General features: G+C 37.6%; 6 protein-coding genes across 6 annotated transcripts; 1 reads left to right on the top strand and 5 right to left on the bottom strand.

Annotated features, from left to right (window-relative positions):
* Positions 1–13,762: 13,762 nt before the first annotated feature.
* LOC114535279 (serine/threonine-protein kinase/endoribonuclease IRE1-like) lies at positions 13,763–19,181 on the bottom strand. The gene is made up of 2 exons (XM_028556651.1): positions 18,597–19,181; positions 13,763–14,569 (listed from the first exon to the last, which is right to left on the bottom strand). The coding sequence occupies exons 1-2, from the start codon at positions 19,179–19,181 to the stop codon at positions 13,763–13,765; spliced, it is 1,392 nt and encodes a 463-aa protein (XP_028412452.1).
* A 46-nt stretch (positions 19,182–19,227) lies between these two features.
* On the bottom strand, positions 19,228–23,129 carry LOC114535278 (serine/threonine-protein phosphatase 6 regulatory ankyrin repeat subunit A-like). Its single transcript, XM_028556650.1, has 4 exons — positions 20,765–23,129; positions 20,567–20,629; positions 19,323–20,359; positions 19,228–19,254 (listed from the first exon to the last, which is right to left on the bottom strand). Exons 1-4 carry the CDS (start codon positions 23,127–23,129, stop codon positions 19,228–19,230), a joined length of 3,492 nt encoding a protein of 1,163 aa, XP_028412451.1.
* A 39,013-nt stretch (positions 23,130–62,142) lies between these two features.
* Positions 62,143–108,995, bottom strand: LOC114535277 (serine/threonine-protein phosphatase 6 regulatory ankyrin repeat subunit B-like). Its single transcript, XM_028556649.1, has 5 exons — positions 108,753–108,995; positions 68,767–69,890; positions 66,555–68,706; positions 64,969–66,158; positions 62,143–62,952 (listed from the first exon to the last, which is right to left on the bottom strand). Exons 1-5 carry the CDS (start codon positions 108,940–108,942, stop codon positions 62,143–62,145), a joined length of 5,466 nt encoding a protein of 1,821 aa, XP_028412450.1. The 5' UTR covers positions 108,943–108,995.
* A 3,695-nt stretch (positions 108,996–112,690) lies between these two features.
* On the bottom strand, positions 112,691–114,041 carry LOC114535276 (putative ankyrin repeat protein RF_0381). The gene is made up of 3 exons (XM_028556648.1): positions 113,538–114,041; positions 112,767–113,156; positions 112,691–112,717 (listed from the first exon to the last, which is right to left on the bottom strand). Exons 1-3 carry the CDS (start codon positions 114,039–114,041, stop codon positions 112,691–112,693), a joined length of 921 nt encoding a protein of 306 aa, XP_028412449.1.
* An 869-nt stretch (positions 114,042–114,910) lies between these two features.
* On the bottom strand, positions 114,911–116,820 carry LOC114535275 (putative ankyrin repeat protein RF_0381). Its single transcript, XM_028556647.1, has 3 exons — positions 116,631–116,820; positions 115,017–116,123; positions 114,911–114,921 (listed from the first exon to the last, which is right to left on the bottom strand). The coding sequence occupies exons 1-3, from the start codon at positions 116,818–116,820 to the stop codon at positions 114,911–114,913; spliced, it is 1,308 nt and encodes a 435-aa protein (XP_028412448.1).
* Positions 116,821–139,798: 22,978 nt separating this feature from the next.
* On the top strand, positions 139,799–140,823 carry LOC114535274. The gene is made up of 2 exons (XM_028556646.1): positions 139,799–140,284; positions 140,410–140,823. Exons 1-2 carry the CDS (start codon positions 139,823–139,825, stop codon positions 140,821–140,823), a joined length of 876 nt encoding a protein of 291 aa, XP_028412447.1. The 5' UTR covers positions 139,799–139,822.
* Positions 140,824–141,994: the final 1,171 nt, after the last annotated feature.

Below are 141,994 nucleotides of genomic sequence, written 5' to 3'. Positions count from 1 at the left end.
TAAAATGAGTTTCAGTTATATTAAGAAGTATACGTATAAAATTTGTTTGCATAAGTTGAAATATTTTGAAGAATTATTAAGACGTATATATAGGTTTAGGTTATTGTTATGGAGAGATGTTTTGTCGGAAGAGCTTTATAATAATTTCCTGTTATGTGAGTTGATCAACCAAGAATCTGAATACAATTTTCGCTGTTGCAATGATAAGATATTTTATGAAATTTGAATAATTTTTGGTACACTTTCTGACTGCATCTACAAAATTTATAATTTCGCTTAAGTCCCTGGTACATACGCTCAGGAAAACAGGAAATTTTCACCCCTTGTTTTCACACTAATTTTGGTTTAATATTGCTATATTCTGACGTGTTTAATATAATTATATGACATTATTATAGTTAGATTACCCCTGAGGTGCATGTAGGCATAAGTCAATTATATTTAGATCAGTTGTATCTCGTATAATCAATTATGTAGTGTTGTCGTAGAATAACAACACGTACTATGTGTATAGTTTCAGTTATTAGGCATTTGGTAATATGCCCGTGATAGCCACGCCGAGCTAAGAAAAATAGTTGGGAAATTGTAAGACATATGTATGGTATTTAGTTAACTTAAGTCGTTATAGCTCACTCGAAGCTGGGGACAGCTTATTCTAGGTGAGGAGGATTGTTACGCAAAGCTTTATTTGTTTGTTATAGATACATATATAAAAATAGCTGCAAAAATAGAATATCAAGAGCATGACAGGGATTAGTGAATGTTTTGCCACAAGACGCCTGAGTAAATATAATTTTCGGCCATTGCAAACATTAATCGCTTTTCCCTTTCATGTATGACATATCGTGGGATTAAATAAGTAATAAGAGGAAAATATTTATAATCCTCTCAGAACTGATACCTGGATAAACAGTCTTAAGTCGTCACTTATTCTTAATGTCGCATTCTTTAAAAAAGTGTGCGTGCTGTAGGGCATTCAAGTTCTTATGTCAATCAATTGTGTTAAAAATGTTGCTCGGTCAAGCATGTAATAGATTACGTCATCAAAAGTTCAATTCGATAAAATAAGAGTGAAAATAGTTTAAGTTAAAAGATATTGTTCACAGACGTATTGTTGGTAAATTTTACTAGTTGTTGATGATAAACATTTTAAGTTGTGAACATTTTTAAGTATTGATCGATTGAGCAGAAGACCAACTCGACTAGTGCGACAACGCCTTAAATAAACAAGATATGAGAGCTGGAACGAGCTTCTAAGACCAACCCACTGGTTACATGTACAACGCTGATTGGCTGGATAAGGATCAGCCCACTATGGTTGATGACGTATGCAAGAGTCACTGAACCCTCATTATAAAAGGGCGTGCACAGCACCTGAACCTTCAGTGGACTGACGGAGTAAAGATTAACTTATGAAACGTTAGGAAGCTCAACGACAGAACTGACGAAGAAGACAAGAACAGAAAACAACGAGATCCGAAAGGACGAATAATCAGAAGAGAAGAGAAGAACGGAGAAAGAAGAGAACATTAGTGAACTTTAGTAAAAGCTTGTAAAGATCTCCTACCTCGTGCATAGAAGAAATAAAAAACATATAACAATATTAAAATAAAGATTTTGCTAATTAGTTCAAAAAAATCAGCCCGCTGCCTGAAAAAGTCTTTGCTCTTATCAAGCCTGTCAGGTCTTATCTAAGACCAAGTTCCTTCATTGTGCTTTTAAGGAATGCTTTCTTTTGGGACACAATATTTGTTACCATTTTTATATAATTAAAATTTATTTTAAATTAAAGTTGATATCCACCATATCACACAAGTATATATACAAATATTAAGATTAATAACTCCATCTTATTTCAAAATATATTATTATACCTTTAAAGCCCTATTGCAAGGCCTGTGGTACTTTTTAAACATTGGCTCCCTTGACCAATATGTTTTTAAACTTGTCTTCTGTTACAAAATAGCCCTATTTCCTCTTAGCTCTATGAAAAAAAATTTCCTTGAATATTTTGATGAATATTCACGTCTTTTCAGCTATACTTTCACAAACAACTAAACTATTTGATTCAAGGTTTAACAACATATTTCTGAAGTTGAGTTTATCCAAGATAGTAAAATTTCTGGAATTCCTTAAATGAACTTCTAGCAGATACGTAATTGTTTATGTTTTAAAGGACGTAATTTGTCTATGTTGAGTAAACTGGGGAACACGCGAAATTTGGGGACTTTTCACAAGAAAGGGCCCTCCCTTGTTATGAGCAGAACCGATCAACAGAACGGATTTGATAAATATATATTCAACAAACACTGGCATAAACATTCTACAGCTGGCTTTAATGACGTTGCGAGTTTAGAATGTAGAGTGTAGACTGTTTACGAGTGTAGATCATAGTATGACGACGGGTGAACAAAGGCGAACGAGCAGCCTCGAGAACATCATTCTATAATGCTTTGTGAACGAACGTTTCTGAAGTTGCTCTCAGGAAATAAAACAAGCGCATCTGCGTGGCGGAACTATAAATAATACTCGCACAAATATTGCTCATCGCATGGTTTCTATGCCTACGGTCGCTTCTAAATTCTGTCTTTATGCAACTACACGGTCTACATCGTGTTAAATACTAATTCTCTCCCCTAAACCCTATGTATACCCTACAAGATAAAAAGCCGGGAAAAAGTGTCGAAAATATACAAATTAGTACACAACACACTCGGTCATCACATGATTACCAGTCTCGATCGGCTGCCGCGTTGTTGCAAATTACTGTGATATTATTACACTATTTATCAATTTCCTACCTTCCGGGGATTATATCCAAAACATCGTAAAGAGCGACGATCAATAGAGCATCGAAAATGAGTTTTTTTTCGACGCAAATGTTTAATAATATTCTGAGTTTTGGCTCAACCTAAACCACAGGAACCAGAGTAGCCCGCTAACAGGCGCGCACGCAACCTCGTACCCAGGGTCTTCTGTGTTAGAAGACCCTGGGTACGAGGTTGGCGCGCACGGAGCACGCTGAAGTATGTATTACATCACATGTATAATGTTTCACAAGGTTGGGAACTCTCGCTCAAATGTTCAAATTTACGAACTAAACAGTCTTACACATGAAAATACATAAATACTCGTACAAAAATATACACAAAAAAAATTAAATCTATCAATTATTGAATTAATGTGAATTTCTTGAGCGCAATTTAGCATGAGAATGTTTAGATGCGCTGTAAAATCTTATCTACATAAATAAAAAATGAATGAGTTTTTAATCTTCCTTTAAAATTACAAATTGTATCTGAATTTCTGAGTTATTTTGGGAGACGATTCCATAACTTTAGTGCTGCAAATTTGAAGGCTCTATCTCCGATTGAGTTAAATGATTTCTGAGGCGGTACATTCAGAAGTACTTCATTATTTATTCGCAGGTAAAAATTTGGCGGCTCTGTGATTCGAATTAGATCACGCAAATACTGAGGAGCCAGTCCATGGATTACTTGAAAGGTTAATAAGAGAATCTTGAATTCAATCCAAAATATAAGGGCTGATGTGTATGGTGGCCTAATTTGATTTCAGATAGTTTTTGTTTAAAAATTTTTTAAAAAATTTAAAAAAATTGATTTGGAAACAGGCGTGCCATTGGCCCAGACGTGCCATACGTAACCTTTATATTCATGTATTACATGAAGTATTTCAAGGATGAGCGGTTGTTTCAGTGAACTCTACACGCCTAAAAACGATCAGGTTGATGCAATATTGATACGAACAGGATGGAACAATGTTGTGCTGCCCACATTGTTCAGAGTTGTTATCAACATTCAACAATATTGTTACACCCGATTCAGTTTCAACAATATTGTTCAATGTTGTTGACAAGTGTGAACAATAATGGCAGCACAACATTGTTGCATGCCTTCAAAAGAACTGGGGAGAGTGAAAATTCCGTAAAAATCGTATTTTTTGGCAAAAAATTGCGAGAAAAGTGCAATTTTTATTTGACCACTTCAACTTTAAACAACGAATTTACCCTTTTTGGATAGACCTAAGTAATCCGCATCATCTTACTGTAAAAACCGGCGAGGTACCAGCTTTGTACTTGAAATATTTAAAGAATTTGAACGGGCCGAAAAAAAACTTCGCCTTCAACTCGCAAAAAAAATAGGTTTGCACCATTTCACGTTCATAAAACTTGTTTTTTAGTAAAATCTAAGTGTCAATGCTTGTTTTAAGCTTTTATTCATGATCAGATGAGAAGGATTTGTGTATAAAAACCGGCGTTGTTTTGGTGGTGTAATTTCAACTCTTGGCCTTCATGGCGGCCATCAGTGCTGGCTTCAAAGATGGCGGCCAAGTTATCGTTCCAGTTTTATTAGAGTTCACTGGGTTGTTTTAAAAATAAACATGGCGGCCGCAGAGTGGAAGAATGACCAAAATTTGAAGCAAGAAATAGAAGGCTATGTCAGAAAAAATTACCAGCGTTTTGAGATATTAGATTTTATGAAAGAAAAATACGCAATGTACCCATGAAGTTTACGTAGTCTTTGCCGCAGAATGGCTTTCTTTAATATAAAGTATACGAATTACGAAGTTGACGCTGATGAAGTTCGTGAGGCAGTAAGGAAAGAGATGGACGGTCCCGGCCGTTTACTCGGTTACCGTGCATTGCATAGGAAGGTGCGCGAAGTGCATAAACTTAACGTACCTAGAAACCTTGTTTATGCAGTAAGGAGTAAAATTAATCCTGAAGGGCTCGCGAAGAAAGGGGCAATGTTGGACAAACAAGACGACCAAAAAGAAACAACTTGTTCAACTTGTTGAGGTAAATTTTTGTTTAATGAGGGAAAAGTTAGAACTTAGAAGATCTATAATTGAATGAGTCTTTGCATTCTAGGGTGCTGACTTTACCATGTCTTTGGATGGGCATGACAAGTTGTGTGGATTTCAAAAGTCCATGTTCCCCTTATGTATATTATACATGGAGGGCAAGATACATTTAGTGGGAGAATAAATCTGCTAAGAATCTGGGCTTCTAACAACAAGCCTGAGGTCATCGGCAGGTTTTACTATGACTATCTTTCCGAGACACAAGGTAAGTTTATGAAATATTATTATTATTTATTTATAAGAATTCACAGCCTCTGATTGGCTAATAGCCATGTGTTAAATAGTCATGTCCAACGTGTGACTTCATAACGTGAGATGAATGGTTGTATCACATATTTTGTGCGCAAATTTTGGGGCCATATAAATCAGCGATATCGTAGCAAACTAGCAAACTGAATATAAAATTATATCAATGCAACATTTGCATGATTCATCAGCAGAAAGTCATTATTTTATTTTATCCAGTATGTTATGTCATACACAACCTGCTTCAAAATATCTTTGGTCGGTTTACACAGCCATGCGCGATAGTTAAGTGTGGGTGTGAATAAGAATAATCTAACTTAGGTTTACTCAGCGCCTATTTACAACCCTCATAAGTATAAGACTATAAGCAAAGCTTAAACAAGGTGAAAACAAGCCAAACGACTCATGTGGGTAACCACCTGTATCTAATTATGCATTTTGAGAGGGTATATAAAACATAATAAACGCCTTTCAGACTTTCAGTCCATTCTTGCTCAGTTTCGAGTGATCAGGTGTACCGACGAGAGCGATTCATCAAGTTACCGCGAGCCTTCGTAACGACCCACATAGAATGGCAGAAAATCCCGAGGTGCAATACCCAGTGCTTCCCAATAATGAAGCCCCACCACTGAAAACCACTGTTGAGTGCCTGCTATACAAGCAGCGCCACTTCAACCAAAACAACAAGATCAGCAGAATGAGGACGTCCCATCTATGCTATAGTAAATCAACAACAGCAGCAGCCACAAGATGATTTAGAGGTTTATGCACGTTCTTCATCTCCACTTTTCTTGTTATTCTTTTTCGCGCTGTACCTTTATGCTTGACTCAGATTTTAGCGTTTGATATGCTTCGACGCGTAGACGTGAGATTAAACAATCTTATATATTTGGGCGGGATTTCGCCGTATATTTCACTGTTGGATACACTTGGATCAAAATATCACTTTTATTTGTGGGTGAGGCTTTGCTGTCATGTGTGTATACTTGGGTGAGACTTCACTGTTTATTTGTGGGTGAGATTTCACCGTTTATCTGTGGGTGAGATTTGACCGTTTATTTTTGGCTGAGACTTCACCAGTTATTTGCGGGTGAAACTTCGACGTTAATTTGTGGGTGAGACTTCACCGTTTATCTATGGGTCAGTTTTTACCTTTTTAACCCATCATATCCTTCGGGTGATTTCCATGGCTATGTGCTTTACTGTATAATTTCATTGTTAACGCCTGGATGAGTTTCTCGATAACTATTTGTCGATTTGCTTAGATTGGGTTTAGCTTCACTTTGATAGACTTAAATGAGTTTTCATACTCCTGCATTTTACTGCATTATCACACACATTCACCTTCACTTTATTCCCTGGTTCGCTTGCGTTTTTTCTCTGAACAATAAAATGCTTTTATCGTTAACATAGAAACTTAAGGGTGAGGTTGAATCTCTGAGAAAATTCCTCCACGACCTGACGCAGTTGACGGTTGCTGATATGCTGAAAAAAGCATTGGCTTATGCTAATCGGCCGTCATTCACTTTCGTAAATACGAAGCGCTGGAAATCTTCGAGACGCTTCAAAACACCGCGCGTGATTCGAACCACGAAAGGAAAGATTACTTTAAGTTGGCGTACCAGACAGCACGAAACAAAATTTACATTCCCCAAAAACATTCTCAGGCACTCTTGCTCCGTTTGCTAGGTGATAAAATCATCAACAAGTTTTCGAGGCGGTAGCCAAAGTCGAGAAAATTATGGTCAAAGCGTATCGCTCCCCTGACCACCGTTCAGACTTTTCGTCGTTTCAACAAGCCCCTATACGTGATTCCCGAGTGCCGCGTTGTCTTTTTTGCCAGAAACCGGGTACGGGGCTCAACACGACCTTCTCAGCAATCGAGGCCACACGATTCCACCAACTGATTTGGGTGTTCAGAATACTAGATTAGCACTGCATGGCTGACAATAGCTTGGGATATAATTTATCTCTATTAGCTCTTTCCAACGAAAACGAAATAAATACTGATTGGCATTACACCATGCTGTTTCTCGTGTGAATGTGTTTTTGACCTATTCGGACCACATGCCAACATTTACACTACGAAGTTCTATCTTTATTGCCTTTAATGTGTGTTACACTGGCCTGCCTTACTTTTTCCGTCTTATGGTTGACAGCCTTGAAAAAAGATATGCTTACACCCCTCCACGGTCATACTGGGTCGGGGCTGTCTTCCCTCTACTAGCCTTCATGCGGGTTTTCTCCCTCCAAGGCCTCCCATCAGGTCTCTGTTGCTCCGTACAGTACTTACAGCATTTCAAGGGCACGTTTAAACGAGAGTTGTTTGACTCAGACAGCTGCCAACTATGCAGCTGCCAAATGAGCCGTTTTTATTGTTGCCTATTATCTCGTCTCATTGGGATACTTCGTCGCCTTGTCCAAATCTTGTCTCAATCCGCAGCAGACCGTTCCTTACTTCGGTTTTCTTGTTGATTCGGTGGAGCAGGTATTCCATCTTCTCCCTCACAAAAAACGTCCAGTTTGTCCAGTTCACTCAAAGTATGTTTCAGTCAAAACTCTCCAACGTCTGTTCATTAAGTGCAACGTCTGGTACCGGTCGTTAAGTCTGTTTACTCGAGAGATGAACGCAGCCATCTCCCGCAGCCTCCGCACCTTAAAACCTCAGCTATTAACGAGTGCGCTACATCAGGAAATTTCTCATTGGCTTTTTCCTCGAGATTGGGATAACCCACTTCCTTGGCGGGAGGAGAGACACCTTCGAGTGTCCGGTTGCTTCAGCCTCTCAGGCTGATTGGGGAGGCGCCATACTTGCACTGGTCTCTCGGGAGACATCTGACCATTGGTCTTCTGCGGAATTACCATGGGATATCGCGACCATTTGGTGTAACGTAACCTTAGTCGTCTACTCTTATTACCATACCTAATTTTAGTGTGCAGTGATAACAAGTGATAAAAGTAGAATGTGCAGTAATAAAATGAGAAATGTGCAGTGATAAAATGAGAAATATGCAGTAATAAAATGAGAAATGTGCAGTGATAAAATGAGAAATATGCAGTGATAAATTGTAGTTTCTCAAAAGACCTCACTCTGCTGATATAGATTCGTCAGTAATTGTCCTCAAAAATGGTGAAAATCAATGATAGGGACTGAAAAATACAGAAAATTTTCTGTGAGAGGCACTGCAGAAGCCCTACAAACTCTCCTTCTTTAAATTGAAGAATTGTATCATGTCCCGCCCCTCTACTGTACTATTGTGATGATATGTGCAGTGATAAATTTTTTTTTCAAATTAGCTATGCTTATTATTTAATTGTAATCGCCTCATAAATATTCCAAACAAAATAACGCATTAAAAACAGAATTCGAGTCATTTTTGTCAGCCCTTCCTGGATACACTACGTTAACCACAGCTACACCGAGAGATGTATGTCGTTTTCTCGTCTTCAATGATCCTTGAGGTGGAGTTGCAGGACGAAATAGGAAACCGCATGTGAGGTTTATACCAAGCTGTAGGGCGGTGTTGATGATCAACACCGCCCAACAGCTTGGTAATTGATGTATTTTTCAATGCCGTTTATAGGACTATTAACGCTCATAATTAATTATATGCAAACCTTAAACAAGCCCAAATGACCGATGTGGGTAACCATCTGTATCTAATTATACATATTGAAAGGGTATAAAAAATGGTAAACGGCTTTCAGTCTATTCTTGCCCAGTTTCGAGTGGTCAGGTGTACCGACGAGAGGGAATGTTGGTCGTACTCGGCCTGCACGCGTCTTACTCAAGCTGTGCCAGCTTGTTTCCGACGCCACTTACCAAAACTTACCCCATTCCTTGTGCATTCCTTATCATTATTCATTTCTTTACAAATTCATTGTTTTCACAGTCGATGAACACCAAAATATTAGCATAGCATGACTAAATTGTCGGGCTGGCTACGCCACTGAGAAGCCTCCGACCGTCTACGGAATGCAAACGATGAATCCAGAAACACCAATTTCTTTGCCTGTGGCACGTACAGTATAACAGGAAACCATTCATTTACTCTCTGACCATTATGAATTATTTGAGATTAGTTATGCAATACAGTCATGCACTTGGACATTGGTGGGTAATTTGACATTAATTGCCGCCCCCCTAGTGTTTGGGGAGTTTGACATTTTAAAGGCTTATATTGCTATGTCTTTCACATATACAGTGGGATTTGACATAGATGCCAGTCTCCTAGGTGGGGAGTTTGACTTTTTTTTGGAAAAATGTCAAATTCTCCTGGGCCACCACCCTGGGGCTTGACATTGATAGGTGCATAATATTCATACTAACCAGGTGGTGAACACGTTTCATCAATGGTGTTATCACCGCTAGAATAAATGGCTGGTCAATTTCCTCATCAAACTTCTGGTATTCCACCGTATAATGAGGATCTCTTCTTTCAGAACTCTAATCTGTTCTTCCAGAGCAGAAAACATATCGGACATGCTATTTGTCCCAAAGCGCTCTGCTTTATATTGAGTGTAAATTCGGTTGAAATCATCTCGTCGTGGTGCTTCAGACCGGTTTGACAACCTCCTCTGGTACTCAAGTTCTCTTTGCACTGACTTCGCAGTTGCCTCAGAAATTCTCTGTGCGCTGATCATCAGGTAATAAGCCACTAGTAAACATGTTGATGATGTCTATCTTGACAACACATGGTATGTCTTTGAATGTTAGTGAATGTAAAGAATCAACAGAGTGGTTGTGATTCCATTCAATGTCCACCACAGAGTTATGCTCACAGTCTGCTTTGCCGAGACGGACCACCAATGAGAATGGACAGTCTGTGTTCTTGAAGCGTTTGCTTGGCTGGGATGCCTTTCTGGATTTTGTTATTCTTAGCGTTTCATTGTTTTTGAATCCATAGTTCTTGATAAACATGTCAACATCCTTCTCTGAATGCAACGTGGTCTTCACATTTGCTTTAAACTTGTTGGGGTATCCTTGCACGCTCGTTATTTTATATTGCTCCGGTTCCATTGGCGTGACACTTCGCACTCGCGCTAAAACTTCCTCGGTGTCTTTGGGACCACAAAAATTGGTTTGGACTTCCAAAACGGCACCTCGAACGCGATCCTCCATTTTAAAGTAACCGTATGCCCAGTGAGCACACGACGTCGTTTCGACGTTGATTTATGGTTGAATTTTGGTCGCGACGTCGATCAACCCAATATCGACTTCGTTTCGACGTCGATTTCACGACGTCATATCCACGTCGCAAACTGACGTTGTTTCAACGTTGTTTCGACGTCAGGTAAAACTAGAGTTTGCTGCGTTTGCCGCATTTAAATTGTATATGAATTCACAACAATATTGGGAAAGTGTTGTGAACATCATATATGTAGTGTAATGATGTGTTTTTGTCAGGTCGTTAAAGCGTCGATATATCAACCTATTCTCGACGTCGTTTTCGCGACGTTTATTCAACGTTGTTTCGACGTTATATAAAAACTTTACAGGACCAGCTTGCAAAGATCGCAATGGTAATAATATCATTCGTGATAGATAGTTAGGACGAATGTTGCGATTTTAAGAAGTTAATTTCTATGTAACAGACTATTTAAAACTATTATTAAATACCTCGGGCCTCCCCGGAGCAACATCGGTCATGCATCGTTGGTAGATTGCGCGCAGTGCATTTCGGGAAGGTCGAATTGAGCGCGTCCATTTGAAAATTGAAACATGTTGTCGCGAACGGAATATGAAACATTGTAGCTGTATATTTCGGGATATTTTCACAGGATTTTCTCAGTTTAATGGTTGGATATCTTCCGCATAAATCCAAGAAAGCAGTAAAGGTTAGTGAGAGTCAGTTTTACAGTGTGTATTGCCATGACAAAGGCCATGAATCGCGAGATATGAATACGCGATCGTGACATCGTGATTATATTTTGAAATTTAAACGTTTAAAACATTGCCCAAACTCTTTGATTCTCTTTTAAAAATGGTTCAGCTAAACAAATAACGATACTTGCTCATTAGATTTTGTTAATTTATGTTTCAACGTTGTGTGATCGCGGGTTATTCATTCTAATATGACTTTGTATATACAGTAAGATCGCCATATTTGACGCCAGAACTAATTGCATTTATAATCCAATTCAATCCGCTACTTAGTTTTGATGATTTAGACCCAATTTATGGTTCCGTATGTTAGTCGTGTGTTCTTTATGTGTTGAACGTGATTCGATTTAGCTATTTGTTTTCATTTTTTGAAAATTGCGTACTATTATAAGCCCTTTGCTAGATGAATAAACTTTTTTATGCTGCTCCCTTTGCCGTTGCCTTTCTCAACTGAAGTGTCGACGTGCTACATCATTAAGCTTTAAGCTTAGTAAATAACTAGCGAACGGCCTAGCACAGACCTATAACAAATATATGGGGTAAGCGCACACATAGGGACCACATATGTAGTAAACAATATCATCTCAACTTTTAAGGTTGGCCAAGCAAGTCGCAAATCGCAAGTCGCAAATTGTCATCACAAGTAAATGCCCCTCCTGTTGCTGCGTGTATAATGATGATGAAAAGATTGTTCAGAATGAAGGGAAAGATAACATACTTGAACATAATATCCAATTCCATAGTGGTCTATAGTGTCCAAAAACTTACTTTTTATTTTACAATACTCAGAGACGCTTCTCGCACTATTTGAGGCGAGATTTTAAGAAAACATAATCTGAGATGAAGGAATGCCAGACAATTTTTCGAATCTGATTTCTTAATTTCAAATCAAGTATATTGTAGATTTAAGCAAGGTGGTGTAAATTGAATAAAATTTGTTTGAACTATAGAGTCAGTGCAAGTATGTTTTTTATATGCATTTCAAAATCTAGCTAAAATCTTATGCACGGACGTTGTTTTTAAGGCAATAATCTAACGTCGATTCGATTTGCGTTTTCAAATCATTTTCGATGTCGTTTCGACGTTGAAATTTCATAAATTGCAGACGTCGATTCGACGTCGATTACCCGACGTCGTTTCGACGTCGAATAATCGACGTCGATTCGATTTGCGTTTTCGAACCTTTTTCGACGTCGTTTCGACATCGCTGGGTGACGTCGATTCAACGTTGAATCGACGTCGTTGTGCTCACTGGGTGATAGCATTTAATAACTGTGATAACACCAAACGAACACTGGCACTACATTATATACAAATATAACAATAAATATAATAAATATATTAATACACTATATACAAATCAAAATGATTCTGTGGCTTGATTAAAGCCCCAGGAATCATCGGGTATCATGGGATACAATTTAAAAAAAAATGATGTGTCCGACTGTCTACGGAAAAAAAATTGCCTCGGCGCTACGTGTATTTGGACTTTTAGTTTTCCCGACGAAAATTGTTCGCGTTGCAAGCGAACAAATAAACTGGGCCCGCGGAGCGTGTCAGAGAGTGGGGCTAAGCCCTAATTAAAATTCTCGGTAGAATTTCAATTTTCTGTAAGTAACTCTTTAGCGCTAATTAAAAGGCTGACTTTTACTTCAAATATTTTGGGGTCCAAAAAATGTGTGTGTGGGGGGGGGGGGGTAAAGTCAGGATTGAAGGTGCTGGTTTTCCTTAAATTCTCTTTTAAATATCAGAAACTAGTTATAGTTCATAATTTTAATTATCTATATAGAGATTATAATATTAAAATGTCATAAAAAGCAGTAAGTGTCATTACAAAGGACGCAGTAGACTATGAAGGTATATCATTAGGTATATCTGTAGACTATGCTATACATACAAATGGAATAAGTTTACCAGAAGTTTCACTCACATACTCGCTCTAAACGGGCTACTAGTTTGTTAAAAAACATACACATGATTGTTTTGAGATGTTAATGAACAAGAATTATTGAAGAATAGTAATCGACCGTCATCCTTTGCAATTATTATTGGTAACATCTTGCCTTGAAAGCGATCCACTAAGTGTCTTGCATTTTCATTAGAAGGGTAAATTAGCAAATAAGTTTAAAATTTCGCATGGATTATAAACAGAAATCTAGATTTTAATGCGTGGAATTTGACCTTGATTTGACCACGCAAAGCATGACGGTAGACACACAATCCTTGAAATATTCCTTGTATCAATAAACACCGACAAATACATCCTTTGCACTCTCCCAGCCATCTTCATAGGTCGCACGCCGCATACGGAAGGACCAGGGCACGAGTATGAACCGACTATATAGGCATGTGCTAGGAACCGATTAGGGCGGTAAAAATTGCCCAAATTACACTACGACTGCACAAACTATTGCCGAAAATTATATAGTCCGTTTATTGAGATGTGCAGTTCACAAACATTTATAATTTATACAATGATTATCAGGTTAACTAACTGTTCTTTGTACAAGTTTGTCTAGATTACTAGATGATCCTCTCCTGAGTAGAGCTAAAATGTAGCACACATGCGCACAAAAAATGGATACAATGATAAATATGATTATGTTGATTTACTCAGTTCAACAACAAAGGAATACCATGTTGTAAAATTCAGATAATTCTTTTCCTTACGAACTCGTCGTTCATAATGTGAAAATATTGGGAGAATTTCTCATAACATTGCTTTCCTCTCCGTAAAATAGTTCTGTATCAATCTTTATTAATGAAAGAGTCCCACAGCGCTTCCTCAGCATAAGGTCTCTTATCAATCTTGTGACGAATCAACCACGACACAAACTTTCGAGCTTTACGATCACCAAGTTTCTTCAGATGGACAGAGTTTCCTTTCAAAATATTTTTTGTTTGATCTAACTTGGATCCAAAAGGGTGTTCACCTTTTGTTAAAATGAAAAAAGCAATCATACCCGCTACCTGGACATCGATTTTTTTTGAAATGACCTTTTCTTCTTTGTCTATTGCTTCAATTACTTCTGTTGGCATCCATCCGTGAGTGCCTTTAGCGTCTGTTTCAACTGTAGTTTCATCGTCTTTTAGCACGCGGCTTAATCCAAAATCTGCCAGTTTCATGCGACCCTCGATACCAGCCAGGACGTTTGATGGTTTTAGATCTCTGTGCAATATACCTTTACCATGAAGAAATTCAAGTCCTGATAGAATTTCCTTAATCATTCTTGGACCACGCTCTTGTAGATGTTCAATACTGGATGCACGAACAAGTTCCCTCAAGGTTTCTTCGCAAAGATCAAGAATAAGATATATGAAGGTATCGTCACGGTGAAAATGTCGATAACTCACTATAAATGGTGAGTCGCTTGTTTTAATAAGATACATAATTTCCCTTTCGTTTTCAGCTATTTTATCAGACTTTTGTACCGTCATTTTCTTAACAGCAACTTCAGTCCCATCTTTCATGAGACCAACATAGACACTTGAATATCCGCCATCGCCAATTCTGAATTGCTTGTCGGCGACAAAAGCCTGCATCGGAATGCCAATCTTTGAAAAAAAGATATAAATATTTCACAGTGAGAAAAAAAAAGCAAGAACACATTCACAGTTTAAAAAGTATATTCTCAACTTCTAAATATCGAAACCTCAAATCAATACTATATTTGCAACTGATTTTAACAGAAAGACATAATTCGAATGCAAATCTTGTATACGTTGTACACAATAGGCTTATACGAGCCGGGGCGGTGGAAGCTGCTGCTTGAGCCCTTCCCCCCCGGGGTGTTTTCGTTCATTCTTTCAGGAAAATATTCCGGAATATAATAATAGTCTTTATTATATTGCACGCGGTCTCGTGACTAAAATGGCGTGCGCTAATTGGTTCTTTGCCGGTCTGGAATCCCCATTATTATACCGTTGCCGTAGTAACCGTGCAACTCTCATATTTTTGAACTAAAACAAGCTTGCACTTTCATTTTTGACACGAAAAATATTGACGGAGAATGGACGAAGAAGGGCATTATTTGGTACATGTGAATATTATATTTATTCATCTTTGATTTTTATCTATATTACTGTATCATTCTTATTTAACGTGTAAAAAACAAAGTTTTCGAAGCCGCTTCAGTCCTTGCTTGGCGACTGGCTGGCGAAAGAGCCAGCAATAATGCTGCAGCGCATTGTATTTAAATAAACTAGAAATACATGCATGCAAAATCGCCTCGCCTGAAGTAACCAACCTATATTTCCATTAGTGAAATTCTATAATACTCGTTTTCGCTGAATGATCGAAGTCGTATAAGTAAAATCCTATATCAAGTACAATTAGTCGACTCTCGAGCTATCACATTCAACTATAATCGTAATTCATTAATTGTGCTACGAATAGTTTTAAATACTACAACGTTTGTTGATAACTCTACAAGTTAAACTTACGAAATACTTGCATGCTTTAAAATACAAAATCTACCTATTTACCTGTTCAAAAACACTCGTAGATTTTTCACCATGTATTTGAATCAAAGTTTTTCTATCCGAAAGCATCATTTACTTTACATTTTAATCAATTTTCCGAATGAATTTTTCCGTATATTTTCAAAACCATCCAAATGAAAAATATTTTTAAAAAAGTTTTATAATTCAAAATATCAGTTATGCTGACGCGAACCAAAATTTTAATTTAGCCAATCGCACGCTCGCAAACGTTTGCTGGTTACCAGTTTTAACTCTTTTTAAACCACGCATGCGCATAACTTACAAAAACGCCCAACGTCCATGGCATAATGGCGGACAACTTTCATTTCGCATTTGCATTCCCGGGCGTAATTAAAATCTCCGGGCGGAATTAGTACCCTCGCCCGGTGCTTCGCACCGGCTCGGGGATAAACTAAATACTGTATGCCATATAATAAATTCCTTATTAACCGAATACGCTCGGTCCGTAGCTATTGGAAAAATATCAGACCTCGGTCTTTTATGTACAGACCTTGCTATCGCTCGGTCCGTACTGTCAAGACCTCGGTCTGATATTTTTCTAGTACGGACCTTAAATTGGGTAATAAGTGATATATATTCTACAGGTTGTATAAAAAACATAACCCCTATTGAAATTTTTTTTTTACGTATTACTATTATTTTGCTAAACCTAAGCATGCGTGAAATTGAAAGCGAGACGCCTAATTTGAAAAATTAAACCTAGGAATCCGAGGTTAGTGCAAAGTTCTCTCTAATACCTAAGCAACCAGACTTTTGTCCCACATAAATGGGTCAGGTAAACATAGTAATTAAAAATGCAACTTAACGTATAAAGAACAGGTTAAATGTTAGCCTTAATAAAACGGGAAATTTATTGCTAATATTTTGTTGCTCAATATTACAGGATACGCAAATATGGCAAAAATTTCACGCTACCGTGGTCAAGCTATTTTTTCAGCTTACCCTGTTGGTGACTTAGAGTAGCAACATCACAATATTCTTTTCAGAGATACACCAATGTAGAAAAGCGTTAGAATGAAAAAATTATACTCAAAAGTACTCAAATTACGTTAGCCACGATAATAATTTTCATTACTACTCCGGCATGAGGGACGGAGTTGAAAATTCACCTAAGTTTTGTTTTGTTTTTGTTTGTTTTTTGTCTTAGTACTTGAAAAGTGTACGTGACCGTATTTACTACGTCACAGTTTTGTCTCCCAAAAGTTGTGGTGCACAACTCAAATCTCTGAATACCGATGCGCGATTTGATTTCGCTCGCATGATACGGCAATTCCTCCAAGAGGAACAAATAAACCGTTCTTTTGATGCTTTTCGATTGAGTTTAGATTTAATTGGGGTAGGAATATATTTAACACATGTGGATTCTGGTCCTATTTTACTAATATCGCTGCTATTTCGCCGTTTAACAAGATGTGGTCGTGTATGGGCGCGTTGACACGTCGGGGCAAATTCCACCGTGTAAGACAAAGTGAACGTATGATGCGTTTATTTACATTTTTAAACAATTGAACTTCTATACTTTTTAAAGTACGATGTGCTTCTGAATGACTAGATCGAACAACATTTAGGTTCGCAAGGCATCTAAATGAGTATGAACTGTATTGTTTATGTCCAGAAGCTTTATATTGAAGACTGGTACGTGCGCGGCACGCCGGAGTTTAATACGCCAGAACAGGCGTCTTGAATTATATTTTGAAGATTCATTCGATTTTTGCGTCCGAAATGTTTTAAGCAACGCTTAGTCCTCGTTTCTTTACATTGTGAATGTAATTTAATTTGAGCACGCAAAGCATTATGCTTAACACACAATCTTTAAAATATTTCTTGTATCAATAAACACTGACTAAATACATCGCATGCAATGTCGCATCCATCCCCATTATAGTTCACCACCGTACCAAACTCTGCGAATTCATGTGCGACGGCACATGCGCCATCTTTAGGGGGCTAAATTCCTTTAAAACAAAACCCACACCACGGAAAAGCAATAGTTTAATTTACAGCAACGGTAAGATTCCTCAATATTTTTGTGAACTTTGCAAAATGGATAGAGAATTAATAAATAAAATAAGTTAAACTGATGACCCAACTAAAAAATGACCATAAACATGAACCACGACTACCTCCCGGAAAGTTTACTCTATGACTGACTCACTCAAATTTTCATCAATCTGCACAATACTGCAAAGAAATTTTGCACTAAAAAGGTTTCCTCCAGGAAAAGAAAAACAAAACAAGTGGGCCAGTTGTGTAAAACTAATTAACTACATTTTGCATAGTTAAATCCTAGTTAACTCAGAAATACACGACTCTGACTTCTGCCCTTAACTACAGTTAGAAGTTAACTAGTCTTTTATACAACTGGCCCCTGGTAGTATGGTGGTAAAACGCTACACCAGCTGGTGTAGAAAAAATTGATTGGAAAATTCGGAAGACAAAATTTTTTTGCGCAAACTTTGCCTCAGCTCCCCTCCCACCAATTGAAAGGGGCCCATCACGCCATTAGTTGTGTAACCTACCCAATCTAACATCTTTATACTCATCTATATATATATATATATATATATATATATATATATATATATATATATATATATATATATAAATATATATATATATATATATACACCCATTTGCAAAAACGTTGGCCGCAGATAGATAGATAGATAGATACTCGAAGTCTAATTAGAATTGCATATGAATACATTTGCATGGGATTTCAATCATATTACACAACATAAGCAATTCTAATTAGATTTCGGGTATCTATCTATATATCTATCTGCGGCCAACGTTTTTGCAAACGGGTGTATATATATATATATATATATATAATATATATTATATATATTATATATATATATATATATATATATTTATAGGTATGGTTTGGTGCGCATCTGAATGGTTAATCTTTGTTTTGTATATCGCGCGAGTTCCGTAGTCGCGGTTTGGTACGGAGTTGATTATGTCACCGATTTGCTGCAAAATGCGCGTCATCGAGCTGCGATGTCCTTTGTTTCTAAACATCCCCATAGCCTTAGGTTATATTATCTCTTATAATATTGTTAAATATTACCTCTTCTAACTGGTTACAGTTCGTAGTTTTCAACTTCTTAATTTTCTCAAGATGTTTTACGGACCTGTTAAGGATAGTTGTAATTTCATCATGCCCAAGGTGAATGCTCCATTCAAGAAGATTCATTTCTCGCCCTTTAACAATGATCGTTTGGTCTCTCCACATCGCGATGTCTTTCTCATAGAGAAGATTGACCAAGGCGACGAAATTATTTTCAACAGCTATTTGGAGGAGTGCAAAGGCAGCGGGGCCAACATCAGCACCCTGTTCAACTAAATACTTGACGGTTACTAAATCACCAACACGAAGAGCATGGTGCACGACTGTCCCTCCGTTAGTATCATTGGCATTTACATCAGCACCGTTCTCGACAAGATATTCTACCATTTCTAGCGAACCTTTTACAACAGCTCTGTGCAACACTGTCCATCCGCTATTTTTTTTTCCATTTACATCAGCGCCATTTCCCACAAGATATTTTACCATGTCTAGCGTACCTTCAAAAACAGCAGAGTGCAACACTGTCTCCCCGTCATTATCCTTGGCATTTACATCAGCGCCGTTCTCGACAAGATATTTTACCATTTCTAAGTTACCTTCAGTAACAGCAGTGTGCAGCACTGTCTCCCCGTCAAAAAGGTATTCTACCATTTCTAGCCTACCTCGATTAACAGCAAGGTGCAGCACTGTTTGCACTGTTTTCCCGTTACTCTCCTTACAATTTACCTCAGCGCCCTCTTCAACAAGATACTCTACCATTTCTAGCGAACCTTTCACAACAGCACTGTGCATGACTGTCCATCCGCTATTCGTTTTTCCATTTACATCAGCGCCATTTTCCACAAGATATTTCACCATTGCTAGCGTACCTTCAAAAATAGCAGAGTGCAGCACTGTCCACCCATCGGTCTTTTTGCCATTTACATCTGCCCCCAGATCAACAAGATGTTTCATCGTCTGTAATGAACTATAGGAAACAGCACAGTGCAGTGCTGTCCAGCCGTCCGTAGTATCCTTGCTGTTTACAACAGCGCCATTTTCAACAAGATATTTTACAACTTCTGGAGTAGATTTTGCAACAGCAGCCTGCAGCACTGTCCACCCGTCAGAACGCTGGCCATTTACATCAGCGCCTTGTTCAACAAGATATTTCACCATTTCTAGAGTACCTTCAGAAATAGCAGAGTGCAGTACTGTCTCCCCGTGAGTATTCTTGGCATTTACATCAGCCCCCTTCTGAACAAGATATTTTACCATTTCTAAGGTACCTTCGGTAACAGCAGAGTGCAGCACTGTCCCCCCGTCATTATCTTTGCCATTTACATCAGCCCGCATTTCAAAAAGATATTCTACTATTTCTAGCCTACCTAGAATAACAGCAAGGTGCAGCACTGTTTTCAATGTTTTCCCGTTAGTCTCCTTACAATTTACATCAGCGCCCTTCTCAACAAGATACTCTACAATTTTTAGCGAACCTTTCACAACAGCACTGTGCAGGACTGTCCATCCGCTATTCTTTTTTCCATTTACATCAGCGCCATTTCCCACAAGATATTTTACCATATCTAGCGTACCCTCAGAAACAGCAGAGTGCAGCGCTGTCCCCCCGTGAGTATTCTTGGCATTTACATCAGCCCCCTTCTCGACAAGATATTCTACCATTTTTAGCGAACCTTTTCCAACAGCACTGTGCAGGACTGTCCATCCGCTATTCCTTTTTACGTTTACATCAGCGCCATGTCCCACAAGATATTTCACCATTTCTAGAGTACCGTCAGAAATACCAGAGTGCAGTACTGTCTCCCCGTGAGTATTCTTTGCATTTACATCAGCGCCCTTCTGAACAAGATATTTTACTATTTCTAAGGTACCTTCAGTAACAGCCGAGTGCAGCACTGTCTTCCCGTCGTTATTCTGGGCATTTACGTCAGCGCCCTTCTCAACGAGAGAGTTAGCTATTTCAAGCTTACCTCTTATTACAGCACTGTGCAGCATTGTCTCTCCGTTAGTATTGATGCTATTTACATCAGCACCTTGGTCAACGAGATATTGAACAATGTCTAATTTACCAAATGCAATAGCGCAAAGCAAAACTCTCCACCCGTCAGCATCTGTTCCATTTACATCAGCGCCATTTTCGACAAGATATTTTACCATTTCTGAAGTACCTTTAGTAACAGCCGAGTGCAGGACTGTCTTCCCGTCATTTCTCTGGGCATTTACGTCAGCGCCCTTCTCAACGAGAAAGTAAGCTATTTCAAGCTCATCTACCATTACAGCACTGTGTAGCATTGTCTCTCCGTTAGTTTTGATGCTATTTACATCAGCACCTTGGTCAACGAGATATTCAACAATGTCTAATTCACCAACTGCAATAGCGCAAAACAAAACTGTCCACCCGTCAGGATCTGTTCCATTTACATCAGCGCTATTTTCGACAAGATATTTTACCATTTCTAAAGTACCTTCAGCAACAGCCGAGTGCAGGACTGTCTTCCCGTCATTTCTCTGGGCATTTACGTCAGCGCCCTTCTCAACGAAAAAGTAAGCTATTTCAAGCTTACCTCTTATTACAGCACTGTGCAGCATTGTCTCTCCGTTAGTATTGATGCTATTTACATCAGCACCCTGGTCAACGAGACATTGAACAATGTCTAATTTACCAACTGCAATAGCACAATGCAAAACTCTCCACCCGTCAGCATTTGTTCCATTTACATCAGCGCCATTTTCCACAAGATATTTCACAATCTCTAGCGAACCTTTTACAACAGCTCTGTGCAACACTGTCCATCCGTTATTCTTTTTTCCATTTACATCAGCGCCATTTCCCACAAGATATTTCACCATTTCTAAAGTACCTGTAGAAACTGCAGAGTGCAGGACTGTCTTCCCGTGGATATTCTTGCTATTTACATCAGCGCCATTCTCCACAAGATATTCTACCATTTCTAACAAACCTTTTACAACAACACTGTGCAACACTGTCCTTCCGTGAGTATTCTTGACATTTACATCAGCCCCATTTGCCAAAAGATATTTCACCATTTCTAAGTTACCTTCAGTAACAGCAGAGTGCAGCACTGTCTTCCCGTAAGTATTCTTGACATTTACATCAGCGCCCTTCTGAACAAGATATTTTACTATATCTGTCCTGCCTTTAGAAAAAGCAGAGTGCAACACTGTTTCCCCGGTAGTCTTCTTACAATTGACATCAGCGCCCTTCTCAGCAGGGCAGTTTACTATTTCTAAAGTATCTTGAGTAACACACAGTGCACAGTGCAGAACTGATTGCATTTCAGTTCTGTCATTAACATTAGCACCATGTTCAACAAGACATTCTATTATTTCTAGTGTGCCTTTGAAAATCGCATGGCGCAGCACCGTCCATCCCTTACTATCCTCGCTATTTACATTAGCGCCCATTTCAAGAAGATATTTTACCATTGCTGGCGTACCTTCAGTAACAGCAGAGTGAAGCATTGTCCAATCGTAAGTGGCATCCTTGGCATTCACATCAGCGCCCATTTCTACTAGATATTTTACAACTTCTAGCGTACCTTTAGAAATAGCATCGTAAAGCACCGTCCACCCGCCATTGCGCTTACTATTTACATTAGCGCCCATTTGAACAAGATATTTTACCTTTTCTAGCGTACCTTTAGAAACAGCATCATGCAGCACTGTCCACCCATCGGTCTTTTTGCCATTTACATCTGCCCACAGTTCAACAAGATGTTTCATCATATCTAATGAACTATAGGAAACAGCATAGTGCAATACTGTCCAGCCGTCTGTAGTATCCTTGCCGTTTACAACAGCGCCATTTTCAACAAGATATTTTACAACTTCTGGAGTAGATTTTGTAACAGCAGCGTGCAGCACTGTCCACCCGTCAGTACCCTGGCCATTTACATCAGCGCCCTGTTCAACAAGATATTTCACCAATTCTAGCGTACCTTCTGTAACAGCAAGTTGTAGCATTGTCCCCCCGTCTGGATTCCTAGCATTCATGTCTGCACCGCATTGTTTAACTAAGTACTTGACAATTTCTGTGCAACCAACATAAACAGCATGATGTAAGGCAGTATTTCCCGAATCATCTTTACAATGTATATCAGCCCCACAATCTTCAACGAAATATTTCACAATTTCTAATGACCGAGACTGTATTGCATCCTGAAGAACTTTGGATTCGTTTTGAAAATTATGTTCAGGGCCATATTGAACAAAATACTTAACAAGATCAAATAAACCATTTCTCGTCGCTATCGACAAAACGGTTTCACCATCTTCGTTGTTGGAATAGACGTCTGCTCCATGTTCAACTAAATACTTGACAATTTTCGGATCTACTGGACAAAACTGAAAAGCACGACAAAGAATCGTCGTCTTCCAACGATCTTCTTTGTTTTCACCACATTCAACTTGCTTTTTTATTTCATCCCAAAATTTCTGTTTTCCTTCTTCGCAGACATTTGTGCTTCCACTTGCCTCTTTCTTCTTCTCAATACCTACATAATTATTTAACATTAAGATGAACCATTACATGAAAAAGAAGGAGGAAAAAAACAAAAACCAGGCATTGCCGAACGAAATTTCATTGCGGGTGAGATCCCTGCAACAATCTATTCACATTCCGGCCCCTAGTTTCTGTGGTCAAAACACGCGCGCATAACTTTTAGATTGCATTTAAATTTCAACAATAAAGGCCTTTAACAACAATAAAGGCCGTTTAGGGAGAAAACGGCTGAAAACTGTAATATCTATAACTTTGTCTCCCGAACAAGGCCTAAAATCCGCTCACGTCAGGGATTTATTTCGGGGAGTCATGCACCTCCAAGAGTCTTAAATTTTAAAAGTGCAGGATAAATACATATTTTAACACATGCATAGGGGACTTTGGCGAAATGTGCCTTATAATTATATAGTTTTTCCTTGAGCACGAGCTACATTGTACAGGTGATAAGAAGGTTAAAAATGTGTTAACAGGTTATAGGGTAGAAAGTTAAATTATTGAATAGGCTGAATGGTTCCCACGGGATATTTATTATTTCTGACCTTCCACGGGAAAACGTACGTTAACGATATTTCGTTGAAACGGCAAAACGAACGGATAACGAACGGGTAGTGAACGATCTGTAATAACGTTTCAACGAACCCAAAAAACGTTTTGACGAATTCAGCTAAAAATGTGAACGTTTAAAGTCGAGAATACGAACGGATAAATAAACGTTCAATCTGAAGCCGTTTGAACGATTTATGTTTATGAACGGTTTTAACGAATTAGTCTGAACGCCTGTTGCGCGTATGATTGACGCAAGATATTTTTGACTAATTAAAAGAATAGGAAATATTTTCAAACACCTAACATGTGTTGGCGCAAGTATGCGTGTACATAAATAGCTATACCTTCATTTTAATGTTTAACTAAGATTATTAGCTATACTACCTAAATCACAATATTTTATACTTTATATACATATATATATATATATATACATTTGCATTTTGCATCAAAATTCGGGTTAATCGTTAGAACGAAAGTCTTCAGTGATTAGTACAAATTATCATCGTTATGTCAAATTAATTAGCGCAAAGATCAAGTTGTTTACAGATGATAACCAGACATTAATACAGAATATCGCATACGCAAAGTTCGTTTGTAATGCGAACCAGCGTAGTAACGTGCATGTGCTTGCATGCTGTCAAAACGTATTTGGTATAAATAGCCTACTACATATATATACATATATATATATATGTATACATATATATATATATATATATATATATATATATATATATATATATATATATATATATATATATATTGTGGATCTAGGAAAGGTTGTCCGAAAATATATACATATATACAAATAGTTGTGACATGTGACCACATATTTCCATCACGTGTCGCACCTAATTACGCATGCAAACGCTCCGAACGCTTCGTTAAATCCATGGATGGCAAAGCGTACACAATGTGAAACAGGCTATTAGTAAAATATACCTTCATTTATTTTATCTCTGAGCCCGTTTGTCACCGAATGTCAGCGTTTTCTAATTGATCGGCGATTTCCCTAAGGTATAGCTCTGGATGTCTGAGAATTATTTCACATATTGCCAGTTTCTCATGCTGGTAAAGTGTTGTGCTACAAAGAGGTCTGCCAAACTTATGAGGCGACGTAACGTTACCAGTATTAATCAACAGGTTGAAAACGCGATCTACTGTCCTTTGGCGATCGACAGCAACTCTGGTTGAAGACCTGTTATAAAATAATTTCTGCCACACAATCCTCCATCTTATATCGTCTGAATACGGCTTAGGCATTTTACAAAAAAAATATCCCAACTAAACAATAGCCTTGAAGCAATTTTGCAGCGTTTGCATGCGTAATTAGATATGACACGTGATGGAAATATGTGGTCACATGTCACAACAATTTGTATATATGTATATATTTTCGGACAACCTTTCCTAGATCCACAATAATAATATATATATATATATATATATATATATATATATATATATATATATATATATATATATACACATTTGCATTTGCATTTTGCATTATACCCACACCATTTATACACGTGAAAATTCACCGATTTCAATTTCAGCAATGCATTGCGCGGTACTAAAATATCTAAAATATAAGCTTGGATATTTCCCTAGTGCACACAATATGTTCGGTACAGCAATAGCCTCTAGCTGCGGTCAAGCTTGTCGCGGAATGTCACCTATACACAGTACTATCAGTAGCAACTAAGGGCATCATTATACCTTCAGAATATTTTAAAATTTGATAATAATCTATTTTATCGACTGCATGCACCATCGCCATATTTTCTTCGCAAAGTTAAAGCTGCAATGTCGCTATTTCTGCCGCCATGTTTTTTCATATAAGTAATATATTTTGTGACCATACGGTCACATATGCATGTGTTATGACTTATGAACCAGTATATCGCTGTCACTATATTCATCAGGAAATATTTTATTTCCCCCCATATATTCGACCATCTACATAGTTAACTGTGTAAAAATACCTATAAGCTACCTGCATGAGCCTAACAACAGTGACCTAAAGAAATAGAACGCCTAGATTAAGGATAATTTTCGAAATTTCATTTCAAACGACCGCGGCAATCCGCAATCCAAAGGTCCGAAAATCCGCCCTGCAAAGCAACTTAATACTCAACCCCGGCAGCAGAAAAAGTGCACATATTTTACTAAAGCATATAGCAATAGCAGACGGCCCATATAGAAACCGGTTTTTAAATCACAAAGAGTGCAAATAATTTTTTTCTGCAAAGCTTATAGCAATGCTGCCGCCCATATAGAAACGACAATGCCAAATGCATGCACAGGGGAGTTTATACTCACCATTTTAAGAAACGCCGATCCTCAACATCTTGGAGACATCTACTTGTGACACAATTTGTGCCTCCTGCTTACAGTAAAATCAACTAATCAAGATTTCCCCAGACAGATGATTAAGACATGCATGAAAGCATCAATCCATTTTGCGAAATCTTTTTATATCATATAATTATATATATTTCAAGGTAGCATCTACCCACATATTTTTTGAAAATGTCAGAAAAGTTTGAAACAATTGTTGTTTCAATGGGAGTAAATGCATCCTATTAAATTGAAACCACCAAGCTAACAACTACTCTAACCTCAGCCAAGCCATTTTGAAGGTCTGGCAACCTTTCATGTCATGTTTATTCGGAATGAATGGATGATCGTGGCCCAACTCGATTCCACCGGCCATGGCAAGTAATCTAAAGGATTATATTGCAGTACGCATTTATATCCGACTCCATTTTACTAGCGTTAGCATATATACATAAAATGCAATTGAGAACGTCTTGTTATATACAATTGCATGATCATCTATATGAAATCTTACTTCGAATGCGTGTCATATTTCGATATATGCATGGATCAATAGAGAGCTACAGTTTAGCCAGCAAACACACTCAAGGAAAAAAAACTTTAAATCGAGCCAACCGTAATACGAATTCTGTTGATGATTTCATCGATAAGCCTGATTTCAATGCTGGGAGGGAAATAATTGCAAGCGCGCCTAATAAAGTATGCCCAGTCATGACTTATATTAATAGCTAATGTTTCGTATAGTCTCATACCATACCTTTATATGCAGGGGTAAAACGCCTTGACTTCCCATAGATGTTAATATCCAGCAAATATTTGGTTTAGTCTTCGCGAAATTACTGGTAAAGATCTTTACCCGCGCGCTCATATACGCATAAACAGTTGATAGGCGCCATTTCAAATTTGTTCATTTTGCCGCTCTAGCTGGCAGGCTTCAAGGTGCAATGACCATGCATAATTGCAATTTAATATCCGGAATGTAATTTCCTAATAAAGGAGCCCAAATCAAAATTAGTGAATATTTTCCTGATGCCCAAGCAGCTGATATGTTGTCCAAGCAAGATAAATTCTAATGTTCGTTTTCTGATGAAGTATAGCGAAAAATATATATATAAGCGAAATATCCGAAAGGTCAAACTTAAATGTTTGTACACGTTAGCTTGGCAACTTGCCCTTGGGCTTGGGCCAGTTGTGCGCAAGGCTGCACGCACTTGGTTAAAACATAGCGCTAAACTCAATCTCACAAAACACGGAATTTGTAGACGGCGTCTTTGATGGTTTATGCTAGTTTAATATCAACAAAACTTAAATGGTATAATATAGATCATAATTTCTGGTTTGTTATATTTTTCACACGGGCCACAGCTCTAATTATGTTGACCAGATGATTTTTTGTGCATTATCAAAGCCTATAGGCTAAATTTCCCTGAGCAATATTATGATGTTCATTGTGCGACACTCTTGTTTTTTTATTGTAATAAACAATGTCACACAATGAACATCATTGATATAGATTCATTACTTTCATACAGTCTCTATCATTTGTACGATTTGAGCCTTTTCAGCGTTCCACGTTTCCGATTCGAGGAGCTAGTCGAGAGAAATCAAATCACAACCAAAATATAGCTACATGGGGAGTGAATTGTGCTGAAATGTGCATATATATATATAAAAGCGTGAAACTCGAGTAACCGAGCGAACGGTTTTTAACTTTTTTATCTTCAATTGTATTGTAATATATATATATATATATATATATATATATATTAATATATATATATATATATATGAAGTAATTTTTTTGTGAATCAAGAGTCTAAATAAATATTTACAATTCATGATCATGACTTTTTTATCTTCAATTGTATTGTAATATATATATATATATATATATATATATATATATATATATAAATTTTATATATAATATATATATATATATATATATTATATATATATATATATATATATATTGTACTTTTGCTCTTAATTGAGCCATGTGTCACTTGTGGATATATATGTGTAAGGTGTATTTGTTTTTCTACACAAGTATGACCAACCGGGCAAGCAGAAAATTCTACTTGACCGCGGTGGGAATCGAACCCGCGACCTTCGCATTTCTAGAACGATGCTCTACCGTCTGAGCTACAAGGCCAAGTTGGGAACGACTTTGATTTTACTTAAGATTGATTGTCAATAACATCTTAAGTAAAATCAAAGTCGTTCCCAACTTGGCCTTGTAGCTCAGACGGTAGAGCATCGTTCTAGAAATGCGAAGGTCGCGGGTTCGATTCCCACCGCGGTCAAGTAGAATTTTCTGCTTGCCCGGTTGGTCATACTTGTGTAGAAAAACAAATACACCTTACACATATATATATATATATATAATAATATAATATATATATATATATATATATATATATATATACATATATATATAATTTTTTTGTGAATCAAGAGTCTAAATAAATATTTACAATGCATGAGTTATATTTATGCCATAAGTTATATTTATGCCAATTGATACCTTTCAACATGCCAGCAACGATCGAGGAAATAAGACAATTTTGTAAGTGGGGCACTGAAGATCTTGTTGCTCCGGCTCCAGTTTTAGACTAGATGCACGCGAACATATTTAAATTGCTATGATATTTATTCAGTGGCGTAACGATGGGGTCTTGAGGTATACTTGGTACTGCCGGGTCCCTTAATTCGCTGTTTGTCATTGATCACGTTTTGCTCATACTATGATGTTTCGTTATCTATTCTGGCCCCCAATAACTGGGGAACCTTATTTTAGTTCTCGTCCTAACCCTACCGAACGCGCGTTAGGTCACTGTATTTATGTCTTCAAATATTAGCTAGGGTATTTCAATTGTTGTATATGATTTGCATGTCAGACTGCAATAAAGACAACGAGCCGAAATGCTGAACCGCATTCTCGTCCTAGGATGCGGTCCTTTATTTTGAATACATTTTAATCAGTAGCTGCTTCGGACGGAGGCCTTGCTATCAGATTATCAGTCAGATGTAAATAAATTTGCTATACACATGGTTTACAAGTGCGATAATATGTAACACGCAAAATCCCTCATAATAGAGGAAGGGAACGGGGAAGGGAACGGTCGGGGAATAACCGGGGAATGACCGGGGAATGACCGGGGAATGACCGATGACCGGGGGAAGGGAATGGTCGGGGAATGGTCGGGGAATGACCGGGGAATGACCGGGGAATGGTCGGGGAATGACCGGGGAATGGTCGGGGGGGGTTGACACATATAGCTAATAAATGAGGAATTAAAACTTTGGCACTTATTAGACGTTCCAAAATCAATACTTTATCTTTATAATTTATCACCACGATGAAAACAAGACTAATACTGCGCTATAATTACCCGGGAAATGAAAAAAAAATCGAATGAAACATGAAGCATGATGTAGGTATTCGACTTTGTGTCATTTGATCATAGTCATAGATGACACGTTTTAGCAGGCAAGCTGTTTTAGCCAAACATTTGGTGCCTTGCGCTTCCGACCTGCCTTTCCGAAGCAGGTGTAAGCATATCAGATTTCGACGTATAATGCCCTGTCCACACGAGGTGTAATTTTCCACGCTTGTTAGCATTCACGATGTCTGCATCACAGGTTAGATTTAAATTGCCTTCGTTGATAAAAAAGCGAAAAATTGATCATGGCTTGCCCACATTTAAATGGGAATTACTGAAAGATATAAAAGAAATTGGCAGCGGTGCTTTTGGGTCAATTTACAGTGCGACGTACGAACGGAGAGGGAATACAGTCGTTGTGAAAAAGTTGAAAAGCGAATCGTCAATCGCCAAAGACCGTTTCACCAAAGAAGCAAAGCTGTTATGCGGAATGAAGCACGAAAACATCCCGAGTTTTCTGGGATTTAGTGACACGCCTTATTCGTTCATGACCGAATTACTAATCTTCGACTTTCGTCCATTTGGCCTGATGAAAAGTGTCAGCAATCTCGGTGACTTCTGTCATTTCATTGATGATGAATGTAACTTTTCATCGTTTGGGGATATTTTGGTAGTATGTGCAAGAGATGTTGTAAGTGCGCTTGAATACTTGCATAGTCATGACATTGCACATAGAGACTTGAAGCCGTCTAATGTTTTGGTCAGCAATTCACACTACGCTAAAGATAACGACCAAGAATCCATTTCGCGCATTTATGCCGAAAAGCCAATCGTCTGTAAATTGACTGATTTTGGACTAAGTCGTTCGTTAGATGCGCAGACGAGGTCTATTATTCAGTCCAAGACTGATGAAATAATTCGAGGAACACCAGTGTATATGGCTCCCGAAATTCACCTAGGTGTTCTTAAAAACGCCAGTCAAACTGATTTGAAGAGAACAGATATTTGGTCCCTGGGTATGCTGGCTCACGCACTAATCAACCCCAACCTACTTCACCCTTACTGTAATATATCTGAGAGAGAACGCGAGTCACTTACCGAGGAGACGTTAAATTCTTTTATGCAAAGCCGACAACTTCCCACGCATAGCGAAAAGTATGAGTCACAACGAATTACCGAGTGGTGGCAGATCGACGAAATATTCAAAATTTGTTCAAAGTTCGACCCAGATGAAAGACCAACAGCATCAGACATCTCCCAAATTTTAAATCTTGATAATCCAGAAGCTTCGTTGATCATTAAAGGCCTCACAGCGAGTCAGAACACTGCTCTTGATATAGCCGATTCTGAAGTGGCCAAAAGAATACAAAGCAGTGGAGCGATTGGTGCAATGAATGAAGGATTTCCAGCCAACGACGGAACAAACGCGTGTGTGTTTTTAGCTTTCAAAATCTGTGACCAACTTTTACAGCTTGTGAAGAAAGGTAATTTGTGTTCATGGGAAGAGATAGTGGACATTACTGAAAGTATAATAAAGACTTTCCCGTCAGAAATTAACAGCCTTAGAGATTGCTCAGAACAATACGACCCAGCTAGTGTCAAAACTATTCTATCTTCCAACAATTTGCTTGGGGCAACGTACGAGTTGTCAGAGGAATGCATTTCAAACCACGGCGTTTTTTCAGAATTGGGAAGGGAAGAATTATTAAATGCACTGACAAACACAAGAAGTTAGCTGACCTGAATTGCTGTGTTGGCTTATACACATGTAGCCCTTACTCATTCCTCATTGGAGTTATCCGTGACTCATTCTTCCTGATTGACACTCATCCTGTCAGTGAGACTATTGGTGGAAATGGAAACGGAATTCTTGTGTATACAAGAGATAGAAATATTCTTTCCTGCAAGGTGTTCGTTCAATGGATCCTAAAGCGACTTATTGTGAGTGGGATCAGGGCCAAAACAACACAGAGCGTTTCTTGGTTGACAGAATGCATAACCGAAGGTAAGCAAAAATATTTTACTGCAGTCCAAGCTTGATCGTTTATCTCAGTATGGCTAATTGTATAGTCGATGTTAATCATTTGTACTGTTTTTGGTTATGTTGCCGGCTTATGAACTGACGAGAAAAGCAAGTAGAAGCGAGGAAGATGAAGTGGAGATGGAGCAAGATGACTTGGAACTTATTGAAGTTATTCAATGTAGTTTGAAGGTAAAAAGATCAGGATATATATTAATCCTGGTGGTATATTTTCTGAAATTATTAACGTTGAAATAATTACTAATTTCAGTGGTCGCAGAATGTCCAAAGATCGGATAGTTCAAGTGATGAGAATGATGAAGCCACAACTGCACACCAAAGCGTAAACATCTACAGGTACTGTATAAGTCATGGCTTATTATTAAATTTTAAAATTCCGTTTTTAATTCCGTTATTTTAAAATTTCGTTTTTGGCTATAACTGAATTTATATGCAACACCAATCTTCGTTAGTCTATGTCAAAATTAACTGCATGTAGCCTGTGTCACCGACGCAAATGTTTTTCGGCAAAAAGAAAATATATACCAAACAGACTATTCACGTGGGCTAGGTTAAATATTTTATCGGTAAAGTTGTAGGTCTTAACTTTGTAGTGGATTTTAATTTTACTCCTGTGCTTTTACTCCACTGCGAATTTTACACCTGTGGGAGACCCCCTCGTTAATACTTCTCTTTATCGTTTCCGAACTATAGCGATTCAGATGATGAGGCTCAGAGTATCCAAACGGTTTCGGATACGAGTTCACGAGATAAGAAAGACGATGATACTGCTGCACACCATGGGCAAAGCGTAAACGTCCACTGCAGGTATATAAATCCTATGTAATTTTTTGGCAAAACGGAACATATAAAAACAGGCTATTAATTTGGAACTGTACAATAGTAGACGTCGAACGTTTCAATTTTCATGTGTCGAACCTAATGTTAATGGGATAAAGTCTTTCTTTAAGTTCACTTGCATTCGATTCGGCACATGAAAAGTTCGACGTCTATTGAAAACGGGCCTATATCGCAAGTTGTAAAGATTTTGGTTCACTTTTACGTTATGCATGGTCAAATAACACTGCTTTTGCCGTCCGGCCGCCATGACAGTTTATTATGAAAAATTCATAATAAAGTGTCATGGCGGCCGGACGCTTTAATTTTTTCTCTTCAAGTGTTTGCTTCCTATTTTGTTTAATCGTTCTTACTAACTTTTCTAATCGGCAAAGTGTTTGGAATAAGACCTACTTTCACGATGGAGATGTTTATTTTGTCGCTCAACTGTCTGCGAAGGCCGAAATCGAGAGCTTATCTAAGCCAGTTAAGCCGACCAACAGTAACGATAAGATTGTGGCTTCTTGTTCCGTCCTTATGGCCAGTAAACTCTTTCAGCGTGCATCATTGGCTTTGATGCTTGTTGTTTTATCAGGGGATGTCGAACTTAATCCTGGTTTCATGTGCCTGGCTGATATGAAAAAAAGTAGAGGACTCAAAATAGCCCACTTAAACATCCGTATTCTACGTAACAAGATCGACTCACTTCGCTTCGAGCTTCAAGAAAATGTTATAGATGTATTGACATTGTCGGAAACCTGGCTGAACTCAACGATTCAAGATGCAGAAATACAACTTCCTGGTTACACATGTATCAGGCGCGACATGCAGGGATGGACATAAAACTGGTGGCGGGGTTATGAATTATATTCGAGATGGTTTACCGTTTGTTGTACGAAACGATCTGTACAGTGGTAAAAATGAATTTTTGTGGATCGAAGTTATTCGCAAAGTGTGCAAGCCCACCTTAATCTGCTGTATTTACAGAGCGCCTGACTCGAATATAGACGATTTTATTACTGGCCCTCGTGAAAGTTTTTCTCTGATGAATACGGACAAGTCCGAAATAATTTTACTTGGGGACTTTAATGTCGACTATTCACAAAGAAATTCTGGAAGCCAGAAAGTAAATAAGCAAAAGTTGAATACTTTTATGCGCAGTTTGGATATGGGTCAAGTCATAACGGAACCCACGAGAATCACCATGGAATGTCAGTCATTGATTGACTTAATCTTTGTGAACAATGAACATCGTATTGTGAACTCGGGTGTTGTTCCTTTTGCACTGAGCGATCATTCACTAGTCTTTTGTGTAGTTAAATCGGGCGTAATTAAAGCACCCCCAAGAATCATTGAGTACCGTTCATATAAGCAATTTGATGCAGATTACTTCACTCAGGACTTAAACAATATACCTTGGCACCTTGTAGAAAACGAAAGCTCTATTGACGATGCTGTGCTAACGTGGAATACGCTTTTTTCTGATGTTGCCGATGCCCACGCGCCAGTTAAGAAGAGGAAAGTTAAAGGCACACCAGCGCCTTGGATGAATAGCAAAATATCGGAAACAATGCGTGACCGGGATTATCATCACCGCAGGGCCTTAAAAACAAATTCTTTATATCACTGAAATATGTACAAAAAGCTGAAGAACCAAGTGAATAAATCAATCAAGTTATCCAAGTCTAAACACTATTGTGACCTGATAGAACAGAGCAAAGGCGATTGTCGCACCATTTGGAACGCTGTAAACGATGCGACTCACCGTAGTAAACATAAAGATACGGGTCCGCACTGCATTATTGTGGATGAAGTCAAGCATACGAATTGTAAGTCTATTGCAAAGGCCCTTAATACATATTTTGCCTCAGTCGGAAAAGTGCTCGCCGAGAAATTTACCCTTTGCCTCTCTTTAAATACTGACAACTACATCACTGAGAACGCTGGGAATTTTCAGCTAAGTGAAGTGTCTGAATCATTTGTTCTCCAGCAGCTTCTTGCCCTCAAGACCAACAAGGCTATCGGCTTGGACAAAATTAGCGCACGGCTACTGAAATGTGCATCATCTTCAATATGCCCTTCCATTACTTACTTGTTGTATCACTTTATGCTGATGATACAGTTCTGTACTGTTTTTCCTCAATTGTCGCTGACATGCAAGAAAGCCTGAATACTGACCTAATTAGAATAGCTAATTGGCTTAACCTCAACAAGCTCTCTTTAAATCTGAACAAGAGTAAATGTATGCTTATTGGCAGCAGCAGAAAAATCAAGTCAGCTCAATTATCTATTACAGTTTATGGCAGAGCTGTATATAGCACCGATGCATTTAAGTACTTAGGTGTAACTCTGTCATCTAATTTTACTTGGAAGGATCATGTTGATGCTATTTCTTGTAAAATCAACCAGCGCTTAGGCCTTTTGCGTAGGATAAAACATCTGCTCCCCTTTAATGCTCGTCTTCTTTTTTATAATAGCTTAATTCTTCCCATTTTCGATTATGCAGATATCGTATGGGGAAATAAGAATAATATCGAAATCATGAGTTCATTGCAAATCCTGCAAAATAAGGCTGCTAAACTTATTCTAGATAGACCATTGTACTCGTCAGCAACTGATGCTCTCCAAGCTCTAGGCTGAATCCGGCTCGAGGACCGCCGTAGATACCATAGATGTCTATATATCTTTAAATGCCTTAAAAATTTAACATCACATTGCTTGTCATTTTCTAAAAATGCTGATATTTACGAGTACAATACTAGGAATAAGGACAACTTTAGACTTCCTAAAGTAAGTAAAAATTGGGGCAAACAAAGGCTTGAGTATCAGGCCGTTAAGGAATGGAATGATCTTAGTCATAACATTAGGAACTCGAACAATATTCTAACTTTCAAACGTGCTTTCTTAGCTGAATTTTAATAATGATCATTCATAGATTTCCTACTTGTATAATTTTTAGGTAATTAATTATAATTGTTAGATATTTAGTTTCTTTGTATGTAATTAGGCTTTTTCAGGACCTCTCTGAAAATCACTGTTGTGAGAGAGTGTTCCTGGAGCATATTTGCAATAAAGATGATTATTAATTAATTAATTTTTTGGTTTTCAAACTAGTGACTCGGATGATGAGGAGGATGATGATGAAGAGGATGAAGAGGATGATGAGGTGGTCCAGAAAGTGTCGCAAGTAACGTTATACAAAGGAGACCCACTAACCCCTGTGTTTGAATGGACTAGTGATTCGTTCTCTTCAGAGAATCTGGTGCGCATTTTGCTGGGAACCTATCCGAAAGAACGTTTGTGCGTTGCACTTCCTATCAATATATCCCACAATGTGACGTTTCTTGTCGAAAACGCCAGTCTTGAAAGGGAAGAAGATTTGAAGTGTGACGACATGGGTGCGTGGCAACATACAGGCTCGCCGAAGAATAAGTTAACGGTAACATTCACCAAAAAAGGAGAAGTTGACGACATTATTAACACGTCAAAGTGCTCGGCCAGTACCGTTAAGAATGGAAAAGAATTCGTATTGAAAAGGATATATTATGTCAATAAAACAAGCAACGATTTGAAGAAGATGTACTGCACTTTGCATGGTAAATACTTGAAATTCATTTGTTCTTCTATATCTCCATAACTTTTTAATTTGTATATAATTAAACATAAAAATGCATTTTACGTTCGATTTGATTGGATGCAATATGTTATAAATGTGAAAAACACAGCCTTGCAAAGTTAGCAATTGAGTACTCAACAAGTACGTGATGAGTAAGGTGCATAAACCAAAGTTAAGCGTAAATGTAAGTTTTTTTATGTAAGTTTTTTTGTAATTTCGATGCAAGTTTCGTGACTATTACGTATTCTAATTACCGGTATGCTTTACGGATGTGTTATGGAATTGTCAACAAAACACCCGCAAGGTGTCATCAGAGGGTAACTGCATTCAGGATACGTAATATAAGGGGAACCGCCTATTGACAAATAACCTATATTTATGTAATGAATTGTTAATTTAGATTGTTCTAATGGATCGAAGATAGAAAACACATTTGTCCAGTATCAATTCAAGAACGAAGAACATGAGGTAAATGCACCACTACCTCATGGGAATTCCAGGACGAGTAGGCCTTACAGGCGAGTTTTCAAAAGTACAAGGGAGGCGTTGCAGGTTTCTAAAAGTGGCAAGAATGGGGACCCAAAGGAGATTCTAGACAACGTGTACAGTACTGTTGGAGATGTGACGACTGCACGAAGCCATGGGCAGCTACCACGAGGAACCTGAGATTTATATAATGCACGTTCCGCAGCTAAAAGGGCAATCAAGAAAACGCACCAGCACGTTAACGAAGCAAATGGGATTTGGCAGTTACTGAGAAAAGCAAAGCGAGACGAAGACGAATGCCCTGACTCTGCGTTTATTCGAGAATGCCGAATTCATCCGGACTTCCTTGTGTTTCTCGCAAGCAAAAGACAACTCCAAGATATGGTTCGCTTTTGTACCGATCCAAAGGAGTTTAGTATCGTTGGTGTTGATCCAACTTTTAATATTTTCCAAGAAAATATTAGTTCGACGGTGATGACGTACCGAAACCTCAAACTTCATCACAGCGCGACCAAAAAACCACCTGTTTTTATAGGACCAGTTCTGATGCACCAACGAAAGGATTGGCAAACTTATTCAAGGTTTGCCAACACTCTAATTTCAGAATGTCCAGCGCTTGAAGGCATCATTGCGTGCGGGACGGATGGGGAGAAAGCTCTGATTAACGGTTTGCAACGCAACTTTCGTTTCGCAGTTTTTCTCAGATGCTTTCTTCATGTCAGAGATAACATCAAACGCGAATTAGACCGAAGAAGCTTCTCGTCCGCAGCAAAGAAAGATATCCTGGGTGAGATATTTGGTAAACAAGAAGATGATGTCAAGTACGAAGGATTGGTAGACTGCGACAGCGAGGAAGAATTCCAAACCAAGTTGGAAAGCTTGGAAGAGCGTTGGAACTCCATTGAAGCTGAATGTGGAAATTCGACTCGTGGAAGTACATTCCACAACTGGTTTTGTAAGGAAAAGGTTTGTATAATGTAGCAACGCTAATGTGTAACGTCAAAATTTTTTTATATTTTTAAGCATGGGTTTTGCAAAACCATCGCAATTATGAGCTTTATTCTTTTCTAGTGAAGACGGAGTATACAGTAATTGGAAATAGTTTGAACTAGGAACACCGTTATGACTTTGAAAATCTTGCTTAATCAAATTTAAAAGTTGATCAATCTCTAACACTTTTAGGCCACAGCGATCAAAGAATCTATGCTTAAACCAATTAGGATCGAAGCAGGCCTTGGTAGTCCACCAAAAGAGTACACTAACAATGACGCTGAAGCTGCCAATTTCATGATAAAGCATAGCCTAAACTTCGATCCCAAGAAACCAGACGAGTTTGTAAATGATATTCGAAGACTCGTGGAAACGCAATATAGAAACGAAGATCGGGCAGTATTTTGCAAGGGACCGTTCGAAGTACGCCCCGGATTTCAGCATCTCATCGTGGACGAGAATCTGTGGAGCAAGCTGAACCCAGAAGAGAAAGTCGCCAAGCTTGAAAAGTACCTAAAGAATGGAATGGAAAGCAAGAAGACGCTTTCACCTGACAATTCCCCGAGTTTACGCGGTCAGCCATCATCATCCTCGCCAGTCCTCTCCGTTACTGCTTCTACCTGTGGAATTTCGAATATACCTTCTTCTGTTCTTGCGACCGTGTTTGACAAAGCAAACGAGCTGGTGAACAAACCAAATCATATTTTACCGAAGCCTGGGGCTAATGATGGATCTTATGTTGTTGCTGGTTATGGGAACACAGTTCGTTGTGTTACGCCAGGAAAAGGAGGTTCACTCAAATGTGATCGAAGTTGTACAAACTTTTCGACGGCAATTTGTGAACATGTTCTCGCTGTGGCGCACGTTAAGGGCATCTTGACAGGCTTTCTTCAATGGTACAAGAGGTCTCGAAGAGGTGCAAAGTTATTGGAGATGGCTCTCGGAAGTGGCCCAAAGAACGCTGGCAAAAAACCAAGCACAAGAAAGAAAAGCAATAAAAAAAGGCTCCTGTCGCAGAAGTGGTTGATATGCTCGCGGACATCAGTCAGGTATCATCATCAACAAACACCGCCTTTTCCCAAGCACAAGTATTACCCTTACCACATCAACCATTGCATTTCGTTCCTCAACCTCGTTTTCCTGTGTATCCGTCCGGTCCTATTCAGCCTGTTCAGGTTCCTAAACAAACAGGACAGCATGCACATATTCCTGGTCCGTTTCCGGCAGTTTCTGATTCGTTACCCACAGTTCAATCTGGCCCATCGTTCAAGCTGAAATGGCTAGCGGGAACTTCAGTATCGCGTTGCTATGGTTGCAATGGAGTCATAAAGAATCCCCCCGAATCGATTCCCGATGGTCTAATTGTAGTCTATCGAGATATTCGACAGTTTCGTGAGCGTACCACTGGGCAACTTCGCTTCACACCAACGCCGCAAAACGTACAATTTTATCCACGTGCTGCATGCATCAGAGCGAGGTATCCGAGTTTTCCAGGTGCAAGTGCCCTCGTCGTTCCCGATGAATTCAGGCAGTATTTTATGTTTGAACATATTCAAAGATTAAATACCGAATTTGGTTGGGTTCCGTAAGATGTAAATAAAAAGGTTCTGCATGATGAACTCAGTACAGTCCATAGTTTGTGACATATATAGGTCCGAATATTTGCTACATACTAATCAAACGCGTATTTTGAAAGTAGAAACTTTTTGATGTTCATGTTATACTTGGTATTATATAAATGACACAAGAAAGCAGAGTGGCAAAAAGAGTTCAACCTTCCTCCGGTAGGATCTCAAGTTTTTGAAAACGCAAAATGACCATTGAGTCAAGTGGCATAATGAATATTTGTTTTTTGTACAGGCATGTGAACAACAGTGAACCTTCACGGGTGGTACCCGTGTATCCGCAGCTTTTTTGTTACTCTGCAACTCTCTAAAATTTTGTGTCCATTCGATGTCATAACATTACAATGTAAAATTTCCCACATGATGTTGCCTTAATTCTGAACAGTTTACATATATACGTCTCGTACTATTAATACGTATTATACTTATATCGTATTATTAGGCTTGTTTTCATCCTGGTGGTGCAAGTATTGATTTTGGAACGTCTAATAAGTGCCAAAGTTTTAATTCCTCATTTATTAGCTATATGTGTCAACCCCCCCTGGTCATTCCCCGGTCATTCCCCGGTCATTCCCCGACCATTTCCCGGTCATTCCCCGATCATTCCCCGGTCATTCCCCGGTCATTCCCCGGTCATTCCCCGACCGTTCCCTTCCCCGTTCCCTTCCCCGTTCCCTTCCCCGTTCCCTTCCTCTATTCCCCGTTCCCTGTTCTAAAGATAGCCGATTAAAACCTGGTTTTGTCTGTTTAAATACATTACACACTTCCGACAATTATGCAACTTAATTAGCACCTTGCCAAGGCATATGCTCGTAATGCTGTAATATATAGCTTGCGACATTGTTTGTGCGCGCGATGAACTTTAGCTTTATGGAAGCTACGAAGTATATTAAATCACATATTCTAACAAATCAGTGCATTACCGAAACTCAAAAACGGTAAATTTTTAAAAGAAAGCTTATGACGTGAAATTTGTCCTTAATGAAATAATAGCATGCACTGAATATTAATAGCCTTCCTGTCTGCATGACGCTAAGCATAAACCATAACATGAAGCGCACAAAAAAGGATTCGATTAGGCTAAAATGATATAACCCCACTATTTCCTTTACAAGCCTTCTACTAAGGAACTGAATACGTTTCTGGGAGTATTTCTGTGTAACACATTATGCGCTTCGTCTATAAAGTTGTAACATTGCAAATGTTGAACCAAATCCAATGCGATTGAACGAAATTCCGGCAAACGTTTCAACGAACGGTAAATCAAACGGTTGAACGCTTTTGGACCAATTTTCGAACGTTTTTTCCTAAGCGTTCGAACGGGCAATTTCGAACGATGAACGATCTCGAAAATCGTTTCAACGAACGCTTGAAGCGTTTGAACGGCAAACGAACGGACAACGAACGATATTTTTGAACGAACGAAATAGCGTTAACGTATGTTTTCCCGTGGAAGGTCACATTTTACTCATTTATTTATAGTATCGGCTTTGCCAATAGCGAACGCAATTGCCTAGGCCAATTATTGTCGGACCTTGATGGTTAGAGCCGTCTAACCAGAAGCTTAATTATGGGGGGTGTATATATTCATATATTCATCTTAAGGCGGATTTCCTGGATGAAAATGTAGCGCGATCGACTTTTTGCGATCGCTTTTTTATGAAATACAAACAATCAAGCGGAACTATAATCCCATGCATTAGATGAGCTTGAATTAACACATTTCAAAGAAAGCGATTGCAAAAAATCGGTCGCGCGACATTTTGCACTCAATGGAAAGCCTCCTTTATACCCGTCTGATTTCTTTGCTACGCTATTGTTCCTACGGTATAAACACGAATATATGAATATGCAACACCCCCCCCCCCCCCCCCAATTACACGGTCTAGCTACAGCCCTTATCAAAATGTCCGAGTTATAGTAGAGGATAGGATTTTTACTTCTATCATAGGACACTTTAAATTCTCACCACCATCACATTCTTTGTTTTGAATGCCTTTTTCTTGGAGTTCATCTTCAACTTCTTTCTGTTTATTAACAGACTGGGCTTGTTTATTTTCGGACGAAGCGATATTATTGTTTTCCGTAAAGCTTGAAATTACGTCGCTGTCCTCAGCCTGGGACATCATAACATTATCATCTTCCATGAGTTCACTCATTCTTACATTATTTTTTACGATCTTTGGTGCTTATAACAAAGTCATATCATCTTGCCTGACCGACATCTTCGAAAAAGCGCGATGGGAACCTGAAAACCAAGTAGAATAGAATAGAATAGAGGTTTATTCAAATTACTTTGCAGCAAAAGCTGAATTACGTAATGATTACAACCTTTGTATTAAAATTAATTATGATACTACTGATATTACTTACATCAAAAAGTTTAAAAAGCAGAATAAAATTCAGTTAAAATCTAAAAGTCAGGTAGACCTAAACCTATTTAATTTTATTATTGAATCTGTTGCACATAGCAAAGATAAAAGAGTTTTTGGTCCTTTCAGTTTTAATTAGAGGCAAGTTAAAATTATTTACATTCCTTAAAAAATAGCCTGGATCATATCTTCCAGGCAATAAATGACGAATCTTGTGATTTTCATCGGACATTACAGATCGGAACAAAGTGTTACATAAATATTCGTGATGATTTTCCATGGATTTAATGTTTAACAATCTGAGAGCATCAAGGTAATGCGTATCGGGCATAATTATCGCAATTGCCCTTTTCTCCAACCGTATCAGTTCGTTCTTTAAATATTGTGGTAATGAGTGATAGAATACTGGTATTGCATAATCAACAACAGATCTGATACATGAAGTGTAAAACAATGCTAAATCTTTCGATTTCACTTTGACACGTTTTAATTGTGAGAGAAAGTATAATCTTTTATTCACTTTCTTAACCACAACCGCGATGTGCTCATTCCATTCCAATTTACGGTTTATAGTGAGACCCAACAGCTTTATACTTTCCACGACTTCTAATTCTTTACCATTAAGAACCAAGGGATCCAGATCAATAGGATTTGCGGAAAATGTAATGCGCAGTTCTTTGCATTTCTCTGAGTTTAGTTGCATCCTGTTTTTTTCAGACCAGCAAGACATTTCGTTTACTAGGCTCTGAGCTTTACTAATGCCGTTTTTCCCGACTATCTCAGATGTTGTTGAGTCGTCAACATACTTCCATAGATCCCCTTGAGATATATGTAAGTCGTTTATTAAAATAATAAACAACCAGGGACCTAATTTTGTGCCCTGAGGGACGCCTGATGGAACAGAGTCCCACGACGAAAAGCAGGAATTTCCCAGCTTAATTCTCTGGAATCTATCGGTAAGAAAATCTATAATCCAATTTACGACACTGTGGGGAATATCTAATTGTGACACTTTTTTGATCAGGATTGAATGGTCCATAAAATCATAGGCTTTCCGATAGTCGAAAAGAATTGTTCTAATAACTGATCCATTTCCATCTGTTCCGACACCGCAGAAATTGGTGTTTGAGACGTTTCAACCCGAAAATCTAATCGCTGGTTCACAATTGTGCATTTCTGTATCGCCCTATCAAAGAGAAACCTTTTGAATATCTTAAAAAAGTTCAATTTTTCTTCTGAATACGCATTCTGCAATCTTTTGACAGCTCATCATACACATCTGACCGCTGTGAAATGGCCATTTTGAGGCTTAAAGTATACACAAGGTTATTAATTCAGACGATTCGTTTTTACCGTGAGCAAGCTTCAAATCTTTTGTGCAAGACATATTTTCTTGAATATTTATAAATCTTTTTCCTCACCAAGTTTGAAGTCTAAGTATCGAGAATTGCGGCTAAGCCTATACCAATTTCCGCGGTGTCATCTGTTCCAGTGTACCATTGGTGTAACATATTAATAAGTGCCATTGTTGTAGATGATTCAGGTATAACGCCGTATTGATTCCGATCAATCGCCTTTAGTACTGCTGGCTTTACATATTTATTTACCACAAATTCTTCTGCCACTTTAGAAACGCACGAAGTAAGCGAAATCGGTCTTAGATCTTTTTCCGGGTGTTTCACAATCTTAATTTTTGGCATTGGAATAACATCTGCCTTTTTCCAAAGGGATGGAACATACTGCTCTCGAAAGGATGCGTTGAGAATAAGGGTAATAGGAAATGCAAGGATAAATGAATATTCCTTTAGAAGCCAGTTAGGGATTTCATCTGGACCAGCTGCTTTGTTCACCTTAAGTTTTGATAAGACTCTCTGTACTGATAATTCTGATAATTCTAAGTTACTAATTACTGTTAGCTCCAAATGTTTAAAACTGTGGAAAAATCACTATCCGGCGGAACAACTATCTAATTTTCGTCAAATCGGCCCTGGAAGGATAACAGCTATCTTTGGAGCCAATTTATAGCCGAATTTAGGCCATTGCCAAGTCACGTTTCTTTGTTTACGTCGGCGAGATTGTCCACGGTGAAGACAAAAGCAGACGAGATAACAGCCGCCGTGTAGTCATTCCAGTTTAACTGTTTAAGTAAAGTGCACGGCTTTATCTAATGCACTGGCAAAACAGATTAGTAAACACGACCCAATTTTGATTTTCTAACGTTAATCTAGGCAACTTTATGTTTCGGTTGTATATCGCGTATCGACGATCGACAAACAAACGAACGAAAAATGCTTTACATGCAATAGACCCTCCATGCAGCAATAAGAATAACTTGCTACCCTGAATCCTTATATATTAAGGATGATGTGAAGTCTTATCTACGAATATTTTCCGTTCAAAACAAATCAAGCAACATTTCAAAAGTTGTTCTCATCGGAAAATTAATTAAAATGAATTCAAATAAGACAAAGCTTCTTTTAGTATCCAACTGTGATGACGCGAGCTCTGAAATATTGGCAAGTTTTTTATAAAACGAAAATATGTCTAAAACAGACTGTACAAAAATCTAAGCAACACAACAGCTGAGGGGTTTAGACCAGTCACCACAGAAAGGGTAAACTGTACGATCAGAGTCTATATTCTTTATATATTCATGTTCATAAACCGTAACTGAAACAATCGTCTTTAAAAGGGAATCAATAGGGGATACAATGCATGAATACGCACCCTCGATTTTGCCATCTTGTTATAGACTATTCCAGGGCTATTCCAGGTATAGTTTGGGTCTCTATGGTTAACTAACACTGCTACACACAATATGCCTCGTACAAATATGATACTCGATAATCCCGTGATTATTTGTTGCGTCTCAGTTCTGTGGTATTGAACAAATTACTGACTAAGCAGGGTTATTCATTAACTTTCTACCTTAAATAGTTGATATCCAACGATGACGACACGGCATCCAAAATAAAGCAAATATAATTTGGATAAAAAATGTTTGTAGTCTTCTTTCCAGACCTAATCTTCGATCACGAAATCAAATAATCGTCAATAATATTATTAGTTATCTAATAATATTAGTTAAAGCCATCCAATCACTTTGTTGTATGAACTTGTATCATCCTTATGCTGTATGTTTTGTCGATGAAGTAATCCCGCCGGAAGTAGAATTACCCCGAATAGTAAACGAAACTAGTTCTCAGGCTTTAGTGGCGTAAAAACCGTCAAAAGTATACAATAATTGGCACGGCCGTATTTTGTGCATTTTAAAACATTTTACAACTAAATTTTGCCAATTTACTAATTCTAGTATGAATTTACTAGCTGTCGTGATTTATTTCCGTCTTCTTGCCCAGATACAAAGTTAGACTGACATGCAAATTGTGCCATTTTGGTAATATTTCGTTATCAAACTAAACGGTTACTTTGATTACTTTACAAATCTCGGAAACACGAATAATTTTTCCGTTTCCATCATCTGAAATATTTTATTTTTAATTTTTGTACCAATTCATTAACCAGATATTGAATTTATCAGTTAACCAGATCTTTTAAACATAGGGGTTTAAAGGGTCTTAATTTCGAGTGGAATTAAACTATAGTTTCATATAGTCTTTAGAGTCTGCGAGGGCAAAGAAAAATAATAGAAATCTGGAACAATCGATAGATTGGGTTCTAGAGAGGTAAAGTGGTTTAGCCCTTTGAAAGGCGTTTAACTTAAACGGTGGTGAAACCCAAGTTTAAAAATACCCTCATACATCTTGTGCACGACTGAACCAGCATCTTTATCCAGCCTTAATATATAAGTATTTCCACTGAAAATTAAATTATTCACATCGAAATATTTCAGCTCAGTTGTTTAAAAAATAAATTATTCTGCCTTCCACTTTGAACTTATCTGCCGAGACTTTCGAACAACCGGCTCCTAGACCGCGTTCAGCTTTACTGATAGATCAGAGTTTAAGGAAACGCGTGTATAATTTCAAGCAAATCGATATCTTTTAGAACTGGTTGAATAACTGGTGATAACCAGGTTGGAAAACAGGCGACTTCTATTCCTAATGCCTGACAATCAAACAGCGTTTCGAGGGATTTTTTTTCTATCATACCCAAGAAGAATTCTAAACTCTGCAGCAACTCTCAATAAAAGTGTACGTCTTTACGGGCTGCTGTTTAAAATCTTTAGTCTACCTCTTTCAGTTGACTGGTGGAACATAGCTAATAATATAAAAGGTCGTTTGTTATTATTTTCCAAGCTTTAACCCAAGATACGACTTGTCGAATTCAGGTCGGTCATACTGCATACGTCCATACCTGGTAAAACAGTTGCATTCAGGAACTTATTAAGATCAGCGGCTGGGGAGGCAGCAGTGCTGGTTTTAACAAACTTTTGTCGCCATGGTTATAAATTTTGTTTTATTATTGATGGTTCCTAATTTTAGTGATCAAAATTACACATTACGATAGTTATAAAAGTTATAAACGTCATGTGAAAAGGACAGAACGTGTATCTATTATACTATACTGATATGCATACAAAAAAAACCAAGTTTATTTGGTGTTTTTCTACTGTCATGAACAATTTATATTTTTCAAACTAAGTCAATAAAATCATCCGGGATGAATTGTAAATAACATCTTGGTAGGTGCAAACAGTCGCCAAAAACAATTCAACCGTAGTCGGTAGCCCGTTGTCACTATCAATTAAGCTCTCTATTGGAATAGACGTTGAATCGCGAGGCTAAGAGAGATAATTTGAAACAAACCAATTCTAGGTCATTTATGCGAAATGTTGTATAACAAACTATTAGCTTCTAAAAAACAATACCTTCTACAATTTATTGGCAAGAAAAAGTATAGTAACCATGAATTTTAACTGTCGCAGCAAAATTTCTTGACGGAAAAGTACCATCCACTTGGGCTGTAATAGTCTTAGAGTTGCTGTTTATGGGAAAAACCATATTTTCTGAATTGACCGATACGGCATTTTGAGGGTATGTGTAGTACATTAGTTGCCTTTCGTCCTCAATAATACCACTTGCGCCCTTTAGATAGACGTTTATGAAACTTTCTGACCCTGTCGTTGGTGTGAAACCAGAATAAACTTTCGCAATAACCACGATGTCAACTGCATCACTGGGAACTCCAGCATTAGCTAGAGAGATCACAACTCCTGTTCGGGTGACATCGTGATTCATGCTAGAAAGCTTGTGGAACTAGTAATAAACAACTAAAAATTCTGGTGAGGAATAAATTTTCATCATCACCACTGGCATAGCTAGAACGATGATTGCTTTCACGTAGTCTAATGTGGTCCCTAGAGTTTCTTGAAATTTATTAGATGCACATTTTAAACAGAGATATTAGAAGCATCTAAATGTTTGACTGGAAGACTTTGGCAAACCTGGGCAGCCTGTTCCCTTTGTCGTCATTATACTTGTTTGTACACCTAAATATTTAAAAATAGACGAAGTGATTATAAACCTATATTTACTAAGCCGAGGGCAAAGTGAATACAGGCTTGTAATCACCAAGCCTTAGGCGACTAATTGTTTTAGTATAAATTTTATTATCATTAATATAAAGGTTTAATATAAATTGTTTTATGATGAATTGTTTTAGTATAAATCAATATAAATTGTTTTAGTATAGATTAATTTTATTATTAATATAAAGGCAATCACAAATAAGAATCAACACAATTTCAGAGAAAAATTTTAATTACTAATTCAAATTTCGTATTTGAAAAAGGGATAAAAAAGCTATATTCACTGACCAGTTACTATCACTTCAGAGACAGTGAATTTTGACCAATCAGAATACAGGAAAACCAATAGTCACCTTGAAATTTATACTAAAAGGATATATTGTGACGTGTGCTGTTCGTATTAAAAGTTACGGAATATATTAAGTGAAAAACGATGATCTTTTCTGCGTCTGCAAATGTGCCCTTTCTATAAAACCTGCCACTCTCGCCATGAACTGCTTTAGACGCCACTAACAAGTTAACTCAGGCAATTATTTGCAAGTGATTTAACTAATAAACATGCAATACCTACCGTTTTTAGCTCGCCTGCACTTTAGTGCAAGAGAGCTATTGCTATAGTCTTGGCGTCCGCGTCCCCGTCCCCGTCCTCGTCCCCGTCCGCGTCCACACTACATGATAAGTAGAATGTTAAGATGCCACTTTTATTTTCCCATTATTTTCAACTTATCTACTTAAGGAGTCTATTTGTTGCAAAAGAACCATTTACCAGGGGGGAGTGAACATTATACAACAAAATATAATGATAAGGTCAATGTTAAAATGCTATATTTTTTCTATACTTTGGCTTTACATCAGAGGAATCATTATCAATATAAGTCATCAATATGCATTGTGACTATTTATTGCCATTTGGTACACATTTATACAATAATAAAGAGAGTTTTGCTCAAAATTATCAAATGATAAGGTGAATGTTAAGCTAATTAGCATAATGATAAGGTCAATGTTAATGGCTTTGTATCAGAAGATTCATCATAAATATAGCTCATCGATATGTCTTGTGACTATATGGTGACATTTAGTACACATTTACACAAAAATAATGGGAATTTTGTTCAAAATTATCAAATGATAAGGTGAATGTTAAGCTAATTAGCATAATGATAAGGTCAATGTTAACATGCTATATTTTTTAAATATTATGGCTTTACATCAGAGGAATCATCATAAATATAAGTCATCGATATGCATTGTGACTATTCAGTGCCATTTGGTACACATTTATACAATAATAAAGAGAGCTTTGCTCAAAATTATCAAACGATAAGGCAAATGTTAAGCTTATTAGCATCATGATAAGGTCAATGTTAGAGTTATCCAGAGTTATCACGCTCATTACGATTTTCATGGCTATTGTGTAGCCCTGTTTTTTTTAGTTCAAAGTTTTAGCTGAATCATATTTAACGAAACTATTTGTACAACCCTAAGCCAAATGAGAAACTTTCAAATATTTTCACCCGTATGCTACCATTTGTTTGTATTGTACATGTACAATTATAAATTATGAGATTGTGTTGTGACATGCGGATCATGCCGTATCAAAATTCAATCGCTTAATATAGAAATCATTCAGGGAGTGAAAATATATAAAACATAGTCCAACGTTAAAGTTTAAAGAATATTGTCAGATAATTCGCAATTACAAGCTTTAGCACATAAGTATTTATAAGTAGAAAGCCGATAGGCTCGGAATGCAAAGGCAAATGGCAACGCCATTACCAGAAATTTGCGACATGATAATTTGCATGTATACTAATTTGCATTTAACTTTCAGCATAATGGCCTTCAACATTTACTATAAAATATATATAGTAAATATACAAAACTTAAAAATGCCGTTGACCTAGACCTTGCCTACTGTTTGCCGACCTCTAGATCGGTAGAGCAGCTGTTTAGAAACGTTTTGGTGGCCGAATTTTTTTGCTTGGGCATTTCTGTAATCTGCCAAATTTAAAAATATATTGCTCAAAGTTTTGCCCGTGTTCTGTCAACGAACTTATAAAATCGCTCACATTGTTTCGAATATTTCGATTCAGGTAGTTGATGAATTGACGTGTAATATACCAAAAAAAGTTGTTAAAGATATTGTCTTTCGTATTTGTGTATAAACTTTTCTGTACGGCTCGGATTTTCACTGCAATCATTTTAAAAAATATTATCAGTCATATCAGGAACTTGAACAATACGAAGGCTATATACACATTTGTTCACAATCAATTGGCCGAACGTAGAAATACCTAAGGTAAGTAATTCGATCATTAAAACGTTGGGAAACGGCTGTTCTATTGACCCAGAGGTCGGCAAACAGTGGGCAAGGTCTAGGGCAACGACATTTTTAGGTTTTGTATATTTACTATATGTATTTAATAGTAAAAGTTGAGGGCCATTATGCTGAAAGTTAAATGCAAATTAGTATAAATGCAAATTATCATGTCGCAAATTTCTGGTAATGCATGTGACATATATTTGCATATTATTTATGTAGATACACATGCAAATATATTATTAAAGCACCTATAAGATTTATGTACATACCTTTTCGTTGTTTGATGCATAATCCTTTTTTGTGTAGATATAAAAATCCAATCTTGTTTATTTCATAAAGCTAGGCGCACACACGACGATTTTAGTCGGCCGATTCCTGTCTAGATTGTCTAGATGGATGTTTTCATCAAAATGTGGCGACTGGCGATCCATACTTGGTCATAATATTAGACCTTAATATTCAGAATCCTCTCAGCAGAGAAATGTTAAAAAAAGCTGGTCATTAATTAATACTCTTCTAGGTAAAGACGGTAGTAAATCTACAATAGTCAATGAACTCAATATCGGCGGCAGCGTTATTACAGACGGAGTTTCAATTGCAAATCAACTAAATAACTATTTTGTTAATATTGGCCCGTCACTAGCGGCTGAAGTGACAAATTGTAACGCTGCCTACGAAACAAAAGTTAAGGATTCTACTTGCCGTTCAACATTTTGCTTCTCAGGTCTAAGTATTGATCAAATTGCAAATAATCTAAAATCTCTAAAAGTTTCTAAAGCTACGGGACTCGATAAAATTCCAGCAAAAGTACTTAAACTATCTGCGGATATAATTGCTCCATCACTGACTGCCATTTTTAATCTATCATTATATACTGGGAAATTTGTCAATGATTGGAAAATAGCACGAGTCCAACCAATCTATAAATCCGAAGATAGGAGAAAGTGTGAAAATTACCGTCCGATCTCCATTCTGCCAATTGTTAGCAAAATATTTGAGAAAGAAATTTTTCGACAACTATATGACTATCTGTCAGAGAACTTACTGATTTCAAAATTTCAATCTGGCTTTAGACCAAAACACTCAACATTAACTCTACTTCTTCAAATGTGTGATAAATGGTTGGAAAATATGGACGAGGGTAAAATTACTGGTATAGTTTCCTTAGATATTCGAAAAGCTTTTGACTCAATTGATCATGAAATTCTACTGATAAAAATGAAAAACCAGTTTGGAATAAAACACTCCGAACTTGCTTGGTTTGCTTCCTATTTGACTAATCGAGAGCAGGTGTGTTATGTGAATGGCTACATATCGACTCGCAAAGAAATAATAAGTGGAGTTCCCCAAGGTTCCATTCTGGGTCCCCTGTTGTTTCTGCTGTATATCAATGACTTACCAGAGTACCTAAAATCTACTACCCCTGGAATATATGCAGACGACACTCAAATCTTTGCGTCGTCGGATAACTTTGATGAATTAGTAGATATGTTGAATTCTGATTTAAAAAATATCAGTAAATGGCTTAGTGATAATAAATTGCAACATCATACTACCAAAACTAAACTTTTGTTTGTAGGCTCTTCGTATACCATTCAAAATAAACTAGGAAATAAGCCAGTGATCTTTGGAAATGTACCAGTAACCCGTTATAGATCTTTTAAATGTTTGGGCGTCGAGATTGATGAACAACTTAATTGGGAAGCCCATATAAATGCAATAAGCAGAAAGGTAGGCGCGGGAATAGGTGTAATGAGACGAGTTAAACCCTTTGTTCCTGAAGAAACCATGCACACCATTTACAAAGCTTTAATTCAACCATACTTTGACTATTGTTCCCCTCTTTGGGACAATTGCGGTCTATTATTGAAAGAAAAGTTGCAAAAATTTCAAAATAGGGCTGCTCGGGTGTTAACGGGGGCAGACTACAATACAAGCTCCTCTGAACTCCTGGAGCAGCTTAGATGGAAAAATCTCGAAACTAAATATAAAACTAACAAAGCAGTTCTCGTTTATAATATCCTAAATAACGGTACTGCTCCGTGCCTTCGCGAATCCTTTTCTGAGCGTAGTGTGATTGAAAATGGTTATAACCTGAGACATTACGATACTGATCTATCAATCCCGAGACCTAAGAAAGAGTTTCTCAAAAGAAGTTTTAAATATAGAGGAGCTGTATTATGGAATAGTCTTTCGCGTGAAGCTAAGTCTGCTCAATCGATTCATTGTTTCAAGAGGCTCATAAATTCAAGTAGTTAATTCTGCATATTATATATAGTTTATATTTGTATAGTGTAATTAAGTAGACGCTCATAATGTAATTAAGTAGACGCCCTCCGTGGAAATCAGTCGTAACTGACGGGGCTAGTGTCTGTAAATAAAATTTTTAATAATAATAATAAAACCATATCAGTTAGACCAAGTTGACAGACTGACTCGCGTACACGCGCGAGGCGCGAGCGCCGCGAGAAGGAAAACATGTCTGGGCAAGGGCTGCCTATATGTCTAAACCAGAATGGACCAACTACCGTAAAATCGTTGTGTGTGCGCCCGGCTTAAAGCAGGGACTTTTGCCTGGTCCGTTAACTTACCTGTTGATATCACGTGCGCGGATATTGGTCACAAATAAAACTAATGTAATTCCGAGGCCAGTTTTGGCCAGTAATTCTGAGGTCACAACTAATATCTGAAGTTTGTGCTTAATATTACCTTCCAACGCGGATTTTAGCCTTGTAATTTGTATTAAAAAGATCGGTAATTTGTGCTTCATACAGATAGATACCTTTCATACAGAGTTTAGCCTTATTCTAGACAAACAGTGCAGGCGAGCGTAAGGTGATTTCAGCACCTCTCTGGTATGAAAATCCAGTTGAACTTTGAAGTTTTCGCTTTTTATTATCTAAATCAACTGTAGCAAACACAGTTTAATTTTTTATTACATTAACTTTGCCAAATGAGTAAAATAATTTTGCATGCGTTACGACTGTACACAAAAAATGACAAAGCTGTATTTTCTGCATTTCACAACATTTTGTAAACCAAACTTTGCAATTTTACTAATTCCAGTATGCTCTTACAAGCTGTGGTGACGATCTTGGTGATTGCTAATGGCCCATTTGCACTATGCAATTTGTCGTATGCTAAACAACGTGTGGAAATCGTCCCAGTACAGCACCAAGACCAAACTAAGACTGTACCAGAGCTGCATACTTTATACCCTATTGTATGGCTCAGAATGCTAGAGGATGACTGAAAGCGACCTCAAACAACTGCCCACCTTCCATTCCAAGAACCTTAGAAGAATCTTGCGAATATTCTGGCCCGAGACCATCTCCAACCAACATCTTCTCGCCCGCTGCAACCAAGACAGCATGGGCACCATCGTCATGCAAAGGCGATGGAGATGAATCCGATCCATGTGATGAGAAGAGAACCTGGCAACATTTCCCGCACAGCCCTCCACTGGAAGCCAGAGGGGAAACGGAAACGGACAAGAAACGGAAACGGACACGGACCCAAGTACACCTGGCGTCGAACCGTAGAAGGGGAGCTTAAGACCCTCCATCACACATGGGGGACTGTTCAAAACCTGGCCCAGAACAGACAGGGGTGGAGTACCTTTGTTCCCGCCCTACATGCCAGCCGGCATAACGGGCATGAGTGAGTGAGTGATTTGTCGTATATGATTAGTATCCTGGCGTATGTGAACGTATGAACACACGTACCAGCGTGACACTTTAATCCAACCTGAACTAAATTAAATGAAGATTGTGGCGTAGGTCCTCTTCTGCATTTGTCGGAATGATAATTCCATACAACTTATCGTGTAGTGTAAATAGGCCTTATCATGTACTCAAATACCTCACTCTTGTATAACAATTACTTATTTTACAAGAAAACTTCGATTATAATTTCATGTTCTCTTTAGGATCTGGGAAAGTACACAATAGAGAATTAACACTGAATTGCTTCGAAAATTCTTGGAAATATGAAAGCGAGATATAAAACAACTGGGTGATGTTTACGATGGATTGGCTTCTATGAAGGTAATGTGTACCCAGTATCTTACCAATAGAGTCTTTAGAGCGCGATAAATGCATGATATCGTGCAGTCACTCCAGTATACAAATCAGTGACTGAGAAAGCGAGCACGTCAAATCTGAACCACTGAACTATGACGAACACAACCGGAATGATAACTGACAATAAACCTGTTTGCAATCAGGTGACTTCTCCTCCTAAAGACAAACAATCAAAAGTCTCTTAGGGCATTCGCTGGAGGCGATTTTCGTGTAAAGCAATTCAATATTCTTTGCGGAAAGTGCTTTTTAAGATAGTTCATGAGCCAGCCACCAAAATTTAAGATTTTGGTACCAGTTTGAGGGACTAAATCTGTTGCCCATTTTTTGGAAGGCACAGGTCTACGGATACAAAAAAACTATGATAGAACTGCGCAGAATGTAGCTAAATGCTTTTTTGACGGACTTAACGAAACTCGCGAATAACATTGGCCCAATAGTGGAGATGACGAAAAAGTAAACATATTGCCAAACATTTTCGTTGCCATGGTAATGCGTTTTTTTAAAAATGGTTGTATTTTGGCAGTTTTTCTCAGATATTTTTAATTTCCTTCGGTAAAATGTCCTGAAATTTTGTAGTTGCACAGTGAATATTTAGTGGAATATGATATCAAAAATTAGGGCTAGTTATAAATTCAAGTTTTGAGGTATTACGCGAAATTTGTTCCACAAAATCGGTATGGTAGAATTTTGTAAAAATTGAGTATAGTGCAATAAATGACTAGTACATTTGAAATACAAAATTTCAAAAAAATTACCCGAAGGAAACAAAATTTATTAAACTTTAAACCTTGTCGCCGTCAAATGAAATTTTTGCTGGTTACCAGTCCACTTTACGCCTTTTACGGTCAGCTCATACTGACCCAAAATGTGCAGAATAACAAGTTTCCTACTATTTTATAGCCTTCTGAGTTTCAAAGCCAACATATTTACAGTAGTAACATTGCCGTGATTTAATAATCATAGAAAAAATCTTTATACAAGAACTTTCTTTATACATTAGTAAAACCATAGTTGTACATTTATTTTTCAGTTTTTCATGGCACAGATGGCACGAATCTATCTGTGACGATCACTTCTACAACTCCACTACTCGTTTCTCCGTCACTTTAGTCATATTCAGTTATTTTATCATCATCGTCTGAATCAGAATCGGTGACCCCATAGCTCTCTTTATGCCAATTGTTGCAGTCTTGTAGCTTACATGTGACGGTACACTTCAAACCATTAGCCAGACACTGGCAATTTGGTAGCTTACATTCTGAGGTACACTTGCAAGATAAAAACTCGATAACTACCTCTGGAGCTGGGGATCCTGTCATCCAGCAAATTGCAAGCTGTCCATCTTCGTTGTACCATCCATGCCCAACTGGGTCGGGATTTGTAGGACGCGGTTCAAGCGCTCTTCGCCACACTCCAGATTGGTAGTTTGCGCGAAGACTGTGCATGAAAAGGCAGTCTTCACAAGGGGGCAACTGTCCCGATTCGACTTCTCCTTTCTTCGCCTTAAACAGCTGATACCGTAGCTCATTCACGGTGGTAGATGGGCATTTGTAGGCATATAACTTACAGGTGAATTCTTGCAACACGTTGAAAAGGTCTGTTGTCATGGACCATTCTTTACCAAGCTTAGTAAATGCTTCTTGGTATTTCGTATTTTTCTGCACTAACTTCAATGCATTAATCTTGCCTTTTCCTCCAAACGCACTTACAGTATCACATCCAGTGAACGCATGCATTCCAATGAGTGCACTGCACATCTCGTTACCGACGGCAGCAGCAACGTTCTGCACATCAACCAATCTTTCTCTGTTCTTAGTGCCACACTTGATATACATCTGACAAGCAATACTTTGTGTAAGTGAAAGACAAATGATAAACACGTCCGTGTCTTCGGACGCAATGATTAAGGAACTAGACTCGTCTGCTGCATGTTTTGCATGCAGTAACATGCGGGTGTCCGCTTCTTCCTGAGTAGTGGCCAAACTGTCAACTTCACATGTAGTGTCACTGGTTAGCTTAAAGCATTTACTTTCACATGTGACATACATGACTTTCTCTAGGAGTTTTGATCTTAAACATTGCCTCTGCCAATCTCTAGTTAGAAATTTGATCAAGTTGGTTTTACTTTTGGATGACGACAAGAGACGCCTCCATTGCTTAATCTTGTGACCGGCGACAATGTTTCCAAAAAGAAGGCCACTGTCTGAACCACGATTGACACGCTCAGCATTCTTTATAGACACATCTGCGTAGACATCGAATACCACATCTATGCGATAACTTTCTGACCCAGCACGTAACGCCGACATAAAAAGTGCTTCTGACAGTTCACCGAAAGTCTTATTCTCGCCATGTGCCTTCTGAACAAGATTCATTCCATCAATAATTAAAGTTGACGGTTGAGGAATTTCTTCTGCTAAAGAAACACTCTTTTCTAGCTTTCGTGCAAGGGTGGCTTTACTCGTTTTCTTCAAAGTACCATCACAGTTTCCCAGCGACCATGGCAACGGTCCGAGTGGATGAGCCAGAACTGAACTCATATCCAACTTTCTGCTAGTAGCAATGAGAACCATGTGGCCAAATAACTTGTGGTCAGCTTTGATAATAGCATCCTTGTTCGCTCCTTTAACAATCCTTGGCTTTCTCACATCAGAAAAGGTCTTTAATTTCTGTTTATGAAGTGGATCATGAAAACCTGGTTCGCCTTTTTCAATTCTGTTCTCTTGAAAGTGCTTATATGCTGTATGTCCAATATCCTCAGCTGTTAAGAGATCTCGTGCAACATCAGAAGGGGCAACAGTTCCTGTGGAAAGGCTGATTAGCTCGATTGCATCGCCACAAAATGGATTGATCCATTCATTCTCTATCAAATTAACAAGCGACTGTACAGCTGCTTCATCCTTTCGTATGCGAGGTCGTTCTAAGTCGTGATGACTAAGGCCAGTTGGCGCTATATCGGATAGTTCCCGTAACTGTTTTAGACAACAACTTCTGTACTCTGCTGTGAGATAATGCCGACTAAGAGCAGCAGGTTTGAGACTGAAACCTTTTGTTCCTCCTGCGGTTTGAGTGTCCTTGTTAACAGTTTCTTCAGTGGTTTGGTCAACTGGAATCTGACCAAAAGGGTTGAATTTGCCGATCTGGACCGAGAATCCACCGTCGTTAAGCTGTTCGTAAACATCAGGATGATTAATGGAGAGATTGGTCATTTCCGCATAGTAAACGGAGAGATAACGACTGTAATTGATTCTGTCGTACGCAAAGCACCATGGTAAAACAGCACGGATGGCATGCAAATGTAGTAACCAGTTTCCTTCTCGTGAGGCCCTAATCAAATGAAGAAGTATCTCAACCATATCAATGTACGACATCCAGAATTGGGCCAATGGACCTGCGTCAGATCTCAACAATGAAAGATATTGCTGGAAGATATCAAACAAACTGACAAAATGAGGGTTGCCAACTTTTTCATCCAGGTTTTGTTGGCTGAGTGATTGATTAAGATCCACAACTAATAAATTAGTGTCATCTAGCAAGGACTGTGACTCGGCTGCATGGTTACGTTCAAACCAATCAAGAAAACTCTTCCACACCAGTCTTTGAAGTGCTTCGTAGACTAACTTGTGCAGGCGCACTCCTCGATTGTAATGATGGCCACTCAAAACTCGATCAATGGAACCTTCCACGATAACTTCGGACTCAACTGCTAAATCGCGTAGTCCAGCATCAAGAAACCGTTTTCCAATAATCCCCAAGAAGTTGCATATAGTATGAAATGTGCCCATTCTGAGCACAACTGATTGAAACTTTTCTCGGTGTTTCCATGCAATATCTGCTGCCTTCGCGTACAAAGCTTGATCGAAGACACACACAATCTCCTTCAAATGAAGAGATTCTTTGATCTTGAGAGCTTGTGTTAAGATTTCATTTACTGTATTCATTGCTGTTGCTGGTGCGTTGATAGTTGGCAGGTATCCGACTGTGTCCTGAGTGACAATAGTTTGATTTCTTGTCTGGATGTTAAAGCCAGTCCATCCAGAAATGTTCTGATTCATGACGTTGATTTGCCGTGTCACACACCAAGCAAAGTCCTTTAGTTGCGCTAGTTGGACAGCAGCACTGCAGTCAACTAGCATGGGTTTAACAGCGGGAGGGCCAACGCGTTCACCAGCATTATAGCTTGGCAAAACCAATTCTACATGAGGTATGCTTCTCTTCTTTTGCTTTGGTTTTGCAGCCGCGGGTATTGGGCACAGGGCCTCAACAGTATGTACCACTGGCTGTACCACAATACCATTTACACGGTGTGATGTTTCGCCGCCACTCAGCGTTTCTTCTAGTCGGTCAATATTATCAAATGCCAATGTCGTAGGGACCCCGGGATGAATGCTTGATGGTAGGGTAATACCAGCTGAATCGCCACTTTTAAGCTTTTCTAGGCACAATGCTGTTTCAATTTCTTCCAGTTTTGAATATGAAACTCCATGTCCCAGCCTGTTTAACAGTTTTATTACTTCCACATTTCCAGTAAGTGACTTTACAGCCCATGGGAGTAATATATGCTTGGCTGTAGGACAAGACCCACCACTTATGGCAAACATGCAGTCCTGGTAAGCAGAGTAAATGAACCTATTCACGCGGGAGGTCAGAGGCTTTTCTGTGTCGCCCGTCACAAGAGTTTTGAAAAAGGCAGTTATTAAAGGAGTTAAAGGGATATAATCTTTATCCAACTTTTGTGGTTGAGGAGGCCATTCATGCTTTAACTCTTCTTGGGATTTCTTGAGCTCATCTCTAATGTAAAGAGCTGCCTTTTTTACCAATACTAATGGATCTGCATCTTCCTTCAGAGACTTCAATTCTCTTTTCATTTTCATGACCTCTGCTGCCAGTGTAGTGACGTGTAGATTGTCAGGAATAAGCAGAAGTTTTCCGTTCTCATCCGGAAAAATAGACAAGCTATTTCCAAATTCGCCTTCCAATTTACGGCGAATATGCTTTTTAGTACCTGGTCGTATTTCTTCAATACCATTTTCTCTCATGTGCGAAACAAGTTTAGCTGTCAACTCTACCATAGTCAAAACACGAGGATTTGTGAACAAGTCATTTCTTATGTAATCAAACAACATTTCATGCGCATCTCTCTCAGCATCGACATAAATTTGGTCATCATCTGTTTGTTGTACTGAATCATTGCGAGGCGTTGTGTAGTAATCTCTAGTGTAGTCACGATAGCAGGTTTTGTGATAATGCGCTTCAGCAGCAACTAGTTCTCGAGAAGTAACGGCTAGTATTTTATTATCCATCTTTGCAGTAGCCACAGCTCGTATTTTCTCGTCTGCGCAAAGTGATCTTGCTTGAATAACTGCTTCTCTAGTGTCAGTTCCCTTGATATATTTTTTGTTTCCGTCACAAAAAATGCAGATCTTCTGGTACACGCTAGATTTGCTGCTTGTTGGCTGCCTCTGCGAAGTACGTTGCTTTTCGTTAAACAAATCATCTGTTTCTTTCGTTGATTCATTAGCATTTTTAACTTGTAGACTGTTCAGTGTCTTCTTGTGGGTAAAAGTACTTCGACATTCTCAATGGTAGAAAATTTCGGGCACGTGCACTGAATTACCAGCTGTTGGTATAAAATGTAGAATAGGGAGGAAGTTACGTATTTCGGCAGCTTTTAGAAGAGTATTCCAGGAAGACCGGTCAATCGGTTTTACAAGTTCTGTTCGCGGAGCTTTTACAGAGCATATTATACATTCAAGATATTCAATGTCACCACCGGTACGAGGTCTTTTTGCAGGTCGATCATTAAAATCCTCAGAAGTCATATTTGTTACTGTTGAACAGACAAATCAATAACACAATGATGACTACAGTGAAAAAACGCGTATACACACAGAAATACAAATTTCCAAGTATGAAGTAAAAGTTTGTACTGATTAATGATGTATTTACAGCTTGGTTCGTAACTAAATTATTGCTTAGGCCTACTAAATTATCCCCTCTTGCGTACGTTTTATGTGCGTAAAAATAAATATTTTATATCTTCAGACGCGGTTGTTTAATGTCTAATACATAATTCTTACGTTCATTCTTGAAAAAAAGTCAGAAGCATGATAAAAATTAAGAAATGAGATACTGTACTTACAGATTTTCCAAATCTTGACTATCTAAACAATCTGCCATTTTGAATTTTTGATGAAGTACGTCATGTAAGCGTCACGATATATACTTTTATTATTTCCTATTTTCGTGGCCAAAAAAGTTTCAAACCTGGATTTTTTGCATTGTTTATCTTCAGAATAGCTATGCATTACGTTGTGAATAATGTTTCACTATAAAAGGTCAACTTATTTGCAAGAGTATACAATTTGCATTTTTGGCAGCCATTTTGAATTTTCGTATTTTAAGTGACACGAAAAACCTAATTTTACTGTTCCTTAACTACAAAGTATCACGGTCCATCACATTTTTTTGAAATATATGCAAGATAAGGATTATGTAAAGCGGGGTAGTATTTTGTCCCTCAGACTGGTACCGGAAGTGATGCTGGCTCATGGACTTTATCTTACATCATCACATCGACAGAAATAGTAAAATATGAGTGGGTGAGGCGCCGTTCGAACTAGCTTAGTACTATATTTAGAGATAAGGCGCTTAGAACGGGCCGGGTTCTGGTTTTGCCAAACTTGTTTAAAGCTCGAATGGATACAAATAATTATAATATTAATCCATAGACAATCAAACGAAAGGAATGTCCATGAATGTCGTCCTTTGAATTTCTATGACTAGACCAAGTCGTGAAAAATTTTAGGTCAGACTTAACGGACAATCTCCTGAACAATTTAAACAAGTTTTTAAATATTAAAAATTCATAACAACATATTAAGACAAGTATGTGTCTTTGTTTGGATGAAGTTTAAGCCCGGCGCACACTGGAGGAAACAGCTGAGCTGAGCGTCACTCGTGGCTGTTGGCTGAGCTGTTTCCTCAGGTGTGCGGTGTCGTGTTCCGCGATTTTCGCCACGCGTGCCATGAGCGCAGAATATTCAACATGTTGAATAATTTTGTGCACGAGTGAACATTTCCTCACAGTGTGCGCGCGTTCTAAACTATTAGCTCAGCAATCAATGCCAACGCGCATGCGTCTTTTCCATGTTTTACTGAAGTCAAGATGGCGGCAAACAACTCACCAGTTGCTGAAGCAGTGTTGGAAGATAAATTGGCCGATTTTTGGCCCGATTACCCTTGTCTGTACGACGTTCGAAGTCCAGACTTTAAGAACCGGGAGATACGCGATAAGGCGCTTCAAGAACTGGCCGAAAAACTCGGAACAACATGTAAGATAATTCAGATTTTATTAGCGCAAATTAATGCACAAACAATTATAATTTTGAAGCTAAGCTTTTATATATATTTTTGAAGGTAAGACCGCGCTTGTGTTTAGCAGCTTATAACTAAACAACCCATAATAGTTCCTTCATATAACTCACCCGATTGTTTGTGTGCCTCTAGTAATGCAACAGTAATCTTAGGCCTAGATAATGAGACGATAACATCACTAAGCTCATTACCATCTCATTATCTATTGTTCGAATTGTACTATTCTACGCCAGTGGCGTAGGAACCGGGAAGACACGGGGAGCACGTGCCCCTCCCCTCAAAAAAATTAAGGGGATAGCAGGCCCATAAAAAATTAATTTGATTGGAGACTAATAATGCAGAACGCGAATATATGAATATTAGTTGTAGTTGCATTATGTCTAGAAGGTTCAATTAGCAAAAATATGGATTTGCATCGATTTGAAACAAGATTTTTCCAGTGTGATTATAGTTCTTATATTTAGTTATCTATATAGATATTACAACAATAAAAAGTCATAAAAACCAGTAAGTGTCATTACAGAGGTCAGTAGACTATGAAGGTATATGTTAAGGTATATCACTAGACTATGTTGCTATACATACAAATGGAACAAGTTTACGTGAAGTTTGACTCACATGCTCTCTACGGTTATAAACAGTATATATTTTCAGGCTAATCTACTTTTGTGTAGATTCGCACTAAACGACCTACTAGTTTGTTAAAACACACACACACGATTGTTTTCATCCCTTAATGAACAAGAATTGTTGAAGATTGGTAATCAACCGTCATACTTTGCAATTATTATCGCTAACATTAGTCTTGCCTTAAAAGTGATCCACTAACTAACTTGCATTTTCATTAGAAGGGTAAATTAGCAAATAAATTTCGCATGGATTATAAACAGAAATCTAGATTTTTAGGCGTGAAATGTGACTGAGTTGATTTGACCACGCAAAGCATGATGGTAAACACACAATCCTTAAAATATTCCTTGCATCAATAAACACCGACAAATACATCCTATGCAATCTCCCAGCCATCTTCATAGTTCATCCTTGTACCAAACCCTTTGTATCCTCGCATGTTAACGTTGCACGCAGTGTACGGAAGGACCAGGGCACGAGTATGAACCGACTAGGCATGTGCTAGGAACCGATTAGGGCGGTAAAAATAACCCAAATTACATAATGACTGCAACAACTATTGCCGAAAATTATAGTCCGTTTATTCAGATGAGCAGTTCACCAACGTTTATAATTTATATAATGATTATCAGTTAACTAACTGTTCTTTGTACAAGTCTGTCTAGATTACTAGATGATCCTCTCCGTAGTAGAGCTAAAATGTAGCACACATGCACACAAAAAATGGATACAAAAGTAAATACGATTATGTTGATTTACTCAGTTCAACAACAAAGGAATACCATGTTGTGAAATTCAGATAATTCTTTTCCTTACGAACTCGTCGTTCATAATGTAAAAATATTGGGATAATTTCTCATAACATTGCTTTCCTCTCCGTTAAATAGTTCTGAATCAATCTTTATTAATGAAAGAGTCCCACAGCGCTTCTTCAGCAAAAGGTCTCTTATCAATCTTGTGATGAATCAGCCACGCCACAAACTTTCGAGCTTTACGATCACCAAGTTTCTTCAAATTCACAGGGTTTCCTTTCAAAATATTTCTCATTCGATCAAACTGAGATCCAAAAGGGTGTTCACCTTTTGTTAAGATGAAGAAAGCAATCATACCCGCTACCTGGACATCCGATTTCTTTTTGAAAGGACCTTTTTCTTGTTTCTCTACTGCTTCAATTACTTCTGTTGGCACCCATCCGGGAGTGCCGTTAGCGTCTGTTTTAACCGTCGTTTCATCCTCTTTTAGAACGCGGCTTAATCCAAAATCTGCCAATTTCATGCGACCCTCGATATCAGCCAGGACGTTTGATGGTTTTAGATCTCTGTGCAATATTCCTTTACCATGAAGAAATTTAAGTCCTGATAGAATTTCTTTGATCATTCCTGGACCACGCTCTTGTAGATGTTCAATACTGGATGCATGAACAAGTTCCTTTAAGGTTTCTTCGCAAAGATCAAGAATAAGATACATGGAGGTATCGTCACGGTGAAAATGTCGATAACTCACTATAAATGGTGAGTCGCTTGTTTTAATAAGATCCATAATTTCCCTTTCGTTTTCAGCTATTTTATCACACTTTTCTACCTGCATTTTCTTAACAGCAACTTCAGTCCCATCCTTCATGAGACCAACATAGACACTTGAATATCCACCATCGCCAATTCTGAATTGCTTGTCGGCGACAAAAGCCTGCATCGGAATGCCAATCTTTGAAAAAAAAACACGATAAATATTCCACAGTGAGAAGAAAAAAGCAAGAACACATTCACAGTTTAAAAAGTATTTTCTCAACTTCTAAATATCGAAATCTCAAATCAATGCTATATTTGCAAGTGATTTTATCAGAAAGACATAATTCGAATGAAAATCTTGTATACGTTGTGCACAATAGGCTTATGCTAGCCGGGGGGGGGGGGGTGAAGCTGCTGCTTGAGCCCCTCCGCGGTGTTCCGTTCATTGTTTGAGCAAAATATTCCGGAATGTAATAATAAAAATAATAATAATAATAAGAACTTACTGACTGAGAGTGAGGTCTGTACGGTAAAATATCAAACGGAGGTCGTGCCGTATTGACCGAGCGATAGCGAGGTCAATACGGCACGACCGAGGTTTGATATTTTACCGTACAGACCGAACAATCGAAGTCAGTAAGTTATTTATTATATGACTTAATTTGGAAAAACCATAAACACGAATAATAATTCATTTCCATTCAATCCAGTCAATAAAAATTGAGCGTATTGCCCGTGGGCAATATGGGAAAATCCCGCCTCGTCAGCAGCCAATCAAATTGCAGGATTTACAAAAACAAACACTAGTCATATAATAATATTCTATATTCTACGGGTTGTATCAAAAACGTACCGCCTATTGAAATCATCTTTTGTTTGACTCTGAATGCCATAATTATTATTTTGCGAAACCGATGCATGCATTAGATGACGAGATTAATTAAGCGAGACGCTTAATTTGAAAATTTAAAACTAGGAATCCGAGGTTAGTGCAAAGTGCCCCCTAATACCTAAGTAACCAGGCTTTTGTCCCTAATAAATGAGTCAGGTAAAAATAGTAAGTAAAAATGCGAGTTAAAATATAAAGAACCAAGTTAAATGTTAGCCTTAATAAAACAGGAAATTTATTGCTAATATTTTGATTGCTCAATATTACACGATACGAAAATATGGCAAAATTTGTACGCTGCCTTCAGTGGGGCAGACATAGGAAACGTGGTCAAGCTATTTTTCAGCTTACCCGGTTGGTGACTGAGAGTAGCAACATCAATAAACACCGAAAAAATACATCACATGCCATGTCGCATCCATCCCTATTATAGTTCATCTCCGTACCAAACTTTGCGAATTCATGTGCAACGGCACATGCGCCGTCTTTAGGGGGCTAAATCCTTTAAAACAAAACCCACACCACGGAGAAGTAATATTTTAATTTACAGTAAAGGTAAGATTCCTCTATATGTTTGTGAACTTAGCAAAATGGATAGAGAATTAAAAAAATAAAACAAATTAAACTGATAACCCAACTAAAAAATGACCATAAACATGAACCACGCCTACCTCCCGGAAAGTCTACTCTATGACTTACTCACCCTTTTAAATTTTCACCAATCTGCACAATACTGGAAAGAAATTTTGCACTAAAAAGATTTCTCCAGGAAAAGAAAAACAAAACAAGTGGGCCAGTTGTGTAAAACTATTTAACTACATTTTGCATAGTTAAATCCTAGTTAACTCAGAAATACACGACTCTGACTTCTGCCCTTAACTACAGTTATAAGTTAACTAGTCTTTTATACAACTGGCCCCTGGTAGTATGGTGGTAAAACGCTACACCAGCTGGTGTAGAAAAAATCGATTGAAAAATTCGGAAGACAAAATTTTTTTGTGCAAACTTTGCCTCAGCAACTCCCCTCTCCCCAATTGAAAGGGGCCCATCACGCCATTAGTTGTGTAACCTACCCAATCTAACATATCTATACTCATCCATATATATATAGGCATGGTTTGATGCGCATCTGAATGGTTAATCTTTGTTTTTTATATCGCGCGAGTTCCGTAGTCGCGGTTTGGTAGGGAGTTGATTATGTCACCGATTGGCTACAAAATGCGCGTCATCGAGCTGCGATGGCCTTTGTTCGTAAACCTCCCCATAGCCTTAGGTTATTTTGCAAAACTTATTATACAATCTCACATATATTTAAAATATTACCTCTTCTAGCTGGTTACAGTTCGTTGTTGTCAACTTCTTAATTTTCTCACGATGTTCTACGGACCTTTTAAGGATAGTTGCAATTTCATCATGACCAAGGTGAATGCTCCATTCAAGAAAATTCATTCCTCGCCCTTCAACAATAATCTTTTGCTCTCTCCACATCGCGTTGTCTTTCTCATAAAGAAGATTGACCAAGGCGACGAAGTTGTTTTTAACAGCTATTTGGAGGAGTGCTAAAACAGTGGTGCCAACATCAGCACCCTGTTCAACTAAATACTTGACAGCTACAAAATCACCAACACGAACAGCATGGTGCAAGACTGTCCCTCCGTTAGTATCATTGGCATTTACATCAGCGCCGTTCTGGATAAGATATTCCACCATTTCTAGCGAATCTTTTCCAAGAGCACTGTGCAACACTGTCAATCCGCTATTGTTTTTTGCATGTACATCAGCGCCATTTCCCACAAGACATTTCACCATTTCTAGCGTACCTTTAGAAACAGCAGAGTTCAACACAGTCTCCCCGTCATTATCCTTGGCATTAACATCAGCGTCCTTCTCAAAAAGATATTTTAGCATTTCTAAGGTACCTTCAATAACAACCGAGTGAAGTACTGTCTTCCCGTCATTTCTCTGAGCATTTACATCAGCGCCCTTCTCAACAAGATATTCCACCATTTCTAGCGAACCTTTTACAACAGCACCGTGCAACACTGTCCATCCGCTGCTTTTTTTTCCATTTACATCAGCGCTATTTCCCACAAGATATTTCACAATTTCTAGCGTACCTTCATAAACAGCAGAGTGCAGCACTGTCTCCCCAAAATATTTCTTGGCATTTACATCAGCGCCCTTCTTAACAAGATATTCCACCATTTCTAACGAACCTGTTACAACAGCACTGTGCAACACTGTCCATCCGCTATTATTTTTGCCATTTACATCAGCGCCATTTCCCACAAGACATTTCACCATTTCTAGCGTACCTTTAGAAACAGCAGAGTTCAACACAGTCTCCCCGTCATTATCCTTGGCATTAACATCAGCGCCCTTCTCAAGAAGATATTTTAGCATTTCTAAGGTACCTTCAATAACAACCGAGTGAAGTACTGTCTTCCCGTCATTTCTCTGAGCATTTACATCAGCGCCCTTCTCAACAAGATATTCCACCATTTCTAGTGAACCTTTTACAACAGCACCGTGCAACACTCTCCATCCGCTGTTTTTTTTTCCATTTACATCAGCGCTATTTCCCACAAGATATTTCACAATTTCTAGCGTACCTTCATAAACAGCAGAGTGCAGCACTGTCTCCCCAAAATATTTCTTCGCATTTACATCAGCGCCCTTCTTAACAAGATATTCCACCATTTCTAACGAACCTGTTACAACAGCACTGTGCAACACTGTCCATCCGCTATTATTTTTGCCATTTACATCAGCGCCATTTCCCACAAGATATTTCACCATTTCTAGCGTACCTTCAAAAACAGTAGAGTGCAGCACTGTCTCCCCATCATTATCCTTGGCATTTACATCAGCGCCCTTCTCAACAAGATATTTTACCATTTCTAGCGTACCTTCAGAAACAGCAGAGTGCAACACTGTCTCCCCGAGAGTATTCTTGGCATTTACATCAGCGCCCTTCTCAACAAGATATTTTACCATTTCTAGCGTACCTTCAGAAACAGCAGAGTGCAGCACTGTCTCCCCGAGAGTATTCTTGGCATTTACATCAGCGCCCTTCTCAACAAGATATTTTACCATTTCTAGCCTACCTTCAAAAACAGCAAAATGCAGCACTGTCTCCCCGAGAGTATTCTTGGCATTTACATCAGCGCCCTTCTCAACAAGATATTTTACCATTTCTAGCGTACCTTCAAAAACAGCAAAATGCAGCACTGTCTCCCCGAGAGTATTCTTGGCATTTACATCAGCGCCCTTCTCAACAAGATATTTTATCATTTTTAACGAACCTTTTACCACAGCACTCTGCAACACTGTCCATCCGCTATTCTTTTTTTCATTTACATCAGCGCCTATTCCCACAAGATATTTCACCATTTCTAGCGTGCCCTCAGAAACAGCAGAGTGCAGCGCTGTCTCCCTGTGAGTATTCTTGGCATTTACATCAGCGCCCATCTGAACAAGATATTCTACTGTTTCTAGCGAACCTTTTCCCACAGCACGGTGTAGGACTATCCATACGCGATCCCTTTTTCCATTAACATCAGCGCCATTTCCCACAAGATATTTCACCATATCTAGCCTACCTCTAGAAACAGCAGAGTGCAGGACTGTCTCCCCGTGAATATTCTCGGTATTTACATCAGCGCCATTCTCGACAAGATATTCTACCATTTCTAACAAACCTTTTACAACAACACTGTGCAGCACTGTCCTTCCGTGAGTATTCTTGACATTTACATCAGCGCCGTTTCCCACAAGATATTTCACCATTTCTAAGTTACCTTCAGTAACAGCAGAGTGCAGCACTGTTTTCCCGTAAGTATTCTTGACATTTACATCAGCGCCCTTCTGAACAAGATATTTTACTATATCTGTCCTGCCTTTGGAAAAAGCAGAGTGCAACACTGTTTCCCCAGTGATTTTCTTACAATTGACATCAGCACCCTTCTTAATAGGGTAGTTTACTATTTCTAAAGTATCTTGAGTAACACACAGTGCACAGTGCAGAACTGATTGCATTTCAGTTTTGCCATTAACATCAGCACCATGTTCAACAAGACATTCTATTATTTCTAGTGTGCCTTTGAAAATCGCATGGCGCAGCACCGTCCATCCCTTACTATCCTCGCTATTTACATTAGCGCCCATTTCAAGAAGATATTTCACCATTGCTGGCGTACCTTCAGTAACAGCAGAGTGAAGCATTGTCCAGTCGTAAGTGACATCCTTGGCATTCACATCAGCGCCCATTTCTACTAGATATTTTACAACTTCTAGCGTACCTTTAGAAATAGCATCGTAAAGCACCGACCACCCGCCATTTCTCTTACCATTTACATTAGCGCCCATTTGAACAAGATATTTTACCTTTTCTAGCGTACCTTTTATAACAGCATCATGCAGCACTGTCCACCCATCGGTCTTTTTGCCATTTATATCTGCCCCCAGTTCAACAAGATATTTAACCATATCTAATGAACTATAGGAAGTAGCATAGTGCAGTACTGTCCAGCCGTCTGTAGTATCCTTGCCGTTTACAACAGCGCCATTTTCAACAAGATATTTTACAACTTCTGGAGTGGATTTTGTAATTGCAGCGTGCAGCACTGTCTCCCCGTCATTATCCTTTGCATTTACATCAGCGCCATTTTCAACCAGGTATTTTACTATATCCATCGTACCTTCAGTAACAGCGTAGTGCAACACTGTCCTACCGTAAGTATTCTTACCATTTACATCAGCGCCCTTTTCAACAAGATATTTTACCATTTCTAGTGCATCTTGGCTAACAGCAGAGTGCAAGACTGTCCATCCATCAGTATACTCGCCATTTACATCAGCACCATTTTCAACAAGATATTTTATGATTTCTAGCTTACCTTCAGTAACAGCATTGTGCAGCACTGTCCACCCGTCAGTATCCTTTCCATTTACTTCGGCGCCTTCTTCAACAAGATGTTTCACCATTTCTAGCGTACCTTTGCTAACAGCATAGTGCAAGACTGTCCATCCATCAGTATACTTTTCATTTACATCAGCGCCCTGTTCAACAAGATATTTCACCATTTCTAGCGTACCTTCAGAAATAGCAGAGTGCAGCACTGTCTCCCCGTCATTATCCTTGGCATTTACATCAGCCCCCTTCTCACCAAGATATTTTACCATTTCTAAGTTACCTTTAGTAACAGCAGCGTGCAGCACTGTCTCCCCGTCATTATCCTTTGCATTTACATCAGCGCCATTTTCAACCAGGTATTTTACTATATCCATCGTACCTTCAGTAGCAGCATAGTGCAACACTGTCCTACCGTAAGTATTCTTACCATTTACATCAGCGCCCTTTTCAACAAGATATTTTACCATTTCTAGTGCATCTTGGCTAACAGCATAGTGCAAGACTGTCCATCCATCAGTATACTCGCCATTTACATTAGCGCCATTTTCAACAAGATATTTTATGATTTCAAGCTTACCTTCAGTAACAGCATTCTGCAGCACTGTCCACCCGTCAGTATCCTTTCCATTTACTTCGGCGCCTTCTTCAACAAGATGTTTCACCATTTCTAGCGTACCTTTGCTAACAGCATAGTGCAAGACTGTCCATCCATCAGTATACTTCTCATTTACATCAGCCCCCTGTTCAACAAGATATTTTACCAATTCTAGCGTACCTTCTGTAACAGCAAGTTGTAGCATTGTCCCCCCGTCTGGATTCCTCGTATTCATGTCTGCACCGCATTGTTTAACTAAGTATTTGACAATTTCTATTCCACCAACATAAACAGCATGATGTAAGGCAGTATTTCCCGAATCATCTTTACAATGTATATCAGTCCCACAATCTTCAACGAAATATTTCACAATTTCTAATGATCGAGACTGTATTGCACTCTTAAGAACTTTAGAATCGTCCTGAAAATTATGTTCAGGGCCATAATGAACGAAATACTTAACAAGATCAAATAAACCATTTCTTATCGCTATCGACAAAACTGTTTCACCATCTTCGTTCTGGGAATAAATGTCTGCTCCATGGTCAACTAAATATTTAACAAATTTTTGATCTACTGGACTAAACTGAAAAGCACGCCAAAGAATTGTCTTCTTCCAACGATCTTCTTTGTTTTCACCACATTCAACTTGCTTTCTTATTTCGTCCCAAAATTTCTGTTTTCCTTCTTCACAGACATTTATGCTTCCACTTGCCTCTTTCTTTTTCTCAAAATCTACAAATATGCAACATGAAGATGCAATTTACATGAAAAAGAGAGATTAAAAATAAATAACCGGGCAGTGCCTAACGAAATTTCATTGCGGTTGAGACTCCCGCAACAATTTATCGGCTCGCATTACGCAGGCATGAATGATTTCTGGAAGAGGTGAAATTATACAATAATCGGGAGAAAACGGCTGTAAACTGTAATATCTATAACTTTGTCTCCTGAACAAGGCCTAAAATCCGTTCACGTCAGGGATTTATTTCGGGGAGTTATGCACCTCGAAGGAATACATATTTTCAACACATTCAAAGGGGACTTTGGCGAAATATGCCTTATAATTATATAGTTCTTCCTTGAGCACGAGCTACATTGTATCAGGTGATAAGAAAGTTAAAAATGTGTCAACGGGTTGTAGGGTAGAAATTTAAATTATTGAATAGCCTGAATGGTTCCCACGGGATATTTATTATTTTACTTATTTATTTAGTATCGCCTTTGCCAATAGCGAACGCAATTGCCTGGGCAAATTATTGTGGAACCTTGATGGTTAGGGCCGTAGCTATAGCCAGAAGCTTAATTATGGGTGTGTATATTCATATATTCATCTAAAGGCGGATTTCCGGGATGGAAGACGATAGGATTTTTACTTCTATCATAGGACACTTGTTTTAAATCTCACCGCCATCACATTCTTCGTTTTGAATGCCTTTTTCTTGGAGTTCATCATCATTTTCTTTCTGTTTATTAACAGACTGGGATTGTTTATTTTCGGACGAAGCGATACTATTGTTTTCCGTAAAGCTTGAAGTTACGTCGCTGTCCTCCTCGTGGGACATCATAACATTATCATCTTCCATGAGTTCAGTCATTCTTATATTATTTTTTACAATCTTCATTGGTGCTTATAACAAGATCATATCATCTTGCCTGATTGACATCTTCGAAATAACGCGATGGGAATCTGAAAACCAAGTTATTAATTACTGTTAGCTCCAAATGTTTAAAACTGTCGAAAAATCACTATCCCGCGGAAGCACTATCTAATTTTCGTCAAATCGGCCCTGGAAGGATAACAGCTATCTTTGGAGCCAATTTATAGCCGAATCTAGACCATTGACCAGTCACTTTTCTTTGTTTACGTCGGCGCGATTGTCTATAGTGAAGAGAAAGCACTCAGACGAGATAGCAGCCGAATAGTCGTTCCAGTTTAATTGTTTAAGTAAAGTTCACGGCTTTATCTAATGTACTAGCATAACATATCAGTGTACACGACCCAATTTTGGTTTTCTAACGTTAATCTAGCCCAACTATATGTTTCGGTTGTATATCGCGTATCGATGATCGACAAACAAACGAAAGAAGAATGCTTTACATGCACTTCTTAATTCAAAATGCTGTTTGCTAACTTGCTACGCTAGCCCTGAAATATTGGCAAGTTTTTTATGAAACGAAAATATGTCTAAAAAAGACTTTACAAAATTCTAAGCAACACAACAGCTAAGGGGTTTAGACCAGTCACCATAGAAAGGGTCAACTGTACGATCAAAGTGTGTATTATTTATACCTTCATGTTCATAAACTGTAACTGAAACAATCGTCTTTAAAAGGGAATCAGTCGGGCAAAGAAGACGAATGTATGAATACGCACCCTCGATTTTGCCACCTTGTTATTGACTATTCTAGGGCTATTCTAGGTATAGTTTGGGTCTCTACGGTTTATTAACACTGCTACACACAATATGCCTCGCACAAATATGATACTCGATAGTCCCGTGATTATTAGTTGCGTCTCAGTTCTGTGGTATTGAACAAATTACTGACTAATCAGGGTTCTTCATTAACTTCCTACCTTAAATACTTGATATCCAACGATGACGACACCGCACCTAAAATAAAACAAATATAACTTTGATAAAAAACCCTTGTAGTCTTCTTTCCGGACTAATCTTCGATCACGAAATGAATGTCGTCAATAGTATTATTAGTTATCCAATAATATTAGTTAGCCATCCAATCACTTTGTTGTATGAACTTGTATCATAAAATAATATGGTTGTATGCTGTATGTTCTGTCGATGAAGTAATCACGGCGGAAGTAAGATTGCCCCGAATAGTAAACGAAACTAGTTCTCAGGCTTTAGTAGGGTAAAAACCGTCAAAAGTACACAATAATTGGCACGGCCGTATTTTGTGCATTTTAAAACATTTTCAAACTAAACTTTGCCATTTTAGTAATGCTAGTATGAATTTAGTAGCTAGCTGTCGTTATTTATTTCCGTCTTCTTGCCTAGATACAAAGTTAATAGACTAACATGCAAATTGTGCCATTCTGGTAATATTTCGTTATCAAACTAAACGATTGCTGTGATTACTTTACAAATCTCGGAAACACGAATAATTTTTCCGTTTCCATCATCTGAAATATTTTATTTTTAATTTTTGTACCAATGAATTTATTAACAAGATATTTTAAAGTGCTACTGCAACGAAATTTTCGACCCCCTTTCTTATTAGCTCAATTTAAAGTGCTTACTTTCCTGATTTCATTTCTGAAAACAGAATCAAAATTGGCTTTCTCAAAATGTTTTTATAGCTCTCCAAAGTCGCGTTTTTTGCCACTTCCTGTGCGAACTTTTGCTCCACCATATTGTGGTTTGTGACGTAGAAAAGAGTACCGATTCGTAGCATGGCGTAAAAATACTAGTGTTAGGTAGCCTCGTCAAGGAAGAAGCTGTGTTTCTTACAGTCGCGACTAAGCCAGTATTCATCAAAATTAATATTAAATATCTATACATATGTTCCTAACGAAAAGATGGATCGCCAAGTGGAAGAAAATATTGAATTTTGTTCCGACTTTCTGTTTCATGGTGCGGTTCTTTGCGCGGCTAAGTCGATTTTAAAGATTCGTATATGACTCTTGTTTAGCAAGATTCCTTAAAAAAGAGTATTGAAAGACGATTCTGTGCATACATTTGATGTCTGAAGAATCGTAGCACAAGTTGAAAGCTAACAGATATATAGGCAAAGGCTGATTTTATCATCAATGCGAAGATACTTCGCGCGCACATGCATTCATGATGAATTATGGTGATGTTGGCCTTGGTGTCTATAGTAATGTTAACAAACATAAAGGACACGCCCACATGGGAATTAAGGTTATTCTAAATATAGCGATTATGATAGAGTTGTTGACAAGTACCTGAAGCGAAAGGAGCGAATAAAATATATGTCTATTATACGATCGTACGATCTCGCGAGATATAAAGAACATTATATTGGCGACGAAGATAAATAATAATACTTGAACGATGGCCGAAGAGCTAGATCAACCGCAACAACAACCGGCAATACAGATCATGCAATCTGTAACGATGAATCCTATGCCAGAATTTTCCCCAAATGCAAAAATTGGCACAAGTTTAGCCACAAGATGGAACAATTGGCAAGCAGACTTTGAGATGTATTTAACGGCAAGTGGCATTACGGATCCAACCAGAAAACGAGCATTGTTACTCTACCAAGCCGGACCAAGAGTGCGAGAGATTTTCAAGCAAATCCCCGAGACTGGAACAGACGCAGATTACGACGTCGCGAAGCAAAAATTGAAGACGTATTTCGATCCCCAAAAGAATCGAAGGTACGAAGTATATCAATTCAGACAGGAAACACAAGGAAACAACGAGACCTTAGACCAATTTCATACAAGGCTAAGAACATGCAATGTCAGAAACATGTGAATTCGGAGACGTTAATTTTGAAATTGAGGAACAAATAATAATAGGCGGAAATTCATCGAAAATACGAAAGCGAGCATTGCGAGACCCTACATTTGATTTAAAAGCCATGATGTGAGAAGGACGGCTTGACGAACAAAGCACATATCAAGCAAGACAGATCGAATCAAAAGAACCAAAAGACGGTGAGACAAATAAATTAGAACAAAAACCTAGTACTAGCGTAATTTGTAGAAATTGCGGGCGTAATTATCCACACACAGAAGCATGCCCAGCGAAAGGCAAAACCTGTAATAACTGTGGAAAATCGAATCATTTCACCAATGTTTGTCGAGGAAAACAAAATCAAAAACAGCGGACACTGCGAAATCAAACATATAGATCAAATACGAAGTATAAGCCCAAGAATCTAAAAACATTAGACCAGGAACCAAACTCCTCGGACGATGACTATTTATATTCAATGACAGATCAGAAAGAAAATAGCAAAGTCAATGTAACGGTAAGCGGGGCCAAATTTAAAATAACAATTGACACTGGCGCGACAGTAAATGTCATTGATCGTAACACTTTCAACAAAATGCAAGACGTAAGATCGCACAAGCACGAAAGCTTTTGCACACGATACGAAATCACCAGTCCAATTCTTAGGCAAATTTGAAGCGGTTATAGAAACACGGAAGCAGATTTCGGTGGCAACATTTTACGTAGCAAAAGGTGAAAATAGTGGAAATTTACTTTCGCTATCCACAGCCCAAGACCTCGGACTTGTTAGCTTGCATATAGACAAACTCGCACCAGTAAAGGATACAGCACTTGAAAACATCATCCATAAGCACTCTAAAGTGTTTTCGGGACTCGGAAAATTAAAAGGGCAGAAAATTAAACTAGACATTGATAAAACCCAAACACCGAAAGCGCAGCCACGGCGGCGTATACCATATCATATAAAGGCGGATTTCCACTTACAGCGAAATCGTTCGCTAGCGAAATATTTGCATATTTTCTTTTGAATTGAGAACAGTCAAGTCGAACAAATTTATTTATGCTGTTAAAATTCAAAAGAAAATATGCAAATATTTCGCTAGCGAACGATTTCGCTGTAAGTGGAAATCCGCCTTTAGAGAGAAAGTGAAAATGCTCTATCTGAGCTTGAAAAACAAGATATCATTGAGAAAGTTCCGGAAAACGAAGCCACACCATGGGTTTCTCCCATTGTGGCAGTTCCCAAAAAAGACGGACAGATTAGAATATGTGTTGATATGAGACTCGCAAACGAAGCTATAAGACGAGTACGTCATCCGATACCAACAGTTAATGACGTGAGTTTCGCCCTAAACGGAACTAAATTCTTTTCGAAACTCGATTTGAGTCAAGCGTATCACCAGTTAGAATTAGAAGAACAGTCTCGATATGTGACCACATTTAGCACGCACGTAGGATTATATCGATACAAAAGACTGAACTATGGTACTAACGCTGCCGCGGAAATATTCCAATACACTCTCCAAACTGCACTTCAAGGACTTGAAGGCGTAAAAAACATAGCGGACGATATCATTGTCTTTGGGTCGTCAAGAGCCGAGCACGACGCAAATCTTGATAGATGTCTTGATAGAGGTTTGAGACTAAACCAAAGCAAGTGCGATTTCCTAAGAAACACGTTGTCATTCTTCGGACAAATTTTCTCGGAAGAAGGTACGAGACCTGATCCTAAGAGAGTCGTTGATTTACTAAATGCACCTCAGCCAAATAATGCGCATGAAACCAGAAGCCTTCTTGGTATGGCTAACTATTCTAGTAAATACATAGGAGATTTTGCAACCCTGACCGCTCCACTGCGTGAACTGACAAGAAAAGACGTTCGATTTGAGTGGACGCAAAAACACCAAAAAGCATTTGAAAAAGCTAAAGAACACACTCGCCACTGCGCCATGTATGGCATACTTCGACAAAACGAAGGAAACATTTGTGGTCGTTAATTGACGCAAGCCCAGTAGGAGTTTCGGCGATTTTGTCCCAAAAAAACAAAAAAGGTGACATTAACAACCAGCAGATCATTGCGTATGCCAGCCGAGCGTTGACCGACACTGAGAAAAGATATTCTCAAACGGAAAAAGAAGCGTTAGCGATAATCTTGGCAGTTGAACACTTCCATCTATTTTTATTTGGTAGTGAATTCACATTAGTAACAGACCATAAACCTCTAGAAATAATATATGGACAGCGTACAGCTAAAACATCCGCACGTATCGAAAGATGGGTACTTCGCCTCCAACCATATGCGTTCAAGATAATATATAAATCAGGTGCAAACAACCCAGCGGATTATCTTTCTCGTCATCCAACCAATGAAAGTAAGCGAAAACAAGAGAAGATGACAGAACCGTACATCAATTTCGTAACTCAAAACAGTGTTCCTAAGGCAATGTGTTCCTAAGGTCATTACCTTAAAGGAAATACTCGATGCAACTAATGCTGACGCGGCATTATTAGAACTGCGTGACGCAATCAAAACCAACAAATGGGATTCCCCCGTAGTGAAACCATTCAAAACAGTGAAGAATGAATTGACAACCACCACAGACGGAATAATATTGAGAGGAACGCGAATTGTTGTCCCTGCTGCTTTGCAACAACGGGCAATAGACATTGCGCATGAGACGCACTTAGGCATTGAAAAGACGAAATCACTAATTCGCGAGAAAATATGGTTTCCGCAAATTGATAACCGAGTAAAGGACACAATCGAACAGCATGCCAGGCTGCAGGTAGACCAAAACACCCAGAGCCTTTACGTATGACAGAAATGCCAGAATTACCATAGAGTGTCGTACACGTAGACTTTTATGGACCACTACCTACATCTGAATATCTCTTAGTCGTAGTGGATAGATACTCAAGATTCCCAAAAGTGGAGATTGTTCAGTCCACACGAGCTTCAACTGTAATTCCGAAACTGGACAAAATTTTCTTTGTCCATGGAATACCTGACACAATCATATCCGACAATGGACCTCCGTTCAATGGAGACGAATATGCACGATATATGAAAACCCTTGGCATTCAAACCAAATTCTCAACCCCTTATTGGCCTCAAGGGAACGCCACGGTAGAAAGATTCATGCAACCGTTAGGAAAGGCATTAAAGACAGCGAAGCTAGAAGGACGACCATGGAAACAAGAGTTGTATTGTTTCCTCCTTCAATATCGGACAACCCCGGCCCGCATTGTAGCACAGGTGTACCACCATCAGAACTATTATTTAATCGAACGGTAAAAGGAAAGATCCAAGTGATAACGCGGAAGAAAGTCATTAATAGACACAAAGAAGCTCGAGACAACGAAAGACCAAAGAGGGAAAGAAATAAAGAATACGCTGATCATAGAAGAAATGTAAAAAAGAGCGAGATACAAGTTGGTGATTATGTGTTAGTAAGACAGGAAAAGAAAAACAAACTAACAACGAATTTCAAACCAGAACCATACAAAGTCATTTCGAAGAATGGTGTAGAAGTAACAGCTGAACAAAAGAATGGTCACAAAGTCACAAGAAATATATCGCATTTTAAGAAAATAATGAAGCAAGAGGACGACACAGATGATGAATATTTTGGATGAAAGAATACCAGCAGAAATCCAACCTAATTACTATCCTCATCGGAATGATGATAGTATAAGAAGATCATCTCGGAACAGACGACCGCCAGAGCGATACGGACTACAGTATCCTTCTGATATGATAAGATAATTAGTATGAACAGTATCATGAACAACTATATGATTCGTGATAGATTTATACATATATATATATATATATATATATATATATATATATATATATATATATATATATATATATATATATATATATATATATATATAGACACATTAATAATATAGACATAATATTCAAATTGGGGGTTTTGTTTAAAACAAGGGAAGTGATATAGTAATGTTAACAAGCATAAAGGACACGCCCACATGGGAATTAAGGTTATTGCTGGCGAGCGCAGCGAGCCAGTACACTAATCTGGAGGTTGGCCGTGTACGCCTCGGAGTCTGGGCACGTATATTGAGGCGAAATCTCGATTTTTGTCATTCATTCTGGCGAAAACCATATATGGTATGCGTTCTATATATGGAAGTTACCTGCGTCTGCGAATCCCTGCAAGGTTATTTCCGTCATATTGCCTGCAGGGCAAAAAAACTGGCTTCGAGCCACGCCGGCGCGCGTGACCCGCCACTGACTCACACAGATTAAACCCGACAATATTGTCGGTAAGAAGGAAAACTAAATATCTCAGCACTAAATGCCAGCGATGCCAGCACTTCCCTTGCGATAGTAACTTCTAGTTCTAAATATAGCGATTATGATAGAGTTGTTGTTGACAAGTAGCCGAAGCGAAAGGAGCGAATAAAATATATATATCCATTAAACGATGTATTAAAAGAACATTATAGTGTCTTGATGTGCACCACGCGGCCAGTTTCGTTTCTTAAGACATTGAAGTTCAATTTAAACCAGCAAGGATGGTGTTTCTTGAGTATTTATGTAGATAAACGGACCTGTGTTAGTGTGTGTTTCAGTTTGATATATTTCGATACGCGCTATTGCAAAACAGTGGCCATGTGGCATTTACAATAGTGCAGTATCATATTACTGTTTATGGTTTGCAGGAATATATCGCATAGCATACACCAATATTATCAGTAACAAGGACATCATATCATTGCCTTCGTCTTCTTTTACTGAAAGGCTAAGCAGTTTTTTTAAGTTCTTCAAGATCGTCTTACGTAGGACTTTGTGACATAAAGGACTATGCGGCACAACATATACATGCTTATATAATTATGGCATATATTACTACATTATATCCCTGTCAGACGGGCTAAGACTAATTTGAAATTTTTAACAAATCGGCGTATATTTTCAGACCCTTCACCAGGCATTATTTGAATATATGTTAGTTAACAGAATTAACTTCCATTTCAAAATAAAATGATTTGGTTCTCCGCGTCAAGCTCGAAAATTCGAAGCGAACAACACACAAGCTATATATATTACCATAAGCTTCCTGCTTCCAAACATCGGTACTTGTTATCACGTCACATCAGCAAACATGGCGGCTATAAAAGTTCGCATTTGATACCGAGGTTTGAGGGCAAAATTAGTCAACTTCTACTGGTATAGCCCACAATATAGAAAGCACTTCATTTAAGCCTGATACATTCATTTTTGCATTGCTCCGTGAGACACATATCGCAAAGCACTCTGGTATACTATGGCAACGATAGCCTCTCTAAAAATTTTTAATTAAAAGAGATTTAATTTTAGAATTTAGATAATCTTGTATTTGGCAACGATAGGCTCGCTAAAATTCGTATTCAATTTTAAAATGAACTGGTTTTTATTTTATTTATATTTCTTCATTTCATTTTGTTTTTAATTTAATTTTTTATTTTTTTAAAGGAAAATTTTTAATGGCAACGATAGGCCACCATAGATGTGTTCATATAGTCTTCAGAGTCTGCGAGAGCAAAGAAAAATAATAGAAATCTGGGACAATCGATGAATCGGGTTCTAGAGAGGTAAAGTGGTTTAGCTTTTTGAAAGGCGCGTTAAACGGTGGTGAAAACGAAGTTTAAAAATAACCTTATACATCTTGTGCACGACAGAACCAGCCTCTTCAACCAGCCTTAATATATAAGTACTTCCACTGAAAATTAAATTATTTACATCGAAACAAATTAAGCAACATTTCAAAAGTTTCTCAACGGAAAATTAATTAAAATGAAATCACATAAGACAAAGCTTCTTTTAGTATCCAACTGTTATGACGCGAGCTCTGAAATACTGGCAAGTTTTTTATGAAACGAAAATATGTCTAAAACAGACTTTACAAAATTCTAAGCAACACAACAGCTAAGGGGTTTAGACCAGTCACCATAGAAAGGGTCAACTGTACGATCAGAGTGTATATTCTTTATAAATTCATGTTCATAAACCGTAACTGAAACAATCGTCTTTAAAAGGGAATTAGTCGGGCATACAAGACGGATGTATGAATACACACCCTCGATTTTGCCATCTTGTTATTGACTTTTCTAGGGCTATTCTAGGTATAGTTTGGGTCTCTACGGTTAATTAACACTGCTACACACAATATGCCTCGTACAAATATGATACTCGATAATCCCATGATTATTAGTTGCGTCTCAGTTCTGTGGTATTGAACAAATTACTGACTAATCAGGGTTCTTCATTAACTTCCTACCTTAAATACTTGATATTCAACGATGAGGACACCGCATCCAAAATAAAGGATATATAATTTTGATAAAAAACCTTTGTAGTCTTCTTTCCAGACTTAAAAATACCCTCATACATGTTGTGCACGACTGAACCAGCCTCTTCAACCAGCCTTAATATACACTGGCGGTCAAAAAGAACTGCTCAAATGTTGCTATTGTCGAATGTAACAGGAATCGGAACAATCAATCTTTTATTGTACACTAGCGGTCAAAAAGAACTGTTTAGATACAAATTCATAAAGAAGAAGCGAATATAGGAGAGAGCTTCATACGCATTTTGGCTAATTCTCTTATTCCAAGCAATATTTCAGTAATGTAATGCAACCTGCCACACTTCCAAGATAGTCAAACAATGGTTTCATGGGAAGAGGGAGTGACACAAATGGATTGGCCTGCACAGTCAAAATACCTTAACCCTATTGAAAATCTGTGGGACAATGTCAAGGGGATAGTGCAAGAGAGGAATTAATTCATAAAGCGTCCATTATTTATGGGTTGCTGTAAAGACTGTTCATAGGATGAATTTCTTTTGACCGTTAAGATTACCACCTTAACAAAAAGTATGCCACGCCGGTGTAAGGCCGTCATCAATTATAAGGCCAAAGGAGGGTCAACAAAATATCAATATTTCATATAGCTTAGCATGCAATCTATAGTCTATATTTTACTCGTATATATTGTTAGAGGTACAGTTACGTTAATTTGAGAGCATTTCAACTTCTTTTGAGCAGTTCTTTTTGACCGCCAATGTATAAGTACTTCTGTATAAGAAAATTAAATTATTTACATCGAAATATTTCAGCTCAGTTGTTCAAAAATAAATGATTTAACTTTCCATTTTGAACTTATCCGCTGTTTAAGCTAAAAGACTTTCGAACAGCCGCCCCCTAGACCGCGTTCATCTATACCGAAAGATCAGAGTCTAAGGAAGCGCGCTTATAATTTTAAGCCACTCTTTTACAACTGGATGGATAACTGCATGGTGATAAGCATGTTGGAAAACAGGTGACTTCTCTTCCTAATGCCTGACAATCAAACAGCATTTCGAGCGATTTTTTCGGGTGATCATAGCCAAGAAGAATTCTAAACTCTGCAGCAACTCTCAATAAAAGTGTAGCCTACTATATAAACTACTGCATGCATATTATATATTGTTAAGGTTGGCAACTTAATTTCCAAGCCAACACGTACCTTGGTAGAAAAAGCTTTCGAGCTACGCAGGAACGAACACAAAAAACTACATAGAGTTAATTAAGATACCTTTCTAGTCATGCGCTTCTTAATTCACAATGCTGTTTGCTAACTTGCTACCCTGAATCCCTATAGTTATCAATGATGATGTGAAGTCTGTTCTACGAATATTTTCTGTTCAAAACAAATTAAGCAACATTCCAAAGGTTGTCCTCAAGGGAAAATTAATTAAAATGAAATCAAATAAGACAAAGCTTCTTTTAGTATCCAACTGTCATGACGCGAGCTCTGAAATATTGGCAAGTTTTTTATGAAACGAAAATATGTCTAAAACAGACTTTACAAAAATCTAAGCAACACAACAGCTAGGGGGTTTAGACCAGTCACCATAGAGAGTGTCAACTGTACCTGCGATCAGAGTGTTTATTCTTTATATATTCATGTTCATAAACCGTAACTGAAACAATCGTCTTTAAAAGGGAATCAGTCGGGCATACAAGAATGTATGAATACGCACCCTCGATTTTGCCATCTTGTTATTGACTATTCTAGCGCTATTCTAGGTATAGTTTGGTCTCTACGGTTAATTAACATTATTATGCATTACTAATGCAATCTCGATTGTGATTGGCTAAAAACCTACAAATAATTCTCAATGTCTTGCCACCTACACGACATTGAAAATTATCCGTAGGTGACGTAATTTTTTGCCGCTAGTTTGTGGTCAATAATGGCGCAGGCTTCCTCTCTAAAAAGGAAATACATAATAAAATAATTATTGAATTCGGTTTTCGCATGATATCGAGAATTATCAAGCCTCAGTTTGCGTTATCCGCCTCAGCTTCGCTTCGGCAAATAACCCAAACTTCGGCTTGATAATTCTCGATATCATACTCAATCTCATCCAATAATTGTTAACTGCTACACACAATATGCCTCGCACAAATATGATACTCGAGAATCGCATGATAATTAGTTGCGTGACCGTGTGAATAACTGTGAATGGTGTTATCTTTATCTAACAATAAATCTCCCGGCCCAGATTTAATTAACCCAAAGATAATAAAAGACTGTCTTCCAGTCATTTTGGGTCCTCTTACGGATATTATTAACTGTTCTTTCCGAACTTCTACCTTTCCACTGGCATGGAAAAAGGCAGAGCTCATTCCTATACATAAAGAAGGTGATCATGAACTACCCTTTAATAACCGACCAGTGTCACTACTAGGAGTAACGTCGAAAGTGTGTGAAAAATTAGCTCTTGAACAATTGAATTCCTATTTAATCAACTACAAGCGATTAACTCCCCACCAAAGTGGAAACAAAACACTCCATTCGACGGAAACATTAAATATTTTCACCACTGACTCAATCTTAGATGCCATGGACAAAAAGAAGCTTACAGCGCTAGTGTTGCTGGATCTCTCAAAGGCGTTCGATAGTATAAATCACCAGAGGCTACTCCAAAAATTATTCAATGTCGGAGCTTCTAATTCCACAATAAATTGGTTTAGAAGTTACCTAACTGACCGCTCTCAAGTCACTCGTATTGATTCTACAATATCGGAGCCACTATTATTAACTCATGGGGTACCTCAGGGGGCCATTTTATCGCCACTGCTCTTCTGTATATACTTAAACGATTTACCTGCTACATCCTACAATGGCAATCTGGAATCATATGTAGATGATACAAAGTTATTGTTATCGTTTCCTCTATCAGAAGTTGACAACGCTGTAAAAAACTTGGAACAAGATCTACATATGATCGCGACTTGGTGCTGCGAAAACAATCTTCTGGTCAACCCAGACAAAACTAAATTTATGATTCTTGGAACAAGACAGTTGATAAGAGAGCTCGATGTTAATATCTCGGTTCCTTTCATGGGAAAGCTTTAGAACCTGTTGATTGGGCGAAAGATCTAGGAATGTTGATGGACAAACACCTAAGTTATGACAAACATATCTCTAAAGTAGTATCATCTTGCCTCCACAAATTGTGCCAGATAAACTGAGTTAAAAACAACTTCGATAAGAGCACACTCACCATGATAATATCCTCGTTAGTGATCTATAAAATGTTATATTGCTCCACAGTGTGGTCAAATACAACAAATGCTAACATGAAGAAACTTCAATCGGTTCAAAATTTTGCAAGTAAAATAATCACAGGATCTAAGAAATATGATCATGTAACCCCATTACTTAAAGATCTGGAGTGGCTGACTGTCGACAAATTGCTCTATTTCCGTGATGCGGTTATGACTTATAAATGCATGAACACTTTAGCGCCAAAATACCTCTGTGATATGTTCGAGAAGAGAACTTCTATTCATAGTAGGTCAACTAGGTATTGCAACTTAGTACAAATACCCCGGTTCAAAACAAGTACAGGTCAACGGTCATTTGCGTATAGAGGAGCTGTGATTTGGAACAACCTAGATAGTAAACTGAAGGAATGTACATCACTTAAGACTTTTAAAACTCATTTGAAAGATCATTTACTATCATTTTAGCCGGTTATCGACATTGTAAATACTATTAGCTTTTTAACATTCTATTAAACATAGTTTAGTTTTAATTGTAAATTATCCAGTATAATATAATTATTTCTTAAATATTGTAAATAGGTTCTGAAAAACCCTTCTGGGAGAAACTATTAAAATATTTAAAATGAATTTAAAATAAAATGAATAACTGAGCTATATATATCTGAAAGGGCAGTCATACTCACGAAGTGTGCGATCAACCTGGGTTCAGTGCGTTGTCGCAAACAAGAAAAATTTTTAAATTTGAAATCTCTGGAGCATCATAAACAAGTTTTTAAGATCACACATCCACCTCTTTGATCTATCGAACCCGTTAGATCGTAATCTAAAGGTAGGGTACAGTCCGTATTGTAAACAATATTGTGTACTGTTAGACTTCACACTATTTTGGTTAAACACCTCTCAGTGACAATGAATATGAGCTAGAGTTTATGTTTAGAAAAAATAGGAAACTAGATCAAATCCAAATTTGAGTAATTTTAGATCTAATAATGTAGTAAAATCTAACAAGTAGTCTAATTAATGTTGAAACACTCTTATTTTTACTTGCATCCTGAACTTAGTAAGAACCTGGCACCTGTATGTCTTCAGGGTAATTACCAACCCACCTCCTCTATTTGTACATATAATTTAGATTAGTTCCAGTTTGTTATGTACTTTGTTTACACTGTTTATCAATTTTAGGATATTGCAATGATCAAATTTATATGCTTATCCTATAAAAGTATTTTGGGTCATATCATACCTATTTTACCCCTCTTTTTGCCCACAGAAGAATTAGACCTTTAGTTATAGGCATTCACTTTGTGAAATCTAGCCAATATTTAATAATAGGGCCAATATTTTGTTGTTGTTTTACTTTCGAAACCAATTATTGTGTTCATTGGAGTAATTGCATTAATCTTTTAGTCCATCTGTACTCGTTTGTTACTTTGTTAACTGCCAGTTTTTTAAATGTTAATAGCAAATATAACTTTGTTATGGCGTTATACGGTATAATGTGGTTGACTATCATTTATAAAATAATATTATGTGCATGAGAAGGTAAATTGCAGGGCTGATGTCACCACATCTAGGTTGAGGTATCACAATAAAGATTTTATTTTTCTTGTCAATGCATTAAATAATAACAGCCACAAAAATAGCTAGCAATATTTGATATCCAGTTTGCACAAGCAAGTGAATTTGATCACATTTGTAGCACACATCCTGTCTAAATTACCACATTTAGTTCTCCTACTCATGTAAATTTGCTGTAAGTTACATGACTGTACTGCTTTAGTTTTAAGATCCAATCCACCAGTACAAGCAATGAATTTTTGATAATTTAACTTTTGGAACAATACAAATTGCTGCATGTATCTGTAATTGATTGTGAAAAAATTTTTATTACCCAATGATGTTTTCATTTTTTTGAATTTTTAAAAGCAAAAGTGAGGGTTGTACATGTGCTCCCATAGCTCATTTATAAATAGATAGACTTTGTTTTTAGGATTTGGCCAGGCAGAGTACCACATTGACTTGACATTATCTTCTATATTAAAATAAAGATTTTGCTAATTAGTTTAAAAGAATCAGCCCACTGCCTGAAAAAGTCTTTGCTCTTATCAAGCCTGTCAGGTATTATCTAAGACCAAGTTCCTTCATTGTGCTTTTAAGGAATGCTTTCTTTCGGGACACAATATTTTGTTACTATTTTTATATAATTAAAATTTATTTTAAATTAAAATTGATATCTACCATATCACACAAGTATATATATAAATATTAAGATCAATAACTCCATCTTATTTCAAAATATATTATTATACCTTTAAAGCCCTATTGCAAGGCCTGTGGTACTTTTTTTAACATAGGCTCCTTTGACCAATATGTTTTTAAATTTCTGTTGCAAAATAGCCCTATTTCCTCCTAGCTCTATGAAAAAAAATTTCCTTGAATATTTTGATGAATATTCAGCTCTTTTCAGCTATACTTTCCAAACAACTAAACTATTTGATTCAAGGTTTAACAACACATTTCTGAAGTTGAGTTTATCCAAGATAGTAAAATTCCTGGAATTCCTTAATTGAACTTCTAGCAGATACGTAATTGTTTATGTTTAAAGGACGTAATTTGTCCATGTTGAGTAAACTGGCGAACACGCGAAGTTTGGGGACTTTTCACAAGAAAGGGCCCTCCCTTGTTCTGAGCAGAACCGATCAACAGAACGGATTTGATAAATCACGGGATAAATATATTCAACAAACACTGGGATAAACATTCTACAGCTGTCTTTAATGACGTTGCGAGACGCGAGTGTAGAGTGTAGAATGTTTACGAGACTAGAACATAGTATGCATGACGACGGGTGAACAAAGGCGAACGAGCAACCGCCAGAACATAATTCTATAATGCTTTATGAACGAATGTTTCTGAAGTTGCCCTAATGGAATAAAACAAGAGTATCTGAGTGGCAGAACTATAAATAATACTCGCACAAATATTGCTCATCGCATGGTTTCCATGCCTATGGTCGCTTCTAAATTCTGTCGTTACTGCAACTACACGGTTTACACCACGTTAAATACTAATTCTCTCCCCTAAACCCTATGTATACTCTACAAGATAAAAAGCCGGGAAAAAGTGTCGAAAATATACAAATTAGTACACAACACACTCGGTCATCACATGATTACCACCAGTCTCGATCGGCTGCCGCGTTGTTGCAAATTACTGTGATATTATTACACTATTTATCAATTTCCTACCTTCCGGGGATTATATCCAAAACATCGTAAAGAGCGACGATCAATAGAGCATCGAAAATGAGATTTTTTTTCGACGCAAATGTTTAATAATATTCTGAGTTTTGGCTCAACCTAAACCACAGGAACCAGAGTAGCCCGCTAACAGGCGCGCACGGAGCACGCTGAAGTATGTATTACATCACATGTATAATGTTTCACAAGGTTGGGAACTCTCGCTCAAATGTTCAAATTTACGAACTAAACAGTCTTACACATGAAAATACATAAATACTCGTACAAAAATATACACAAAAAAAATTAAATCTATCAATTATTGAATTAATGTGAATTTCTTGAGCGCAATTTAGCATGAGAATGTTTAGATGCGCTGTAAAATCTTATCTACATAAATAAAAAATGAATGAGTTTTTAATCTTCCTTTAAAATTACAAATTGTATCTGAATTTCTGAGTTATTTTGGAAGACGATTCCATAACTTTAGTGCTGCAAATTTGAAGGCTCTATCTCCGATTGAGTTAAATGATTTCTGAGGCGGTACATCCAGAAGTACTTCATTATTTATTCGCAGGTAAAAATTTGGCGGCTCTGTGATTCGAATTAGATCACGCAAATACTGAGGAGCCAGTCCATGGATTACTTGAAAGGTTAATAAGAGAATCTTGAATTCAATCCAAAATATAAGGGCTGAATTTTAAAAATTTTAAAAAATTGATTTGGAAACAGGCGTGCCATTGGCCCAGACGTGCCATACGTAACCTTTATATTCATGTATTACATGAAGTATTTCAAGGATGAGCGGTTGTTTTAAAAATAAACATGGCGGCCGCAGAGTGGAAGACTATCAGCTAAATCTCGAAACTTTACAGTTGACGCCAACTTGAATTTAGCCACGGAGAGGCGTGGATACTAGTAAGTTTACTTCCTCTTTTCAACGTGTAGGCAAATATATTTATTAAAAATAAACCTGTCCCTCACCGTAAACTCTAAAACTAACCAGAAGATATTGTAAATTCAAATATTTCAATATTGAAAAAGGTTTAAAAAAATTCCAAAAACCATACCAGGGAGCGAACCAGGATATTCCGCACACAGGGTAAGCTCATTACCTTTTGACCACTTGAACGCTGCTAAAATTTTCCGTATTTTAGCTGTATTTATATTGTTCACAAACTAAAAATAGATCAAACAGACGTGGTTACAAAGCTAAAGTGTAAAGTTTCGGGATTTAGCTGCTATTGAGTGGAAGAATGACCAAAATTTGAAGCAAGAAATAGAAGGCTATGTCAGAAAAAATTACCAGCGTTTTGAGATATTAGATTTTATGAAAGAAAAATACGCAATGTACCCATGAAGTTTACGTAGTCTTTGCCGCAGAATGGCTTTCTTTAATATAAAGTATACGAATTACGAAGTTGACGCTGATCAAGTTCGTGAGGCAGTAAGGAAAGAGATGGACGGTCCCGGCCGTTTACTCGGTTACCGTGCATTGCATAGGAAGGTGCGCGAAGTGCATAAACTTAACGTACCTAGAAACCTTGTTTATGCAGTAAGGAGTAAAATTAATCCTGAAGGGCTCGAAGAAAGGGGCAATGTTGGACAAACAAGACGACCAAAAAGAAACAACTTGTTCAACTTGTTGAGGTAAATTTTTGTTTAATGAGGGAAAAGTTAGAACTTAGAAGATCTATAATTGAATGAGTCTTTGCATTCTAGGGTGCTGACTTTACCATGTCTTTGGATGGGCATGACAAGTTGTGTGGATTTCAAAAGTCCATGTTCCCCTTATGTATATTATACATGGAGGGCAAGATACATTTAGTGGGAGAATAAATCTGCTAAGAATCTGGACTTCTAACAACAAGCCTGAGGTCATCGGCAGGTTTTACTATGACTATCTTTCCGAGACACAAGGTAAGTTTATGAAATATTATTATTATTTATTTATAAGAATTCACAGCCTCTGATTGGCTAATAGCCATGTGTTAAATAGTCATGTCCAACGTGTGACTTCATAACGTGAGATGAATGGTTGTATCACATATTTTGTGCGCAAATTTTGGGGCCATATAAATCAGCGATATCGTAGCAAACTAGCAAACTGAATATAAAATTATATCAATGCAACATTTGCATGATTCATCAGCAGAAAGTCATTATTTTATTTTATCCAGTATGTTATGTCATACACAACCTGCTTTAAAATATCTTTGGTCGGTTTACATAGCCATGCGCGATAGTTAAGTGTGGGTGTGAATAAGAATAATCTAACTTAGGTTTACTCAGCGCCTATTTACAACCCTCATAAGTATAAGATTATAAGCAAAGCTTAAACAAGGTGAAAACAAGCCAAACGACTCATGTGGGTAACCACCTGTATCTAATTATGCATTTTGAGAGGGTATATAAAACATAATAAACGCCTTTCAGACTTTCAGTCCATTCTTGCTCAGTTTCGAGTGATTAGGTGTACCGACGAGAGCGATTCATCAAGTTACCGCGAGCGTTCGTAACGACCCACATAGAATGGCAGAAAATCCCGAGGTGCAATACCCAGTGCTTCCCAATAATGAAGCCCCACCACTGAAAACCACTGTTGAGTGCCTGCTATACAAGCAGCGCCACTTCAACCAAAACAACAAAATCAGCAGAATGAGGACGTCCCATCTATGCTATAGTAAATCAACAACAGAAGCAGCCACAAGATGATTTAGAGGTTTATGCACGTTCTTCATCTCCACTTTTCTTGTTATTCTTTTTCGCGCTGTACCTTTATTCTTGACTCAGATTTTAACGTTTGATATGCTTCGACGCGTAGACGTGAGATTAAACAATCTTATATATTTGGGCGGGATTTCGCCGTATATTTCACTGTTGGATACACTTGGATCAAAATATCACTTTTATTTGTGGGTGAGGCTTCGCTGTCATGTGTGTATACTTGGGTGAGACTTCACTGTTTATTTGTGGGTGAGATTTCACCGTTTATCTGTGGGTGAGATTTGACCGTTTATTTTTGGTTGAGACTTCACCAGTTATTTGCGGGTGAAACTTCGACGTTTATTTGTGGGTGAGACTTCACCGTTTATCTATGGGTCAGTTTTTACCTTTTTAACCCGTCATATCCTTCAGGTGATTTCCATGGCTATGTGCTTTACTGTATAATTTCATTGTTAACGCCTGGATGAGTTTCTCGATAACTATTTGTCGATTTGCTTAGATTGGGTTTAGCTTCACTTTGATAGACTTAAATGAGTTTTCATACTCGTGCATTTTACTGCATTATCACACACATTCACCTTCACTTTATTCCCTGGTTCGCTTGCGTTTTTTTTCTGAACAATAAAATGCTTTTATCGTTAACATAGAAACTTAAGGGTGATGTTGAATCTCTGAGAAAATTCCTCCACGACCTGACGCAGTTTACGGTTGCTGATATGCTGAAAAAAGCATTGGCTTATGCTAATCGGCCGTCATTCACTTTCGTAAATACGAAGCGCTGGAAATCTTCGAGACGCTTCAAAACACCGCGCGTGATTCGAACCACGAAAGGAAAGATTACTTTAAGTTGGCGTACCAGACAGCACGAAACAAAATTTACATTCCCCAAAAACATTCTCAGGCACTCTTGCTCCGTTTGCTAGGTGATAAAAATCATCAACAAGTTTTCGAGGCGGTAGCCAAAGTCGAGAAAATTATGGTCAAAGCGTATCGCTCCCCTGACCACCGTTCAGACTTTTCGTCGTTTCAACAAGCCCCTATACGTGATTCCCGAGTGCCGCGTTGTCTTTTTTGCCAGAAACCGGGTACGGGGCTCAACACGACCTTCTCAGCAATCGAGGCCACACGATTCCACCAACTGATTTGGGTGTTCAGAATACTAGATTAGCACTGCATGGCTGACAATAGCTTGGGATATAATTTATCTCTATTAGCTCTTTCCAACGAAAACGAAATAAATACTGATTGGCATTACACCATGCTGTTTCTCGTGTGAATGTGTTTTTGACCTATTCGGACCACATGCCAACATTTACACTACGAAGTTCTATCTTTATTGCCTTTAATGTGTGTTACACTGGCCTGCCTTACTTTTTCCGTCTTATGGTTGACAGCCTTGAAAAAAGATATGCTTACACCCCTCCACGGTCATACTGGGTCGGGGCTGTCTTCCCTCTACTAGCCTTCATGCGGGTTTTCTCCCTCCAAGGCCTCCCATCAGGTCTCTGTTGCTTCGTACAGTACTTACAGCATTTCAAGGGCACGTTTAAACGAGAGTTGTTTGACTCAGACAGCTGCCAACTATGCAGCTGCCAAATGAGCCGTTTTTATTGTTGCCTATTATCTCGTCTCATTGGGATACTTCGTCGCCTTGTCCAAATCTTGTCTCAATCCGCAGCAGACCGTTCCTTACTTCGGTTTCCTTGTTGATTCGGTGGAGCAGGTATTCCGTCTTCTCCCTTACAAAAAACGTCCAGTTTGTCCAGTTCACTCAAAGTATGTTTCAGTCAAAACTCTCCAACGTCTGTTCATTAAGTGCAACGTCTGGTACCGGTCGTTAAGTCTGTTTACTCGAGAGATGAACGCAGCCATCTCCCGCAGCCTCCGCACCTTAAAACCTCAGCTATTAACGAGTGCGCTACATCAGGAAATTTCTCATTGGCTTTTTCCTCGAGATTGGGATAACCCACTTCCTTGGCGGGAGGAGAGACACCTTCGAGTGTCCGGTTGCTTCAGCCTCTCAGGCTGATTGGGGAGGCGCCATACTTGCACTGGTCTCTCGGGAGACATCTGACCATTGGTCTTCTGCGGAATTACAATGGGATATCGCGACCATTTGGTGTAACGTAACCTTAGTCGTCTACTCTTATTACCATACCTAATTTTAGTGTGCAGTGATAACAAGTGATAAAAGTAGAATGTGCAGTAATAAAATGAGAAATGTGCAGTGATAAAATGAGAAATATGCAGTAATAAAATGAGAAATGTGCAGTGATAAAATGAGAAATATGCAGTGATAAATTGTAGTTTCTCAAAAGACCTCACTCTGCTGATATAGATTCGTCAGTAATTGTCCTCAAAAATGGTGAAAATCAATGATAGGGACTGAAAAATACAGAAAATTTTCTGTGAGAGGCACTGCAGAAGCCCTACAAACTCTCCTTCTTTAAATTGAAGAATTGTATCATGTCCCGCCCCTCTACTGTACTATTGTGATGATATGTGCAGTGATAAAATTTTTTTTCAAATTAGCTATGCTTATTATTTAATTGTAATCGCCTCATAAATATTCCAAACAAAATAACGCATTAAAAACAGAATTCGAGTCATTTTTGTCAGCCCTTCCTGGATACACTACGTTAACCACAGCTACACCGAGAGATGTATGTCGTTTTCTCGTCTTCAATGATCCTTGAGGTGGAGTTGCAGGACGAAATAGGAAACCGCATGTGAGGTTTATACCAAGCTGTTGGGCGGTGTTGATGATCAACACCGCCCAACAGCTTGGTAATTGATGTATTTTTCAATGCCGTTTATAGGACTATTAACGCTCATAATTATATGCAAACCTTAAACAAGCCCAAATGACCGATGTGGGTAACCATCTGTATCTAATTACACATATTGAGAGGGTATAAAAAATGGTAAACGGCTTTCAGTCTATTCTTGCCCAGTTTCGAGTGGTCAGGTGTACCGACGAGAGCGAATGTTGGTCGTACTCGGCCTGCATGCGTCTTACTCAAGCTGTGCCAGCTTGTCTCCGACGCCACTTACCAAAACTTACCCCATTCCTTGTGCATTCCTTATCATTATTCATTTCTTTACAAATTCATTGTTTTCACAGTCGACGAACACCAAAATATTAGCATAGCATGACTTATTATTAAATTGTCGGGCTGGCTACGCCACTGAGAAGCTTCCGACCGTCTACGGAATGCAAACGATGAATCCAGAAACACCAATTCCTTTGCCTGTGGCACCTACAGTATAACAGGAAACCATTCATTTACTCTCTGACCATAATGAATTATTTGAGATTAGTCATGCAATACAGTCCACTTGGACATTGGTGGGTAATTTGACATTAATTGCCGCCCCCCTAGTGTTTGGGGAGTTTGACATTTTAAAGGCTTATATTGCTATGTCTTTCACATATACAGTGGGATTTGACATAGATGCCAGTCTCCTAGGTGGGGAGTTGAGGAGGAAAAATGTCAAATTCCCCTGGGCCACCCCCCTGGGGCTTGACATTGATAGGTGCATAATATTCATACTAACCAGCTTGTGAACACGTTTCATCAATGGTGTTATCACCGCTAGAATAAATGGCTGGTCAATTTCCTCATCAAACTTCTGGTATTCCACCGTATAATGAGGATCTCTTTCTTTCAGAACTCTAATCTGTTCTTCCAGAGCAGAAAACATATCGGATATGCTATTTGTCCCAAAGCGCTCTGCTTTATATTGAGTGCAAATTCGGTTGAAATCATCTCGTCGTGGTGCTTCAGACCGGTTTGACAACCTCCTCTGGTACTCAAGTTCTCTTTGCACTGACTTCGCAGTTGCCTCAGAAATTCTCTGTGCGCTGATCAAGGTAATAAGCCACTAGTAAACATGTTGATGATGTCTATCTTGACAACACATGGTATGTCTTTGAATGTTAGTGAATGTAAAGAATCAACAGAGTGGTTGTGATTCCATTCAATGTCCACCACAGAGTTATACTCACAGTCTGCTTTGCCGAGACGGACCACCAATGAGAATGACAGTCTGTGTTCTTGAAGCGTTTGCTTGGCTGGGATGCTAGAACCTGGGCTGCTCACATTGTCCCTTCGTAACGTGTGCGGTGATGACAACGGTAGTACTTCGTTGCAGAATAGTCTCCCTTGCCACTTACTTTTCTGGATTTTGTTATTCTTAGCGTTTCATTGTTTTTGAATCCATAGTTCTTGATAAACATGTCAACATCCTTCTCTGAATGCAACGTGGTCTTCACATTTGCTTTAAACTTGTTGGGGTATCCTTGCACGCTCGTTATTTTATATTGCTCCGGTTCCATTGGCGTGACACTTCGCACTCACGCTAAAACTTCCTCGGTGTCTTTGGGACCACAAAAATTGGTTTGGACTTCCAAAACGGCACCTCGAACGCGATCCTCCATTTTAAAGTAACCGTATGATAGCTGTTAATAACTGTGATAACACCAAACGAACACTGGCACTACATTATATACAAATATAACAATAAATATAATAAATATAGTAATACACTCTATACAAATCAAAATGATTCTGTGGCTTGATCAAAGCCCCAGGGATCATCGGGTATCATGGGATACAATTTAAAAACGCGCGGACGCTGGACCCGAGATGTGTCCGACTGTCTACGGAAAAAAAGTTGCCTCGGCGCTACGTGTATTTGGACTTTTAGTTTTCCCGACGAAAATTGTTCACGTTGCAAGCGAACAAATAAACTGGGCCCGCGGAGCGTGTCATAGAGTGGGGCTAAACCCTAAATAGAATTCTCGGTAGAATTTCAATTTTTTGTAAGTAACTCTTTAGCGCTAATTAAAAAGCTGACTTTTACTTCAAATATTTTGGGGTCCAAAAAATGTGTGTGGGGGGGGGGTAAAGTCAGGATTGAAGGTGCTGGTTTTCCTTAAATTCTCTTTTAAATATCAGAAACTAGTTATAGTTCATAATTTTAATGATCTATATAGAGATTACAATATTAAAATGTCATAAAAACCAGTAACTGTCATTACAAAGGACGCAGTAGACTATGAAGGTATATCATTAGGTATATCTGTAGACTATGCTATACAGGGTGTCCCAAAAAAAAGTCCCCCCTATTGAAATGAAGCCTTTGTTGATTTGAATGCATGATCAACGCAGTAGTGTGTAAATAGCATAGTTATTAGGTTGAGGCATTCAAATAAAGCGTCTTGCTTTCAATTGGGTTTATCATAATATTAAGGCAATCAGATTCTAACAAAGGCTTGATTTCAATAGAGGGGACTTTTTTTTGGGACACCCTGTACATACAAATGGAATAAGTTTACCAGAAGTTTCACTCACATACTCGCTCTAAACGGGCTACTAGTTTGTTAAAAAACACACACATTATTGTTTTGAGATGTTAATGAACAAGAATTATTGAAGAATAGTAATCGACCGTCATCCTTTGCAATTATTATTGGTAACATCTTGCCTTGAAAGCGATCCACTAAGTGTCTTGCATTTTCATTAGAAGGGTAAATTAGCAAATAAGTTTAAAATTTCGCATGGATTATAAACAGAAATCTAGATTTTAATGCGTGGAATTTGACCTTGATTTGACCACGCAAAGCATGACGGTAAACACACAATCCTTAAAATATTCCTTGTATCAATAAACACCGACAAATACATCTCATGCAATCTCCCAGCCATCTTCATAGTTCATCCTTGTACCAAACTCTTCGTATTCTCCCGTGACAAGGCCAGGTCGCACACAGCATACGGAAGGACCAGGGCACGAGTATGAACCGACTATATAGGCATGTGCTAGGAACCGATTAGGGCGGTAAAAATTGCCCAAATTACACTACGACTGCACAAACTATTGCCGAAAATTATATAGTCCGTTTATTGAGATGTGCAGTTCACAAACATTTATAATTTATACAATGATTATCAGGTTAACTAACTGTTCTTTGTACAAGTTTGTCTAGATTACTAGATGATCCTCTCCTGAGTAGAGCTAAAATGTAGCACACATGCGCACAAAAAATGGATACAATGATAAATATGATTATGTTGATTTACTCAGTTCAACAACAAAGGAATACCATGTTGTAAAATTCAGATAATTCTTTTCCTTACGAACTCGTCGTTCATAATGTGAAAATATTGGGAGAATTTCTCATAACATTGCTTTCCTCTCCGTAAAATAGTTGTGTATCAATCTTTATTAATGAAAGAGTCCCACAGCGCTTCCTCAGCATAAGGTCTCTTATCAATCTTGTGACGAATCAGCCACGACACAAACTTTCGAGCTTTACGATCACCAAGTTTCTTCAGATTGACAGAGTTTCCTTTCAAAATATTTTTTGTTTGATCTAACTTGGATCCAAAAGGGTGTTCACCTTTTGTTAAGATGAAAAAAGCAATCATACCCGCTACCTGGACATCCGATTTCTTTTTGAAATGACCTTTTTCTTCTTTGTCTATTGCTTCAATTACTTCTGTTGGCATCCATCCGTGAGTGCCTTTAGCGTCTGTTTCAACTGTAGTTTCATCGTCTTTTAGCACGCGGCTCAATCCAAAATCTGCCAGTTTCATGCGACCCTCGATACCAGCCAGGACGTTTGATGGTTTTAGATCTCTGTGCAATATACCTTTACCATGAAGAAATTCAAGTCCTGAAAGAATTTCCTTAATCATTCGTGGACCACGCTCTTGTAGATGTTCAATACTGGATGCATGAACAAGTTCCCTCAAGGTTTCTTCGCAAAGATCAAGAATAAGATATATGAAGGTATCGTCACGGTGAAAATGTCGATAACTCACTATAAATGGTGAGTCGCTTGTTTTAATAAGATCCATAATTTCCCTTTCGTTTTCAGCTATTTTATCAGACTTTTGTACCGTCATTTTCTTAACAGCAACTTCAGTCCCATCCTTCATGAGACCAACATAGACACTTGAATATCCGCCATCGCCAATTCTGAATTGCTTGTCGGCGACAAAAGCCTGTATCGGAATGCCAATCTATGAAAAAAACCCGATAAATTTTCCACAGTAAGAACTAAAAAAGCAAGAACACATTCACAGTTTAAAAAGTATATTCTCAACTTCTAAATATCGAAATCTCAATTTAATGCTATATTTGCAAGTGATTTTATCAGAAAGACATAATTCGAATGAAAATCTTGTATACGTTGTACACAATAGGATTATGCGAGCCGGGGCGGTGGAAGCTGCTGCTTGACCCTCTCACCCCCCGGTGTTCCGTTAATTCTTTGAGCAAAATATTCTGAACAAATAAACCGTTCTTTTGATGCTGTTCGATTAAGTTTAGATTTAATTCGGGTAAGAATATATTTAATACATATAGATTCTAGTCCTATTTTACTAATATCGCTATTTTACTGATATTGCTATTTCGCTATATAACAAGATGTGGTCGTGTATGGGCGCGTTGACACGTCGTTGTTTGCATAAGAACGACGGGAAAGTGTAAGACAAAGTGAACGTATTATGCGCTTTATTTACAATTTTGAACTATTGAACTTCTATGCTTTTCAAAGTGGGATGTGCTTCTGAATGTCGCGATCGAGCAACATTTAGGTTCGCAAGGCATCTAAATTAAATGAGTATGAACTGTATTTTTTATTTTCAGAAGCTTTTTATTGAAGACTGGCACGTGCACGGCACGTCGGAGTTATCGCCAGAAAAGGAGTCTTGTTGGATAATATTTTGAAGAGTTACTCGATTTTTCCGTCCGAAATGTTTTAAGCAACACTCAGTCCTCGTTTCTTTACACTGTGAAAGTAATTTGATTTGAGCACGCAAAGCATGATGCTAAACACATAATCTTTAAAATATTTCTTGCATGAATAAACACTGACAAAATACATCGCATGCAATGTCGCATCTATCCCCATTACAGTTCATCTCCGCACCAAACTCTGCGAATTCATGTGCGACGGCAAATACGCTGTCTTTAGGGGGCTAAATTTCTTTAGAACAAAACCCACACCACGGAAAAGCAATATTTCAATTTACAGTAACGGTAAGATTCCTCAATATTCCTTTGCACTAAAAATATTTCTCCAGGAAAACAAAACAAAACAATTGAGCCGCTTGTGTACAACTATTAAACTACACGTTGCATAGTTAAATCTCAGTTAACTCAGAAATACACGACTCTGATTAACTACAGCTAGAAGTTAACTAGTCTTTTATAAAATTGGACCCTGGTGGTAGAATGCTACATCAGATGAAGTAGAAAAATTCGATTGGAAAATTCGGAAGACAAAAAATTTTTTGCGGAAAATTGCCTCAGCCCCTCCCCGCAATTGAAATGGGCACCTCACGCCATTGGTTCTTTGACCTGCTCAATCTAACATCACTATACTCATCCATATATATATATATATATATATATATATATATATATATATATATATATATATATATATATATATATATATATATATATATATATATATATATATATATATATATATCTTGTTGTTCGAAAAGACAAAAGAGTGCTCAATACTATAAGATGTTATAGTAGAGCGAATTAAGTAGATGAAATTAAGTCTTAAAATGAATTTATTTAGCTATCGCTACTCTGAGTTTCACGATTATCTCGATCTTCAGGCGATTAAATTCAGTTCGTTGGATTGCGTGATTAACGGTCGGCTCACGCGCACTGTTAATGTTTGCGCGTGCGTTTGAAATTTCCAGCATAAAATTTATCGCGATGGCGGCATTTAGCATATAGTTCTGATCTTTTGTTTAAAAGTATATGCTCATCAGCTTTCATAAGGCAAAGTTTTTTCTTCAATGCAGAGATTACAACGCTTTCCACCAGGTTTGTGAGGATAAGCATGACGCAGAATTGACCACTTCAACTCGAACTCCGTATTGTCTCTTTTCAATCCCCAGATATACTTTGAGAGCTCCGTCTCCTTTTCATACTTCTCGTTGTTAATCGACTTCTTGTGGTTACGGAATCTTTCTTTGAACGAATTTGCAGTCATTCCAATATATTCCTTAATTTGCCCGTCGACTGATGCCACCCTTGCCTTATACACAATGCTTTTAGTTAAGCAGTTCTTATTCAAAGGGCATTCTTTCGGATTTCTACAGTTGCAATTATCTTGAGTTGGAGCGACTATGGGTTTGGATAAAACTTGCTTGTTATGGCGAGATATTAACTTTTAACGTTGGGCATGCAGCTATAGCTAACTTTTACTGTATTTCGGTTGAATAATTTGTGCAAAGGAGTTGTAGAGGGGAAGTGTTTATCGATAAGTTGTAGGAATATCCGAGCGATGTTTGTTTTCACTGATTTGCTAAATGGGGGGTTAAACCAGATGACGTTTCTTTGACGCTTACGTTTCGTGGATGGTGGAGAGGGCGGACAGCTGGACGAATATTGAGGGGAACGTTGTAATTGCTCAACCCAAGTGCGTTTTCGTAGAAAGGTTTCATTCATCAAAGGATTGCTTGTCGGAAGAAAGTGCTGAGATACGTTTGTTGATGGATTTGGGAATTTGCTTTATGATTGATGGTGGATGGTTTGATCGGCTGTTGAGATACAATGGTTCGTTGTTTGGTTTCCTGTAGGGTGTGTATTTCCCATTGGTTAAATTCAGTGTAATGTCCAAAAAGTTGACAACTTGATGGTTAACTTCGGCCGTTATTTTAGACCAAATTGCTGGAACATGTCGTGCAGGATCTTCCTTGCATTGTCTGCACTCCTGCCGTTTACGCCTTTGATTACTGCAAGGCCATCGTCTCGGTAAAGCCCAACATATTCTTTGCCGAATTCATCCGCAAGTCTGTTTAGGACAAATAGACCAATCAACTCACAAATCTCGGCACCATCATAACTGCCCATGGTTACATCAAACAATGAATCGTTGCTTCGTTTTCTCCAAGCGTTACCGTTGTGGAATAAGAGGGATTTACGAGCGTGTTTGATTATAGAGATATCTTTGTCTGGGATGGAAATAAAGGATTGGGCCCAAACAATTGCTTGATTGAGAAGATCTTCAGTGATAGAAGGGTAAAATTCAACTATGTCAAAAGACAAAAAGGTGTAGTTGGACTTATCTTCGATATTCTGGAACCAGTTGATGACAGATTTAGAATTTTTCCATTGGTTGACTTTTGTCGCACCTCTAATTTTTGAGTTGATGTTGTCTAGGATGATTTTGCTAATTTTTCCTAGTTCACTTTTAGATGGATTTATAAGTCGGCATTTCATGCTGGATGGAAAGTTTGGTTTGTGATCTTTAATTGTGATAAAGGCGTCGTGTTCAGCCATGGTATCGATGCGGTTTCCGATGGACAGATCATTAGTAATATCTCTAAGTTCTTCATTAATACTGTCTGCTTCGTTAGAACAATCGATTTTGTACGATTTCGTAACATTTTCGGTCAACAGTTTCTTATAGGTTTCTGGGTCTGTTTCATAAACGTTTGTTGTCTTGTCAGCGAATAAAAATACGTTGTTGGACGAATTAACTTTCTTAATATCATCATTAACTCGATTGAGAAATGGTTCATTCACATTCCGGAACCTGATGTTCGACACTAACCCAATAAGATCGTCCTCAAATTCCTTCATTTCTTTTACTTGCGGTCCGCATTTATTAGATGGTAATCCAAACTTTCCTTCATTATCCGTGCTGTTTCCATAAAGATAAAAGTATGCTTTCCATCTCATTCGGTGTACGACACTTTCGGTTTTTTCAATTAGGCATCTTCGATACTGATCTTTTGTTGGGATACCAATGGTTTTCATAGAATAGTTGAACTGAACTCTGTGCATTTTAAGATGATTGCTTTATACACGAACTTGTAGAGTGCACAACTGGAATCCAGGTGCGGAGTAAATAAGGAAACCTACAGGAAACCAAACAACGAACCATTGTATCTCAACAGCCGATCAAACCATCCACCATCAATCATAAAGCAAATTCCCAAATCCATCAACAAACGTATGTCAGCACTTTCTTCCGACAAGCAATCCTTTGATGAATGCAAACCTTTCTACGAAAACGCACTTGGGTTGAGCAATTACAACGTTCCCCTCCAATATTCGTCCAGCTGTCCGCCCTCTCCACCATCCACGAAACGTAAGCGTCAAAGAAACGTCATCTGGTTTAACCCCCCATTTAGCAAATCAGTGAAAACAAACATCGCTCGGATATTCCTACAACTTATCGATAAACACTTCCCCTCTACAACTCCTTTGCACAAATTATTCAACCGAAATACAGTAAAAGTTAGCTATAGCTGCATGCCCAACGTTAAAAGTGTAATATCTCGCCATAACAAGCAAGTTTTATCCAAACCCATAGTCGCTCCAACTCAAGATAATTGCAACTGTAGAAATCCGAAAGAATGCCCTTTGAATAAGAACTGCTTAACTAAAAGCATTGTGTATAAGGCAAGGGTGGCATCAGTCGACGGGCAAATTAAGGAATATATTGGAATGACTGCAAATTCGTTCAAAGAAAGATTCCGTAACCACAAGAAGTCGATTAACAACGAGAAGTATGAAAAGGAGACGGAGCTCTCAAAGTATATCTGGGGATTGAAAAGAGACAATACGGAGTTCGAGTTGAAGTGGTCAATTCTGCGTCATGCTTATCCTCACAAACCTGGTGGAAAGCGTTGTAATCTCTGCATTGAAGAAAAACTTTGCCTTATGAAAGCTGATGAGCATATACTTTTAAACAAAAAATCAGAACTATATGCTAAATGCCGCCATCGCGATAAATTTTATGCTGGAAATTTCAAACGCACGCGCAAACATTAACAGTGCGCGTGAGCCGACCGTTAATCACGCAATCCAACGAACTGAATTTAATCGCCTGAAGATCGAGATAATCGTGAAACTCAGAGTAGCGATAGCTAAATAAATTCATTTTAAGACTTAATTTCATCTACTTAATTCGCTCTACTATAACATCTTATAGTATTGAGCACTCTTTTGTCTTTTCGAACAACAAGATTATACTTATATATATATATATATATATATATATATATATATATACACCCGTTAACAAAAGCGTACTACTGTAGATGGCATGTCTTACAAGTTATGAAATAAATCACCCCTTCTGAATCACAATCAAAGGCATGATTTATGTGATAAACTTTACCCGTTGAAAAGCTACTAAATTTAGACCCCAAGATAATATAATTACACACTTGACAGCGCTTCTTACCACACTTAGACATGCCTCTATCCGAAGTTTCAATACTACGTAACTTAGACCTGACCAGATGATCTTTAAGGTTCCTCGGTCTACGAAAACTTAACAGTGGTTTTTCAGGTAAAACCTTAAAAAATCCGATGACATCTTAACTATACCCTGCATTTCCTGCAAGGTACCCTTTAAACAATTAAGTGCCGGATGAAAATCCAGTACTAAACAAACCCTATTGTCTTGACCCTTACACTGATCAGACACAATCTGATGATCATAATTCCTAACCCTATTAAATTGTTTCTCAATAAAACCCCGATCATAGCCTCGCTCCATCAAGAAACCTCTTAGATCATCCAGTCTACCCTCCAAAATTTCCTCCGAACTACAAATTCGTTTAAGTCTAAGTCTCTGTCCATATGGCATCCCCCTCTTGACATGCGACGGATGACACGAACCATAATTCAAATACTGATGTGCATCAGTAGGCTTGCTAAACACATCAGCATCGAAACCATCATCGGTAAGAGTCACCGCCACATCCAAAAAGGAAATCTTTCTAAAACCTACTTCGCAGGTAAATTTGATGCTGTTATGAAATGTATTCAAACGGTGTAAGAATATATTTAAATCCTCTTCCGAATGAAGCCAAATCATAAAAACATCATCCAAAAATCGCCACCATTCGCCATAATTCACAAGAGCTGATAAACTTTTCCTCAAGATATCCCATAAAAATATTGGCCAACCCCGGAGCAAACTTCGTACCAATGGCTGTACCCAATTTCTGACGAAATATACTTTCTCGTCAAACTCAAAATAATTATTCTCCAATATTATTTTGGGTAAAGCTATTAATCTATGTACGGGCAACTCTTCATTAGTATTCTGCATTGCTCGTCTCAACGAATCTAGACCCTCATCATGTGGGATATGTGGATATAATCCCACAACATCTATAGTACACAAAATAGCGGTAGACGGTATATGCCCCAAATTTTGTAATTTTTGCAAAAATTCCGAAGTATCCTTAATAACCGAAGGAACAAACTCCGCAACTAAAGGTTGAACATGATGGTTTCGATACTGATGTGTTTAGCAAGCCTACTGATGCACATCAGTATTTGAATTATGGTTCGTGTCATCCGTCGCATGTCGAAAGGGGGATACCATACGGACAGGGACTTAGACTTAAACGAATTTGTAGTTCGGAGGAAATTTTGGAGGGTAGACTGGATGATCTAAGAGGTTTCTTGATGGAGCGAGGCTATGATCGGGGTTTTATTGAGAAACAATTTAATAGGGTTAGGAATTATGATCATCAGATTGTGTCTGATCAGTGTAAGGGTCAAGACAATAGGGTTTGTTTGGTACTGGATTTTCATCCGGCACTTAATTGTTTAAAGGGTACCTTGCAGGAAATGCAGGGTATAGTTAAGATGTCATCGGATTTTTTAAGGTTTTACCTGAAAAACCACTGTTAAGTTTTCGTAGACCGAGGAACCTTAAAGATCATCTGGTCAGGTCTAAGTTACGTAGTATTGAAACTTCGGATAGAGGCATGTCTAAGTGTGGTAAGAAGCGCTGTCAAGTGTGTAATTATATTATCTTGGGGTCTAAATTTAGTAGCTTTTCAACGGGTAAAGTTTATCACATAAATCATGCCTTTGATTGTGATTCAGAAGGGGTGATTTATTTCATAACTTGTAAGACATGCCATCTACAGTAGTACGTCGGGAACGCAGTTACGGCACTTAGGTTGAGATTTAATAATCATAAAAGCTCATTGTTACGTTTTGGTAGGGGTCAGAGAGGTATTTGTGGTCAGGGTTTATATGCGCATTTTTTTGAACAAGGACATAAGGGATTAGGGGACATAAGTGTTCAAATAATTGATGTTACTGATATCAACAAACCTAATGAAAGGGAAAGTTTTTGGATAGAAAAGTTAAGGACTTATTGTCCTATGGGATTAAATGTGAGGGAGGAAACTTAAGGTTAATTTATGTATGCAAATTTGTTGTAACTATATAAGAAGGCTTAGGATTAGTAAGGAAACATTTCTGACGAAGGGGCTGCGCCCCGAAACGTAGTATACATTACAAGATGTATTTGATTTGATTTAGTTTATTAAAAGTTTAATTTTTGAACACTGCGATGTGGTGAATTGAAGCTATATATCTAAATAGTTTTTTCTTTTGGACTGGCTCCTGATGTATATATATATATATATATATATATATATATATATATATATATATATATATATATATATATATATATATATATATATATATATATATATATATATATATTTATATTCAAAACTTAGTTTGTTTGTAATAGACAAGAAGAGTGCTCAATACCAAAAAAAAGCAGAGCATAAATAATATTAACTAATTCTTTATTTTAATTTAAAGCCGTCGCTACACGGTGTTTCACGCTAAGCTAAAAAAAAGCAAAGCGATCATCAGGCGACTGATGATATATATATATTATATATATATATATATATAATATATATATATATATATATATATATATATAATATATATAATATATATATATATATATATGTAAGGTGTATTTGTTCTTCTGCACAAGTATGACCAACCGGGCAAGCAGAAAATTCTACTTGACCGCGGTGGGAATCGAACCCGCGACCTTCGCATTTCTAGAACGATGCTCTACCGTCTGAGCTACAAGGAATGCGAAGGTCGCGGGTTCGATTCCCACCGCGGTCAAGTAGAATTTTCTGCTTGCCCGGTTGGTCATACTTGTGCAGAAGAACAAATACACCTTACATAAATAACCACAAGTGAACACATGGCTCAATTGAGAGCAAAAACGTACAAATATATCAACATTTGCAGATGTAACTGCATAACGACATGTTAAAGGACGAAACTCCGCATTGTCAATAACAACTTAAGCAAAATCACAGTCGTTCCCAACTTGGCCTTGCAGCTCAGACGGTAGAGCATCGTTCTAGAAATGCGAAGGTCGCGGGTTCGATTCCCACCGCGGTCAAGTAGAATTTTCTGCTTGCCCGGTTGGTCATACTTGTGCAGAAGAACAAATTCACCTTACGTATATATATATATATATATATAAAATATATATAATATATATATATATATATATATATATATATATATAATATATATATATAGGGAGGGTTAGTTTTAATAGGATATATCATGCATTCTTTTCAAACATTTTTTGTTTCTCTCTTTTTTATTACCATCTTTCCATGAAGACAGCCTTGTGCAAATAAGTTGTGGAAACGCTGGGTTTGGTGCGAATCTGAATGATTAATCTTAGTTTTGGTCAACTGAACCCGTATATCGCGCGAGTTCCGTAGTCGCGGTTTGGTAGAGAAGTTTATTATGTTACCGATTGGCTACAAAATGTGCGAAACTAAATGCTCGTCACCGAGCTGCGATGTCATTTGTTTGTAAACTCCCCCATAACCTTGGATAGGATATTTTGCAAAATTTATTATACAGTCTAACAATATTACCTCTTTTAACTCGTTACAGCTCGTTGTTTTCAACTTCTGAATTTTCTCACGATGTTTTACCGACCTTTTAAAGATAGTTGCAATTTCATCATGACCAAGGTGGATGCTCCATTCAAGAAGATTCATTCTTCGCCCTTCAGCAATTATCGTTTGCTCTCTCAACATCGCGATGTCCTTCTCATAAAGAAGATTGACAAAGGCGACGAAGTTGTTTCTAACAGCCATTTGGAGGATGCCAATGCCAACATCAGCACCCTGTTCAACTAAATACTTCACAGTTACTATATTACCAACACGAACAGCATGGTGCAAGACTGTCCCTCCGTTAGTATCCTTGCAATTTACATCAGCACCATTTTCAACAAGGTATTTTACCATGTGTAGCCAGTCCTTAGTAACAGCACTGTGCAGGACTGTCCATTCTTTATTATTTTTCCATTTACATCAGCGCCATTTCCCACAAGATATTTCACCATTTCTAGCGTACCTTCAGAAACAGCAGAGTTCAACACTGTCTTCCCGTGAGTATTCTTGGCATTTACATCAGCACCGTTCTCGACAAGATATTTTACCATTTCTAACGAACCTTTTACAACGGCAACGTGCAACACTGTCGTTCCGCTTTTCATTTTTCCATTTACATCAGCGTCATTTCCCACAAGATATTTCACCATTTCTAGCGTACCCTCAGAAACAGCGCAGTGCAGCACTGTCTCCCCGTGAGTACTCTTGGCATTTACATCAAAACTCGTATCAACAAGATATTTCACCATTTCTAGCGAACCTTTTGAAATAGCTCTTTTCAACATTGTCCGTTCGCTATTCTCTTTTGCGTATACATCAGCGCCATTTTCCACAAGATACTTCACCATTTCTAGTGTACCCTCCGAAACAGCAGAGTGCAGCACCGTCTTCCCGTGAGCTCGAGTATTCTTGGCATTTACAGCAGCGCCATTCTCAACAAGATATTTCACCATTTCTAGCGTACCTTCAGAAACAGCAGAGTTCAGCGCTGTCTCCCCGTGAGTATTCTTGGCATTTACATCAGCACCGTTCTCGACAAGATATTCTACCATTTCTAACGAACCTTTTACAACGGCAACGTGCAACACTGTCATTCCGCTTTTCGTTTTTCCATTTACATCAGCGCCATTTCCCACAAGATATTTCACCATTTCTAGCGTACCTTCAGAAACAGCGCAGTGCAGCACTGTCTCCCCGTGAGTATTCTCGGCATTTACATCAAAACTCGTATCAACAAGATATTTCACCATTTCTAGCGAACCTTTTAAAAGCTCTTTTCAACATTGTCCGTCCGCTTTTCTCTTTTGCATATACATCAGCGCCATTTTCCACAAGATATTTCACCATTTCTAGCGTACCCTCAGAAACAGCAGAGTGCAGCACCGTCTTCCCGTGAGCTCGAGTTTTCTTGGCATTTACATCAGCGCCATTCTCAACAAGATATTTCACCATTTCTAGCGTACCTTCAGAAACAGCATAATATAGCACTGTCTCCCCGCGATTATTCTTGGCATTTACATCAGCGCGCATTTCCCATAAGATATTTCACCATTTCTAGCGAACCTTTTAAAATAGCTCTTTTCAACATTGTCCGTCCGCTATTCTCTTTTGCATATACATCAGCGCCATTTTCCACAAGATATTTCACCATTTCTAGCGTACCCTCAGAAACAGCAGAGTGCAGCACCGTCTTCCCGTGAGCTCGAGTATTCTTGGCATTTACATCAGCGCCATTCTCAACAAGATATTTCACCATTTCTAGCGTACCTTCAGAAACAGCATAATATAGCACTGTCTCCCCGCGATTATTCTTGGCATTTACATCAGCGCCATTTCCCACAAGATATTTCACCATTTCTAGCGAACCTTTTCTAAAAGCAATGTGCAACACTGTCCTCCGGCAAAAACTCTCGGCATTTACATCGGCGTTCTTCTCAACAAGATATTTCACCATTTCTAGCGAACCTTTTCTAACAGCACTGTGCAACACTGTCCATCTATTTTTCTGTTTTACATTTACATCAGCGCCTTTTCCCACAAGATATTTCACAATTTCGAAGTTACCTTCAGTAACAGCAGAGTGCAGCACTGTCTTCCCGTAAGTATTCTTAACATTTACATCAGCGCCTTTCTGAACGAGATATTTTACTATATCTGTCCTGCCTTTAGAAAAAGCAGAGTGCAACACTGTTTCCCCGGTAGTCTTCTTACAATTGCAATCAGCACCCTTCTCAACAGGGCAGTTCACTATTTCTAAAGTATCTTGAGTAACACACAGTGCACAGTGCAGAATTGATCGCATTTCAATTTTGTCATTAACATCAGCACCATGTTCAACAAGACATTCTATTATTTCTAGTGTGCCTTTGAAAATCGCATATCGCAGCACCGTCCATCCCTTACTATCCTCACTATTTACATTAGCGCCCATGTCAACAAGATATTTTACCATTGCTGGCGTACCTTCAGTAACAGCAGAGTGAAGCATTGTCCAATCGTAAGTGGTATCCTTGGCATTCACATCAGCGCCCATTTCTACTAGATATTTTACAATTTCTAGCGTACCTTTAGAAATAGCATTGTAAAGCACCGTCCACCCGCCATTGCTCTTACCATTTACATTAGCACCAATTTCAACAAGATATTTTACCTTTTCTAGCGTACCGTTTGTAACAGCATCATGCAGCACTGTCCACCCATCGGTCTTTTCGCCATTTACATCTGCCCCCAGTTCAACAAGATGTTTCATCATGTCTAATGAACTATAGGCAACAGCATAGTGTAATACTGTCCAGCCGTCTGTAGTATCCTTGCCGTTTACAACAGCGCCATTTTCAACAAGATATTTTACAACTTCTGGAGTAGATTTTGTAACAGCAGCGTGCAGCACTGTCCACCCGTCAGTACCCTGGCCGTTTACATCAGCGCCCTGTTCAACAAGATATTTCACCAATTCTAGCGTACCTTCTGTAACAGCAAGTTGTAGCATTGTCCCCCCGTCTGGATTCCTGGCATTCATGTCTGCACCGCATTGTTTAACTAAGTATTTGACAATTTCTATTCCACCAACATAAACAGCATGATGTAAGGCAGTATTTCCCGAATCATCTTTACAATGTATATCAGCCCCACAATCTTCAACGAAATATTTCACAATTTCTAATGACCGAGACTTTATTGCACTCTGAAGAACTTTAGAATAATCTTGAAAATTATGTTCAGGGCCACATTGAACAAAATACTTAACCACATCAAATAAACCATTTCTTATCGCTATCGACAAAACTGTTTCACCATCTTCGTTCTGGGAATAAATGCTTGCTCCATGGTCAACTAAATATTTAATAATAAATTATTTATAGTAAAGTAATTTATTATTTTACTCATTTATTTAGTATCGCCTTTGTCAATAGCGAACGCAATTGCCTAGGCCAATTATTGTGGGACCTTGATGGTTAGGGCCGTGCAGCCAGAAGCTTAATGCGGATTTTCTGGATGAAAATGTCGCACGATGGACTTTTTGCGATCGTTTTTTTTTTAAATACAAACAATCAAGCGGAACTATAATCCCATGCATTAACACATTTCAAAAGAAAGCGATTGCAAAAAATAGGTCGCGCGACATTTTGCACTGAATGGTTCGAAAGCCGCCTTTATACCTGTCTGATTTCTTTGCTACGCTGTAGTTTCTACGATATATAAACATGAACGTATGAATATGCAACCCCCCCCGCCCAATTAGGCAGTCCATCTGCAACTCTGAATGTCCTGATCAAAATGTACGAGTTAGTAGAAGATAGGATTTTTACTTCTATCATAGGACATTTGTTTTAATTCTCACCGCCATCACATTCTTCGTTTTGAATGTCTTTTTCTTGGAGTTCATCTTCAACTTCTTTCTGTTTATTAACAGATTGGGATTGTTTATTTTCGGACGAAGCGATATTATTGTTTTCCGTAAAGCTTGAAGTTACGTCGCTGTCCTCAGCCTGGGACATCATAACATTATCATCTTCCTTGAGTTCAGTCATTCTTATATTATTTTTTACAATCTTCTTTGGTGCTTATAACAAAGTCATATCATCTTGCCTGACCAACATCTTTGAAATAGCGCGATGGGAACCTGAAAACCAAGTTATTAATTACTGTTAGCTCCAAATGTTTAAAACTGTGGAAAAATCACTATCTGGCGGAAGCACTATCTAATTTTCATCAAATCGGCCTCGGGAGGATAACAGCTATCTTTGGAGCCAATTTTTAGCCGAATCTAGACCATTGCCAGTCACTTTTCTTTGTTTACGTCGGCACGATTGTCTACGGTGAAGACAAAAACAGACGAGATAGTAGCCGAGTAGTCGTTCCAGTTTAACTGTTTAAGTAAAGTTCTAGTGGACTAAATAATTATTCACTAATTTTCGATGGGTTTTGAAGTAGTGCCATGTAATTTTTGTGTCTCATTTTTGTGTCCCTTGACATTTCATCAATTATGTCGCCATTCCCATGTCTCGTCGCCTTTCTTCACGATAAATACCACTTCTTGACCCCAGCTGTTTTTTTACACAGCATGGATAAATAACTGATAGTAGAATAGCAGCTATCCAAAATTTAAAAGAATTTGCCCCACTTGGAAATAAAAAACTACCCCTCGTTTATCGTGTGTGAAATTTAAGTGCAAAATATTCAAAATAATTTAAAAGTCTAGCGCACACTCCACGACAATTGCTCGTGGGCAACATTGCAGGGTACATTTTTCACAAATACATGCTGGGGATCAAGAAGTGGGAATTATCGTGCAGAAAGGCGGTGAACGTTGCAATGGCGACATAATTGATGAAAGGGACACAAAAATGAAAAAATATTACATGGCACTACTTTAAAACCCATCAAAAATTTTGTTGAATAATTCTTTAGTCCACTAGAATCGTGCTAAAGTACAGTATTTGGATGGTGCTTGCGACGGACGGCGAAAAACCGCGATCAAATATGCAAAATATGGCTGAAATCGTGTTCTGGCGGGGGGTAAATGAAATGAAATATGTCGTATCGCAAACAAAACATTGTTATTTCCTAGGAAATTTATAATGAATATATTAAAATAAGAATGTTTTTTCATCATATGGCAAAAATTTTTAGAAAACAGGGAAAATTAGACTTTGCCAGGTGAATCTGTAATTTTATGCATAATTAGCAGTTGACCAGGAATGGTAAACATTCTTTTTCTTGTAAAATATGAAACTTAGGCTAATTTCACCCTGCAGTGACCACCCCTAAAAGCAACCATTCTGAACCATATAAACAATTCAGAAAGGCTGTAGCTTTAATAATTAAGGATTTACAGTTATGTTGACTATGCCGTTTCTGGGTGTGGTCATTTTCAGGACTTTCGTCCCGGATTGAGATTTTGGCACATATGCCATGTTGACCGCCATGCCGTCATTTTAGCCTAAAAAAGTATGTCGAAAGGGGGATACCATACGGACAGGGACTTAGACTTAAACGAATTTGTAGTTCGGAGGAAATTTTGGAGGGTAGACTGGATGATCTAAGAGGTTTCTTGATGGAGCGAGGCTATGATCGGGGTTTTATTGAGAAACAATTTAATAGGGTTAGGAATTATGATCATCAGATTGTGTCTGATCAGTGTAAGGGTCAAGACAATAGGGTTTGTTTGGTACTGGATTTTCATCCGGCACTTAATTGTTTAAAGGGTACCTTGCAGGAAATGCAGGGTATAGTTAAGATGTCATCGGATTTTTTAAGGTTTTACCTGAAAAACCACTGTTAAGTTTTCGTAGACCGAGGAACCTTAAAGATCATCTGGTCAGGTCTAAGTTACGTAGTATTGAAACTTCGGATAGAGGCATGTCTAAGTGTGGTAAGAAGCGCTGTCAAGTGTGTAATTATATTATTTTGGGGTCTAAATTTAGTAGCTTTTCAACGGGTAAAGTTTATCACATAAATCATGCCTTTGATTGTGATTCAGAAGGGGTGATTTATTTCATAACTTGTAAGACATGCCATCTACAGTAGTACGTCGGGAACGCAGTTACGGCACTTAGGTTGAGATTTAATAATCATAAAAGCTCATTGTTACGTTTTGGTAGGGGTCAGAGAGGTATTTGTGGTCAGGGTTTATATGCGCATTTTTTTGAACAAGGACATAAGGGATTAGGGGACATAAGTGTTCAAATAATTGATGTTACTGATATCAACAAACCTAATGAAAGGGAAAGTTTTTGGATAGAAAAGTTAAGGACTTATTGTCCTATGGGATTAAATGTGAGGGAGGAAACTTAAGGTTAATTTATGTATGCAAATTTGTTGTAACTATATAAGAAGGCTTAGGATTAGTAAGGAAACATTTCTGACGAAGGGGCTGCGCCCCGAAACGTAGTATACATTACAAGATGTATTTGATTTGATTTAGTTTATTAAAAGTTTAATTTTTGAACACTGCGATGTGGTGAATTGAAGCTATATATCTAAATAGTTTTTTCTTTTGGACTGGCTCCTGATGTATATATATATATATATATATATATATATATATATATATATATATATATATATATATATATATATATATATATATATATATATATATATATTTATATTCAAAATTTAGTTTGTTTGTAATAGACAAGAAGAGTGCTCAATACCAAAAAAAAAGCAGAGCATAAATAATATTTACTAATTCTTTATTTTAATTTAAAGCCGTCGCTACACGGTGTTTCACGCTAAGCTAAAAAAAGCAAAGCGATCATCAGGCGACTGATGATATATATATATATATATATATATATATATATATATATATATATATATATATATATATATATATATATATATATATATATATATATATATATATATATATATATATATATATATATGTAAGGTGTATTTGTTCTTCTGCACAAGTATGACCAACCGGGCAAGCAGAAAATTCTACTTGACCGCGGTGGGAATCGAACCCGCGACCTTCGCATTTCTAGAACGATGCTCTACCGTCTGAGCTACAAGGAATGCGAAGGTCGCGGGTTCGATTCCCACCGCGGTCAAGTAGAATTTTCTGCTTGCCCGGTTGGTCATACTTGTGCAGAAGAACAAATACACCTTACATAAATATCCACAAGTGAACACATGGCTCAATTGAGAGCAAAAACGTACAAATATATCAACATTTGCAGATGTAACTGCATAACGACATGTTAAAGGACGAAACTCCGCATTGTCAATAACAACTTAAGCAAAATCACAGTCGTTCCCAACTTGGCCTTGCAGCTCAGACGGTAGAGCATCGTTCTAGAAATGCGAAGGTCGCGGGTTCGATTCCCACCGCGGTCAAGTAGAATTTTCTGCTTGCCCGGTTGGTCATACTTGTGCAGAAGAACAAATTCACCTTACGTATATATATATATATATATAAATATATATATATATATATATATATATATATATATATATATATATATATATATATATATATATATATATATATATAGGGAGGGTTAGTTTTAATAGGATATATCATGCATTCTTTTCAAACATTTTTTGTTTCTCTCTTTTTTATTACCATCTTTCCATGAAGACAGCCTTGTGCAAATAAGTTGTGGAAACGCTGGGTTTGGTGCGAATCTGAATGATTAATCTTAGTTTTGGTCAACTGAACCCGTATATCGCGCGAGTTCCGTAGTCGCGGTTTGGTAGAGAAGTTTATTATGTTACCGATTGGCTACAAAATGTGCGAAACTAAATGCTCGTCACCGAGCTGCGATGTCATTTGTTTGTAAACTCCCCCATAACCTTGGATAGGATATTTTGCAAAATTTATTATACAGTCTAACAATATTACCTCTTTTAACTCGTTACAGCTCGTTGTTTTCAACTTCTGAATTTTCTCACGATGTTTTACCGACCTTTTAAAGATAGTTGCAATTTCATCATGACCAAGGTGGATGCTCCATTCAAGAAGATTCATTCTTCGCCCTTCAGCAATTATCGTTTGCTCTCTCAACATCGCGATGTCCTTCTCATAAAGAAGATTGACAAAGGCGACGAAGTTGTTTCTAACAGCCATTTGGAGGATGCCAATGCCAACATCAGCACCCTGTTCAACTAAATACTTCACAGTTACTATATTACCAACACGAACAGCATGGTGCAAGACTGTCCCTCCGTTAGTATCCTTGCAATTTACATCAGCACCATTTTCAACAAGGTATTTTACCATGTGTAGCCAGTCCTTAGTAACAGCACTGTGCAGGACTGTCCATTCTTTATTATTTTTTCCATTTACATCAGCGCCATTTCCCACAAGATATTTCACCATTTCTAGCGTACCTTCAGAAACAGCAGAGTTCAACACTGTCTTCCCGTGAGTATTCTTGGCATTTACATCAGCACCGTTCTCGACAAGATATTTTACCATTTCTAACGAACCTTTTACAACGGCAACGTGCAACACTGTCGTTCCGCTTTTCATTTTTCCATTTACATCAGCGTCATTTCCCACAAGATATTTCACCATTTCTAGCGTACCCTCAGAAACAGCGCAGTGCAGCACTGTCTCCCCGTGAGTACTCTTGGCATTTACATCAAAACTCGTATCAACAAGATATTTCACCATTTCTAGCGAACCTTTTGAAATAGCTCTTTTCAACATTGTCCGTTCGCTATTCTCTTTTGCGTATACATCAGCGCCATTTTCCACAAGATACTTCACCATTTCTAGTGTACCCTCCGAAACAGCAGAGTGCAGCACCGTCTTCCCGTGAGCTCGAGTATTCTTGGCATTTACAGCAGCGCCATTCTCAACAAGATATTTCACCATTTCTAGCGTACCTTCAGAAACAGCAGAGTTCAGCGCTGTCTCCCCGTGAGTATTCTTGGCATTTACATCAGCACCGTTCTCGACAAGATATTCTACCATTTCTAACGAACCTTTTACAACGGCAACGTGCAACACTGTCATTCCGCTTTTCGTTTTTCCATTTACATCAGCGCCATTTCCCACAAGATATTTCACCATTTCTAGCGTACCTTCAGAAACAGCGCAGTGCAGCACTGTCTCCCCGTGAGTATTCTCGGCATTTACATCAAAACTCGTATCAACAAGATATTTCACCATTTCTAGCGAACCTTTTAAAATAGCTCTTTTCAACATTGTCCGTCCGCTTTCTCTTTTGCATATACATCAGCGCCATTTTCCACAAGATATTTCACCATTTCTAGCGTACCCTCAGAAACAGCAGAGTGCAGCACCGTCTTCCCGTGAGCTCGAGTTTTCTTGGCATTTACATCAGCGCCATTCTCAACAGGATATTTCACCATTTCTAGCGTACCTTCAGAAACAGCATAATATAGCACTGTCTCCCCGCGATTATTCTTGGCATTTACATCAGCGCCATTTCCCATAAGATATTTCACCATTTCTAGCGAACCTTTTAAAATAGCTCTTTTCAACATTGTCCGTCCGCTATTCTCTTTTGCATATACATCAGCGCCATTTTCCACAAGATATTTCACCATTTCTAGCGTACCCTCAGAAACAGCAGAGTGCAGCACCGTCTTCCCGTGAGCTCGAGTATTCTTGGCATTTACATCAGCGCCATTTCAACAAGATATTTCACCATTTCTAGCGTACCTTCAGAAACAGCATAATATAGCACTGTCTCCCCGCGATTATTCTTGGCATTTACATCAGCGCCATTTCCCACAAGATATTTCACCATTTCTAGCGAACCTTTTCTAAAAGCAATGTGCAACACTGTCCTCCGGCAAAAACTCTCGGCATTTACATCGGCGTTCTTCTCAACAAGATATTTCACCATTTCTAGCGAACCTTTTCTAACAGCACTGTGCAACACTGTCCATCTATTTTTCCGTTTTACATTTACATCAGCGCCTTTTCCCACAAGATATTTCACAATTTCGAAGTTACCTTCAGTAACAGCAGAGTGCAGCACTGTCTTCCCGTAAGTATTCTTAACATTTACATCAGCGCCTTTCTGAACGAGATATTTTACTATATCTGTCCTGCCTTTAGAAAAAGCAGAGTGCAACACTGTTTCCCCGGTAGTCTTCTTACAATTGCAATCAGCACCCTTCTCAACAGGGCAGTTCACTATTTCTAAAGTATCTTGAGTAACACACAGTGCACAGTGCAGAATTGATCGCATTTCAATTTTGTCATTAACATCAGCACCATGTTCAACAAGACATTCTATTATTTCTAGTGTGCCTTTGAAAATCGCATATCGCAGCACCGTCCATCCCTTACTATCCTCACTATTTACATTAGCGCCCATGTCAACAAGATATTTTACCATTGCTGGCGTACCTTCAGTAACAGCAGAGTGAAGCATTGTCCAATCGTAAGTGGTATCCTTGGCATTCACATCAGCGCCCATTTCTACTAGATATTTTACAATTTCTAGCGTACCTTTAGAAATAGCATTGTAAAGCACCGTCCACCCGCCATTGCTCTTACCATTTACATTAGCACCAATTTCAACAAGATATTTTACCTTTTCTAGCGTACCGTTTGTAACAGCATCATGCAGCACTGTCCACCCATCGGTCTTTTCGCCATTTACATCTGCCCCCAGTTCAACAAGATGTTTCATCATGTCTAATGAACTATAGGCAACAGCATAGTGTAATACTGTCCAGCCGTCTGTAGTATCCTTGCCGTTTACAACAGCGCCATTTTCAACAAGATATTTTACAACTTCTGGAGTAGATTTTGTAACAGCAGCGTGCAGCACTGTCCACCCGTCAGTACCCTGGCCGTTTACATCAGCGCCCTGTTCAACAAGATATTTCACCAATTCTAGCGTACCTTCTGTAACAGCAAGTTGTAGCATTGTCCCCCCGTCTGGATTCCTGGCATTCATGTCTGCACCGCATTGTTTAACTAAGTATTTGACAATTTCTATTCCACCAACATAAACAGCATGATGTAAGGCAGTATTTCCCGAATCATCTTTACAATGTATATCAGCCCCACAATCTTCAACGAAATATTTCACAATTTCTAATGACCGAGACTTTATTGCACTCTGAAGAACTTTAGAATAATCTTGAAAATTATGTTCAGGGCCACATTGAACAAAATACTTAACCACATCAAATAAACCATTTCTTATCGCTATCGACAAAACTGTTTCACCATCTTCGTTCTGGGAATAAATGCTTGCTCCATGGTCAACTAAATATTTAATAATAAATTATTTATAGTAAAGTAATTTATTATTTTACTCATTTATTTAGTATCGCCTTTGTCAATAGCGAACGCAATTGCCTAGGCCAATTATTGTGGGACCTTGATGGTTAGGGCCGTGCAGCCAGAAGCTTAATGCGGATTTTCTGGATGAAAATGTCGCACGATGGACTTTTTGCGATCGTTTTTTTTTTTAAATACAAACAATCAAGCGGAACTATAATCCCATGCATTAACACATTTCAAAAGAAAGCGATTGCAAAAAATAGGTCGCGCGACATTTTGCACTGAATGGTTCGAAAGCCGCCTTTATACCTGTCTGATTTCTTTGCTACGCTGTAGTTTCTACGATATATAAACATGAACGTATGAATATGCAACCCCCCCCCCCAATTAGGCAGTCCATCTGCAACTCTGAATGTCCTGATCAAAATGTACGAGTTAGTAGAAGATAGGATTTTACTTCTATCATAGGACATTTGTTTTAATTCTCACCGCCATCACATTCTTCGTTTTGAATGTCTTTTTCTTGGAGTTCATCTTCAACTTCTTTCTGTTTATTAACAGATTGGGATTGTTTATTTTCGGACGAAGCGATATTATTGTTTTCCGTAAAGCTTGAAGTTACGTCGCTGTCCTCAGCCTGGGACATCATAACATTATCATCTTCCTTGAGTTCAGTCATTCTTATATTATTTTTTACAATCTTCTTTGGTGCTTATAACAAAGTCATATCATCTTGCCTGACCAACATCTTTGAAATAGCGCGATGGGAACCTGAAAACCAAGTTATTAATTACTGTTAGCTCCAAATGTTTAAAACTGTGGAAAAATCACTATCTGGCGGAAGCACTATCTAATTTTCATCAAATCGGCCTCGGGAGGATAACAGCTATCTTTGGAGCCAATTTTTAGCCGAATCTAGACCATTGCCAGTCACTTTTCTTTGTTTACGTCGGCACGATTGTCTACGGTGAAGACAAAAACAGACGAGATAGTAGCCGAGTAGTCGTTCCCAGTTTAACTGTTTAAGTAAAGTTCTAGTGGACTAAATAATTATTCACTAATTTTCGATGGGTTTTGAAGTAGTGCCATGTAATATTTTTGTGTCTCATTTTGTGTCCCTTGACATTTCATCAATTATGTCGCAATTCCCATGTCTCGTCGCCTTTCTTCACGATAAATACCACTTCTTGACCCCCAGCTGTTTTTTTACACAGCATGGATAAATAACTGATAGTAGAATAGCAGCTATCCAAAATTTAAAAGAATTTGCCCCACTTGGAAATAAAAAACTACCCCTCGTTTATCGTGTGTGAAATTTAAGTGCAAATATTCAAAATAATTTAAAAGTCTAGCGCACACTCCACGACAATTGCTCGTGGGCAACATTGCAGGGTACATTTTTCACAAATACATGCTGGGGATCAAGAAGTGGGAATTATCGTGCAGAAAGGCGGTGAACGTTGCAATGGCGACATAATTGATGAAAGGGACACAAAAATGAAAAAATATTACATGGCACTACTTTAAAACCCATCAAAAATTTTGTTGAATAATTCTTTAGTCCACTAGAATCGTGCTAAAGTACAGTATTTGGATGGTGCTTGCGACGGACGGCGAAAAACCGCGATCAAATATGCAAATATGGCTGAAATCGTGTTCTGGCGGGGGGTAAATGAAATGAAATATGTCGTATCGCAAACAAAACATTGTTATTTCCTAGGAAATTTATAATGAATATATTAAAATAGAATGTTTTTTCATCATATGGCAAAAATTTTTAGAAAACAGGGAAAATTAGACTTTGCCAGGTGAATCTGTAATTTTATGCATAATTAGCAGTTGACCAGGAATGGTAAACATTCTTTTTCTTGTAAAATATGAAACTTAGGCTAATTTCACCCTGCAGTGACCACCCCTAAAAGCAACCATTCTGAACCATAAACAATTCAGAAAGGCTGTAGCTTTAATAATTAAGGATTTACAGTTATGTTGACTATGCCGTTTCTGGGTGTGGTCATTTTCAGGACTTTCGTCCCGGATTGAGATTTTGGCACATATGCCATGTTGACCGCCATGCCGTCATTTTAGCCTAAAAAGTTGAGATAATATGTACTAAATGAAATGCATACAAACTCTTTTACAGGTCCTAGACTACTTTACAAAATTCTAAGCAACACAACAGCTATGGGGTTTAGACCAATCACCACAGAAAGAGTCAACTGTACGATCAGAGTGTATATTCTTTATATATTCATGTTCATAAACCGTAACTGAAACAATCGTCTTTAAAAGGGAATCAGTCGGGGATACAAGACGAATGTATGAATACGCACCCTCGATTTTGCCACCTTGTTATTAACTATTCTAAGGCTATTCTAGTTATAGTTTGGGTCTCTACGATTAATTAACACTGCTGCACACAATATTTCTCGCACAAATATGATGTAATCACACAAGTAATCGCATGATTATTAGTTGCGTTTCAGTTCTGTCGTACTGTACAAATTACTGACTAAGCAGGGTCGTTATTCACTAACTTTCTACCTTGATGTCTAACGATGATGACACGCATCCGAAATAAAACATATAATTTTGATAAAAAATCTTTCCAGACCTAAATCTTCGACCACGAAATCAAATATCGTCAAAAATATATTAGTTATCCAATAATATTATTCAACCATGCACTCACTTTTTTTGTATGAACTTGTATCATAGTTAATATGGTTGTAAGCTGTATGTTCTGTCCATGAAGTAATCCCGCCGGAGGTAGGATTGCCCCGAATATCAAACGAAACTAGTTCTTACTTCTCGGTTGTATATCGGGTATCGACGATCGACAAACAAACGAACGAAAAATGTTTTACATGCAATAGACCCTCCATGCAGCCATATAGCCAATACTCGCCGATATTGCTCAATCTTTATATGATATCTGTAGTCATGCGCTTCTTAATTCACCATGCTGTTTGCTAACTTGCTACCCTGAATCCTTAATTATTAAGGATGATGTGAAGTCTGCTCTGCGAATATTTTCTGGTCAAAACAAATTAAGTAACATTTTAAAAGTTGTCCTCAACGGAAAATTATTTAAAATGAAATCAAATAAGACAAAGCTTCTTTTAGTATCCAACTGTCATGACGCGAGCTCTGAAATATTGGCAAGTTTTTTATAAAACGAAAATATGTCTAAAACAGACTTTACAAAATTCTAAGCAACACAACAGCTAAGGGGTTTAGACCAGTCACCATAGAAAGTGTCAACTGTACGATCAGAGTGTATATTATTTATATATTCATGTTCATAAACCGGTACCTGAAACAATCGTCTTTAAAAGGGAATCAGTCGGGGGTACAAGACGGATGTATGAATACGCACCCTCGATTTTGCCATCTTGTTATTCTGTACAAAATTCTAAGCAACACAACAGCAAAGGGGTTTAGACCAGTCTCCATAGAAAGTTTCAACTGTACGATCAGAGTGTTATTATTTATATATTCATGTTCATAAACCGGTACCTGAAACAATCGTCTTTAAAAGGGAATCAGTCGGGGGTACAAGACGGATGTATGCATGAATACGCACCCTCGATTTTGCCGTCTTGTTATTCTGTAAAAAATTCTATGCAACACAATAGCTAAGGGGTTTAGACCAGTCTCCATAGAAAGTTTCAACTGTACGATCAGAGTGTATGTTATTTATATATTCATGTTCATAAACCGGTACCTGAAACAATCGTCTTAAAAAGGGAATCAGTCGGCGGTACAAGACGGATGTATGAATACGCACCCTCGATTTTGCCATCTTGTTATTGACTACTCTAGGGCTATTCTAGGTATAGTTTGGGTCTCTACGGTATATTAACACTGCTACACACAATATGCCTCGCACAAATATGATACTCGATAATCCTGTGATTATTAGTTGCGTCTCAGTTCTGTGGTAGCTATTGAACAAATTACTGACTAAGCGGGGTTTTTCATCAACTTCCTACCTTAAATAGTTGATATCCAACGATGACGACACGGCATCCAAAATAAAACAAATACAATTTGGATGAAAAACCTTTGTAGTCTTCTTTCCGGACCTAATCTTCGATCACGAAATCAAATATCGTCAATAATATTATTAGTTATCCAATAATATTAGTTATAGCCATCCAATCAATTTGTTGTATGAACTTGTATCATAGTTAATATGGTTGTATGCTGTATGTTCTGTCGATGAAGTAATCCCGCCGGAAGTAAGATTGCCCCGAATATCAAACGAAACTAGTTTTCAGGCTTTAGTAGAGTAAAAACTGTCAAAAGTATACAATAAAGACTTTTGAATTGAATTGATACTTGAATTGAATAATTAGCACGGCCGTATTTTGTGCATTTTAAAACATTTTACAACTAAACTTTGCCATTTTACTAATTCTAGTATGAATTTACTAGCTGTCGTGATTTATTTATGTCTTCTTGCCTGGATACAAAGTTAGACTAACATGCAAATTGTGCCATTCTGGTAATATTTCGTTATAGATAGAAGTCTTTATTTGTCGGCAATGACAATTATATACTCAAAACATACAAACGAGTTTACAAATTTTATGTGCAATAAAATAACCGCTATTTACAATATATAGATATATATATACATATGTACATATACATACATAGAACTAATTATTATAAATAATTGAAAGTATAGAATATCAAATATATAGTTAAAAAGGCATCTATTTATAAACGAACATTTAAATCGTTCAGTTCTCACAATGGGCAATTCGAATTCGTGCCCTCTCTGTCTCAACTGTCTATATTTAGGTTATTAGCTAACAATTCATGCAAAGCATTGTTCTTATTACTCATTATGTTGTTCCATAATTCTAAGTCTTTTCTAGAGATGATTTCCGCAAATGTGGAATTAAACTATAGTTTCATATGGTCTTCAGAGTCTGTGAGAGCAAAGAAAAATAGTAGAAATCTGGAACAATCGATGGATTGGGTTCTAGAGATATAAAGTGGTTTAGCCTCTTTCAAAGGCGTTTAACTTAAACGGTGGTGAAACCGAAGTTTAAAAATACCTTCATACATCTTGTGCACGACTGAATAATAATGAAAACTTTATTAATAAATTTTTAGGGTATATACAATTGTAAATCTCACTTATATAAGGTAATTTACAATCGGCTACTTGAATCAATCAATGACTACAATTTTACAATTAACTACAATACATCATCTATAAAAACGTTATAAAATATAGGTCAAAATGTTAAAAGTTCAGGATTGGACCAATCTTTATTCCGGCAACAAAATATGTAATAGGTTGTTCGAATTGCAATCGTCGTCATTCGTTTAATAAGGTATTCATGGTGGTTCCTTTCAAAGCCAATATCTTTAAGCATTTCTAAGAATGTCGAACATTCTTTTGAAAAGACACCAAGAGAGCTAATTGATAGATTAATAAATTTTACTGCTTGGTAATGTTTGCGTTGTTCTCTAATTAATTCTAAGTATTTGCATTTTTTGCGCTTAACATTATTTTCAAGATTTGATTCAAAACCAACAGTTAGTTCAACAATATAGAGACATTCTTTAGAGGTTAATAGAAGCAAGTCAGGACGGTGGGAGTTTCCAGTGATGATTGATGGGCTCTTGTAATTTGGTAGATCGGCAAAGAGAGTCGCGCCGTTGATGGTTTGTAAGTTGGCTGCGAGGAGGTTTAAGATGGAGTCATGTCTCCACGTGAACCGTTCGAGATACGATTTACAACCCGCCACTACATGTAGTAGTGTTTCTGGAGATAAACAGTTTGAACAATCTGAAGTTGCCGATAATCCCCATCTTGCAAGATTCTGACGTGTAGGAAGTGAATTGTTGATATACCGTATGGTAAAATTGAATATATTTCTAGGTAAATTTGTTTGAGATGCACACCACATTCTTGTCAGCTCTGAGTGACAAAATTTCGATACATTTCTGAAAAAGGAGCCTTGACAGGTCAATTGCTTGCGAAGTTTATCCTCTTGTCTCGAACGAAATTCCTTAATTATTTGTTTTGTAGAGGTGTATACATCATATTGTATATTTTTGCTGTTGCTAGTTGACTTCCAAAGTTTACTGATAACAGTGTTCGGTGAGGTTTTAAGAGCATTACGTCGAACGGTTTGGCATTGGGTAAATTTAATGGATGGAGGCGAAATACTGAGACCAAATTTGTTTCGGGTAAGGAATACTGTGCTTAGCGTTCCAGATATGGGTAATTCAAGCCATGTACGAATATAATTGTTAATTTTGGAATCGATATTTTCAATCACCCACGTTTTTGACAGATCTGTGACAGTAAAATGCCAAGATAATTTTGATAAAACATAACGGCTATAAAGCAGTAATTTATTTCTTGGATGAAGTGGTTTGGAATCAATAACAGACATTAAGTCTTCAACAAGGGAAATCAATTCAGACTTGTGTTGTTCATCTGACATGTTGAAATTGAAGTATCTTCCTAAGTATTGAAAGCTTGCGCCCACTTTTGTCGCTGGAATTAGCTTATTATTAATGAACAATTTTGGTAAATATTGAATTGATTTTGTCATAGACTTTTTGATGCCAAAAGTACTACATTTATCAACTCGTATAACCATGTCCGACCACAGGCACCAAATAGAAAACCGGTTGAGAAGATGTTGATTTTCTGATTCATTGGAAGTTATTACAGCAGCATCATCCGCAAATTGAAACCAGTGTATAGGATTAAGGAGCTGGAAGGAGAAGCCAAATTGACGATATTTTTCAGCGTTTATGTGTTGAATGAAGGTATTAAAACACATGTTAAATAAAAGTGGGCTCAGACAGTCGCCTTGTAACACGCCACGGCCAACTGATATAAATGGAGTTTGATATTCTTGTGTAATTACAGAGGTTTTAAAATTTGTATATAAGCTGGTAATAATGAGTTTAATGTGCTGTGGGATATGATGATAATCAAGTATAGATGTGATTAGATTGTGATGCACTTCACCAAAAGCATTCTTTAAGTCAAGTAGGGTGACGATGACGGAGCGTTGTTTTATCCTTGCTGTGTTGATAATATTAGCCATTTGCGCAGTGTGTTCTAGATTTCCAGACAAGTTAGGTGTAAATCCTTTTTGTATGTTATGTTCTATAAAGTTGTTAGCGGTTAAGAACGAATAAATGGCGTTACGTAAACAAGAAGTAAATACTTTCAACGGTATGCTCTGCAATGTGATAGGTCTGAAGTTTGATGGGTTATTATTATCGCCTTTTTTATGGATGAGTATTGTACACGCCTTCTTCCATTCTGATGGTATGGTTTTGGACGACCAGACATTATGTATTAGTTCGGTTAGATGGGATCTGAGGAAAGGACATCGTTTAAAACATATAATTGATAGTTGATCTAAGGGGCTTGGGGAACCAGATGCTTTCATTTTACGAATTATATTTGTGACTTGCTGGTATGTCGGCGGGTCAAGGTCAAACTGGACTTCTGGTTGCGATAATACGGGAATCCAGCTGGAATGTTGAACAATTTATTCGGATGGATAGCTGAGAGCGTTTTTGAGAAATACGACAAGCATTCTGTCATGCTAAAAGATGGAAGTAAAACATCCTTTTTGTTTAGAATATTTTTGACATAACCCCAGAAGTTTTTCTTGATGTATTTATCATGATTAAGCGATTGTCTACTGTCTAGACACGACTCAGTAGACTGGTTGTTGTGGCGAATTTTGTCACGCAGAATATGCGACACATATCTAATTTCATCGGGTTCCTCATTTGTAGATTTGAGGATTTTTAGAGCTTTCTTTAAATCTTTCACAGTATATCCTCTGTATTTATTTACTAAAGATTCACAAGGCTTCGACTTGATGTAACCAAAATTTTGAGCAAAATATTCGTAAATGGTGTTATTTAATACCTTTATATTTGAATCTAAATCCTGTGATGTAATTGGCTCATTGAATTGTAGAGCGAATTTAAAATATTCGTTAGCCGTTGACCATTCTGAATCACTTTTAGGTAGTTTGATCCCTTTCTTTAAAACTGGAAATTCTTCCTCATCCACAATAAATGTTTCGTTGTTAGTTGTTAGCTCACATATATTTTCTGAATCTAGTCTGTCTTGTAACTCTTGTTCTTCTAGGTCTGCAGATAGTTCACTATTAAGTCCGTCTATAACTCTGCAACTGCGTTGATGCATCTTTAAACCACGTGCACCTTTGCATATTTTTCCACAACAACATTTAAGTACAGTACGACTTGAAATAACGATATTTGGTGAATTGATAGCTGGCGCTTGCTTCGTTGGATAATCACTAAAATATTGTTGCTCTGCACGATGAACTCGCTGTTTACATCGCCATGAGTGGCGTCCCAGCGTCACGAAATCCTCTCCACAGAACGAACAAACCACGAAAATGAGTAACATATATATGAAACTGGAACGAATCATGATTACAATTTACACTGATAGCTATTTCTTGAAATATATTAAGATTCAAGTAAGAATTTGCATTTAAACTAATAATAATAATATAATAATAATAATAATAATAATAATAATAATATAATATAATAATATAATAATAATAATAATAATAATAATATAATATAATAATAATAATAATATAATAATAATAATAATAATAATAATAATAATAATAATAATAATAATAATAATAATAATAATAATAATAATAATAATATAATAATATAATAATAATAATAATAATAATAATAATAATAATAATAATAATAATAATAATAATAATAATATAATAATAATAATAATAATAATAAAATAATAATAATAATAATAATAATAATAATAATAATAATAATAATAATAATAATAATAATAATAATAATAATAATGAAAACTTTATTAATAAATTTTTAGGGTATATACAATTGTAAATCTCACTTATATAAGGTAATTTACAATCGGCTACTTGAATCAATCAATGACTACAATTTTACAATTAACTACAATACATCATCTATAAAAACGTTATAAAATATAGGTCAAAATGTTAAAAGTTCAGGATTGGACCAATCTTTATTCCGGCAACAAAATATGTAATAGGTTGTTCGAATTGCAATCGTCGTCATTCGTTTAATAAGGTATTCATGGTGGTTCCTTTCAAAGCCAATATCTTTAAGCATTTCTAAGAATGTCGAACATTCTTTTGAAAAGACACCAAGAGAGCTAATTGATAGATTAATAAATTTTACTGCTTGGTAATGTTTGCGTTGTTCTCTAATTAATTCTAAGTATTTGCATTTTTTGCGCTTAACATTATTTTCAAGATTTGATTCAAAACCAACAGTTAGTTCAACAATATAGAGACATTCTTTAGAGGTTAATAGAAGCAAGTCAGGACGGTGGGAGTTTCCAGTGATGATTGATGGGCTCTTGTAATTTGGTAGATCGGCAAAGAGAGTCGCGCCGTTGATGGTTTGTAAGTTGGCTGCGAGGAGGTTTAAGATGGAGTCATGTCTCCACGTGAACCGTTCGAGATACGATTTACAACCCGCCACTACATGTAGTAGTGTTTCTGGAGATAAACAGTTTGAACAATCTGAAGTTGCCGATAATCCCCATCTTGCAAGATTCTGACGTGTAGGAAGTGAATTGTTGATATACCGTATGGTAAAATTGAATATATTTCTAGGTAAATTTGTTTGAGATGCACACCACATTCTTGTCAGCTCTGAGTGACAAAATTTCGATACATTTCTGAAAAAGGAGCCTTGACAGGTCAATTGCTTGCGAAGTTTATCCTCTTGTCTCGAACGAAATTCCTTAATTATTTGTTTTGTAGAGGTGTATACATCATATTGTATATTTTTGCTGTTGCTAGTTGACTTCCAAAGTTTACTGATAACAGTGTTCGGTGAGGTTTTAAGAGCATTACGTCGAACGGTTTGGCATTGGGTAAATTTAATGGATGGAGGCGAAATACTGAGACCAAATTTGTTTCGGGTAAGGAATACTGTGCTTAGCGTTCCAGATATGGGTAATTCAAGCCATGTACGAATATAATTGTTAATTTTGGAATCGATATTTTCAATCACCCACGTTTTTGACAGATCTGTGACAGTAAAATGCCAAGATAATTTTGATAAAACATAACGGCTATAAAGCAGTAATTTATTTCTTGGATGAAGTGGTTTGGAATCAATAACAGACATTAAGTCTTCAACAAGGGAAATCAATTCAGACTTGTGTTGTTCATCTGACATGTTGAAATTGAAGTATCTTCCTAAGTATTGAAAGCTTGCGCCCACTTTTGTCGCTGGAATTAGCTTATTATTAATGAACAATTTTGGTAAATATTGAATTGATTTTGTCATAGACTTTTTGATGCCAAAAGTACTACATTTATCAACTCGTATAACCATGTCCGACCACAGGCACCAAATAGAAAACCGGTTGAGAAGATGTTGATTTTCTGATTCATTGGAAGTTATTACAGCAGCATCATCCGCAAATTGAAACCAGTGTATAGGATTAAGGAGCTGGAAGGAGAAGCCAAATTGACGATATTTTTCAGCGTTTATGTGTTGAATGAAGGTATTAAAACACATGTTAAATAAAAGTGGGCTCAGACAGTCGCCTTGTAACACGCCACGGCCAACTGATATAAATGGAGTTTGATATTCTTGTGTAATTACAGAGGTTTTAAAATTTGTATATAAGCTGGTAATAATGAGTTTAATGTGCTGTGGGATATGATGATAATCAAGTATAGATGTGATTAGATTGTGATGCACTTCACCAAAAGCATTCTTTAAGTCAAGTAGGGTGACGATGACGGAGCGTTGTTTTATCCTTGCTGTGTTGATAATATTAGCCATTTGCGCAGTGTGTTCTAGATTTCCAGACAAGTTAGGTGTAAATCCTTTTTGTATGTTATGTTCTATAAAGTTGTTAGCGGTTAAGAACGAATAAATGGCGTTACGTAAACAAGAAGTAAATACTTTCAACGGTATGCTCTGCAATGTGATAGGTCTGAAGTTTGATGGGTTATTATTATCGCCTTTTTTATGGATGAGTATTGTACACGCCTTCTTCCATTCTGATGGTATGGTTTTGGACGACCAGACATTATGTATTAGTTCGGTTAGATGGGATCTGAGGAAAGGACATCGTTTAAAACATATAATTGATAGTTGATCTAAGGGGCTTGGGGAACCAGATGCTTTCATTTTACGAATTATATTTGTGACTTGCTGGTATGTCGGCGGGTCAAGGTCAAACTGGACTTCTGGTTGCGATAATACGGGAATCCAGCTGGGAATGTTGAACAATTTATTCGGATGGATAGCTGAGAGCGTTTTTGAGAAATACGACAAGCATTCTGTCATGCTAAAAGATGGAAGTAAAACATCCTTTTTGTTTAGAATATTTTTGACATAACCCCAGAAGTTTTTCTTGATGTATTTATCATGATTAAGCGATTGTCTACTGTCTAGACACGACTCAGTAGACTGGTTGTTGTGGCGAATTTTGTCACGCAGAATATGCGACACATATCTAATTTCATCGGGTTCCTCATTTGTAGATTTGAGGATTTTTAGAGCTTTCTTTAAATCTTTCACAGTATATCCTCTGTATTTATTTACTAAAGATTCACAAGGCTTCGACTTGATGTAACCAAAATTTTGAGCAAAATATTCGTAAATGGTGTTATTTAATACCTTTATATTTGAATCTAAATCCTGTGATGTAATTGGCTCATTGAATTGTAGAGCGAATTTAAAATATTCGTTAGCCGTTGACCATTCTGAATCACTTTTAGGTAGTTTGATCCCTTTCTTTAAAACTGGAAATTCTTCCTCATCCACAATAAATGTTTCGTTGTTAGTTGTTAGCTCACATATATTTTCTGAATCTAGTCTGTCTTGTAACTCTTGTTCTTCTAGGTCTGCAGATAGTTCACTATTAAGTCCGTCTATAACTCTGCAACTGCGTTGATGCATCTTTAAACCACGTGCACCTTTGCATATTTTTCCACAACAACATTTAAGTACAGTACGACTTGAAATAACGATATTTGGTGAATTGATAGCTGGCGCTTGCTTCGTTGGATAATCACTAAAATATTGTTGCTCTGCACGATGAACTCGCTGTTTACATCGCCATGAGTGGCGTCCCAGCGTCACGAAATCCTCTCCACAGAACGAACAAACCACGAAAATGAGTAACATATATATGAAACTGGAACGAATCATGATTACAATTTACACTGATAGCTATTTCTTGAAATATATTAAGATTCAAGTAAGAATTTGCATTTAAACTATAGACATGTACAGAGAACGTCTGACCTCTGCTCGATGTCTTAATAATAATAATAATAATAATAATAATAATAATAATAATAATAATAATAATAATAATAATAATAATAATAATAATAATAATAATAATAATAATAATAATAATAATAATAATAATAATAATAATAATATAATAATAATATAATAATAATATAATAATAATAATAATAATAATAATAATAATAATAATAATAATAAATATAATAATAATAATAATAATAATAATAATATTTATTGAGGGAAATTCATTCATCTCAGGATGCTTTTCAATGAAGCCCTCATCACAATACATTATTATAATGTATAAATCTGGAATATAGTAAAACTAGCCTATAAGTTATTCTAGAAGTTTTTAAAAATGTTAAAATTAACTAAATTCTTAATGTCATTATCTAGGTCATTCCAGGCATTCGCTGCCTGGTACACGAGATGTTAATGAATGTTATAACATAAGTTTTCTTTTAAAAATGTTAAAATTAACTATATTCTTAATGTCATTATCTAAATCATTCCAATCATTCGCTGCCTGGTACACGAAACGTTGCTTCCCCCATTCTGTTTTAGCTTTTGGGAGGTATAGGTTTACACTTTGGCGAGTAGAATAGCTATGGCGGTTGCAGTTCTGGGTTAGTATTAATTCTGTGTCCATAATTCCGTGAAGGCATTTATGAATTGCAATGCGTCGATGTTGTTGACGTCTTGTATTTAGATCTACCCAATTTAATTTTTGAAGGGCATCAGTAGCCGAATGTGCGCGTGGTAATCGCAATATGACCTTTGCAGCCTTGTTTTGTAAAGTCTGCAAGTCGTCCATTAAAACTTTGTTGTTTTTATCCCCCCAAACCAAATCTGCGTAGTCAAACAGGGATAATATGATTGAGTTATACGCGGTGACAAGTTCTTCCTTAGAAAGAATGTGCCGTAAAAGCTTCAGAATACCAATACGTTGATTTACCTTTGCACTCAGAACTTTAATGTGCTCCGTCCATGTTAGATTTTCATGAATCATAATACCCAAGTACTTGACTGTCGAAGATCGGTTTACTTGATGGCCTTGCACTGTCACCTTGATACTATCACAGAACTTGAGTTTACGTGAGCTACCGATCAAAACAAATTTTGACTTCTCAGCATTCAATGTTAAAAAATTGTTATTAAACCAGACTGTCATACTTTCCAAGTCTTCATTAAGTTTAGTTTCAACATCACTAACCATCCTCGATGAATAATATAAGACGGTGTCATCAGCGTATAACATCACTTTACAAGACTTAAGACATTGTGGTAAATCATTCATATATAAAACAAATAGGAGAGGTCCCAAGATGCTACCCTGGGGTACACCAATCGGAATGTTCGTCATAGAAGACCTTTTATTTTCCACTACTGTAATGGCTGATCTGTTAGATAGATAAGACCGAAACCAAGATACAGTATTATTAGACAGTCCTAGTTGTGATATTTTTCGGAGAAGCAATTCATGGTTAACGGTGTCAAAGGCTTTACTCAGGTCAAGGAAAACAACACCTGTAACATGACCTGAGTCCATGGAGGCCAAGATTTTATCTGTGAAGTGGATGAGTGCAGTATCGGTCGCTCTTTTAGCCCGGAAACCAGCTGCTCCTTTGCAAGAACTTTCTCTTCATTAAGATAACAGTACAGTTGGTGATGTACTGCACGTTCAAGTAACTTACTGATTGTAGGAAGTATTGTGATAGGTCTATAATTATTCATGTCAGTCCGATCTCCTTGTTTATGCAATGCAGTAATTCGACCAGCTTTCCATAAACTGGGAAAGATCGCGGTGGAAAGAGAGCAGTTGAAAATTTTAGTCAAACATGGTGCTATTGCAGATGAGGCATCTTTCAGCAGACGAGCACTTATACGATCTAATCCAGTGGCCTTATTTGTTCGGAGAGTAGATAGTTGCTGTTCGACATATTCAACAGTCACAGAATCAAAAGAAAATGTTTCGGAATCCGAAACACTATTGTTAATGCATACTGTTGAAGCACTGCCCACGATGGATGTGAAATGTTCAGGTAACTTACTTGCAACAGAACAGAAATATGAATTCAAAATCTGTGCTATTGAGGTTGCATCAGAATAGCAAACACTATCTGACATAATACAAGATGGACTTGTTTTCTTCTTACGGCCAGTCACTTCATTTATACATTTCCAGAGTTCATCAGGTTTTCCTTTGTTTTTATCTATAAGCTCTCTATAATATTCCGATTTATTTCGTTTTACTTCACTTGTCACAAAAGATTTTAGCTTCCTATATTTGTGCCAATCTTCCGGTCGTCTAGTTTTTGTTGCTCGCCTATGATAATAATCGCGATCACGCATCACTTCTCGTAATTTAGTATTCATCCACGGAACATGGGTGCCTTTTACGCGCATTGTTTTAACTGGAGCATGAGCATTTGCTAAATTGCCAAACACTTCTGACCATGTGTTGACCTTATCATCAATATTCTCATTAGCATCAATAATGTGATCCCAATCAACATCCTTGATATCACGCAAGAAAGCATTTTTATCATACGTCTTAAAAGAACGGTATTCTATTATCTTAGGTGGACCCTTTGGGACTCCTGACTTTACTATGCAAAAAATAATTTGATGGTCACTAATAGAGGATACTATTGTCCCACAGGAAACAATGCGATGGCCGTTATTTACAAATATTAAGTCAATAGCCGATTTAGTTAACTCCGTAGTCCGTGTGGGAATTGTAATTAGCTGTTCCAGGTCATTGCCAATTGCAAAATTTTTCATCTTTCTTCTCTGAGTGCTTATTGTTTTAGTCTTATTCGAGGCCAAAAAGTCGACATTGAAATCTCCTAATAAAAATAGTTCATAGTTAGGAGGAATGGTGGATACACACCTATTCAACTCCTCAATACTTTCATCTAATGAAACGTCAGGGGCGCGGTAAATGCAGCCTATCAAGATAGTTTTCGCTTTAGGTCTGTTAATTTCAACCCAGCAGCTTTCAACGATTTCCGTATCAATGTCATACCGATGCTTATAAGGCACACCATTCCGAATATAAAGCATTGTTCCGCCGCCACGTTTATCTTGTTTTCTATCCTGTCTCAGAACGTCATAGCCGCTAATCAACACTCGAGAATCATCTACAGATTTATCTAGCCACGTTTCAGAAATACCAAATATATCAAAACTATTTTGTTCGAAAAATATAGAAAGATCGTCCATCTTGTACCTGACACTTCGAGAATTTAGATGCCCAACTTTGAAACCTCTCACTTTCGGCAATTTTTCGTACACTTGTGCCTCAACAGTAGGTCCAGGTTGAATCTCTATATCGTTTGACATAAGAATAAGCATCATAGCTACCTGGGTCTTGGAGAATAAGCGAAATCCGGCGATTAACTTCGTTGATTGCGAAGGTGGTTTCGAGGTGGCATTCTTTATATGACCAAAATTTGGGATATCAGCTCTGATAAGGACTTGGGAAGCATGGAAAACATTCAAGCATTTCATCTGGGTGACTAAACAGCCATCTGCAGCAGCTAATTTTGCAAAGATCAAATATATATATAGTAATAAGAGCAAATTTAAGGAGCCATTTAAAACACGTCCGTACGCCATGTTGTTACGTGCATTTCGAAATGAACCAGCCTTTTCAACCAGCCTTAATATATAAGTGCTTCCACTGAAAATTAAATTATTTACATCGAAATATTTCACCTAAGTTGTTCAATGAATAAATGATTTTGCTTTCCATTTTGAACTTATCCGCTGTTTAAGCTAAAAGACTTTCGAACAAGCGGCCCCTAGATCGCGTTCAGCTATACTGATAGATCAGAGTCTGTAGTGAATTTATATCAGGTTTACATAAAGTATTATTGTAATTTTACTTAGAAACCAGGCCTAGTATTATGTAGTTATAAATTGGAAGCCATTTTGTAATTTTTGTTAGTGTTAAGTAAAGCCTACTTAAGAAAGGTTGTTTATCACTTACTTACTCTACTTATAACAATTTACTTAACACTCAGTAAAAGCAATGGATAAAGTGTTGCGACCGGATCGATTTGATGTAACTCCAAATGTACAGAATGCTGCAAGACGATGGCAGCATTGGTTGATGACCTTCGAAAACTTTGTAGCTGCTATACCCTCTTGACCAGACTCACAAGTGAATAAGTTGCACGTGTTGATCAATTATGTTACATCTGATGTCTACCAGCTCTTCTGTGAATCTGAGACGTACGAAGAAGCTATCACTTTGTTAAAAACTTTATATGTTAAGACTCCAAATGAGATCTTTGCTCGACATAAGTTAGCAACACGAAAACAGCAGACTGGTGAAACGCTTGATGAATACATTCAAGAACTAAAGCTTCTAAGTAAAGATTGTAATTTCTGTCAAGTTTCTGCTGCTCAAAATCGTGATGAAGCCGTTCGTGATGCATTTATCAGTGGTCTATTGTCTGGAATCATTCGACAACGTTTACTTGAGAACAAGACATTGGATCTACAAACGGCATTTGACCAAGCTCGGGCTCTGGATACGGCGCAGAAAACCTCGGAGACTTACAACTCAGATTTCGCAAAAAGTGCTGCTGCTTCTACCCCACCAGGACCCGACGAACAGAATAAAGCAGGAGAAACGGGTGAGAGTTATGTAGCATCCACTTCACGTACTGCTAAATGTTTCTTTTACGGTAATAGACCGCATGCTCGTTCAATATGCCCTGCAAGAGAGGCTATCTATAACAAGTGTAAAAAGAAAGGGCATTACCAGAGGGTTTGTCGTTCTGCTGCTGCAGTCAGCAATGATTCAACACATGCACAATCTGCTTATATAACTTTGGCTGCAGCTGGAAAGTCATTACATAGTTCATGTGTTCATATCTCAGTAGAAGGGAAAACTGTCACAGCACTTATAGACTCTGGAAGTACCCATAGCTTTATACACACAGATTTGGTTAAACAGCATTCTCTGACAGTACACGCTTGGCATTTTTGCATGCGAAATCGCTAGTTTGCCATTCAATATGGCATGCGGTATACCCCCAAAATGTTTGCGCCACGTTCATTTGGGTCAGTGGTGTACTGCCCAAGAATATTTGATTAAGTAAACATGGCGACTGTTTCAAATGTGCGATTTTCGTTGGAAGAAGTGTTAAGTCAACAAAAACGCCGTTGAACAGCCGTCAAACTCTTTGACAAAAGTTCAGGGTCAAGTTGAGCGTGGGTGTAGTAATGCCGGGGCTGTCACTGGGGCATGTGTTAAGCAAGTTCAAGCTATGCACTTGCATGCATGGAGAATCTGCCAAGTAATTTTTTCACAATTGTCTCAAGTTTTCACAACTGTTAAGAACCATCTCAAAGCTCTATATTCCTTTTTACTGTAACTATATCATATGAAAGTAATAATCCTTATATAGCTGGATATTGCCTCCAAAATCATAGATTTACATACTAATATTTTGAAGGCAAACCAGCAGACAAATATAGTTAATGTGAACTTCCCTTCTAATGACTAGTTTTCCAGTTGCTTTTCCTGTCAGAAAATCAAACTGCTGCCAGATAGTAAATCAAACAACTCAAATAATTTCAAGAACCAAACACAATTTTGTTTTTTTTGCCACAGCCACCCCCAACAATTTGATGAAAAAAACAATTTTCTTCTGCCACCATTTCAAGATAAAGAAACAATAATTAAATTTAAAATGTATTGATAGTCCTCTTTTTGATTATCATGCATGAACAACTAAAGGGTACTGCATGACATTGTCTATCATTAGGCTGCAATAGTCCTCTAAGATTCCACATTGAAAAGAAAAATCATCAGCACTTTTTCAGAAAAATATAACTAGAATGCACTAAGATTTTTAACCCTTGGATACTAGTGGATACTTGAATACTAGTGGAGTGCATGGAGCTTTGAAGAGTTTATACAAATGAGTATGGGTTTACAACACAAGTTTCTGTCTTAATATATCTATTTTAAAAATAGAAATCAAACATACATACTTCATGCAAAAATTACAAAACTAATACACTAATAATCAAGATGTATGCAACATATGCATAGCATATTCCTGTGTGTTTAACATACACAGTTATGTAAAGTGTTACTGTTCATATTTGTTGTTATATTGTAAATACATTTAGGTTAAGACATTGCAAGTAACCAGAACACTATTTAAAACTAATAGTACTGATCTCAATACTTTGTCAAACTATTATAGTAACCAGTACACGCTTAAAATCGATCAGGTTGATGCAATATTGTATGAACAGAATTGATCAATGTTGTGCTGCCAACATTGTTCAGAGTTGTTATTAAGATGTATTAGCATTTTCCAGTGTGCTTATATACCGAGTTAGTATGTTAATGACACTGTATATTTTACATTTGTACATTATTTGGTTAAAGCCCACTTATATAGTGTTGTTATATTGTAAATACATTTGAGACATTGCAACTAATCAGAACAATAATCAAAACTAATAACAGTGCTAAATATTTCTGCTTTATAGTAAAATTCTTCATATACACTATTGTGTATGTTTACATAGTCAAATATATTAATAAAATATATTGGACATTAATAAGAAAGAATATCACAATCATGACAGGGTATTTGTTTTATGCATCAATTTGGAGTATGATACATGCCATAAATAGAATGAATCATGATAAACATTACTACCAGTCATTAAAACTTATATCAATTCTGCAATCAATTATCAATTATTAATTCACATGTCAAACACCATTAATTTATAACACTATTTGAGCTATCCTTGCATATTTTGATTTTACAATCACAAGCTATTAATATAGAGAGAATTCAAAAGCGTGCAATGAAAATTATATGCCCGGAAAAGAATTATGAACAAGCATTAACTGAATGTGGTATTAAAACTTTGGAAAGTCGAAGAGAGTTAATGTGCATAAACTTGATAAAGGATATAAAGGACCCTTCACATAAACTCAATGATTTGCTACCACCAACTGTAGGTCAATTACGGGAGAGAGACACGAGACTTAATGTAAATAAAATTTACAATTTTAAATGCAGAACAGAGCGCTTTAGAAATAGTCCTCTAGTATATGCGATTCGTAAGTACAATCTCAAAATTGATGATTCTTAACTATTTTATTAGTTTCTTAATATTTAAAATATAGCTTTTGTAATTTACTTCTAGCTTTGTAATATAGATTAGAGTATGAATTATTGTAATTCTAAAATGTAATATTTCTTAAATTATTTTTATGAACCTGTAAATCACATTGTAATTTAGCTGTCTAAGCTACTTTATGTGTATTTTTTAATAATAATAATAATAATAATAATAATAATAATAATAATTAAGCATATTAATATATTTGTGAGATATTGTTATGTAGATTTTGGTGTTGACAAAGACATGCCCAGATATTCATTTGCTAAAAAGTTGCCACAAATCCTTTTTAAAATCTAAATTTGTAAGCCCACTAAAGGCCCTTATCTAATCTTTCAGAAATATTCGATTCTGTTAATTATAAATTAACTCCTATGTAGCTACAGAGTAACCTTACTGAGAAATATAATCATCTGGGATTTGTTTAGTATGTTGCACTTAGATGTTGCACTAGTAAGATTTTTTAGTTAACCACTAAACTGAAAAAGAGCTTTCTCAGTAGAACAAGTACAATCATTCTGGCATTAGATAAGCAGGGTATACATTGCATGTGAGTGCATTTACTGCATTAAAGCCTAATGAGTTAAATATTGAAATGAAATATACAATAAATATTGACTAATTTTTAGTGAACCATTACACTGCAGGGCTTCCCAACTGACAACTAAAATCATCTGGGTTAAACAGGTAATAAAAAACATATATTAGTAGCATTGAAGCTCAGTGAGTTAAAGATCATAAATTTAGGTTTTTGAGAGTTCATCTCACAATGTGGAGTAATGTCAAGTTTTCAACAAATTTTAGCAAACTAGGAAAAATATATGCATATAACAAATTTATCAATTGTATTAACATACAATAGGCTTAAGTTAAAAAGGCAAAATGATCCAGAAATATAGAAAATCGGTATGGAAATTTAAGTCGATCAGGTTTATAGCCGCAAGTCCATGTCATATACACGAAAGATGGCAAGTCAAACACGAAATATACGAGTTTAATATATAAAAAGGCTAGATTGCAGAATACCCGTCCACTAGACTTCTGTCACTGCGTAGCCATATTTTACGTGGCTACGCGGATACGCAGTCGCCGACTGTAAATTACACGCGCGACGTCTCGTAAACGGATTATATTCGTGATTATCAAACAGCCGCAAAAATAACTAACTATAATATAAACGAAACAGATAAAAAAAATCACAAGTAGCTTTATATTCATCATGTAATTAAACTTTAATTTATTATAAAAATTGACATTTAAGAAAGCTAACAAAAACAACACTATATTATAATATTTACCTAAATATTCAGACTACATTACATTATCCCAGGTAGTGGCGGTGTTACAATTGTCCGTAGATTTTTTTAACATCATTAAGAAACGTTGAAAATAGATCTTCGCTCTTGTTTTCATATCGCCACAGAAATTCGGCCAAGTGCGAGGAGAACGCTATCTTTCTCACACCGAAACATGGCAGTTTACACTTGGCTTCCGCCAGTGCCCTCGATTTTATTTGTGTGAAACCCTTCACTGTTCACAAATTCCTTTGAGTGATTCACTAGTCGATGCTCATAGCCGTGCTTCTCTAAATTTACGTAGGCTTTCCAGCAGTCTGAAACGATAATTGTCCCCTTTTCTATATATCTTTCGATTAACGTAAGTAGCGTTGCTTCATCTCGTTTGTCTACTGCTGCCATAAAACTACGTCGCGAGTCCTCCTCAATTCCGCCAAAAACCCACTGTCCCTCAACATGGTGTCCCCTATGGTACTTTCTTTTTCCGAACTTACTTTCGTCTATTTGCACAATTTTACCAGGCCCGCCAATCTTTTCCTCCGCTCTAATAGTTCACTTCACATGTCTCGCGCAGAAACTGTCCCAGTCGAACTGCTGTATTTGTCGCAACGTTTAACTCGTGACGGATTTGCTCTTGATTACATCACACCACCAATACGTGAACTTGATTACTTCCTCCAAAGTCATGTTGCTCTTCTCAAACCAACTACCTTTTCGGATTGATAATTCAACCTTATGTCTCTTACCAGCAACTTGTTTTCGACATTCCCACTTGTATCCGTCAGATCTGTCGGCGCATTTCACTAGTCTCATGCTATTGTTGCAATGGCCACACACTCTTTCATGTGCAATCAATCCCTCGTCCATGCACCAACGTATAACGTTTTCTTTATCAAATAACACCTCGTCCTTTAACCGATCGTACGTCCATTTTGTCGTCTTCTCACTTCGACCATAACTGCTATCTTCGCCACCACATTGTGATACAGCGTCTTTCATGCCAAAATAGGACGATATAGTTTGCGAGGTGCAATTTTTTTGTGCCGTTTTACCAAATTTACATGAAACTTGCACTCCCTTATCCATTACTAAATTAAAACGTTTATCAAAATGCGCACACAGAGTTTGATTTGAAATAGACAATATCAGGAAAATAATCTGCAACAACTCGATACCAAAAAGTCAAAAACACGAAATTTAATTTATTTAACAGATTCAAAATCACAACGTCACCCACGCCAGATTTCATCCAATCAAAAACGTTGGAATTTCAGCGTCAATGGAACATATTGCGGACATTTAGTTCGGTTGGCCTTTTGTAATTTTATACTATTCTTTCACCTCAGAAAGCTTAACATATACATATATAATTATACCGATATAGCCTTCTAAACTTTAATTATGATTTTTGGCACTTCACTCTTTGCAGGTTAATTCTAGAGGTTTAAAGGGTCTTAATTTCGAGCGGAATTACATGCACACACTTCAAATTCAAGCCAGGAAGATTTGATGGAAAAATGAGTCAACTATAGGTCCTGAAAATCTATTCACAACTTTATCATGTTTCGCTCTGCTTGGTTTACCGGCCTTTCGCCTACATGCTGGATTGACACGTGCGCTCTCTCTCTCTGTGTTGTATATATATGCGTTGTAAAGTATTGTATTTCATTCTGTCTGAAGATGACTTTGTAATAAAGTCGAAACTTTACAGTCTTAATCTGTGTCTTGTTTGAATTATATTTTGATTCTCAAGATGTCTTGTTTATTCGGAATTTGCTTTTTACTTTAATTTCCATCAACTGTTCCTGCCTTTAATTTGAAATGTGTGTATTTTCACTCGAAATTAAGACCATTTAAACTTCTAAATTTAAAATTGTGCAATGCATGGCTACATCAAATTCTCTAAACAAAGTCAAAAGGCAACATGAAACATTTTCGACACAATTGCACCAAAGAATATCATTTGCATTATCACGACACTGTTCCATCCCACGCCAGACTTATAGTCCAATCAAAAACGTTGGAATTTCACCGTCAATGGAACATAGCGCCGACAATTATTCGGTTAGCCTTTTGTAATTTTATACTATTCTATCATCTCTCAAGTCACAAAGGCCTGATTCTCTCACAAGGCATATCACATATGCACAGGCATTCGACAGCTAAACATATACTGATATAGTCTTTTATACCTAATTCTTCTAAACTTTGAAATTGAGCGATGGCTACATCCAATCCTTTGACTAAAGTTGCAAGGCAACATGAAACAACTTGGACACAGTTGCACAAAAGAATATCCGACGTTCCCTTTCGGTTCGAAGAAATTTTTCCGGAGGATATCGCCTTGTTTCTTCGCCACAAAGCAGTTTCCCTAAACAGCTCTATCGGCTACCTGGCGCCCGCCTTGCTAACCACAACTTCGTTTCTCTCAGCTAAAAACGGGTGGACCGTTGAAACGATGACCCACGAGCAACCGATGAACATATATATGATGATTGTTGGCTATCCAGGGACCGGAAAATCATCTGCAATACAACATGGTTGTCTTGAACACATGGCAGATGACAATTCGACATTTCTCGTTGACAGGACAACATCTTCTGGTCTAGTCAAGCATTTGGCAACAAAAGAGGGTGCATTTTTAGTGTCACCGGAGATTTACGATGTACTCAACAAGTTATTGAAAAATGATGACGAGAACGCAAGCGGTGATGCGATGCTTTTGTGTAAGCTGTTTTCGGGAATCTAGCAGCTACAACTATTCAACCGAACAGACGCGACTTATCCATGCAAACACTCCCTTCTCCATCCTGGGGTTGTACTCAGATGCCAAATGCCGCAAAACTAATCGCAAGAATGGACAATGGCCAAGGTTTAATCGACCGCTTTCTAGTCGCTGTCCCTAGAGTTCTTTGTCCAACTTCAGTCGAAGTAGGAACTGCCCGAGACTACCTATCTACCGAACCAGACGACATGCTTAAACAAACATTTCAGTACATTATTGACTGCCAACAAAGTCAAACCGGCCCTTATACTTTCGACGAAGACGCGAAACAGTTGTTAAAATCCCAGAAAGATGATTTTATCGCAGAAGTGAACGAAGCTATTCAAGACGGCTCATTTGTCCCTCCAAAATCCAAGCAACTCGACTTGATTCCTCGACTCGCTGCTGCCCTTCACGTGTTCACGGTCGCCCTCAACAACGTGCTGTCTGGTCATGTTGAAAACCCAATGCCCACCACAATTCCGCTCAACATCTTACAATATGCTGTAAGATACGTTCGCCACCTTGAAATGCAGAAGCACATGTTATGCGAAGTAAGTTGTATACACATGCATGAATTATAAATATTACGTTATTGAAACTACTGTGATCGTACACAACATCAATACTATTCCAATTACATGAACATTAATTTTTAAATATATTTCATTTTTTATAGTTCATTAAGACAATCACTCACAATGTTTGTGATGCTGCAAGACCTCAACCCACCGTGGCGGATATCAAAACGGCTATTCTTCTTTTCCCTGGACCCGTTGTTACTTATCGTGCCTTTCGTCAATCTACCCCTCGTTTTCTCCGTGCATCAACTAAGGAAGAATATAGTAATGCCGTTGAGCAACTCAAGCCAAACTTTGGCTCCGTTATCGCTGCCCGTGTCGCCAGAAGACCCCAGGTCATTAAAGCATTTGTCAAACGCCGACCAAACACCTTTGCCACCTGGCCCTGTTCTGATCTTTGCAACGCAAACGAATACGCCTCCAAGTTTGCTCTTCCTATTCACAAGGCGATCACAAGCAACATTAAGGACATCCTTCTCCGCCAAAATGCTATTTTGCAAGAACAGTTATAACTAAATACTGTAGTATATAATTAAAAATGTAGCGCATTAAAATCACATAACACTAACGAAATTATATCAATGTCGCGTAACTTCTTTCAAAAAACGGTAAAACACTCATAATTGCCTCGTTCTCGTAAAACTCACTGCGTAGCCGCGTAGCCGCGTAGCCACTTCAAAACATATTTACATCAGTGATTACGTAATCAATCCATTGCCTCGTTCTCGTAAAACTCACCGCGTAGCCACTTCAAAACATATTTACATCAGTGATTACGTAATCAATCCATTGCCTCGTTCTCGTAAAACTCACTGCGTAGCCGCGTAGCCGCGTAGCCACTTCAAAACATATTTACATCAGTGATTACGTAATCAATCCATTGCCTCGTTCTCGTAAAACTCACTGCGTAGCCGCGTAGCCACTTCAAAACATATCTACATCAGTGATTACGTAACCAATCCATTGCCTCGTTCTCGTAAAACTCACTGCGTAGCCGCGTAGCCGCGAATATTTGTAGCATAACTTCAGAAATGGACGGGTATTCTGCAATCGCTCCTATAAAAACAAACGCATAAACGTTTCTTATCTTATGATCTATACGTTTCAGCTTCTGGGAAACGCATTTTTCTTTTTTTTGCTTAGTCTCCACAGCTTGCTATGCAAGTCTTTTGTTGCGCATATATTCCCCAACATTGAATCTACGGGAATGAGATGCCTTTCTAAAAGGCATGATTCTGAGTTTCCTAGCTCATTTTTGTCACAAAAAAAAACATACGATTTTAGATTGGTTCCTTGGCTTGTAAAATATACCAAAAACGTACAAAAGTAACCTCACACAAAGAATGCTATACAAGCCGAATATGCGGTTGTTGAAACTTAATTTCCGCACGACGCCATTTGCGCTAAATGCCTCTAACAAGAAGCTCGCTTGAAGCAAAACATTTGCCGTTACCATAGCAATATTGATATCAAAATAAACCTCTTGTTACCCTCTATAACACTATTATACCCCCAAACACCTCACGAAGAAAGCGCTCCGGAAAAACATAGCCGAATATAAGGAATTCTCCGCTCGACAAATTCATTACCACTCTTCAGAAAATGTCGCGCGCCGCGAATAAAACCCGGCACATTCTAATTGTTCAATTTAGCGTGCAAAAATGCCAAGCGTGGTACATCAGA

This window comes from Dendronephthya gigantea, unplaced genomic scaffold (assembly GCF_004324835.1).
Source record: "Dendronephthya gigantea isolate DGI-Jeju-01 unplaced genomic scaffold, DenGig_1.0 000115F, whole genome shotgun sequence".
Classification (NCBI taxonomy): Eukaryota; Metazoa; Cnidaria; class Anthozoa; order Malacalcyonacea; family Nephtheidae; genus Dendronephthya; species Dendronephthya gigantea.
This window is presented reverse-complemented; position numbering and strand designations above follow the sequence as displayed.

What these genes read in the sequence shown, in the direction of transcription:
- LOC114535279 (XM_028556651.1), bottom strand. Translation starts at nt 19,181, where the DNA reads ATGGTAAAATATCTTGTCGAGAACGGCGCTGATGTAAATGCCAAGGAT. An exon ending in ACTGTAACCAGTTAGAAGAG is followed by an intron (nt 14,570 to 18,596) that starts GTAATATTTAAC and finishes TTTTTTTCAAAG; the next exon opens with ATTGGCATTCCGATGCAGGC.
- LOC114535278 (XM_028556650.1), bottom strand. Translation starts at nt 23,129, where the DNA reads ATGTTAAATAATTATGTAGGTATTGAGAAGAAGAAAGAGGCAAGTGGA. An exon ending in GCACTCGGCTGTTACTAAAG is followed by an intron (nt 20,630 to 20,764) that starts GTACTTCAGAAA and finishes TCGTTGACCAAG; the next exon opens with GTGCTGATGTAAATAGCATC. An exon ending in GCACAGTGCTGTAATAAGAG is followed by an intron (nt 20,360 to 20,566) that starts GTAAGCTTGAAA and finishes ACGGTACTCTAG; the next exon opens with AAATGGTGAAATATCTTGTG.
- LOC114535277 (XM_028556649.1), bottom strand. Translation starts at nt 108,942, where the DNA reads ATGACTGAACTCAAGGAAGATGATAATGTTATGATGTCCCAGGCTGAG. An exon ending in AAACGAAGAATGTGATGGCG is followed by an intron (nt 69,891 to 108,752) that starts GTGAGAATTAAA and finishes GCATATTTGTAG; the next exon opens with ATTTTGAGAAAAAGAAAGAG. An exon ending in GCACTCTGCTGTTTCTGAAG is followed by an intron (nt 66,159 to 66,554) that starts GTACGCTAGAAA and finishes CTGTTGTAAAAG; the next exon opens with GTTCACTAGAAATGGTGGAA.
- LOC114535276 (XM_028556648.1), bottom strand. Translation starts at nt 114,041, where the DNA reads ATGGTGAAATATCTTGTTGATACGAGTTTTGATGTAAATGCCGAGAAT. An exon ending in CAAAAGGTTCGCTAGAAATG is followed by an intron (nt 113,157 to 113,537) that starts GTGAAATATCTT and finishes GCTGTTACTAAG; the next exon opens with GACTGGCTACACATGGTAAA. An exon ending in GCTGTAACGAGTTAAAAGAG is followed by an intron (nt 112,718 to 112,766) that starts GTAATATTGTTA and finishes ATCCTATCCAAG; the next exon opens with GTTATGGGGGAGTTTACAAA.
- LOC114535275 (XM_028556647.1), bottom strand. Translation starts at nt 116,820, where the DNA reads ATGACTGAACTCAAGGAAGATGATAATGTTATGATGTCCCAGGCTGAG. An exon ending in AAACGAAGAATGTGATGGCG is followed by an intron (nt 116,124 to 116,630) that starts GTGAGAATTAAA and finishes TTAAATATTTAG; the next exon opens with TTGACCATGGAGCAAGCATT.
- LOC114535274 (XM_028556646.1), top strand. Translation starts at nt 139,823, where the DNA reads ATGGACAATGGCCAAGGTTTAATCGACCGCTTTCTAGTCGCTGTCCCT. An exon ending in AGAAGCACATGTTATGCGAA is followed by an intron (nt 140,285 to 140,409) that starts GTAAGTTGTATA and finishes CATTTTTTATAG; the next exon opens with TTCATTAAGACAATCACTCA.